Source organism: Miniopterus natalensis, chromosome 16, assembly GCF_054644295.1.
Source record: "Miniopterus natalensis isolate mMinNat1 chromosome 16, mMinNat1.hap1, whole genome shotgun sequence".
NCBI classification, from domain to species: Eukaryota; Metazoa; Chordata; class Mammalia; order Chiroptera; family Miniopteridae; genus Miniopterus; species Miniopterus natalensis.
Genome location: NC_142096.1, coordinates 23568293 through 23712471, shown reverse-complemented (window position 1 = coordinate 23712471; position 144179 = coordinate 23568293). Strand labels below are relative to the sequence as shown.

At 39.2% G+C, this 144179-nt stretch overlaps 1 protein-coding gene across 2 annotated transcripts; it reads left to right on the top strand.

Annotated features, from left to right (window-relative positions):
- Positions 1–74468: 74468 nt before the first annotated feature.
- On the top strand, positions 74469–141465 carry PDE7A (phosphodiesterase 7A). Of its 2 annotated transcripts, none has more exons than XM_016198883.2 (13): positions 74469–74622; positions 104949–105009; positions 108524–108607; positions 117738–117889; positions 119581–119644; positions 126670–126765; positions 128545–128645; positions 131170–131301; positions 131523–131614; positions 134541–134604; positions 135125–135221; positions 136116–136196; positions 139653–141465. In XM_016198883.2, exons 1-13 carry the CDS (start codon positions 74485–74487, stop codon positions 139859–139861), a joined length of 1371 nt encoding a protein of 456 aa, XP_016054369.2. In that variant the 5' UTR covers positions 74469–74484; the 3' UTR covers positions 139862–141465. The 2 variants fall into 2 exon arrangements, with proteins under 2 accessions (XP_016054369.2, XP_016054368.2); XM_016198882.2 differs by having other exon boundaries at positions 134460–134604.
- The last annotated feature ends 2714 nt before the right edge of the window (positions 141466–144179 follow it).

Below are 144179 nucleotides of genomic sequence, written 5' to 3'. Positions count from 1 at the left end.
CCGTTGTCCAGAAATGCTCCTTATAGTGAAAGGATCCAGTGCAGCATATGCTGTATGTTGTTGCCATGTCTCTTTAGTCTCCTTCAGATTGTAATAGGGTCCTTATGTTTCCTTATCTTTTATAACCTTGACACTTTTGAAGAATGTCCCTCAATTTGGGTTTACCTAATGATTCTTACAGTTGGATTCAGGTTTGGAATTTTGGTCAGGAATGTCACAGTGTGGCTATATTCTCATGGTTTCCTGCCACAGAGAAATACTACAAGTTAGTTTATTGGTTTCATTGTCAAATACACAAAGAAACAAAACTCAACAGATTACCTAAAACTGGATGGAACAACTCATAGTTCTTTACTTTGTTCTTGGATGACAGTAAATCAAACAGACCTCTGTGGTACCAGTTAGCCATTGCTGCTTAACAAACCACTTCAAAACTTACACCTTAAAACAACAACAACCATTTTTTAGTTCATGGTTCTTTGAGTTGGCAATTTAGTTGGGCCCAACTGGGTGGGTTCTTCCCTTCTGGGTTAGGCTCAGATGATCTCAGCTGGGCTTACTCATGAGTCTGTGGTCAGCTGGAGGGTCAGCCAGGGGGTCAACTGGGATGACTAATTCCTTCAGGCTTCAAAGTTTCCAAGAGAAAGAGCAGAAGCACACAGGCCTCTCGAGGTCCAGGTTCAGAACTGAGACATTATCACTTCTGTCACATCTATTGGCCAGAAATCATAAGGTCAGACAGACTCAAATTTTGTATAACTAACAATTTCCATGAATGAAAAGAGCAAGTGCTTTTAATTAAATAGTGAATTCAAAGTGAAACTTGTTCTGGTCACTTATGGCTGTGTAATAAACTACCCCAAACACAGTGGCTTAAAACAACCAATTTATTTTGCTCATGATTTTTATACATCATGAATTCTGGAAGGATTTGTTTCTGATCCATGAGGCATCGCTGTGGTGGCCAGGACTGGGTGAACTATTTCTAAGAAAACTCTTCCACTCCTATGTGGCACATCAGATCTCTTTGGCTGTCTCTCCCCACACGTGATGTCTCGTCCCCCAGGGCCTCCCCACGTGGTTGGGCTTCTCACAGCATGGTGCATCAGGATACTTCTCAAGTGTCGGCTGGCTTACAAGGAACAGGAAGTGAAAGTTGCCAACCTCCTAAAACCTAGATTCAGAAACTGCTGCGACTTTACTTTGATCATATTCAATTGGTCAAAAGTCACAGAATCTAATCAGATTGGAGCGGAGTGACACAGACTCCCCACTTATCAATGGGAAGAGTGTCAATCTTTAATCTGCCACCAGTCTGCCCTGTGGTCACAAACTGTTTATATTTTTCCGCATACAAAATGTGCTAACCCCTTTCCACAGTCCCCAAAAGTCTCACCCTATTATGTCATTAGGTGTAGGCTTAAGGTGACAGATCTCAGGGCCAGATGCAGATAAGCCTCCTTGGGTTTGGTTCTCAGGTATGTATCCTCTCAATCTGAAGTCCTCCTGTAAATAAAAAAATAAGTTACATTCACACAGACACACAGACACACACATGCACATACTAACATACAATGCTGGGGCAAGCATGTGTAGACAAGCCCTTTCAAAAAGAGGAAAGCTCCCGCTGGTGTTGCTCAGTGGTCAGAGCATTGGCCTGTGCACTGAAAGGTCTCAGGCTTGATTCCTGGTCAAAGGCATGTATCTGGGTTGCAGGTTCGATCCCTGGGCTCAGGGCATGTGCAGGAGGCAACTAATCGATGTTTCTCTTTCACATCAATGTTTCTCTCTCTCTCTCCCTCTACCCCCCCTTCCACTCTCTCTAAAATTCGTTGGAAAAAATATCCTCAGGTACAGATTAACAAAAAAAGGGGAGACGATTGGAGGCACAGAGCAGTGAATGTTCCATAATGATGTGACATCCAGCTAGGAATGCGTTGCCAGTTCCTTGCGACCTTGGTATGGTTCCGCCCTAGTCATTCTTCGTTTTCCATAAGAAATAGCCTGTGTTTTCTTCTGAGTGAGTTTCTTAGCCTGAATCATTCCTGTTAGTTTAGAAATCCAAAGCTCTCTTTTAAATTCGATATTGTCTCTGACCCTTTCAGTCCAAGGTGGTATAATTCTTTTAAAGACATCATGGGATTCCTGTGTATCAAACTCTAATCTATTCTGTTAGATAAGAGTCATACCCACAAATCTTTCTGAGCTAGCTCTTCTCTGCCTTTGGCCCTCTGCAAATCTGCTTAAGTATGGGACAATGGTTTTAAGATTATTATAATCTCTGTTGTTTGAACAAGAAGGATGGTAAGGCGCACTACTAAAATATTTTGTCTAGCAGATAGAATCCACAGAGCATCAACTTAAATGTTTCTGAGATCTTATCAAAGAGATTGATGCTTGCAGCTTTGACTTCATCTTTTTACTGCCCTGGTTTTGATCTCTACCTGGGGAATATTTCTGGCTTTAAAAATGTTTTCTTAGCTGGAAAACAGATGAGAAATTATTTTGTTTTTGAAGTTAGCAAGTCCTGGGTCCTATGTATTTCCTCTAAACTCTGCTAAAATTTTTGAATAACTTCTTTAGCCTATTTCTCCCTATTTATATTTTACCATATGCAGCTATAGGAACTTGTTGGCACTTTTGACATTCTGCCTGAAAATCTACTTACCAAGATCCACTAGTTTATTAGGTCCATTTTATATTTTTCAGAATATATCAGGTGACAGTTTTGTTAAACTTTCTGCAACTGCACTGTATAGGTTGTCCTCCTGCCAAGTCTTAGTAATAACCTTCTATCCTTCTAGCCTCCATTACACTGTCTTTGAAGCCTTTTCAATCTCTGACCACTGTCCAGTCCCAAAATCAATGCTGCATAGTTTTAGGTTTTTGTAATGGCAGCACTTATGTTTCTGCTATCTATTGCTGCATAGCAAACTACCACAAAATGAAGTATCCCAAAAAACTATTTTATTTGCTTAAAATTTGGAGGTTGGGGAATTCAGGATGACCTCAGGTGAGCAACTTGCATCTGATCCATTTGTTGTCAGCTGAGGTAACTGGGGCTGGGTATCCACTTCCAGGATGCTTCAAATGTCTAGCATCTCAGTGCTCTTTGATCTTTCGCTTGCTCCATGTAGCATCTCATCCTCCACTTCCTACTCACATGGCTTTTGCTTCCCACAACATGGTACACTCAGGATAGTTATACTTCTTTGTGGAAGCTGGCATCCAAGAGTGAGTGTTCCACATGACAGGAAGTAAAAGCTGTCAGTCTCTTAAGGCTGGTCCCTGAAGCTGGCAGAGTGTCACTTCCACCATATCCAATTCATGGAGCCCACCTAGCTTCAAGTGGAAGAAACACATTCTAACCCTGCCCTCTGGAAGGGATTCACTCATCCATTCTTCTCTGTGGTCACTGGCTCTGTCTTCTAGAAATATTTATTCAAGGCACATTTATTGAGCATCTCCCAAGCCTCAAAGAACAAGCCACACATAAATAAATTTAATGCAAAGTTTAATGATACATATGCAAAGTGTTGGGGCGAGTCAAATAAGAACGCTTAATCATCCTGGCAGTCACACAGATATCTTTGAGATGGGACTAAATTAAATCTTAAACAATTATTAAGTATTAGCTAGGTAAAAAGGAAGGAGGGGATTCCAGGAAATAAAGAGAAGCATCATGGTATGAGCAAGAAACTCAGAATACTTTGGTGTTCCTGAAGCATAAAACAGTAGGAAGTGAGTGGCAAGAAATGAAGCTTCGAAAGAAAACAAGAGTCACATCATGAAGAGCCTTGGATACAATGTTCAAGGACCTTAAATTCTACCTTAGAGGAAGTGGGGAGCCACTGAAGCGTTTCAATGGGGAGTAGCACAGTCTGACTCATATTTATGAAGATCAATCTGGTTGATGTGTGATGGACAGATATGGCAGGTCCTAATGATGACCTGCACCAGGTTTGATTTGTTTTATGTAACTCACATAGCACCATGGCCCCAGTGAGATCAGTATCTGTAAAGAGTTATGTTCTGGGAATCGGCCCAGTAGCCAATGTACCTACATATAATTCCAAACTTTAATTATTTCCAAAGAGAATCTAATTACTTACCCATTACTTCTTGTTCCCTTTATTCTCAATATCTCTACCATCCCTCAGCTGCTCCAGTCTTTTCTCTTTATACCTTATTATTATCTCTTCACTATAATTTGGGGAAGTATGGTAGACCCACAACAGTCATTTAGAATTCTGAGCTCTCACTGGGTACATGTTTTAAGGGACCCCTGCTCAGGGGCAGTTAGTGCACTGTGATTCTCTGTTCCAGTGCCCTCCTTGACCACATCTGAAGTCAACCTTAGAGAATGCGCCTTCCTTGGGGACTAGCTTCCTAAAGGATAGCGCATCAAAAAGTGGGGACCCAAGGATCTTTAGAAGCTCGAAAGTCATAGGCTTTTAAAGTTCTGGCTCATGGTTTTTTTGGTGGTAAATTTTTAAAACATAAATTATATATATTTTATACTTATTTTGCAATTAAGACTAGCCACATTTCAAGATTTCTGAGGCCTGTGTTGTCCAACATGGTAGTCACTATCCATTTCCAGCTATTGAGTCCTTGAAATGTGGGTAGTCTGAATTGCAATGTAAGTATACAAAACCAGATTTCAAAGACTTAATATGAAAAAAATCAATGTAAAATTATGTTTAATGTTTATTACCTATGGAAATAATATTTTTGATATATTAGGTTAAATGAAATATATCACTAAAATGGATTTGAACATTTTCCTTTTCCTTTTTTAATGTGAATACTAAAAACTCAAACTTACAAATACGGCTTGCATTGTATTTCTATTGGGCAGTGCTGGCCTTGGCAGAATAAAAGGAAATGTACCAAAGTGCACACTGGTTCTTAAAGTTTCCACCTAGAGGTAACACATTTAACTTCTGCTCATATTTCTTTGTCCAAAACAAGTCACATGGGTGTGTCTGACTTTGTTAGGGGAAAGGAATTGTAATTGAAACATATGCACTCAGGAGCCCTAGAATAATTTAGTCTGCAGTACTAAGGACAGACACACATCCTTTCCTTAATTTCATTAATGCTCTATATGAAACAGACCTTATATTAAATGCCATTGAAGGCTGGAACCCCATCAGTTTATCATTTCTAATGCTCACCTTACTCTTTGCACATGCAGGCTGAATACAAATTTCCCAAGAAGCTCTGAATCATGAGCTGATGTGAAACAGACATTCCTGGGACAGAAAGAAGAAACACTTTAAAATATTAAATATAGAACTGCCATTTGACCCAGTGATCCCACTTCTAGGAATATATCCTAAGAATTCTGAAACACCAACCACAAAGAATACATGCACGCCTATGTTCATAGCAGCATTATTTACAATAGCCAAGATCTGGAAACATCCCAAATGCCCATCAGTAGATGAGTGAATAAAAAAGCTGTGGGACATATATACCATGGAATACTATGCAGCTGTAAAAAAGAAAGATCTCGTACCCTTTGAGACAGCATGGAGGGACCTGGAGATTATTATGCTAAGTGAAATAAGCCAGTCAGAGAAAGACAAATATAGCATGATCTCACTTGTATGTGGAATCTAATGAACAAAATAAACTGATGAATAAAATAGAACCAGAGGCATGGAAACATGGAACAGACTGATGGATCTCAGAGGGAAGAGGGGTGGGGGGTGGGAAGAGATTAACCAAAGAATTTATATGCATTTATACATTGCCCGGGAACACAGACAATAGGGTGGTGAAGGTCTGGGGAGGGGGCAGGAATCCCGTGGAGTGGGGCAGTGGGGGAGGTGGGCATCTGTAATACTCTCAACAATAAAGATTTTTAAAAAAAAGTATCAATGACAGCCCTGCTTAGAAACAGTGATACACATCAATGTTGACCACCAGGGAAAAGCTGTAGAAGGCAGGCCCTTTTGGTGGGGAGCAGAGAGGAAGTAACTGTTAGTGAGCCCAAATGACCCAAAATGTATAAATAAGGATGCACAGCCACAGCATGCAGGTATTGAATTAAAAAGCAGTCTGCATGTGTGCATTACATGTCACCAGAGGAACTGTGGGGGCTGTGGCTTAGCATAAAGACAAGCAGAAAGCTCAGGCTGGGAGAGTGAAGAACACGTAGAACATGCAGCAGCTGTGGATCTGGGCCACACAGCAGGTCTACAACCTAATAGCCAGGGTGAGATGCACATGCAAACAAGCATCGGGGGAAAGTTGTGAATCAGACCACTAGTCTGAACAGCACAACAACGGTCAGGGAAAATAGTGGGGTAAGAACCAGCTAGGAAGGTAAGAAATAGGTGGCCTCAACGCTGCAAAGAAAGGCCAGGAACGTGTCCTGACGCTGCACCGGAAGGAAGGAGGCAGGGCAAAATGAACAAAAGCAGAGGTGCAAAACACCAAAAGGAAACCTCAGTGTTGTGGGTAATCTACAGCCACAACTAGGACACTTCCTGTTTGCTTCTTTCTGGTTTAGGAATTAGTTCCTGGCTTAGTTTGAGAGCTATTGGTGGGAGAAGGTAAGTGGGTGAATCTGCCAGGAGCAGGGAGCAGTCAGAGAGAGATGAGGGGATCCTGACCATATCACATAAAAAGAGCAATTAGTTACACAGTGGGGTCTGTGAAGCTCATGTACCATGTGGAAAGATATGTGATGTCTTTACAGGTGCGTGTGAGTTTCATGACCCATTTTCAGTGGAGCATGTGCTCATCCAGGAGTGGTCCTGGTTCGCCCATTGCCAGTCAAATTATCTTGTGTCAGCCTTCCTCGTGATCTGTGCTAAGCTACACCCTGATAAACCGACTGCCAAGGCAAAGCAGAACATTCTGGAAGCTGGGTTCACCCCAAGGCTAACAGTGGAACAGCAAATTACCCCCCAAGACTTGGTCAGCAGGATAGTCTCCTTTTAAGCGCTCATGCTGTAGTTTGTTTGTTGGTTTAGTTGCCTAGCTGGGTGGTGACGGTAGTGTTGTTAGGGGTTTCTTCCTTCCTTCCTCTCTTTTCTCTTCGCATGAAGATTGTTTGCTCACATTGGAAGTGGGGGGAGGAAACTAATCTGAAAAAATGAAAAGATAGATGCGTGGGAACAGGCTTAAAGACTGGGCTTTCTGAGAGGGTGGCCAGAGTTGGCTCACTTGTTTAGAGGCAATTAGGCTATTTAATGAGAGGAGAGAATGGCACTGTATCTTTGGCTTTTGAAGCCTAAAGAAGGAAGGACTAGGGCTGTGGAGAAAGCTTGAGGACACACTTTCTCCTGGGACCTTATCCATTCCTGTGGCTTCAAGTGCCATCTGTATGCTGACAACCCCCAAATCCCTGCCTCCAGGGCAGACCCCACTTCCAGGTTCCAGGTGCATATTCTAGCTCCCCACTGGATGTCCCTATTCTTCTGTGTCACTAACAGCTGAAACTTAATTGCAAAACTTGAACAGATTCCCACCCATTCTCATCAATATATTCTCTCCTCAGATTTCCCCATCTGAGTTAATGACACTACCATGGAAGCCTTTCTCAAGTGAGAAATCTAAGAGTCATACTTGCTTCCTCTTTTTCTCACTTCTCACATTAAATCCAGTGGGAAGTTGTGTTGATTCATCCACCAAGTGGATGAAAGCCTCCATTCCTCTCCAAGGCCGCTGCAATTGGCTGCAGCCTCCTTCCTGGTTCCCTTGCTTTCTGCCTCCTCTGCCTCCTACAACCCGTCCTCTGTGCACTTTGAAGCAAGAATGACCTTGGGATTGCAATTATTTCATTTTATTCTCCCACTTCAGGGGCTTCATTTTTCACATAGAATTACATCTGAGCTCTCTAAGGCCCTCCACCCTGCCACTGACCATGCCTCAGTTCTCATCTTGTACCATTCTCCCTGCTGGTTCACATCAGCTACCCTGACCTTCCCCCATTCTTTAACATGCCTACCTCAGGGAGTTCGCATATACTCTTCTTTCTGGCTGTAACACTCTCCCTTCCTTCAACTGCTTGCATGATCACTGCCTTTTCATTCTTTTTGTCCTATCTTTTGTCACCTCCTCAGAAAGCCCTCCCTGAATGGTCACCCTTCCCTAATATTCCAACTCTGCCTCTGGCTCATTTCATTAAAAGCACATTTCACAATTTGTAGCAATATTTTAATTCAATGTTTTGTTGCTAGAGCCACTAGCACCTAAGCTGTACCTTGCATATAGAAGATACTTGATGTCTTGCTGTTGAAGATACTCAATGTTTTATTGTTTGGTCCCTGTTTCTTACACCTGAATGCTACCATCATAGTTGCCTGAAACTCCACCAGTTGCCCAGAGTGCATCTGTCCAGTAGACTGGGGAGAGGGCTGCTGGAAGGGTCACCAAACAAATAAATGTCCAGAAGTCATGCTGACTAAAGGGCTTAATGTGTCAGAGAAAACTGCCCATCACATGAATGGGTATATTTTTCAGTGTGTGCTTCGAGAGCTCACCCATCAGCCCTTCACTCACCACCTAAGCAGGAGAAATCCACTGTGTGCTTTAGACCTTGCCCACTACACATCTGTTCGCTGTGTGAGGACACCCCAGTGAGAACACAGCAGGATATGAGTAAACTCTAGCAGTCTACTGGAATCCTGGCAAGATCAGGGAAGAGTCCCCGGTTGTCCTTTGGTGCTGGTTTGGGACACACTGGTATACCTTGAGCTTGAGTCAGAGTAAATAACTCTATTTCACAGTAATTAGACTTCACCAGTGCCCGATTCCCAAGCATCACTCTGAAACAGAAGACCTGCCTTCTTAGAGGGGCAACTTAGAGAAAGGAATAGGGTCTAAGGTGTCAAGGGAGACAGAAGAACCATTACCCAGGGTGGTGTGAGGGTGTATGCCAGGGTGTAGAAGTGAAATCCCATTAGGAGGAGAGGCGTAGTCAATCAAATGTTAGGAGAGACAGGAACATGGGTCAAGTAGAAATGATAGGAGCCAACCTTGGAAGGTACACAGTGGCCACGCTGGGAAGTCCCTCCTAGAGTTGCCCCCACATCCCAGGGCAAGACACCAGCTTTTGTCTGTGTAGGGTAGAAGGGCTCCAGAAATTCCACCTGCTCGGCTCCATTTAAAGACTGTGTGCCTGACTGGCCATAAAATTCCCCTGCAGTTTTAAGAATTTAAGACGTTGCATCAGATTGCTGGCAAGGCGCTCAGACAGAAACATAGGTCAGGAGGGAAAGGGAAGAGGCAAGATGTGACAAGACACAGTGTACTGTGGAATGGCTACTTGAGTACCAGGAGTGGAGTGTCTGCCCACGGGGCCAGTAACTCAGTCCTTGTCTCTACCTAATGACTCATTTAAGCCTGTCCCACAGCACAGTAGTGGGAAGGTATAGAGATCACAAGGTTCTCCCTAGAACCATTGCTGTTGGGTACCCCAGGTTTTTACATTAATGCCCAGGAGGCTGGGATTTATAGAGAAAGAGAACCATATTAGTTTCTCCACCTTCAGTTGCAGGGACAGAAAGGCAAAAATACAATTTATTTACTCAGAAAACTGAAAGTTTAGAGGTAGAAAACTTCAGGCATGAATGAATTCAGTAGCTCAAACCTCCCCATTAAAACCAACCTCTCTCTCTCTCCTTTGGGTCTGACTTCATTCTCAGGCTGACTCCATGTCCAGGCTTACTTCTTTTCTCTTTCTAAGAGGAGAAATAGCTTTTATTTCTCAGAAATTCCAGCCAATAGCTCAGGATTGGCTCTGTTTGGGCCACCTTAGTCACGTGCCTGTCTGCAAAGCAGTCACTGTGACTAGAAGCATGGACTACACTGGTTGGCCAAGGCCTGAACAGTGTAGGGAGGAAGTTTATCTCCACCTGAATCACATGAACTAAGAAGATGAGAAGAGTAATTTCCCAAAGAAAGAGAAAAACTTTGCTAACCATAGTAAGAAGGAATGGAGGCTAGAGCAGCAAACAGAAGATCACATTGGGACCGAGATAAACCAAGATGGATGTGAGAACATAGAACCAAAATAGAGAGGTATGATCAGGAGAGTCGTGGACCTGAACTGAGTGACATCAGAATGTGAATTAAATGAAAGGGGAAGGAAGGGGACCCATGGTATAATAAGCAGAAGAATCAGGGACTGGGAGTGTGGAGGGCATGGATCTGTGAGCAAGGCCTAGCCCAGGTTGCCTAGAAAACAGATCACTAACACTTCATTGGGCTGTGCAATCCCAGGGCAGCAAAAGTGAGGGAGGGAGGAAGTGAGACTGGAAGCAGACGGGACAATGTCACTCCATCACCCCTTCTATGAAGGGGCCTCTCCTTTATGCTCCTCTGGAACACATTTCCCCAGAACAGTCCGCTGTAGAGAGAGACAGAGAAGACATTTTTCTGCCATTGCCACTGACCAAAGTGTGCCCCAAGAGTTAACTCTCCCAAACGTCTGTGAGGTTGCCTGGCCTGCTCAGTGTGTGAGGCCAGATTTATCTAACTTGTGGCACCCTGTCTTATCCAAGTAACTGTGAAGAAGTAGTGGGAGGTGCCAATGTCTGGACATTGGCCTCAAGCAGAACAGTATAGAACTGAGTAGGACTCAGGCAGGCAGCTGATGGCTGCAGAAACAGCTGAGGGGAAGAAAACAACAGAAGGCTTAGGAGCTAGGTGAGGCCAAGGGAACCTGAGGTGGCACATATAGAGCGTATTCAATACAGGGTTCATGTTTTCTATTAGACCTTTTTTTTTTTTTAAACATATCTTTATTGATTTCAGAGAGAGGAAAGGAGGAAGAGAGAGAGAGAGATAGAAACATCAATGAGAGAGTCATTGATCGGCTGCCTAGCCCGCAAACTGGGCATGTGCCCTGACCGGGAATCGAACCCCGATCTCCTGGATCCTAGGTCGATGCTCAACAGCTGAGCCACACCTGGCCGGGCTCTATTAGGACATTTTTAAGCAACTACTATCTAGCCCAGTGCTTGGCACATTGTAGGCCCTCAATAAATGTGGATAATGAATAAGTGAATATGTGCAAGGCATTATGTCAGGTGCTTGGGATACAGTAGCAAGGAAAGCATAGATTTCTGGCAGATAAATTCACCAGGAAAGGTCAGGCATCAGTTAGTTCATTTGGGGGGAGCTCAGTTATGCTGAGGGCAGGCTGGACTTTCCAAAGATGCCATCCTGACCTGGGTTCCATGCTGTGATCACTGAAACATTTACCTATAATGAAACCCCTGAGGAACTCTGTGTGTGTGTGTGTGTGTGTGTGTGTGTGTAATTTAATTCTCACCCGAGGATATGTTTATTGATTGTTTTAGAGAGAGGAAAGGCGAGGGAGAGAAACATCTATCTGTTACCTCCCGTACACACCCTAATCGTAGATTAAATCTGAAACCTAGGTATGTGCCCTGACGGGGAATCAAACCCACAACCTTTTGGTGTACAGGATGACAATCTAAATCAACTGAGCCACCTGGACAGGACTGTATACATATTTCTTTTTTTTTTATATTATAATGTTTTGACATATTAAAAACCCTTCCTAACTGGGGAAAGACTGCTCCTCCCTGAGCTAGCCAATTCTTAGAGAGAGCAAAGGGCCCAGCCAGGAGCATGACCTTGATACGGAAATTGACCCAGCCCGAGCCAGACCTCATATCTGCCTGTGCCCCTCAGGAGGCAGTACAGTATTCACTTGCTTTACTCATCCCAGAGCCAGGTAGCAGGAAACTAGGGACCATCCCTATAGCCCAAAACCCCATAAAATTATTCAAACTAGCTCCTCCTAAACTATATATCCTGCTTTGCCTTGCCCTTCCCCAAGAAATCCCAATAGAGCTTCCAGCCTAAAACTTCCCCTGCTTCTGTTTTCTGCCTCTTGACCCCCTGGTGTTTTTCCATGTGGCCTTTCAAGGCGTGCCATGCCTCTTGCCTCTAGGACCTGTGAGTATAATAAACTTTGTTTTGTTTATTCTGAGCTTCTCCTCTTGTGGCTGCACCTGACTGACCATCTCAGGAAAGGATACAAAACAAACACCAAACTATGTGCAAGACATTATATAATAAATATATATTTGTATGTTATGTATATGTTCTATCTACATCTGTGGGAAAATCTGTATGATATATATGTTATATTTCTATCTATGTATAGATCCATACATACACTATATATTGATCTGGCATGGTATCACTCAAAATTTTTGTAGATATAATTACTAAAATATTTAACTACAACCAATCACTCCTACAATAAATAACAATCATGTAACACTTCCATGTCCCAAGCCCTGTTCTGAGTGTTTTGCCAGTGTTACCTTATTTAACTCTCACAACAATTCTATGAGATAGTCATAGCCCACCAGGAGATCTTCTTAGGCTCAACAAAATGCTCAGACTCACCAAGTGGCTCTGGGCCACCAGCCTGTTCAGGAGGATGTTGGAGAACCACAGCTCACCAGCAGGGCAGCCTCAGACATCTCTCCTCCATGGCAGCTCAGGGGCAGGAAACAAGGCCCACCAGCACAGTATCCACCTGGCTTAAAGCCCCATTCTCCACAGCCAATACTTCCTGAAGGACTTTTTTCTTTTAATTGATAAACATTATATTTTAGGACAGTTTTAGGTTTCAGAAAAATTAAGTAAGAAGTATAGAGAGTTCCCATATATCCCTTGGGCCCTGTATACAACACCAGTTTCCCTTATTATTAACATTTTGTGTTGGTGTTGTACACTGGTTACATTTGATGAGCCAATGTTGATGCATTATTAACTGATGTCCATAGTTTATATTAGGTTTCACTCTTGATGTACATTCTGTGTGTTTTTTTGACAAATGAGTAATGTCAATATCCACCATTACTGTATCATACGGAATAGTTTCGCTGACTTAAAAATCCCATGTACTCCATCTGTTTACCTTCCTTCCCTCCCCCAAGCCCCTGGCAACCACAGATCTTTTTACTGTCTCCATAGTTTTGCCTTTACGGAATGTCATATAATTGCAATAATACAGCATGCAACTTTTCAGACTGCCTTCTTTCACTTAGCAATGTGAAAAGTTGGCATAGCGGAGCTGTTTTAAAATGAAGTCAGGGCAGCAATTCTGGGTGAAATGCATTGCAAGTCTTCCTCAAACCTTTGGAATGTTTGAACTGGGAAAAATAACCTTCAGACTGGGTCAGAGCAGTACTGTCTTCTAAGCAACTGTTTGTAAAGCTAACAGGCAAGCATATCTCCTGACTATAGGACTAAAAATTAAGGACATTCTTTAGAATTAACACCACCATGTATAGCTGAAGAATCACTATGCTTATTAGAGTCAATAGAAATTACTTCTTTCTATTCATGAAATGATTGCCCTTCCCTTTCTCATAAAAACCCCTTGCCTTCACCTCATAATAGGGAACACTATTTGGGTTTCTGCCTGAATCAGTGCTTCCCAAATAGCTATTCTTTGTAATCTCAAGTAACCTTGTTGCTTCTCAATTCAGTCTTTTATTTTTAGGTTAACAGCAATATATTTGATAGCTCACTTCTTTTTATTGTTGAATAATATTCCATAGCATAATATACCACAGTTTGTTTACTCATTCACTTATTTAAGGACATCTTGGTTGCTTCCAAGTTCTGGCAATTATAAGTAAAACTGCTATAAAATTCATGTATAGTTTTTGTGAGTATGTGGACATAAGTTTTCAACTCATTTGGGTAAATACCGAGGAGCACAATTGCTGGACCATATGTTAATATCTCCTGTAGGATTTTTATAGGTGTAGCTACAGGGATCCTGAAAGGTACAAGCCTAGTTATGAGGGTCACCGTACTCAGGGAAGCCCAAAGCATAGTGTCCCCATCAGGTATATATTGTTCTTTTCTAATTCCTCTCAATCCAGATTCAGTTTACCACTCAGGATTCATTTTTACCATAAGCAACAATGTCTAGTAATATAGTTGATATTTCTACTTTTTCCAGGTTACCAGGAGAACAGAGCTGGATAGTCAACCAGTGTTTACATGTCACAGAAGAATAATAGGTTTTTTTAAACCCTTTGTTCACAAGTACTTTCATTTCCCCTCATTTTTCAAATAAAGAAACTGAGGCACAGAGGGTCAAGTAACTTACCCAAGGTCACATACCTAGTAAAAACTAGAGCTAAGAATCAAACTCAGGCACCTGGCTCCAGAGTGTTTGTAAATGCTACCTTATATGCCTCAAGCATTATTTGCTTTTCCTATAAATAGAGGTATTATTTATGTAAATAAGTCATGAGTTAATATTCCTAGAATATTGGTTATAAGCCTGTGACCACTGAGCTTGCTGTAATGCTGATTTTTTTCTAAGAGCCTCTCTATTTCTGTGCTTTGGGGAAAAATTTTTCAAAGTCTCTAATTTCCAGGGGGTGGGGAAGTCCCCAGGATTTCTGGGGCTCTCACCAACTCAAGGCCTCCAGACCTCTGACTCAGGCCCGTGTACAGAGCTTACTGTCTCTATTTTACTTCCCACAAAAACCATGATGCAGAACTTGGCCACTTGGTTGGTTTTCACAAGAAACCCAGTTACCTCAAGCTTTTTGTGATTTTGTAAAATTTCCTGAATGTGCATGAGGTCATGGCGAGGCATCACCCTGCTCATTTCACAGTATTCCACCAAGTGTGGCATTTGCTCCTGTCCTTTGTTCTCCTTTTGCTTTTTCTCCCTCCTCCTTCTGTCCCACCCCCATCACAAATAGATTTCTCTTTTTGTCTCTCTTCCGCCCTCAGAAGGCTTCAAACCATCTAACACCTATAACCCTGTACCCTGTGGGGAAGTTTTCACTCTTTACAGGCTCCTCAAGGTTTTTTCCAGAAGAAAGGTGAGTTTCCCCCAAGAGAAACTCATGTTATATAACTATTATATATTTTTCCATCTCATTATAGTGTAGTACAGTTAGCTGATGAGCAGCCCATTCTAACATGCCTTCAGTGACTAGACCATATTTGATAACAATGAATTAATTACCAAAACATTACCAAAAAGGTGTCACTAAAGATCTCTGTTTAGTGTGTTATGTTCTTGCTTTCCGCTTTTAATTTTCCTTTTAGCATGGCCAAGCAAATGGTAGAGAGAACAGTAATAATTTCTTATCTCTCATTTAGCTGGGATTGTACTTTTTGTATAAACTTCAAGTTCTACAACCCAGGAATTATTTTATCCAGTTGGTCTACTCTGTGTCATCAAGTATCCATTAGTTTTGACTTAAAGGGATCTTTATTTACAATGCCTGTCTTTGTTAATGTTCAGCCAAAGCTGTGGTTGGCATATTAACAGCAGATTGAAGCATTTCATCTCTCAGTCATCATCTCATTCTTGAACTAATATTTTCATACTTGCTATGTGATGTAATTTAGATCGGAGCTATCAATTTCCTGTGAGATCTTGTATTAACTAGTTTTTAGTTCAGTTCAACTCTACAAATATTTTGAATGCCTGTTATTTGCAAGGCACTATGCCAGATTATGGGAGAGGTACCAAGATTAGTATGGTTCTGTCGCTGACCTTGAGAAAGCCTAGAAGGACGATGAACCTAATAAGGGTAACATAAGGTAGCACATAACTGCCATGAGAAAGAAAAAGGTATAAATATTTTGCTATGGGATTTTAAGAGGAAAGATTGATCACATTCAGTTGGGAAGACCAGGAGATGGCTTTGGACTAGGTCTTTGAAGACTAAGTAGAATTTTGAGATATCAGAATGATGGGGAGAGGAGGGAGACCCACAAAGGCAATTATGTGGAAGTGAGAAAGCAAGGGGTAGCAAAGTGCTCTTGTTTGGCAGGAGCACAGGATGTTGAGAGAGGACTTTGAGCGACAAGGTTGGAAAGGCAGGGCATGTTTCAAGAAGCTGAAAACTTGCCTTAAAATAGTAAAAATAGTTGAGGCTTCCAGTCTTGAAGTTATAAGCAATTTCACCCCCTGGGGTAGAAACTGGAATTTACCTTTGGAGCCAAACTGCTAAATCAGTTTTTGTAAACATCACTTCAATAGGCCTTTTAATTGTGTGGGTATAAGGGCAAGTAAGTACTCACTGTTTTTCTTAAAGAAGGCCAAAATGTGATGAAGTATCCCAAATGCAAATGCTTTGAACAATCTATTTAGTCATGTAAATTGGGTGTATCTTAAGCTCTGTAATGCTTCTGCAGAGTTATAAATTTTTCCTCAATCTAGATTTAGTACTTCTTATGTCTGAAAATCATGGTTGTTCTTGGGAGATGTGGTGATGGGTTCTCTCCGAAGCATTTGTTTACAGGAGACCGGGAATGAGACCCCTGCTGCAGTAAGGGTGTGAAGGACCATTCTACCCCTCATTGCATGCTGAAGAAAAGGCTGTAAAGGAATTGCATTTGGCTTGTGGTAGTGCATCCAGGCTGGATCCCTGGTGGTCCACGTGTGCTATTACATAGGACTAGACAGCCTAGCGTTAGTAAATATAGTCTGGAAGGATTGGACCTGCTGAGCCAAGGGAGCCTGAGTGATACTTAAAAGTGATGGCAAGGGGATGGCTGTCTTTAGTACCATTCATCCAGGGCTGACTGATACTTAAAAATGATGGTAAGGGGATGGCTGTCCTTAGTACCACTCATCCAAGGCTTATTCATACTTAAAGGTGAACGTAAGGGGGAGATTCCAAGATGGCGGCAGATTGAGTGGAAGTTACACTGACTATCCCAGAACCAAACTGGAACTACAACTAAAATAGAGAAAAACCATCCTGAATAATCAACAGAAGACTAGATGGAGAGCACTCTTATAACCAAGGATCCAAAGTGGAGACCACATAAACACTGGTAGGAAATGTGGAGGCACAAGAGGGCTGACTGGGTTCCCACAGGCAGCAGCTAAAGGTCTGGAGGGAGATCTCAGCTGTGGAGGTTCCCACTGAGGACTCTGGGGTCTAAATCCCAGGCTGGGCTTCCCAGCCCAGAGCACCAGAACTGAGAAAGGTGCCCACATAACACCCGGCTGCAAAAAGCAGCAAGGTTTCTCTCTGCTAGGGAGAGAAAGCTGGAAAGGCAGGCACCCTCTCAAAGAGGCAACATACAAAGTTACGTGTGCAGCCACTCACCTTGGGCTCCAGCAGAAGGAGGGCAGAGTGGACTAGAATGGTGTGAGAATCTAGGGTTTCGGGCTCTAGAGATGGACCTCAGAGGGTGGCCATCTGGATTCATGTGCTGAGTCATTCCCCCATACTGCAAAGGACATCTTTCTCTGGCAGACCTTTGCCAGCCAGGCAGCTTTTGCCTGGGGGGGGGGGGGGGGGAGCAATTACCTCACCCACTGGAAAATCTCTTGCCCCACCCTGTGGAGTTTATGCCTTGCTGTGGTCTACAGCCTGAGGTTCATTAAGAGGCTAAGATCAATCAGCCTGCAGGCAGAGGCAGACTCTAGGAGCTTTGAGTCTTTGCCTGATCTGCTTCTGGACCCAGGCCTTGGAAAAGCAGACTTTGGTGTGTATCTTGGTCCTGTCCAAACACACTCAGCCCCAACAGAGGGAACAATAAACCATCCTAGCAGAGGGAACCATAAGCTGTGGGTTGTTGATAGCTCCAAACGGTACTCAAGGCCAGTCACAAACAGCATCTGACATTGACCTGCACCAGAGACCCTCCAAAAAGACTGAGAGTCCTAGCAGATCCACCTAATACATAGAAACAACCCAAATAGGCAGCCAAAATGGGGAAACAAAAAAACAAGCCCCAAATGAAGGAATAAGAGAAGTCTCCAGAAAAAGACCTAAATGAAATGGAGATAAGCAATCTATCAGATATAAAGTTTAAAATACTGATTTTAAGAATGCTCAACAGCATGAGAAAATATATAGAAACTATGAAAAATGACCAGTCAGAAATGAAGAATGGCATGGCAGAAATAAAGAATACATTAGAAGGAATAAACAGAAGATTAGAGGAAGCTGAGGATTGGATCAGCGAATTAGAAGATAGAGTAGAAAAAATCACTCAATCAGAGACCCAAAAAAAAACACAACTTAAAAACAGTTTAAGCCTGGCCGGGCGTGGCTCAGAGGTTGAGTGTCGACGTAGGATCCAGGCGATGGGGTTCGATTCCTGGTCAGGGCACATGCCCAGGTTGTGGGCTCGATCCCCAGCAGGGGGCGTGCAGGAGGCAGCCAATCAATGCCTCTCTCACCATTGATGTTTCTTTCTCTCTCTCTCTCCTTTCCTCTCTCTGAAATCAATAAAAATATATTTAAAAAAAAAACAGTTTAAGGGAGCTGTGGGACAACATGAAATGTAACAATATTCACATTATAGGAGTGCCAGAAGGGGAAGAGAATAAGCAAGGGATGGAGAATTTGTTTGACGAAATAATGGCGGAAAACTTCCCTAACATGGTCAAGGAAAAAGCTACTCAAGTTCAGGACGCACAGAGAGTCCCAAACAAGAAGAACCCAAAGAGGCCCATGCCCAGACACATCATAATTTAAAATGCCAAAAATTCAAGACTAAGAGAGAATCGTAAAGGCAGCAAGAGAAAAGCAATCTGTTACCTACAAAGGAGCTCCTGTAAGGCTGTCAGCTAGTTTCTTATCAGAAACTACAGGCCAGAAGAGAATGGCATAAAGTATTCAAAGTAATGTAAACCAAGGATCTGAAACCAAGACTAGTCTATCCAGCAAGGTTATCATTCAAAATAGATGGTGAAATAAAGAGCTTCCCAAACAAAAAAAAGCTAAAGGAGTTTATCACCACCAAACCAGCATTGCAGGAAATGTTAAAGGGACTGCTGTAATAAGAAGAAAAAATAGAAAGAGAAACATAGGCATAAAGAATTAAAATGGCAATAAATAAGGACCTATCAATAATAACCTTAAGGACTTTAATGGAGAGATCAACAGCAATACAGTCATAGTCGGGGATTTTGACACCCCACTGACTTCACTGGATAGATCTTCCAAACAAAAAGTCAACACAGAAACAGTGTCTCTAAATGGCACACTAGATCAGATGGATTTAATTGACATTTACAGAACATTTCACCCCAAAGCTGCAGAATATACATTCCTCTCAAGTGCACATGGGTCATTCTCAAAGATAGACCACATGTTAGGACACAAAATAAGTCTCTACAAGTTGAAGAAGACTGAAATCATATCAAGCATTTCAGATCACAGTGGCATGAAATTAGAAATCAACTACAGTAAAAACACTCAAAACATTCAAACACATGGAGGCTAAATAGCAAGTTATTAAACAATGAATGGGTTACCAATAAGATCAAGAAAGAAATTAAAAACTTCCTGGAAACAAATGAAAATGAACACACAACAACCCAAAATCTGTGGGACACAATGAAAGCAGTCCTGAGAGGGAAGTTTATAGCACTACAGGCCTACCTCAAAAAGCAAGAAAAAACTATAATAAACTAACCCTACAACTTAAAGAATTAGAAAGCTCCCTTGTGAAGCCATCCAGACCAGGGCTTCTGTTTGCTGGGAGTTTTTTTGATTACTGCTTCGATTCCATCAGTTGTTATTGGCCTATTCAGGTTTTCTGATTCTTCCTGATTTAGTTTTACATGATCTCACTCAAATGTAGAATCTAATAAACAAAATAGGCTGAGGAACAAAATAGATCCAGAGACATAGAAGCATGGAACAGACTGATGAATCTCAGTGGGAAGGCGGGGGTGGGGGAGTGGGTGGGGAGAGATTAATCAAAGAATTTATATGCAAATATGCATAACCCATGGACACATTCAATAGTATGGTGAAGGCCTGGGCGGCGGCCGGGGGCGGGGGGTGGATGCAGGGTGGAGGGGATCAATGGGGAAAAAAGGGAATATCTGTAATACTTTCAACAATAAACATAAATTAAAAAAAAAAAAAAAAAAGAGTAAAGGTAAGGGAATGGATGTCGGTAGTACCACTCGTCCTGGGAAGACAGTCCTAAATCAGGGAAGGAGGGCTTTGAGGACAATGTTTTTCTCTCTCCAGGCCTGGGTACCCTGCTGGGTCTGGACTCCCCAGCATGAACTTTATAGGGGAACTTGTGGTAGAGCGAGCTGACCCACATGGAGGCAGGAACCACTTATTTCAAGACTCTGAGGTCATGTTTTAACCTGTGGGCTCTAAGAATAGCAACGTTTAGTAGCGGTTTGACGTTATTCTTTGTGTTATGCTTGTGTTACCCTCAAGCATTGAATGAAGTTTTGTTAAAAAGCTACAGCCTGGCCTCTGGTGTGCTGCGAGGAATTAAGGTGCTCCCATCCAGGGTTTGGAGTGGGAGGTCACTGGTCTGATGAGCACTGTCTCTGAGTCCTGAGAGGATCTGAGGGGCAGCCATCAGCAGAGGAAGCAGCTGGGCCTTCTTTTGAAGTGCAGGAGCAGCAGCGGCAGCCACGCTGTGGGCCTTGAAGGCAGCCAGCCAGGTCGCACGTGAGGCGGTGCCCTGGGGAACTCTGAAAAATAACCTTGAGAAATAATAAGAGAAAGCCAGTTGAAAGACATTCCACAAACAACTAGCCTGTACTCAAGAATGTGACTTTCATAAAAGGCACAGAGAGGCTGAGAATTCATTCTAGAGTAAAAGGGACAAGAAGCACGGCAAGCAAAGGAGATGTGTGATCCTGGATAAACTCCTGAACCAAAGAAATAAGTGCCATAGAGGACATTTCATTACTGGGATACTTGGTGACATTTGAATATGAGATTGTGTTGGATAATAGTAATATATCACTGCTAAATTTTCCTCAATTTGATTATTGATTGTGGTTACATAAGAACATGTTCTTGTTCTTAGGAGGTAATTAGGTCTTTAGGAAATACGATCAGGTATTTAGAAATGAAAGGTCATGAAGTCTGCAACTTATTCTCAAATGGTTTAACCAAAAATTAATAGCAGCAATAAATTGTGTGTGTGTGTGTGTGTGTGTGTGTGTGTGTGTGTGTGTGTAGAAAGGGGGTAGAGGGGGGAAAAAAGTGAAGGTAAGGGGATGGATGTCCTTAGTATCACTCATCCTGGGAAGACAATCCTAAATCAAGAAATGAGGGCTTTGAGGACAATAATTTCATGAGTGAGGACTCAGTGCACAATAATTTATTATCAAAAGTGTGGGTTTACTTAGACGTATCAAATAGTACATCTTGGTAAGGCCTGGGACATACAGGTGACTTTCTTTGGTAATATTGTGGTAAGGCCTAAGGTATACATGCCGTATGTTTTTAGTACGTGGTGCTATATTCGTAAGCACTGGTAAGGGGGCATACCACGTAACAACCTACCCCTTTTCCTATGTCTTCTAATGGCGATGTGGAGATAGAGCCTTCTTTTTTTTTTCTTTTTTATCCTGACCCAACAATATCTTTACGGATTTTAGAGTGAGAGGAAGGGAGAGAAAGAAAGAGAGAGACAAACATCGATGTAAGAGAGAAGCATCCATCGATTGCCTCCCATACGTGCCCCAACCAGGGGTGGAACTCGAAACTTGTGTATGTGCCCTGACCAGGAATCGAACCCGAAACCTTTTCGGCATATGGGATGACTCGACAACCAACTGAGCCTTCTAATTGTTTCGTTTTGTGTTATGATGTAGAACAAGTGTGCTGATTGGCATGATTCGTTCACTTGCTATCCTGAAAAACTCCTGATTTAACTCATTTTTGCATCCTTAACGCCTAGTAATGTCCTAATAATAGTGGTTAATGAATGAACTAGATAAACTGGATAGCTGTATAAATACAGCTGTATAAATAGAACTTAAGGAAGCAATGAACTTCTGCCACTCAGTGAGGTAGTCAGCATGGGTAAAAAGGAGATTTAAAAATGGACAAATCTTCCTAATAAGATCAGTGGACAGACCCTGTCTAGAAACATGTCTTTCCATTTGTGTGCTGTGATATCCTCTTTAACTCAGATTCACACTTGGCTTTAATCTGGTCCTTCTGTGACTTGGATATGCTCTGGCCTTATTTATTCCTGGTTGGGGATCTCAGCAATTGTCTTTACTTCTGAGTTCAACCTTGTTTCTGGCATTTGCTAAGTCCATCTGTCTGACGCATCCAACCTTAAGTAGGTGAAGATCTTGATTTCTGCCATGCATTTCCCTCCCTGAGGACTAATAAATTAGGGACGGCATTGAAATGAATGTCAAGCCCATGCCAAATTACTGACCAAAACATAGAATTCTTGGCTGGGAAGAGATAACTACTGAACCATATTGCAAAGCGTACATTCCAGTGTTGTGTGCGAGTGTTTTTGTAGGCAGAATAGGCAAGGAGGCAAGAATTGGTACATGTTAGCCAAAGCCGGAATAGATATCTGTCCATTTAAAAATACTGTGCTAAGTCCTGAGGTTTTTGTAAAAAACAACAACAAAATAAAAACAGAAAACAAACAAACATGGTTCCTAAAGAAGGGAGGCACCTTAACACATAATAAACTTTTGGAAAGTGCAGTGCTGTTGATTTGCATAGGATATCACCAGATATTCAGGCTGTAGTTCTGAATGAGGGCTTACAATTTAGGCAGACTTAAGGTTTCTCAAGCCATGTGGGTCTGGACAAGCGATTAAATCACCTGGACCTCATTCTTCGTCTGGGGGTAAAATATACCTCATAGGCTTGTTGTAGAAATTAAATGAAATAATGTAAGTAAGGAACTTAATACGATGCCTGGAACAGAGTAGATACTCAACAAAATGGTAGTAATTGGGGCTATTATAGTATCTATAAACTATGTATTAGTATTATTAATCCTGGGTAAAATTTGAAAACTGTCAAATAATGTTTCTCCTAAAAAGGAAAGATGTCACCACTGGGTCATATCCTAAGGGGTGCACTAACAAACCAGCTACAATAAACCACATTTCTTTTTTGACATAGTTACCACCACCCCTGGTTATTGACAAGTCAGACAAAAAGAGGTAAGTAGACATAGTATTAGTGGGTTTTAGCAAGGCGGCCAGCGAAGACTTCCATACCACTCAATTAGGGATTTGGGGAAACTGGGTTAGGCCAGGTGATGGTGCAGCTCGTTGGGTTTGCATGTAGTTGATGGCTTTTACCAAAGGGTGATGTAAATGTGAAGAGAAGTGTATAGGGCAATTGTTTTGCCCTACTAATTCAAAGACTTTATAAACAAATTAGAATAGAGCTCTAAGGGTAATCTCATAAAATATGACTTTTCATTAGAAGAGATGAGTAATATATTTCATGACAGATTCAGGACCCCAAATGAGCTCTCTCCTCAGACCAGAAAAACAGGTCTAGGCTTCTTGATTTTTTTTTTTTTTTCTACATGTAATCTTCAAAATAGTTGTGATTATTGTAGACTACATGGTCTGAATTCACAAAGAAAACTAAATCTTAAGTGCTCTACTCCAGACTAAAAGCAGGGAAAACATTGAGCTATCCATTTAACAATATATTAGAGATGTATTCCTTCTATTGAAAGAGAAACATTGTGCTTTAATATACAGTATATCACTGTTATATTAAATATGCATATGATATAATAAGAATCTGACTCAGTTTCTTGATGTCCCAGTTTTATCATCTTGGTAGATAGCTGAAACTTTTGGTGACAAAATATATGCTTTTTCTCTGAATTTTCTGATAAGCTTCCAAATTATAAACAGATTTGGCCTCGAGATTAAAATAAAAGTATTTCCCCTAAAGCATTTGATTACTCAGACTTTCCCTTTAGTGTTTATAAAATTGGCATAAGTGTTTGCAAAGCATTATGACTTAAACCACAATTTATTTGGCTTCTATTTTCCTAGAGCTTTATAAATTATGTTGAGTTGAAAATATGTTGTCTCAATGGAGAATATAGCGTATACTTAAGTGGGGCAAATGCTTGTTACAATCTTTCTACTCCTTGGAACCTCAGTAACAGCCTTTCCAGATACAAAAAACCAAGTGACTGTACAATAATCTACGCATAACCAATCAACAGGCACGTACTTCTGGAATGCCTTAGTCCCTCCTTGCAGTGGGGGTTAACTTTGTAAAAGAAAGTAACTGTTGAGGTGACGACCCAGTGCCTCAGGGCTCAGCACCAGTGGTGATCAGCTTCGATGTGCTCACACGAAACTGCTACTGGGTGGACTTGTGTCCCTCCCAAAATTCATGTCTTTCCCAGAATCTCAGAATGTGACCTTATCTGGCAAAAGCATCTTTACGGATGTAATTAGTTAAGATGAGGTCATATGGGATAGGGTGGGCTCTCAATCCAACCTAACTGATGTCAGTGTAAGAAGAGAAGAGACACAGACATGCACACATGAAGACACATACACGGGGAGACACATACACAGGGGTGACAGAGGCAGGGGCTGGAGTGATGCACCTACACACCAAGGAACGCCAAGGACCGACAGCAACACCCGAAGCTGGACATGGAACAGCCTCGCCTAAAGCCCTAGAAGAGCATGGCCCTGCCACAACCTTTATCTCAGACGGGCAGCCTCCGGAACCGTGAATTTAATGCTCCTCATTCTCGGCGTGGACGTCGCTTCCTCGGAGGCCTTGCCTGCCGCTGCTTAGGGCTCCCTGTGCGCATCGCGCTCCACCGGCGTTACTTACCCCTCTGTGCTGCCCTAGCTTGTGTGCGTAGCAGGCAGAAATTTTACTCCTCACTTCTCAGGCGCAGGAAATGTCACATTCCATTATTTCTAAAAGTAAAAATCCATGTACTCATTCTCTTCCTCTTGACTCGTAAGAATTCAATCTTTGGGCTTCCTCCCTGTCCCGCATCCCGTGAGATGAGCCAAGAATTTTGAATTCATATAAATACCAGAAAACTGGTCCTCCAGCTGCATGAAGCTGCAGTGCATGCGGACCTGCTGGGAACTGGCTGTCGGGGGAACTCAGGGACAGCGCCCCACCCAGCAGCTGCAGGACACAGCGGCCTCTTAGCCCTCAAAGCCTCAGCATGGACTGGCCAGTCTAGATGGACTCCTCACGAAGGTAGACACTCACCCCACTTTATACACCCACTCCACCACATACAACAACCCCTCAGACTTAGTACTTTCATTTACGTGTAGGGAAACCTCCACTCCTCCCCCCCACCCCCCGCCCCGTGCGTACACACACACATTTTCATAGGAACATATTTACAGTAGCCAAAAAGTGGAAGCAACCCAGGTGTCCACTGATGGATGAATGAGTATATAAACAAAATGTGGTAAATACTTACAATGGAGTATTATTCAGTCTTTGAAAAGTAGAGGAAATTCTGACATATGCTACAACATGCATAAACCTTGAAGATATTATGCAAAGTGAAATAAGCTAGTCACAAAGGAAACACACTATATGATTCCACTTATGTGAGGTACTTAGTCAAATTTTTTTTTTTATTGTTTAAAATATTACAGATGTCCTCTTTTTTCCCCATTGACCCCTTCCACCCTGCACCCACTCCCTGCCCCAGGCCTTCACCACACTATTGTCTGAGTCCATGGGTTGTGCATATAAGCATATAAATTCTTTGGCTAATCTCTCCCCACCCACGCCTTCCCTCTGAGATTCGTCAGTCTGTTCCATGTTTCTATGTCACTGAATCTATTCTGTTCACCAGTTTATTATGTTCTTTAGATTGACATATAAGTGAAATCATGTGATATTTGTCTTTCTCTGCCTGGCTTAAACAACAAACAAGGTAGTTTGATTCTAAGTCAGTTTTATTATTATTTTTAAATTCTCTGCAGACAATGCACCTTCTTATTGCCTGAACTCCGGGCAGACCACACCCATACCCACCCCTTAGTGTTCTCCTGGACTTTGGGCAAATTACTTAACTACTTGGGGCCTCAGTTTCTTCATTTGCAAGGTAAAGATAATTTCTTCAAGGAGTTGTTGAAAGAATTAAATAACTGCCCTCAGCACATACACTTGCTTAGCAGTGCTGTTGTTGTATTCATATTTAAATCACATCAGGTGCCAGGACATCAATTAAACCAGGAAAGTGACAGAGATCATGTTGACAGAACTAGAAACTGGCAGCATGATAAATGGGTCCATTACCAGGAGAGACTCTGACTGTGTAAGAAAGTGCAGTATGCATTTTCACTTTGGTGAAGATGAGCTCCAGTGAGGGTCCAGGCCCATCCCACTGCCCCTACTGCCCACCAACCCCAAGCAAGCATCCTGCTCACCCTTGAAATGAGTAGGAGTCAGCCTGGCAGAGTTAAGGTGCTCCCTTCAGCTAAACAGCACCTGAAGGGTAAACTGAGGCACCAGCCTCAGCAACATTATTCTTGATCTACTTACATCTCTCTGGGCAACAGCTGAGAAATTAGAAGAGAACATGGAGTGATAGCAACGTTTAGCTATCATTAGGGCTTCCTCTCTTGTAGAGTTATAATGATAATTTTTAACACACTTTTCTTTACGGAATTTATTAATTCTGAGAGGCAGCTTCTGCTTCTGCAGCATGAAGGAAGTTGTTCTTGTTCCTGCAGAAACAGGATATCACTGACCACATCTGACATGACAACACAGGGAGGAAGCCTGTATGAGACCAGCTGCTGTTACAAGAGCTTAAAAAATAAATAGTAGGAGAGAACAGAAAAGGCAGTATAATGTACAGGGCACCTACCACACAAAACAATTACTGCAGTGTTTTCAGCTCTGTAATTAAGGACTAGAAACTTAATATACTTTTGAGTTTACTGTTTTTATTAATTACGGAAAACCAATTTTCCCCACCCCAGCTTAATAGGCAGGCTATTTCAAAAGTGTTTTGTTATAAATGACAACTCCTGAATGGGGACCCTGAGATCAATGTCATCAGAATTAAGTAGGAAAATTATTTTTTTCTAAACAGTAAATTAAAAATTTCTGAGCCCTAGTTTTTCAAAGGAAGTGAAGACTAGTGATATAAAGAAAATTATCTTCAGCCTTATTTGATGTACCATGAACAAGTGTCTACAGTGACTCTAGGCAGAGGTTTGGGGATTGAAGGACATTTTAAAAGGTTGCCATTTGAATCACAAAATGAGTTTTCAGTTCCACCACCAACCACCACCACGTCTTTTTTCCAGGATCATGGTGTAAATGCAGAAGGGGATGTTTTGAAGTGTAACTCAGGTTTGGAGAAGAAACAGAAATCATGTAACTTAAGTTAGTCACAGGATTCTTACTGACAAGCAGATGGGAGAGAGAAAGTAAATAGAAAGGAAAAAAGGGAGGGAGGGAGAAACAATGACTAAAGCTCTTTTCAGTCCTTGTTATTCAAATTGTAGTTTCAGAGCTGCAAAGTCTGCCTCACTGGGGGACCTGATGGAGATGCTGACTCTCAACTCTCCTCCTCCCCCTCAATTTATGGAATTAGAATCTGTATTTTCATAAGATCCTCCAGATGATTTGTAGTGCATTGGAGCGAGCAGCACTGTGGTCCAGAACCGTGCCAGACCAGACAGTGTCAGGGCCTCTCCTTCATATTAGGATCTGATGCCCCAGCTAGAAGCCAGATCAGGATGTAAGGTGGTTACCAGAGCTGAGAGAGGGCCAGGCTCAGGGCACAGGATACATCCACGTCTGTGGCCACATGGAAGGCATAGGCCATGGGGCTGAGGCTTGTGCCTGGGGATGTGGCTAGAAATCAGTCCCAAATCCCTGCCACTCCAAGGACTCTGTGCGGTTAGTAATCACCTCTGGAGGCCAAAGGGCTGAGGGATACATTACCTGTGTGTCTGCCTGGCTATCACGGGAGCCATTTCATTGTGAATTCTGTCCCTCTTACACAATAGGGCTTTAGAACAGAGGTTACTCTTGAAAGCATCAAGTAAAATTTTAAAAATTAAAATAAAGCCAGTTGACAAAGGAACTTTTGCCGAAGTAAGAGAGAATTTAGAGAGGAGTGCATTAGCAGACTCTTGACTACTTGGGAAGCAGATTGTCATCTAGAATTATCAAAGATGGGGACACTGCTTATCCACTCCCAGGGACACATCTACCAACAAATCTCAAATTCAGGAAAACCCATTAGCAAATGCCCTCCCCAGCAGCCCCATATAAGGGAGATGTCAATAAGAACAAACAGGTAAGCCACCCACCCACCCCCACCCCTGGACAAAACAGGAAGTCATTCTACTGAAAACACACAAAAAGGGAAATACCTTATAGAGGGCAGCGAATCTAATGATGCTTCAGCAGATAAATTCTCAATCCAGCAATTTTGACATAGCCAAAATAAAGAAACTGAAGTCCTTTTGGGCAAGGAAGTTTGTCCATAAAACAATGTTTTCTACAGAAAACAAAACCCTTCCTTCTCTGGAGGGTCTTGGAGCTTCTCACCAGGAGAACACCATGTGGTCAAGATTCTTCCAAGCTGTAACAAGTTCAGCTCCATAACCAAATCTGGTGAATGAGACATCTTTAGTTTGCCTTAATCCAAGGACAGATTTCTCTTTGCAGTTAGGAAAAATTGTTTTAAATAAGAATTTTATACAAGGAATAGAGCAGCGAGGACCTTAGAGAAAGATCCCTTCTAGTAACCAGAGTGCACCACAGGTTCTTGGAGCCTGTTCCTCCCTTCGTATTTGGTATTGACCAGTTTTTTGTCTTTGTCCAGACAAATGCTAAGGGCTGCATAAACAGCAATGTGCTACGTAAAGCCTCTGTTCACCCAGCATAAAACTGTGTCAATATGCAGACGTTTAAGGTCCAAGAAGGGCCTTAGTGCAGAGAAATTACCTTGGTTTTAAGTTAATATTTACTTATTAACATTACACAATGTAAAACCTAGTTTCCTCACACTTTAAGTGCAGTTTGCAAGTCATGTTATTCTATTTAGTACTCTAATAAAATATGAATCATTTTACTTGTTCTTTTACTAATATTTGATTAACTCAAGCTAAACAGGCTAAATTCTTCTTAATAATAATTCCCGTTTAAAAAGTTAGTTAATTTCTCAAGTTATTTAGTCACTTTCTTAAATATTTTAACTATATTTTACATATTTACTCTTCTCTCTTAAGACTTCAAGTGCTTGACAAGGTAAACTAAACAATCTTTATGAGCAAAATTCCATAAGTTAATAAATTGAATGCAAATATATAGTGAATCTCAAGTTATACCAAAAATATAAGAACTATTTCTAAAATTAACTAAATACTTTTGTGTATTAATTTAAAATTATAAGTCTGAAATCAATAATGCAGGTAAAGCTAGAGGCACATGGATAATTTGTAAGATTCTCTTAAGCATTACAGTTTAATAAATGCAACAAATTACCCCAATGATTACTTACTCGTATACTTTACATGAAAGCATTATTTGTGGGTTGGTTAATTTTATTATATCTAAATTTAATTCTAAACTCCATATGGTTGGAAGGACATTTATTTAGCTGGACAGAAGTGAAGTTGTAGCTGACTGTGCTAACCCTGAGACTGTTGCTTATCAATTAGAGATTCCAGGCAGTGACGTAGTCCTGAGGATACATGCTTGCAAAGGGAAGGGCTTGACAAGAGAGAATTCCAATACTTGTTCCCTGGGTTTGTTTTACCTTTATTTTTCTTTCTTCAGCTTTATTTTTTTCATAATTATAGCTTGATTTTGGTAGATGTAATTCTGCAAACCACCTCACCCCTCTGCTTGTTAACCCTAACTGAATTAAACTAATCCCTTTATTGCGTGATTATGTCTGCATCTTTTTGGATCTTTCTCAGACAACAGCTCTCCAGTTCCTAAATGTCATCTTGGATCATAAATTCCTCTCAATCTGCTGTCTGGCTTTGTGGCTACAAATCTAAAAATCATACTCATAGAAAAATGTTACACTAATCGTCAGTATACTCTAAATTGAATATCTGCATACCTGCAAGCAGGTTATTAGAGAGGTGAAGAGAATTTACCTACACTATTTACTAACTGTACAACTTTGGGCTGTGTCACGTAATGGATTGGCGAATATATTAACAAATGTATGTTCAAAACCCCTATACATATACATGACATACAAAATTGGAACTATGCCGAAAATATTTGAAAATTGCACTTTTATCAGCTGTTATGCCATGAATATTTTCTCATATAATTAAATATTCTTCAGAAATGTAATGACTGTTGGGAGTTCTACTTCTGAAATGGAGGAAGGATTTTCTCCGTGGACCCACTCTCCAGCAAAACAACCATATCTTGTGAACATTATAAAACAAAAAACCATTTAAAGTCTTTGGAAATTGGCCTAAGTGCATACCTACAGCAAATGAAGAAACACTCAAGAAAATCTAAATATCTATAAGAACAGCAAGTCTATGGCACTTGAGCCATGACCCATTTCCTCCCTCCCCAACCCTAGCTCAGCATGATTTCCAGTCCAGGTAGGTATGGCCAAGAAGATGAAACTGCCCCTGCCCTCAGCTCCTAGTCAAGGGGTTGTGTATCTCCCCAGGAGAGGCAGGCCCACCAGCATTTCTTGCCCTCCTAGCTTCAAGTTGCAGAGGCTAAATCCCTGCGGGAATATGGCTAAGAGGGTGAAGGCTCCCTTCCTCCATTCAGCCTCCACACACATGGTGCAAGCTCTATCCCAGGCACGGCAGGCTGAGAATACTGGAACCCTAATTGACCTCACTGGATGATAACCCCTCCCTTCCATGACTTACTCATAAATCAAGGGTGTCACTCTGATAAAAGTGGGCCCCTTTCTCTGCCCTCAGCTCTGGAGCAATGGCTCAGAGATTTTTCCCAGGAAGCAGGCAGTCTTCAAGGAAAGAGAACTCTGAAGTACTGTGGAAAGGAACCTACTTTATTTGAAACAGAGAGTGAAGAAATTCAAGCCTAAGGGTACTCTTGAAAACGACAGAGAATTTGGTAAGCAATTAACAGAAAGCTGGTAGCTCATGAAAGCAAGAAGCTAAATTTGGCCAGCTAGTTTACCACAGAAAACAAGAGCAACGAACTTCTAGGTTTCAGAAAAAAATCCTCATAGATTGATCTCAAAAATTAACCCTGCAAAGGAAAGTGAACATAACTGGGTCAGACTATGGAGCAATACACTGCCCCAATACACTGCTGAACCCAATAAGGTAGTCAGCCAGCAATTGAACTCAGGGTGACTGTGCACATGCCCAAGGATATGCCCTCCTAGGGGCAACATGCAGGCTTTACATTGTGGAGAAACAGACTTGACTAATATAGTCCAGCCAAGTTACTCAACAAATAAACAAGCAAACAACAAGACGTTAAAATCAGCAGATTTAAAGATATATCATTACAGATCACACAATTCAAAGAAAAGAAAAAAAGAAAAGAAAGCAAAACAAACAGAGCCCCAGAGAAATGTGGGATACAGTTAAGCACACCCACATCTGTGTAATGGGAGCATCGGAAGGAAAGGAGAGAAAGGAGCAGAAAAAAATACTCAAAAGAAATAATGACTGAAAACTTCCCAAAGTTGATGAAAGCATTAATCTATGCATCCAAGAAGCCCAAAGAGCTCCAAGTACAATCAACACAGAGATTCACATTTAGAAATATCATAGTAAAAATTAATTGTATACTTTAAATGAGTGAATGTTAAAGTATGTGAAATATATGTCAATAAAGCTGTTACCAAAAAAACCAAATGTAATGCTGTAATAACTTACCATGACTACAAAATAATCTTATATGGATATGATAATCTGTAATAAACTTAATCATTAGTCCCTTTTGAACAGTTATGTTGTTTTTAATTTTAAATATGTTAAATAATGTTATAATAAGTATCCTTATACACAAATTGCATCATTTCTGATATTTCCTTGGGACAAAAATCTGTAAAGGAAATATTTGACAGTATTAACAATACTTATCTCTGACTGAGGGAATTATGGTGACTTTTATTCTTCTTTTCTCCATTTTCTATACTGTATTACTTTTATAATCAGAAAAAGTTAAAATGATAGCCTTTATATTATTTACATTTACATGAAATTGGAAAGAATTAAGTAGTTGAATATAATCTATAACTAGAAATAAATGAGCCTGTCATACAAGACTTCTTGACAAACTGGCTCTCGACTTCCTCACTGGTCCTATCTCCCAGCACTCGTCAATCTCAGTAGTGACATTTCTCACCGAGGGGCAGGCTAGTGTGGTCACAAAGGGCACACTCTGTGGGGCTGCACCGGCTGGGTCTGAATCCCTGCTCTGTTACTTGCTACCGGAGGGACCTTGGGCAGGTTGCTAACCCTCTTTTAAGTCTTAGTTTCCTCATATGTGTAATGAGGAACATGATAATTACTGTATGTTCCTTACAGGGTTAACATGAGAATTCAGCGAGTTTACTAGTTAAGCACCAATAATAGTTGGCCATTATTCTTCTTCCTAGCAGTTCTTTCACATCTCCACACTTTTTAAACTTATTTGCTCTGCCTAGAATTTATTCCATCTTGCTTCCTCCCTCTGTCTCCTTCTGACAGCCAAATGCCACTCAGCCTTTAAATTTTAACCGAAGACTCACCTCTCTCAAACCTCCTTCATTCTACCAAAGTATGCAGTTATCCTCTGGACCTCCAAAGCACTTATTCATTACTTTTCCCCTCTTTGCATAAAAAAGAATAACTGTAGTGCAGATACGATGGAGGCATGAGTGTTCAGGAGAGAGAGGCTCGAATAGCTTCTGTTGGCATATTGCAAAGGAACACACACTGTATTCTTCAATTATGAACTTGAAGAAACTAAAGACGGCAGGAATAAGAGATTTCTGCAATTTGGCATAAAAGTCCTGGTTACTTCCTTCTTAAAGACATTTCCAACACCTTCTTCTCACATGGAGAACAACAAACGGAAACTTAAATTTCATCCTGAAATCTAGGAAACATCTGTAACCCCAAACCACATTATTCTAGGAGGGAAATCAGATGGAGGAGTGATAAATGAGTTAGCAGAACACAAGGAGGTCGAATCTAAGTGCATGCAGAGGTGATACTGGTCAAAGTAAACCAATTTTACTCACTAGGTCCTAGTACAGCTCAGAAAGTGTAGACACCAGTACCTTGAAAAGCAAGGATGAGTATTAATAAGATTGTTGGAACATCTGTAAAAGGAAATACCAGGTCCTCACATCTTCATTTCCACCTCTCTCAGCCTGGTGACCATCCCTCTGGAGAAATTTGAACCAGAGAGGATACTAACAAAGAGAATGGTGAGGTGAAGTGCAAGAGTGAAAACAGGATTTTAAACAAAAGTCTGCGTATTAAAGCTCAAGAGCCCTACCAGCTCCCCTCCTTTGCTCACTCTGAACATGAGCATCCAGGTTCACCCCTTTCAGTAGGGGGCTGGAAGATTCTCCCCTAGAGAAACTGACCACACACACCAGAGAAAATTCCTTTGGCTGTTGACACAAGGAGTTCACAATGAAAAAGCAGGCTGGCCATGCCCCTACACCAGGGTTTCTTAAGCACTGTTGACATTTTGGACCAGATAATTCTTTTTCGTTTGTTTTGTTTCCAGTTTTTTTTACTATTTTTATTGATTTTTAGAGAAGGGGAAGGAGAGAGAAACATCGATGAAGGAGTGGAACATCAACTGGCTGTCTCCTGCACACCCCTTAACAGGGATCAAACCCACAACCCCAGTATGTGCCCTGACTGGGAATCAGACCCACAAATTTTTTTGGTATACAGATGATGCTCCAAGCATCTAACCCACCCAGCCAAGGCCCAGATAATTCTTTGTTGACGAGGGGTGGGGGAAATCAAGGAGAGGCCCTCTTCCTGGTTTATAGATGGCGATCTTGTTGCGTCTCCCCAGGGAGGAGAGCCCAGAGGCAAGAAGCAGGCTTTCTCAAGTCTCTTCTTATAGGGGCACTAATCCCATCATGAGGGCTCCACCCACAGGACCTAATTACCTCTCAAAGATCCCATTGTCAAATACCGTTGCATTGTATGTTAGGGTTTCAACATGTGGATTTTGGAGGGATATCTTCAGTTCCAAGCACCTGACAGCTAGTTGCCTTTTAGGCATAAACAGTCTTGGTAGCAAATGTTCCACTAACAATCTAATAGATGAAGCAATCTGATACACATATATACAAAAATGAGGTTTCATTCCTACACCATACACAAATGAATTCCAGGCTAAATAAATGAACATATAACTTTATAATCCTGAGATGGGAGAGGCATTCTTGAATGAGGAAAAAAAATCCATGTTTTTTGTCATGTACCATCTAAATTTTATCCACTAGACATTATTGGCAAAATACCTACAGCTATGGCGTTTTTAAGGGCCTCTAGTATATTATAGACATGAAAAGAAATATAATACTGGCTCCAAAATTTTAAAACATTTAACTAAATGTTTACAAAATATAATATGTTAACTGGACAACTCTAACTTCTTTCAATGATGATGTAATTATATATATAAATATAATACAATTTATATCATGAGAACAGAAATAATGTTTTATACCTAATAAAATTGGGAGACTATAAAAATTACTGCAGTTTTTCAAAACTTGAAGAAAGTCTGCTTTGTGTGGAGCATGGGAGCAGTTTAATGGGTTGGTTTGGATACAGGGAAGAAAATGGGTCTTGGTTTGTCTCTGGAAGCTCTGGTTACTCCCAAATGCCCCTGCTGTGCTGCCCAGAGTCAGCTCCATTTGGCACTCATTCTGTTCTCCAAAGACGATACTTGTCAGTGGTGTAGATATCAGAACTACAAAACAAATCTTTAAAATGTGAAACTGTTTTCTGGCTTTGGGCCTAATTTCTTCTTTCCAGAGTTATGCTCTTCTTTCCCGCTCAAAGTAAACCTTCTAGAAATTGACCCATACTATGTGGCTTTATGCACAGTGCATGCTCAGTGAAAGACAGTAAAGCCCTAATAAAGTCAGCTTCATTTTCTCTATTCTGATGCTATTTCCTCCTAATAACCTCCTAGGGAAGCAGTATCTGATTTTATAACATTTCGCCTGCCAATTATCTTAATGATTCTACATACCAGCAATTTACCAGGATCTGTAACTGACAAGACCAATTATTCATAATTGTAACTTTTTATAACCACATTTACATTTATATCACCTCTCTGTTCATTTTGCAGTGAGGAAAAAAGGGGACAAATCAAAAAGAACTAGCTTCTCTTTTGACTCTCCCCTGTAAGTACAAGAACAGCAGCTAAAAGATATTTTAAAGTTCTGTAAGAATTAGTTGTATACCTTTTACACTTAGACTCACATTTAAGCAGTTATTTGAGTATTTGGGGCCTATGACATCAAAATAAAAAGCCTTCTATACATGCTTTTATAATAGCACATTCAAGTGAAATTAACTTTTTCCACAATCACCTCTCTTGAGTTTCTTACTAAGTTATTTATCTCCATATCCTTAGAAAGAGCATGTTCTTAGCTCCTATTAGATGTTTAATACATGTTTCTCAAATAACTTATTTGTATCACCCCACTAAATTGAAATAGAAATGATTAAACTATGTTACAATTTGTCTTCAAACAGTAACTGGCCTTTGCAGTGCATTTCAAGGCTACTGGAATCCATCTCCAGTACTTCTCTTCTCTGTGTACTGCATCATAATGTTTTATGTCTGTTGGATTGCCTCCATCATCATACTGACACACTCTGATTTCCTCTTATCTTAAAAAAGTTATCTTGACCCCTTTTCTCTCTCCAACTATTGCTCTAAGTCTCTGCTCCCCTTTACAGAGAATCCCTCCGAATGTTTTCTACATTGTTTCCAGCACCAACAGGGGAATGGGCTCCGGCAAGTGGCTTGGCTGGTTAATCATGTCCTGGGAGCAGCAAAAATGTAAAATCAAAGACAAGGATGTCTGGGGAAGATGCATGTGAATGGATTTCTGGGAGTGGGCACAATGAGTAGTATATCTTTGTGTTTTGCTTTAATACCGACCAGAAAATACCCACCATCGAGGAAATACTCAACAACCAGGTAGAGTGAGTAACTCTTCTTAGATGACCCAGCGCTTACACAATGTGCTCACATACAGAGCAGTCATGTTGGCGGGGGTGGAACTTAAGCATGGGCTCAACATCACAGCTTCTCTCTCACCGCCGCTGACCTCACTGCTGCTGAAACTGGCCTGGGAAGCAACAGAGACCAAAGCTGTGTTCTCAATATAGCACCCCTTGAAAAGACCAATTCAGCTTCTTGGAAAAATTGATTGTTTTGGGTCCTTTCAATCCTGGAGGGTCACCGATTAGCCTTTGACACTTACTTTGGATAAGGGTCTGTCTTCTCTGCCTGCAGAACTTTTGACAGCACCACTCCTGAAGTGCTTCTAGAATGTACTTTACCAACACAGGATCCTATGGAACACTACCACAGACCAAAGGAGCCATTTTACAGTAAAAGGGTATTGACGGTGAACATATGACCACAGGATGCACGGATCCTATTACATACCACATTCCCCAGAGGGTCAGCCTGGTAGGTCCTTGGAAAGGTTTGGTTAAGATGCCAACTTGGCAACAACATACAATGGGGTTGCCCCAGAGTCCTTCGGGATGTGATATGCATTTAACAATTGCGTGATGATGGTGCCTGTTCCTCACAAGTGCACTGCACAGATCCAGGAACCAAGGGATTGGCTCCTCTCAGCATTGCTCTCTTGGGCCCACTTGCAGAACTTAAGTTTCCCATCCCTACAACTCTGGGATCTGCTGGGTTAGAGGTTCTGGTTCCTAGGGAGGAAGGAATCCTTTCAGCAGGCACGTAATAATGTTTCACTGAAGCCAGAACTACATACAAGGAATGTCCGGTCACTTTGGACTTCTCAGGTTCGTGAGCCAACAGGCAAAGGAGTTACTCTACTGGCAGTAATAACCGACTTTGATTATAATGAAGAGATAAAGTCTCGGATATAGTACGGGCCAGGGAGGAGCCTGCAACCGGAGGACTCGGCATTCTTAGGTGCTTCCATTCCCAGTGAATAAGAATGAACAGGGAAATGCAGTAACTACGGGCTGACAGAGTAAGACAGCCAAGGCCTCAGTCCCCTGGTCATTCCACCAGGCAGGGAATCCTGAGAGGCTGAAATATTGGCCAAGGGTGAAGAAAACAAAATGGGTTGTGGAGGAGGGGGGTGAAGAATATCAGTTATGGTTCTAGGAACAGCTGTAGGAACAGGGACTATGGCTGGTTTATTTTAGAAATTATCTATAGCCCCCATCTTAAAGAGTCGGTTATCAGTAGAGCATATGTCAGTGGCATAAGGGTTAGACCACAACAGATATTTATGGTGCCTCAGTTCATCTGATATGAGTGTAGCTATAATGGGGCAGTTTTCCTTGGAACACCCCTCAAATGACCTGGGAAGCAACAGAGACCAAAGCTATGTTCTCAATATAGTACCCTTTGAAAAGACCAGCTAGCTTCTTGGAAAAGTTGCTTTGGATCCTTTTAATCCTGGAGGGGCACTAATTAATCTCTCTATGCTTTTCTACCTAATGCTATACCAATTTTATCAAAACTTTTAGTTTAGTTTTGTTTTTAAATGATTTGACTGCCAGTGAGTATGCCATGAAATGTTAATGTTCAGAATTTCAGTTAAAAGATGGTGTCACCAGCATAAGTAACAAAAGAAAAAATAGATAAACGGGACATCATCCACGTTAAAACTTTTGTGCTTCAAAAGACACCAAGAAGAAAGTGAAAAGACAACCCTCAAAATAGGAGAAAAATTTTGCAAATCATGTCTCATCAGGGACTTGTATCTGGAATATATTAAGAGCTCTTACAGTTCAATAATGTAAAGACAAGCAACTCAATGAAAAATGGGACATGATCTGAATAGACATCTTTCCAAAGAAGATATTCACATGGCCAACAAAGCACAGGAAAGATGCTCAACATCATTAACCATCAGGGAAGTGCAGATCCAAACCACAATGAGCTACCACTTCACACCCTATACTCAAAAAGTATGACTATGATAATTAAAAAGACAGATAATAATACATGTTGATAAGGATGTGGAGAAATTGGAACCATGTACATTGCTGATGGAAATGTAAAATGGTGTAGATAGTCTAATAGTTACTCAAAATAATAAACCTATCAGTCCCATTCCTAGATATATACCCACATGAAATGAAAACATATGTCCACCCTAAACTGGTACACAAATGTTTATAGTAGCATTATTCATAACAGCCCAAAGTGAAAATAACCCAAATGTCCATCAATTAATGAATGGAATTTATCCATCCAGTGACATACTATTTAGCAATAAAAAGAAATGAAATACTAATACTTGGTACAAGATGGATGAACCCAGAAAACATAATGCACAGTGAAAGAAGCCAGTCACAAAGAACCACATATTATATGATTCCAGTTATGTGAAATGTTCAGAATAAGCAAGTTCATAGAGACAGAAAGTAGATTAGTGGTTTGCCCAGGGCTGGGGACATGGTAGGGAAATTGGGAGTGTCTCCTAATAGGTACAGAGTTTGGAGGAGGAAGTAATAACAATGTCCTAAAAACTGATTGTGTTAATGGTTGCCCAGCTCTGAATATACCATAAGTAATTGAACTGTGTACTTTAAATGGATCAATGGTATCGTATATGAATTATATCTCAATAAAGCTGTTATTTAAAAATAGGATAAGCTCAGGTGTGGAGAATACGGAAATTCTCTGTACTATCTTCCCAATTTATCTATAAATCTAAAACTGTTCTAAAATAAAACGTTAACTTAAAAAATAACAATGTCACCAATCTGAATTGTTGCTTAAAATGATGAAGACCCAGTTTGGGGAGATCCACAGTAAACTGATGAAGAAACATTGATTTTGGTGTATCAGTCGAAGCTCAATCAGGGAAGCAAAACCACTAGGATGTATGTATCTACACATGAGGACTGGGTATAGCAGTTTGTCATGTAATTGTGAAGCTGCTTACTAAATCTGCCTAAGATTGTCTCTTCTTCTGATGTTGAAGCTTGAAGTCTACAGGGCAAGAAATTAGAAGGGAAGATTGACACAAATGTGGAGAGAGCAAATACAAGCTAGAGCCCACAAACATCAACTGGAGACCAGGAGAATGTACTGAAATATGTGTCCATTGTTGTTGCTCTGACCTTGATGGTGTGGGTATCTTGTAGAAGCCATTGGGAAGCTGAGCTAACACTCTCTCCCCACCATGGAGACTACAAGGGGTGCAAGTTGGTGCCCCACTCTCTTTGAGAAAGGTGTCAGTGGGACTCAATAACAAGCTGAACATGTGCATCTACCTGGCCTCGGGCTGCACCTCAAAGAGAGACGACTGCTTCAAAAGAAAATTAAATTGAATCTAGACCCTCATACTATAATATCACAAATGTTCAAGATACAGTTGAAAATTACTTATTATATAAAAAATATGAAAATCACAACTTGAATAAGAAAAAACAATAAAAAGATGCTAAAGCTGTTTATCCACTACAGTTTATTGCATTTGTCTATCTACTCCAAGAGTGCTAGAATTATCTGAGAAGGATTTTAAAGCAATTATCATAAAAATACTTCAAAATATAGTTACAAATTCTCCTAAAACAAATGAAAATACAGAAAATCTAGTAAAAAAAGTTATAAACAAACAAAAATTATAGAACTAAAAAATACAATAACAGAAATAAAAATCTTAGTAATGACAGATAGTACAATTAGATTCAGTACCTTAAGGACAAATCAATAAAATTTACTCTATCTGAAAAACAGAAAGAAAATAGTCAAAAAAAAAAAAAAAAGAGAAGAAAACAGTCTCAGCAATCTGTGGAACAATAAAAAAAGAGCTAATTTGAACCATTGAAGTCCCAGGATTACAAGAGAGAGGGTGAGACTGAAAAAGTATTTAAAAGAATAAGGACAACCTATTTTTTTTAATAAATAAATAAATAATAAATAAAAGAATGACTGAAAACTTCCCCAGAAGTCTTTAGGGAAATATAAACCTGCAGAATCATGAAGCTGAGAAAACCCCAAATAGGATAAAACCAAATAAATTCACAGCGAGCACATCATAATTAATCTTCTGAAAACTCAAGACAAAGAAATAATCTTGACAGCAGCCAGAGAGAAATGACACAACACTTGTAGGGTAACACCAGTTCGAATGACAGGAGATTTCTCATCTGAAACCATGGAGGTCAGAAGGAAGTGGCACAACGTTTTTCAAGTGCTAATCGTAAAGAACCGTCAACCACAAATTTTATATGTCAAAAATATCCTTCAGGAATTAAAGGGAATAAATACATTCTCAGACAAAAGAAAACTAAAGAATTTGTTCATCAGAAAAAACTACCCCTTGGGGAGAGATTAGTGAAAGAATTTATATGCTTTATGCATAACCTATGGACACAGACATTTGTATGGGGAAAGCCTGGACAGGGCATGGATGCCAGGTGGAGGGAATCAATGGGGGGAAAAAGGTGACATCTGTAATACTTTCAACAATAAAGATAAATTTTTAAAAAACCACCTACCCTTACAGAATAGCTAAAGGAAGTTCTCTAAATAATAAAGAAATGAAACACAGGAAGGTTTGAAATTTCAGAGAGGAATGAAAAGAGATCAGAAGGGATAAAAATAGAGGAAATTTAATAGATTATCCTCATAAGTTTCTTTTTTTAAAAATTTACGCTATTAGTGTATAATTCAGTGGTTCTTCAGTGTAGCTACAAAGTTGTGCAAACATCACCACTATCTAAATCCAGATCATTTTCATTACTCCAAAGAAACCTCATGTCCATTAGCAATCACTTTCTACACTCCCACCCCTCAGCTGCTGGCAGCCACTAATCTACTTTCTGCCTCTATGAACTTGCCTCCTCCAGACATTTTATATAAATTACATAATAGGATACATGTCCTTTTGTGAATAACTTCTTTCATAGACCATATGTTTTCAAGTTTCACCTGTGTTGTAGCATGTATCAGTACTTCATTCCTTTTTGTGGCTAAATAACATTCAATTGTATGGTGCACCACGTTTATTTATCCACTCATCCGTTGATGAATATTTGGGTTATTTCCAGTTTTCAGCTTTTATGAATAATTCTCATTTGAACATTCATGTACAAGTTTTTATGTGGGCATATGTTTTCAATTCTCCTGGGTATATACCTAGGAATGGAATTGCCGGGTTGAATAGTAACTCTATATTTAATTATTTGAGGAATAGCCCAATTTTACAAAGTGGCTGGATTATTTTACTTTTCTACCAGCAATGTACAAGGGTTCCAGTTTCTTCACATCCTTAACAACTCTTGTCATCCGGCTTCTTGATTATAGCCGTTCTAGTGGGGATCTTCTTGTAGTTTTCATTTGCATTTCCATAATGGTTAATAATGTTAAGCACCTTTTCCTACTGGAAAATGGCTTGTTGGCCATTTATGTATCTTCTTTAGAAAAATGTTAGCTTTTGTATATGGTGCAAGGTAAGGGTCCTACTTCATTCTTTTGCATGTGGATATCAAGTTGTCCCAGCAACATTTGTTGAAAATATTCTTTTTCCCCATTGAATTGTCTCGATGCCCTTGTTGAAAATCAATCAACCATAAATGTCAGCGTTTATTTCTGGATTCTCAGTGTATTCCATTGTTATCATTATGCCTCATGTCTTTCTGAAATCATTTTGATGATGGAAGCAAAATTATAACACTATCTGATATGGTGCTTAATCTCTTCTAATACTTAGAACAACTATATTTAAAAAGTAGAGGGGAGAAAGAGGCATAAATAGAAGTTCCCTGAACCTCATTCAAAGTGAGAAAACACTGATACCAGTAGATTGTGATAAATTATATGTGTATATTGTCACACCTAGAGCAAGTACTAAGAAAACTATATAAAGGGATCTAAATGTAATGGCACCAAACAACAGAGCACCAGAATATACAAAACAAAGCTGTCTCGGTTGTGCTATCCCCACCCCAGGAAAGGGGCTGGCTGATGGGCTAGAGCAACTTGTGTAGATACAATGGATTTGGGACAAATGCTTACATGCCTTAAACAGCTGCTGTACCAGGAGCCAAAAGACAGGAAAAATATCACACTCGAGAGAGCTTCAAGGACCAAAGCCAAAGGCACATGTCTAGAGTAGTGGCCATAGGAAGAAGGCCTTAGAAGAAAACACGGTCAGTGGCTCAGAGAGCTGGGACTGCAGAGCACAGAATTGTAGCTTGAAATACACAAACAGCAACAGGAATGCCAAGGCAGAGTGAGGGATTTCTTTGTACAATTGAGCAAGTGGCATGTTGTATGAAATCCAGGGACCCTTTGAAGGGGCTTACGATATTGTTAAAACTTGCAGATGAATGCACTGAGCACTTTCTATTTGTCAGGCAATAGCAACATATATGCATTATCTAATAATTTTCACAATAGCCCTATTATATTGGTTTTGTATTGCTGTTGTAGCAAGTAGGCATAATCTTGGTGGCTTACAGTACAAACTGATTCTCTTACAATTTTGTAGATCAGAAGTCTTCCATAGGTCTCACTGGAATAAATGTAAGGCGTTGCCAGATTCCTTCCTGTACACTCTGGACAGGATCTGTTTCTTTGCCTTCCCAGCTTCTAGGGGCTACCCACATTCCTCGGCTTATGGACTCCTTTATCTTTGCAGCTAGCAAAGGCAAAGCAAGTCCTTCTCACATCACATTTCTCTACCTCTTTCCTTATCCTTTCACTTTTAAGGACCCTTGTGATTACATTGGGTCCCCAGATAATCCAGAATAACCTGCCCATTTTAAGGTCAGCTAGGGGGAGGGGGGAGGGAAAGAAAAGGTCGAGGGTGTGTTCCCTGGAGGGAAAGCGCTCTGGGTCCTCCATCCTAATTGTTTTAAGGGTGGAGATTTTAGGGGAGGTTCCAGGGGAAGATCTCAATAGAATATTCAGCAGTTTTCCAGGTTTGTCCTTTCAGGGTTGTGGTCTCCACTGATTGATTGGTCTGTACCAGGGCAGGTCATTATTCAAAGCTGCTGGTCCTTAGGTCAGCTGTGGCTGGTTTTGTTACTTTTCTGGGCATGGAGCTGAAATACAATTGAGGCCTAGATGTTATCTCTAGGGAGGAAAGGTGCGGGGGTGGGGGGTGAGCAAACTGCATGGCCAGTGATATGCTCAAGGAGGAAAGGCCACCCCGGGGGGCTAGGTCTCACCCTACCCTACAGTTGTTCCTTGCTAGGTACCTGGGGCTTTCCACCCTGGTGACCTTCTGTACCTGGCCCATCGTTTTGCTCTGGTCATGTCTGTCTAACTGCTGACCACACTTGGATGATTTGGACAAAGCAGTCTTATTCAGTAGTTGAAGCCAGTGTAGTTATTTCATGGACGCTTTCATTGACAGTTCACTCAGGCCTATATCTAGTAATAAACCCAAGTGTGTGGAGGAGCATGCTCTCTCAGAGCTACAGGTAGGAAAGGAATGGGTCCTGGGAGATGAAATGTCACATCAATCTTTCGCTTCTATTTACCCAGTTCCCCGGTTTCTGTTGCTCCACCTACCAGAATGTCAGTTGCTGACAATGTTCAGAAATATGTGTTGCCTGTGAGGGTGGATGAATACCAGAGTGTCTGCATTCCAAGTCTGCACCAAGTGTAAACCTTGGAAAGTCCTACCCCAGCATATTTACATAGATGATGAACCATGTAGGAAAGCAACACATATATTTATCATCCAACATGTGAAAAAAATATTGCTTTAGCATAACACAACAAAAAGTAGATTATTCAATCACAAGAAGATTTTTCTAATGATAACACAGTTCACTGTTTTCAATAATCACATCATTAACAACCCATTGCATCTGAACATTAACATTGCCTAAACCACTACATCATTAAATAAACACTAACAATAATTATAGCAACATTATTTTCTAGGGCCACATGTTCCCTGAAGCATCAAGAATTCATTTGAACATAATTATGGCATCTCAAATGTACAAATATCAGCATGAATTTAAAAGACTTTAATTAAAGAACACCTTTAGCTTTCATTGGGTAAACAGTTACATTCTAACATCAATAACAGCAATTCACATAATTACATATTTGTGTAAAGGTTTACTTGGTCTAAATTATTGAACAGTTTGAATCAATTTTACTGCTTTTTAGAGTTTCAAGTTCAGACTATCACAGTTCTACTAAAAAAGAAAACGTCAGCTAAACGCTACATGACATGTATACAGCGTGTTCCCAAAAAATGTATACACACTTTGAATAAATATAAAGGTACTGTTTAATAAAATACATTTCATTTTCAAAATGTAATAGAATCTACAGACATTGTGTGTACATTGTTTTGGGATACCCTATATGAAGGAAGTAGTCACTGATGATTTTAGGCTCTATAAAAATCAGTCACCCTGCTGCCTCCCCTGAGTTTTACTGATTAGAAAATTAATCCATTTCCCAAGAAGCTCCAAGAAGCTAGTGGCTTTTGAAAGGTCATCTAGCTCCTGAAATCAGAACTAAGACCAAATCTCAGGTCCAATTCCAAGATCCTCGAGATGAGAGATCACACGTTCCTCATTCCTGCTCTGCCCTGAGGGCACAGAGTAAGGTATCTGCTGGCGCAAATTCTCCATCTAATATTCTGTCTACTTATCACTCTCTTACAAATGCCTTGTTTTATGTTCAAAGCTGATATTCATCTAAATTCCCAGTCTATCTGATTCCTCGCCACTCAGTCCCTGGACCGACCATAATCCAGGAGCTGAAGGGAATTTACTGGCCTCCTGAACCCTGCTGCAGGTCTATGGTCAACGTTCATTCTTATTGTAGGGTGTTCTTGCCACAGGTACTGTTAAAGGCAGTAAACATCGTCCTGATTTATATCTGACAAACTTCAGACATCTCCTTTCATCTTAAAACAAGGGCAAGAATCATAATGGTTCTATTAATAGGATTTGAGGATCATATGAAATCATTTGCATAAGGTTCTTAACACAGCGCCGTGCATACAATCAACTCTTAATGTTAGCTATTATTATTACTATTATTATTATCATGCTAGCAAAAACTATTTGTTTAAAATGAAAGAAGTCAATGCACAGCTATTTAAGATACTCTAAATGCCAGTTTCAATATATTTAAAATCTAAAATAATTTTTTATGTAATTAGAATAAGAATAATTATACTTAGGTAGAACCTTAACATGTTTATAAAGAGCTTTCTCACACATTATTGCATTTGTACCATGAACTAAAAATTAGTGGCTAGTCTTAGAGATTCTGTGGTAAAGATAGCCTCATCTTAGTCAAAAGGGGAGTTACATATGATTTTAACTTGAAGAACACTTGAAGAAATCTTAGTGCACAATAGATTTCTCCAACCAAAATGCCACAGTGTCTGAATTCCAATACTGTAGTAAAGATAATAGCTTTATTTTTGCCAGCTCTTCCTTTAAAATGTGATTACTTCTCTAACTGCTGACAGCTCAGGCTAAAGGCATGCAATATTTTTTAAAAGATATATATAATACCTACTTCCCCAGAGGATTCTGGACTTCTTAATAAAATATAAAACAGAACAACTGGGAATAAAAACAGGACAGAAACCATTCTAAAAGAACAGAGAAGTAGAGGACACTAAACTTCAAAGAGTAAACAGTGGACACTGAATTTATTTTAATATCTTGGCAACTATGACAGAAGTTGAAAGCATCTTGCATAACATGGTCTATGTTTTCTGACACACACAAAAAAAATCAAACATTGTCTGCAAATACATACTTTCTCCTGGGAACAAGTAGTACCAGAAACATTGCCAAAACTCTTCTGATTTGAGTGTGAATCTTTTAGGATTGACTCATTGTCTTACAGGCAAGAGGTCAGGTGAGGAATTTAGAGCCTTCCCTTTTAGTTAGGATTCCTGTCACGGTTGGATGAAAATCTCCCTGCCTTTGCCTCATTAACTTTTGCCCTTCCTATGCTCATCATATAAAACCATAAGGTCAGCCAAAGTTAGGCTCAGCTATTAAAATAAAAGAATATGTATTGCAATTAATTTAACATGTACAAATTCATTATTCATCATTATCATTAAACTAGAAAATAAATTTCAAGTAATCAGAGTACTAATAATGACAATAGCTATACCATATATATAAAACTTTATAGTGTACAAAAACATTTTCACAGACATTATTGAAATCGATTAATTAATTCAACAGATATTTATTGAACATTGATTATGTGCTAGGTATGTGAGCTAGAGAATAGTGTAAAATATAGTATAGTTGTCTTCTCAGACTCGCAGTGTAGTGGAGGAAGTAAAACCTTGAAGAAATAATTAACTGAATAATTAATAAATGACACTTGTGATAAGTGCCATGATGAATAAGTACAGGGGATTATGAGAGTGAAAACAGGGGAGCCTGATCTAGACCAGGAAGTTAGGGAAAGCTTCCCTGAGGAAGTGAAATGAAGGTTGAGACCTGAAGAAAAAATGAAAAAATGTTAGCCAAGAGGAGAGTGAGCATTAGAAACCAAGGAAATAGCCTGTGCAAAGGACCAGAGTTGGGAAGGGTCACAGACGCTTCCAGGAAGTGATGAGAGAACGCCAGGGTGGCTGGGCATCCAGAACCAAGAGACAAGTCACAAGATTAGAGACAGTAGGCAGGGAGACCAAGGGTCACATCATGCTGAGCCTTGAAGACTATAATCTTTTAAGGATTTAATCATAGGACCTCATAAATTAGTACGTATTGGTGGATAGTAAAGGGCAACACCAGCCATAATATATGGGTGGGTTCCACATGGTTTCATTTAGTCACATTAAAGAAAGTTGAATATCAAGCCAGCTGGCTTCAAACTACAACAACCAACAACTGTAAGAGTTACCTTGGCTCTCTAGGTATCTAAATGACTTCAAAGAATAGACTGTCAGGGTATTGGCAGTTCACAGTCAGGCTTTTTTGCCTTAATTCTAATTGTGACCCACTGCTTCATGACTGTGGGCAAATCTTTAAGCTACTCTGAGCTTCAGCTTTTTTATTTACAGAATGAAGATAATTTTTGCCTCACCTGGTTATTGTGAGGATTAAAAAAGAGAAGCACTTTGTAACGAGATCATAAATGCTCAGTGTTGATGGTTTTATGATTCTGAGTCATGCAATGTTTTCCTTAGTGAAATTCTTAAATTCTAAAAGGTTTTAGAATACCTCTTTCATATGATTAAAAGGTAGCTTGGTGAGACCCTGGCCAGGTAGCTCTCAGTTGGATGGAGTGTTGTGCTGATACGTCAAGGTTTCAGGTTCAATCCCCATCAGGGCACATACAAGAATCAACCAATGGATGCATAAATAAGTGGAACAACAAATCTATGTTTCTCTTTCTCGGTTTCTCTCTCTCCCCCTCTCTCCCTTCCTCTCTTTCTAAAATCAATCAGTAATTTTTATTTTATTTTTTAAGTAGCTTGGTGTAACAAAAAGCTTTGGAGTTGGAAACACCTGAAGTCAAATGCTAGTCCTGGTATTTCCTAGCTGGGTAACAATGAAACCATTGAGCCTCAGATTTTTGATCTGCTAATTGGGACAATAAATTATACCTCAAATGTTATTTTAAGAATTAAATGATATAACATTGGTGAGAGTCAAACTATAGTCTCTATTATATAACAGATCAGCAGTAAATGCTCCTTACTTTTTTAGCTCTTTATCCAAAGAGAAAAAAATTCTGTGTTACATTTAAGAGTAGTGTAAACTAGTAGTTCACAAATTTCGAACATGCATCGAAACATTTGGGGATTTGTTAAAATGCAGATTCTATCTCTGTAGGTCTGAAATGATACCCAAAGATTAAGCATTTCTTAAAAGCTCCCCAGTGATACTATCCCAGCTGGTCTGCAGACCACATTTTAAGTAGCAAGGGTCTAAATGATCCGGCTAGTTTACAAATACCATTAGCCTATTATCTACCCAGAATAAGAGTTAGCTCATGGATCTTAATAAGCCCCCATGCTTCCTGGAAGAAGGAAATAAAATCTAGGACTTCTTATTGCTTGATTCCAGAGATAAGGAACATATTCCCACCACAGAAAACTCCAGTAAGAGTCATTCTTAATATAGAGGTTTGATGGTTATTTGTTTTAGGCTCTCTCAGGAATGCTAAGGAAAACTAAAGATGAAGAGGAACAAAAATGTGCCTATTACAAAGAAAAACAAAATTTCTCTTGCTTTTTAACTATCATAATGATTATGGAAACCAAAAAATCACTCTAAATGTGGCAGAGAAGGCACCAAAGAACAAAATTCCTATGTTTTTAAATTGTGGTAAATATATATAACCTAATATTTACCACTTTATTCACTTATTTATTTTATTTTTTATTTTGTTATCCTCACCCTAGGATATTTTTTCCATTGCTTTTCAGAGAGGGTGGAAGGGAGGGAAAGAGACAGGAACATCGATGTGAAGGCGACCCTTCGATTGGTTGCCTCCTGCACATGTCCCGACCAGGGCCTGGGATCAAGCCTGCAACCAAGGAGGTACATGCCCTTGGCCGGAATTGAACTCAGGACCCTTTAAGTCCACAAGACACTCTTACCACTGAGCCAAACCGGCTAGAGCTAAAATTTACCATTTTTAAGTATACAATTAACTGGCATTAAGTACTTTTTCATGTTGGTGCAACCATAACCACTATTCAACTTTAGAACTTTTAATCATCCCAAACAGAAGTTCTGTGTCCATTAAGTATTAATAACTCTCTCTGTCTCCCCTCTCAGTCTCTGGTAACCACTATTCTACTTTCTGACTTCATAAATTTGACTATTCTAGGTTCCTCATACAAGTGAAATATTATACAGTGTCCCAAAAAATGTATACACACTTTAACAGCTGGTAGCTCAATTTTGAAAATGAAATGTATTTTAATAAACACTACCTTTATAATTATTCAAAGTGGATGTATACATTTTGAGGGGATGCCCCATATTTATCCTTTTGTGTCTAGTTTATTTCACCTAGCATAATGTCTTCAAGGATCATCGTGTTCTAGCATGTATCAAAATTTCATTCCTTTTCAAAACAGAACAACATTCCATTGTATGTATATATCACATTATATGTAACCCATTAATCCACTGACAGACTTTGGGGTTGTTTCCACCTTTGGGTTCTTGTGAATAATGCTGCTATGAGCACTGATGTATCAAAACCTTTTTGAGTTCCTGCGTTCAGTTCTTATGGTTATGCACCAAGAATGAAATTGCTGGGTCATATAATTCTATGTTTAATTTTTATTTTTGAGGAACCACCTTTTCACATCAGCTGCGCCATTTTACATTTCCACCAGGAATACCTGTCTCTATGAAAAGAAGAAAACTCATATTTTTCAATAAGGAACCATTTTTTAAAAGACACAATGGGATTGCAATTCCCTCCTACGGGGAACTACCTTTTGGAGCCTCTGATCATATAAGTATGTTCTGATCACATACTTCTCCCAAAACATTATTTTCTTTTTGCTGTTCCTGGTTCAATTATAGAATGGAAAGAGTTCATTCACCCGGCACTAGCAAAGTCAAAGACTGAACACAAAGAACATTGGCTATTTTATTATGAATGGCACCATCCATGGAAAGCTAATGCTCTAAAGCCCAAACTTCCCAATGACATGTAGGTTACAGATTACACAGGGCAAAAATCACAAGACACTGTGGGTTGAGGGTTCCAGGTCATTCTGGGAGCTGATTGGCCAGAGGTGAGGTAAGGGCAATAAGTCCTTTCTTCAGGTCTTGAGGACAGTTCTGGGGTCTGCTCCAATGTCCCTCTGTCTAGTCTCAAAGGAAAGTAGCCAGAGGATCATTCCACCTAAGACTCAGGAACTAGAACATAACTTATGTCAAGATGTTATCTTTAGCCTGCCAGAGGTTCAGACATTGTGACCATTAATTAGTCAGGTCTGGACTACTGTCTTCTGCTGCCTCAGGGGCTGCTGATTATACTGGAAAAGGGCTAGGCCTGTAAAGAAACTTCGTCAGACCAGGGTGATACTAGTGTGCTATAGCAGAAAGAACAACGCATTTTGGGTGGTATATCAGAAAGAACGGGGGTTTGGGGTCATAAGATCTGGGTTCTAGTCCTGAGTCCACCTCATACTAGTTATGTGACTTTGAATAAGCCACTGAGTCACTCCAAATCAGTTTCTTCAAGTGTAAACTAGGAATAATAGAAATGCCTCCCCACTGATGTGGAGCCCAAATGAGATAAGGCATATCAGTGATTTTCATAGAGGAAATTGAAACCCCAGGGCAACACCTCCCAAACACCACACACACACACAGTAACCATCAATAGAGCAACTCCACTTTTATTTGTTTTACATATTAAGTTTTCCTGTAAGATTGGTTTGAAGAAACAGCTCTATGGCCAACAGAAATTGAAAATTGTTGAAATATATGGACCTTGCTTCCTCTCTCATTTCTTTCTCTTTAAGTATTTTCAATCTTTTTTTGCTCCCTCCTGGCCATCTTCATACACGGAGATATTTTTAATGGACTAGGAAGTGGAAAAAGGCAACTCTTCTTTTAACCCCTCCTGCTCCTTCCAGGTAATTTACTATTTTTCTTTCTTTCACTGCTAAATTCCTATAAGGAGTGACCCCACCCTCTGCTTCTGTTTTCTTCCCACCGCTCTCCTCTTAGTCTCTTATTACCTGAATTCTAATTTGCCTATTCTGGACATTTTACATACATACATAGAAGCATAAAATATGTGATCTTTTGTGGCCTGATTCTTTCATTTAGCACAATGTTTTTAAGTCCCACCCATAATGTAGCATGTAGCAGTACCTCATTGTTTTTTATGGCCAAATGATACTCCACTGTGTGGCTATGCCACATCGAGTTTATGCATTCATCAGTTGATGGGTGTTTGGGTTGTTTCTACTTCTTGGCAATAATTACTAATGCTGTTAAAAACATCTGTTTTAATGTGAACATATGTATTTCATATACATATATATATATATATATATATAGTTGTACAATTGTTAGGTCATATTCTAACAATATATTAAACAATTATTACCTCTATTCTTAATATTTTTAGGAGCTGCCAAACAGTTTTCTGAAGTGGCTGTGCCATTTTACTTTCCAATTTCTCCACATCCTTGTCAACACTTGTTATTGTCTGTCTTTTTTATTTTAACCATCCTAGTGGGTATAAAGTAGTATCTCACTGTAGTTTTGACTCATTCTTATTTTTAGCAAGAGGGAACTGAAGCCTTCAGTCTTTAACTTTGTGTCCCAGATAGTCATGGGCAAAATCTGACCTACAAGCTGTGTTATCTTAAAGAAAGATATGAGAGAATACCTAACTAATTGTTACTCATGGTTACTAGAAGGCAGAGAAGCAGGAAAAGAAGCAGGGCGACACTATTAACTTGTTTCTTTATGCTCCACCTATTGCTAGAATGAGCATTGTATGTATTTGTATTGCTTTAATAATTAAAACAAAAATATCAAAAAAACAAAATAAGAAAATCCATGTCTTCTGATTTCTAGTTTTTAATCCTTCAGGGTTTTGGGCTAAAGTCTTGTTTGCATAAAGATTATATATACATATGTATATATAATATTGATATTAGATAATACATTTATAATATACACATATTAAACCTTACTTAAAATACTAGCAAAGTCAAACTTGACCAAATAGAATCTGAGTGTTCTGTGGCAAGAGTTACACAATAGCTAATGATTTGCTGGCATGTTTGAATAAAAGTGTTACACTTTCAGGTTATGGAGCATTTGGCTGGAAGAAATTTTTTCTTGTGATTAAAATGCGACAGAGATATGGTGGGTCATATTCTCCTTGCTATCCTTGAACATAGTTTAATAAATAGAAAAGGCTCATGACTTGATAAGCTCAAGTAAGCACCAGGTTGTGCCATTTGGGCAGATTTGCTGCCATGCTTCTGAGGACTGTTTTTTCTGATATGGTGTGACACTTAACCTACAGAAAATCATTCATACATTATTCCAACATAAAAGACACCATAAACCTAAGTAATTCCCAGTCCTTAATGGCAATAAAGCCATGTGAATTAAATATAGTTCAAGTGGATAAAATTTATTATTTTTTAAATGAAGCCCAGTGGATCTTCTATAGATCCTCTCAAAACTTTTCTAATATAAGATTTTTTTATATATCCATGTTGTACGCAGAAAACATGAGAGATTTAACATGTTTTCTGTAATTTTATTTTTTAAAGTACTATATTGTGCTCCTTTTCGGTTTGAGCAAAACTGTCTAGTAGTTTTTAGCAAAGCTCAAACAAGAGAGAGAGAGAAGCAGACTGAGCAGGATCTTAACAGTCTCTCAATCTAGTTATTACTATTAATCAACTATATACTACCTGTAAAATTTATGATGGAGAATGTAAGCCTGGTAATAAATACTCCAGAAAAAGGATCTAACTTAAGAATGAAAAGGTAAAAATTCGAACAGTAGTGGAAACAGAAGAGAGTTACTCTGTGGTTTTCCTGCAACATCATTACCCTTCGCTATGAGAGTCAGTCCATAGGAAACCAACAGTGCATAGCACTTTATGAGGCACTAGGTATGTGGGGTAGATAGGATCAGAAACCACCCAATTTCAAAAGGATAACAAAGAATGCAAATTCCAAGGACAAGAATCTGCCACCAACAATGTGCCTTTGCTTGCCCCAGAACTTCAGACCTTTGGAATGAAGAGTAAGAATTAACTAATCACCATAGCAAGGATTTATAGAGGCAGAACCAAGAAAACTGGTTCTAGAATGCGTGGTAATCTATTGCTTTTCATGTGCCTGACACTAGTTACAATTTCTAAGGAGCTGAGTTTGTAAATATACTTGAGATGAAAAGTAGGCTCCCCTCGTCAGAGCCCTAGAGAAGTAGGTAGGGAAGATAATTTAATTCAGTAATCCCGTGAGTATTTTACTATATGTTTTGGGTTGTGTAGTTTAGATAAAATTCTTCTAATATAAATGGAAGAATGCATTTAAAAATCTAGGTAGCAAAACAAACAAACAAACAAACAAAAAACCCAAAACTAGGCTTTAAAAAATGTTTAACACTGATATTCCTTCAGTGCTAAGCAGCTAATAAGACATTTTAGAATGGGAGAAAGGCAGTGGAGTTCAATAAATTCAGTAAAAATTTAAATATATAATCAAGTCACATACTCTCTAAGTAATATCATCTAAACATGTGCCCATTATATTCACTAACAGAAAATGTACTATTTAAACAAAACTCACCCCACTCCTTCCTACCTTATAGTCCCTTGACCCTATCTTTTCTTACTAATTTAATTTCTTACTTTATTAGCTCATTGTGTCAGATGCCAGGGCTCAGCCTGACTCAGCCCTTCTTGTCTCATTCAGAGGCAGATTGGGTTTCATACAGACAGAAGTTGACATAACTGGGACCCTGTGAAAAGAAAATAGTGCAAAATTAGGTAAAAATTAGAATACTAAAAATCACAGTAAGTTTAAACTTTTTTAAATGCTGAGAAATACCACAAATAATACAAACTCCAGGAAAATCGCATATTTTTATTAATTAACTGCCTGACATACCATTATAATACTTCCAGATTCTTTTGGTTTGATATTCTTTGGTAGCTCCTTTATGCAACAGCTATTTTTCACTATCATCTTCTATAAAGATAATGGAATGTGATTTAGGTTTTTCTCCAGTATAGTTGTTCAAAATTTGTTTTATTTATTTACTTTTTTTTTCATTCTGACCCAAGGATATGTTTTTTATTGGTTTAAGAGAGAGAGGGAGAGAGAAAAACATTGATCAGTTGCCTCCCATACACGCCTGGATCAGGGATTGAACCTGCAACCTAAGTATGTGCCCTGACTAGGACTCAAACCCAGAACCTTTTGGTGTAGGAGGCAATGATCCAATCAACTGAGCGACCTGGCCAGGACAAAATTTGTTTTAGATATTGAAATTTAGGGTGTATAAATCATCCCAACCTCATACATAGACATATTCGCTGTTTTTAGTACTGCTACAGGTTCGTGCCCTAATACCAAAAGAATTTTGATCAATTCAATGTCACACTATTCACGTCACAAAAGGAAGACATATATGGTGTCTTGGTAACTGCAGATGCTGCATCATCATATACATTCCAACTGGAAAGCTATAGTTACGCGTTGGCTTTAATTCAAGCTGAATCCTCTGCTTGCAATTTTATACATATGATGACTGGAAGAATTTTCCATAGACTAGGTTAGAATATTTAAGACATGTTTCTCTACCACTTACCTACATGGTCCTGTTCAGAGGTGCGACAGGACCCATTCGCTTGCACCTATTCGCGATGCCGGGTGGGTCAGCACAGTGAGAGGCAGAAGTATTCACGGAAGCCGTTCCCTTCCCAGGACTCGTAGCTATAGTTTAATCACAGAAATGACTGCAAACCACATACATGTATTTTATGAAACCTAAACGGTACCTAATTCATAACAGGCAGTTAAACTAAGAAAACCAGCACTTCTTTTGCAGAAGTTTTTCTAGATAAATGTATCACCAACTGAAAACTTCCCCTTACCAGAATCCTGTAATACCCACAGCCACTGCAACACATGCAACAAGGGCAAGTGCGGCCGAAAGGAAGTCAAGGGGCAAGAGGATACTGTTAACTGAGGGTGAATGTCTTTATTTTGCAAATTTTGAGAAAACATCTACTGTGTGAACACATTGCTGAGGCCTTTTCCAAAGCCTCAAAAAGACTTGTGCAAAAAAGGGGATGTGAACCTCAGCATCCCCAGCTTCAGTCTGCTCTTGATCTCATTTTGTCAGTCACTGTATGCTCATCCTGTGAGCAACACACGGTTGAAACATAGACATGGCCACACAGAAACAAATCATGTGTTGTAAAAGTAGTCTGCTTCTCCAGGAGAAAAAAAACTTTCCTATTACAGTGAGCAAACTTTACACTTGGAGCCATATTCCTCTGAGTCTTCAGGGATCTTTAACAGAATTGTCTGAGAGGAAATAGCCTCGTTGAGAAAACGAGGAACAGTAACGTGGAAATGAAACTCAGGTTCAACCCCCCAGAATGTTCCCAGTGCCAGCCCACCTTCGACCCTAGCCCAGGGCTGTTATCACAGGTGCGTGGCAGGCAAGACAGCAGGTGTGGCCTGAAAGAAAAGAGGCCCCAATAGGGGAGATGGAAAACATCAAAGATGAACTATGCTATCTGGACAGATTATGCCTGGGACTGAGTTTACCAGGGGCCTTAATGTAAATCTAGGCGTAGACTCTGAGGTCAGCCCAGCAGGTTGGATTTACACAACCAGAAGGAAAACAGGCAGTGTTAGAAAAGTGTTTTAGCTCCCTGCGTAAAATTTATCCTTCTAGATTAGATCATGATTTATTTGTATCTGAAGGCAGGAGTGATTAGAAGACCTTCTTAAACCATTCATCATCAATGTGTGATATGAAACAAGAACAAAGATTTATTCTCAGAGAAAGATGAATGACGTATATTGTAGATCTGAGGACTATTCTTTTAGTGCTTTCTGTAAATCATCTCAGCTATTTAAAGCCTTTCAGTATTTAAGATGTTATAATTTTCCTACTAGAAAAAAACAGAAAAGAAGCAGTGAGACAATTTTAAATGTGCTTTGAAAAATCATAGAAAAATCACCAAAGTATTATTTTCAAATATATTTTCTTTAGGTTCTTCTAGAATACTTTTCCCATCTCTATTTGAATAAGAATATAACAGAATTTTGCAAGTATGTTTAGTAATATATAAAATCTGAATTCATAACAGGCAGTTAAACTAAGAAAACCAGCACTTCTTTTGCAGAAGTCTTTCTAGATAAAAATTACAGCTTAGTGATCCTTAAAATACTAAATTAGAAAAGTCATGGAAATTCAACAGTACCTAATACTTTCTTTCTAGGAGACTTGACCTCCTGGCAAGTTAAAGCTTTCCTCTTCTTTTTATTTCTCCTTTGTAAAGGTGATGCTCCCGATAATTTTCTCATGTACTTTGTCCTGGTGATGTTTCATCTTTCATGGCAACACTTGGCCACTCTATTGTAAGTAAGCTAAACAAGTCTTGGTTGTTTTAAAAAATTGTTATATAGTTCCTTAAAACATCAGATACTTTATTTATTTTCCCACAAAATTGAATAAAATATTGGGGGTGGGATACTTTAAAACATGAGCATAAAATGAAATTTAGGTCAAGCTGGGAAGGTCAAATAACATGCTAGAGATTTTAGTAATCAGTGCCAAGATTATGTAATGGCAAGGCTCTCGTTTTCAGCCCTTCGCACTTGATGTTTGTGAACATAGGCTTATTAAAAGTCACCTACAGAGGTAAATGGCAACACTAGCTTTTGAAAAAGAAACTTTCAAATAATGTCATTATTTTAAGAAAAAGAATCTGAAATTGCACCTATATAAAAATATTTACCTATCAATAGGACTATAAAGTAACATGCATAAATTAAAATGAGTGCTTCAAAGGTGAGAGAGTAATTATTTTTTTCCAAAAAATTTTTAATGTTGTTGTTCTCTCAGCGTCTCAATAACAATGATTTGAAAATGGGTACACCAGCCCATAGCGCACCCACAGTAGGCACAGGCCAGGCCTCTCAGCCAGCCATGCTGGGGGCCAGTCCCATCCAACAGCATGCCTGCAACAGTCATAGTCCCACCACAACAGAAGGGTGCATGAAGCTTACACAGGGAAAAACCTGGAGTACCTGGCTCTGCTGGCCAGAGGGGATTGTGCTGCTGGGCTCCACAGGACATCTCCTACATAAGACCACTTCCTCAAGACGAGAAGATCTCCCTAATACATAGAAACAAACACAGAGAATTAGAGAAAGGAACATGTTTCAAATGAAAGAACAAAATGAAACCACAGAAAAAGAGCTAAATGGAATGGAGATACAGTATAAGCAATCTACCTGGTAAAGACTTTAAAATAATGGTCATAAAGATGCTCACTAAACTCAGGAGAAGGGTGGATGGGTACAGTGAGAACTTCAATAAAGAGATAGAAATGTGAGAAAGTACCAATCTCCTTTAGAGAATACAATAACCAAAATGAAAAAACACACTAGAAGGAATGAAAGGAGATTAGATGATACAGAAGAATGAATCCACAACCTGGAAGTTAGAGTAGTGGAAATCACCCAAGCTGAACAGCAAAAAGAAAAAAGAATTTTAAAAACAAGGCAGTTTAAGGGACCTCTAGGACAACATCAAGTGTACTAAATTCTCATTACCGCCTGGCTGGGCATGGCTCAGCTGTTGAGTGTCGACCTAGGATCTAGGCGATCGGGGTTCGATTCCCGGTCAGGGCACATGCCTGGGTTATGGGCTTGATCAATGACTCTCTCATCATTGATGTTTCTGTCTTTCTCTCCCTCTCCCTTCCTCTCTCTGAAATCAATAAAGATATATTTAAAAAATAAATAAATAAATAAATAAATAAATAAATAAATAAATAAATAAATAAATAAATAAATTCTCATTACGGGTGTTCCAGAAGGAGAGGAGAAAGACAAAAGGTCAGAAAACTTTTTTTTTCATTTTATTTTTCTTTGTTTTTGTTGTTGACACTGTTACAGATGTTACAATTTTCTCCCCCTTTGCTGGCCTCCACCCAGCTCCTCCCTTCCCTTTGGCTATCACCACACTATTGGCTGTGTCTAAGGGTTATGCTTATATGTTCTTTGACTAATCCCCTCACCTTCTCTCATCCATTCCCGCCCCCTTCCCCTCTGACAGCTGTCAGTCTGGTCCACGTATCCACGCCTCTGTTTCTACTTTGTTCTTCATTCTATTTTGCTCATTAGTTTCCACATATAAGTGAGACCATATGGTATTTGTCTTTCTCTGACTGGCTTATTTCACTTAGCATAATAATCTCCAGGTCCATCCATGCTATTGCAAAAGGTAAAATTTCCTTCTTAAAGGGCAGAAAACTTATTTGAAGAAATAATAGCTGAACACTTTGCTAACCTGGGGAAGAAAAGAGACATTCAGATCCAGGAAGCACAGAGTCCCACACAAGATGGACCCAAGAAGGTCTATACCAAGACACATTATTAAATTGTCAAAAATTAAAGAGAAAGGGAAAATCCTAAAGGTATCAAGAGGAAAGCAGCGAGTTACTTACAAAGGACCTGCCATAAGACTATAAGATGATTTTTCAGCAGAAACTTTGCAGGCCATTCCCAATGCATAATAATTTAAAGTTTCTGCCCGGCCAGGCGTGGCTCAGCGGTTGAGCATCGACCTAGGATCCAGGCGATCAGGGTTCGATTCCGGTCAGGGTACATGCTCAGGTACATGCTCATCATTGATGTTTCTATCTCTCTCTCTCCCTCTCCTTTTCTCTCTCTGAAACCAATAAGGATATATTTAAAAATTTAAAAATAAAGTTTCTGTCAAAAATATCTTAATATTTCCCAAAAATGTAGGACATGAGTCTCCTAAATTAAAAGGATCCACTGAGTACCCAGCACATGGATTAAACACAAAAGCATATCATGGTATTTCAGGATACCAGGGTTAAAGATGATCCCAAAGGTTCCAAGTAGAAAAGAATGAGACAGATGTTGGGAAATTAGAGAAAAAGAATAAGGTAAGTATACAGGAAACTAGGTTACTGATAAAATGAGACAATTAGAAGTACACCAAATACACATTTTTGGATGAGTGTAACTGTGTCACAAAAGTAAGTCTGAAATTTTATTTCTTAAATGTAATTATTTTATTACAGTTTCAGTAGTCAGATTTTAGAAGTTTGACATTAAAAATATAGTACACTTTTATAGTCCACAATTTAATTGTTCTTTCGAGCCCCATACTGCTCAGTTGGAAGGTGCTCCCCTTCAATAAGATGTGCACTGCAGAAAATCTTTTCAGAAAAAAATATTATTCATAACTTGTTTTGAAAAAGGAGCTATGTCTCATGTTTAGGCAAGTCTCAAAATTTTTTATTTACAGAAATGATGCATAATCTACGGCAGTTATTTCAACAAGATTTTCATTTAAATTTTAGCCTCTGTAGGCTCAAAAGCATAATGAATTTTCTACTTCTTTAAAATCATATTTTGAAATTTTAGAGTTTTTTATTTTCCATACTTTTTGCTATCAAGATAAAGTTATATCCAGTGACAGATCCATAATATAGTCCTACATAATGCTTTAGATTTTTTGGTGGATGAGTTATGGTGGAGGCTTTTTTATACTTCGTTTATATTACTATTACATAATCTCATAATAAATTTTGATTTAATTGAAAAACAAAAAAAATCTTAACTGGCCAAAATATAAATTAAATCAAGAAAGGAAAACTCACAAACTTTTTAAAAAGTACATTGTAAACGTAGAAAATAGGAACAATATCCTTACCCACCCAAACAAAACAAAATCCATTTTGAAAGAAACTTCATGTTTAAGGTCTCCAAAGCATGGGTTTGGAAAATCAGCGATTGGAATGAATTCCCAAAGGTAGAGAGGAGATTACTCTCAAGAATTTTGCTGTCTCATATCTAGAAGGTTCTGTTTTGAAAGACAATGTATACTGATCTTTATTGCTTTTCTGGAATTTATAGTTAAAGGCAGCCTGATAAAAACAGATGCCGTGATCTGCCATTATAATCTTAATGACTGTTATCAGCAATACTGTAACTCTTTTCTTGAAGCAAAAAGGAAGCCAGTTTGGTTTGTAATATAGGTCTTATGACTATCTTCTGGTCAGAACTAGACAGTGCAAGGTCAAAATATGGTAGCCAGACGTGTGTTTCTAAGTAGCCTAGTCTAGGTCAGTAGTGTTAGAGTCTTTATGTCTCATTTGAATAATGTTAGAGAAAATAGTTCTGTGTGGTCTTGGGCAATTTACTAAACCTGTTTGAGGCTTGTTTTCACATCTGTAAAATGGGAATAAAAATACCTACCTCATTGGGAGGTTGTGAGAAATAAATGAGATAATGTTTACAAAGCACTTAACAAAGTAACCAGCGTGTAGAAATGACTGGAATAAATGGGTAACTATATTATGCGGGTAATCAAACTCGACCTACCCTGTTTTGCAGAGGCTGCTGTCTGAGAATATTTTTTGAGCAGATGATTGCTCTAACTCAGGAAAGGAATTCAAGAGAGCAGACCCAGGATATTGCTGGGAAAGTAAAAGTGTTCTACAAGACTTTAAGTCCCATGAAGGAATATATATATATATATATATATATATATATATATATATATATATATATATATATATATATATATGATCAGATATTTACACAAAACTTTAGAAAATTTTAAGATCTGAAACTTTTAAAGTGGTATGGAGTAACTTAAAAATTTTTAAATCAAGATAGATATGATAAAGTAGTTAGAAAGGTGCTCTCTCAACCAGGAGAAATACAAGGTACTTTTCCTAGGAGCTACACAAAAATGAACCAGACATGCATTCTGCCTTCATGGGACTTACAGTCTTGTGGAAGAGTTAAGACATGGCCACTGGACATGACCACTGGACATGAGAGTAGTGGACATTTATTGCTTTATTTTGCCATTCAGTATCTGAATCCTCATAAATAGAGGGACTCTGCCATTATATGAGTATTTGGGAGAGGCAGATTCTTGTCACCTCCTATGAAAGTCAGGGAATCAGGTATCCCGTGTCCTCAAACCCTATAAGCATATAACCTAGGATTAGCCAAATGTATGTGCCCACCCTTGACTTTGTATCCTGCACAGGTGAGGAAAGATGAAGAATTGTGGGAAGAGGCTATATTGGCTTCTAGATCCAGCTGCAATGGGGCATGGGGACAATAAAGGTGGTGGTATCCATGCCACATGTTTCTGTCTACCCCCACATAATCCCCTGCCTCTTTTTCAGCTTCCTATCCATTCGGTGAGTCTTCACCACATCGGTCAATCAATTGTTCTTATTGTTCTTTTTCTTTAAAATAACCAAAGTTGGCTACTGTGTTTGTAACCAAGAATCCTGACTGATTCAGAAACCTGAAACTTGCCTTTTGGGGAAAATTTCATGACGGGTAGAGCAATTGAGTTGCATCTTGAAGAACAGTGCAAATATTGACAAGATGGTACAAGAACATTTCCAAATAATAAAATTGCACGAATGAGCAAGGGCATTATTCATTCATTCTTTCAATATGTATTTCTACATACTGTGGATACAAGGGTGGACAAGATGAGATCGTAGTTGGAGGTTGGGGGAAAGGGAAAGGGGTGAGGAAAAGGGTTGAAATGACAATAACTACATAATTACAGAAATTAAATTGGCTAGATTTATAACTGACTTGATGTGGGCAGTGACATGCACCCGAGTGAGCCAGGAAGACAGTCATTAACATAAGGAAAAGAGAGAAAGTAAGTTGGGCAGGAAAGATGATCATTTCTATTGTAGACTCAGCGAGTTTGAGGTTTAAAGGGGCAACGTGGTGCAGAAATCTAGCAGGCAGTCAGAAATGAGGGACCGAAACTTGAGAGAACCATAGGACTGAAGATTGGAATAGAGGTTCTGGAGTTCGTGTTCACAGAAGTAAGAAATTGTGAAGCAGTGGGGAGATGGTCGTGGTAGAGAGACATGTGTGTGTTCGTGTTTGTGTGGACACAGTGTAGACTGACGAGAGAAGGGGTCCAGCAAAGATCTTTGAAGAACATATGTGTTTAGGGGTCCAAAGAGATTGTATATATGAGTAAATATAAATATAGTACCCCGCAGAAAGGGGTATGTCTCAAGAGAAGTGCAGATGGTCTTAAGGACTTTATAAGAGAGATTGCTTCCAGGGGAGGAGTTCAGGGAAGGCTTCATTGAAGATGGACCTTTAAACTGGGTCATGTGATATGTGGGCTTTGGGCTTGAGGGGCCCGCAGCCTTGGTGGGAAGAAGAAGGTATTCAATTCAGAGAGAACATTAAGGGCAAAGGCACGGAGACAAAGGCAAGGTCCATGTGGGAATAGAAGTTCAATGGCTTTGTGGGTGTGAGCGGCTCTGGAGATTGTTATGCGAGCCTTGCAGGAGCCGGAGCGTTCTCTCCCCCTCACTGCCACTTCTGGTCTCTTGTTTTCCACAATGATTGGTCTGTTTTCTCATCGATAACTTTTGTTCGGGCTCGTGCAAACATTTTTGTATCTACCTCTTTGTGAACTTTCATCATTGCTGGATTTATTAGAAATCTGAACAGTGTTTGCGATTTCACTTAAACATGTTTTGTCCTCAGATTACTGGGCAGATGTACTCTCCACAGACTGGGAGAAGCATTTCTTCCAGTTATCTCTTTCATGTGACTAAACTTTGCCTAAAGTAAAACCAATTTGTTTCTTGTTTTTTTAGACATTTGGTTGGTTTTGTTTGTTTGTTTTATGGGCCTTTTTTTTTTTAAATAAAGCACTCCTTTGGTTTTAATCTTTTATTAATATTTCTGTTTGCTTTACAGCGTATCTGTTCCTTTGTCTTCCCATGTGTGTGCTACAGTTCTACCAGTAGCGCTGGCTTGTAGGCTGTATGGTTTATTGTAATTGCCAGCAGATACATTGCAATTAGAGTATTTTGCCTGCTGGGGTTGGATAGATTGCTCAAACCAAGAAAACATATGGAAGAGCTAAGCTGCCAAGGCACACTGTTGCCCACGAAGTATTTAGGTACTATTGACAACCTTCGTGTCACCTGCAATAGGCCCAATCTAAATTTAGGAATCAACATATGAAAAATATCAAGAAAAATAATAAGTGTGCAAACTTCAATTTGGTAAATGACCCCATCTATTTCTGTCAACTGTGAGAATATTTGAAATGAAAACAGAAAGCAGGTGTCATAGAATACATGAAGATTTTTCAAGGCTTTCCAGAAAAGCAGAAGAAAAAAAACACATAATGGGAACTCTAATGAGATCTTCCACAGGCTATGGTACCTGTAGTGAAGAGGGGCCTCAGTCAGGCTCTATCCAAGCATTTCTGGGAAGAGAACGAACCACTGTGAGCATCGAAGGGGGTGGGATATGCCTTCAGAGCAAGAGCGGTGACCTGCTTCCATAGGAATTGTATGCTAGAATTCAGAGTTTGGCCAAAGCAGTGGCCTCTCATAGCCCATTCCTTATCCCTTTCTATTGTGTAAAATATATCTAACATAAAATTTTTAAGTGTACAGTTCAGTGATATTAAGAACAGTCATGCCCAGCTGGCGTGGCTCAGTGGTTGAGCACTGACCTCTGATCCAGGAGATCGAGGTTCGATTCCCGGGCAGGGCACACACCCGGGTGTGGTTCGAGGGCTCGATCCCCAGTGGGGGGTGTCCAGGAGGCAGCTGATCAATGACTCTCTCGTCATTGATGTTCCTACTTTTCTCTCCCTTTCCCTCTCTGAAATCAATAAAGACATATTTAAAGAAAAAAAAAGAACAGTCACAATGCTGTGCAACCATCACTACTATCTATTTCTAGAACATCTTCATCATATCAAATAGAAAATTTATATCCATGAAATAATAACTCCCCATTCCTCCCTTCCCCTAGCCCCTGATAATCTCAATTCTACTTTCTCACTCTATGAATTTGACTATTCTAGGTACCTCAGATAAGTGGAATCATACAATGTGTCTGTCTTATTTCATTTAGCCTAATGTCATCAGGTTTATCTACACTGTAGCATGTATCAGAACTTTATTCTTTTTTGAAGCTGAATAAATTCTGTGTATGTATATGCTACATTTTGTGTATTCATTTACACATAGATGGACATTTAGGTTGTTTCCACCTTTTGGCTATTGTGTACAAGTATCTATTTGACTCCTTGCTTTCAGTTATTTTGGGAATATACCAGGGAGTGAAATTGCTGGATCATATAGCAATTCTATGTTTAATTTTTTGAGGAAACACCAAAGTGTTTTCCACATTGGCTGCATTTTACATTCCCACCCACAGTGTACAAGGATCCCAGTGTGTCCACATCCTCACCAACACTTGTTTTCCGTTTCTTTGATAACAGCCATCCTAATGGGTATGAAGTGGTCTTAATGCAGTTTAGATTTGTATCACCCTAATGACTAATGATGTTGAGCATCTCTTTGGCCACCTGTATGTCTTCTCCGAAGAATCCTTTATTCAAGTGTTTTACCCATTTTTGAACTGAGTTATTTGTCCTAGAAATTTTTGAAAAGCTGCAACCTTGGATATTTAATCATTTCTAAAGTCGGTGTGACCCCTATTACTACTTATATTCACTTATTCCCAAATGAACAAATTTCACGTGAAACTTAACTAAATTTTGAACACTGACTTCTTCCACTCTAAGAACTGTAAGCTTTTACTAATTCTTAGACAATGTTGAGGTTCCTAAATACTCTAAATACAATAATCATTTTAGTTGAATATAAAAAATTGATTTGCTACTGCTAATACATATATAACTTAGGTCGCTACACCTTTTAAAATTTTAATTATACATAAGTGGTTTACCTAAAAAAAATTAAATCTTGGATTTTTCAATAGTAATTTTCTTTTTATCCCTCAACTTTAGAGTTAAGGTTTTGAGCTGTGAATACGATGTTCAAGTGGCTATTAGCTGGTTTATTCAATAACTCCTACCAGTTTCTACTCTAAAGAAGTTCAGGGCTATGAAATAACCCCATGGCTATTGTGCATTTGAAAGGGGGATGATGTTTATAGGCTTAGATGGTTATCTGTACATTTCTTCTATGTGAATTTACATAGCGCCACCTCAAAGATGCTCAAATGCACCACTGTCTCTCTTTCAGGCTATTTGAAAGCTCTTTAATTGACTTCCTTGTTTCCACTCTTCTAGAGACCATTGTCTACAGAGCAGCTGGAGAGATCTATAAAACATGTAAATCAGATAGTATCATTTCTCTGTTAAACAAAACCAAACCAAAAACATTCCGATGGCCTCCGTCACACTTACAGTAAGATCCAAATGCTTAGCCGGGCCTCCGGGGGCCTTCACGGATCTGCTCTCGTCTCCCTTCCCTTCCCCGTCGCTGTGCTCCCTCTGCACTGGTCTCGCTCGTCACTGGGCATTTGTACCGGTTCCCTCCATCAAGAAAGTTCTCCCCACCTCTCACCCGTGCCTGCTCAAATGTCACCTTTCAGAGATGCCTTCTGTGACCTCCATACACCACTTTCTAAAACGCACCCGTGTCATTTTTCTTCACAGCACCTGACACTAGCTTATGTTATGTTGTTACCCATTTGTTTACTCCTATTGTCCTCCATTCGAGCTTTCACTTCATTAGGCAGATACCTTTCTCTGTCTTAGTTTATTTCCAGTGACAAGAGAGCTAGCTTAACATGTAGTAACAAATATTTAATGAATAAACAAATGAATGAAAAGAATGGATTTTTAAAAATTTTTAAAGGGCTGCCTCTCCTCCCTGTATTATAATTTTGATAAAAGTCAGGTGTATTTGCTTCCTAGGGCTGCTGTGTAAATTTCCACAAAGTGGGTGGCCAGTAGTAAATTTTATGTTATGCTGCGTCAACTGGGTGACTTAAAACAGGAGAACTTATTCTCTCACAGCTCTGGAGACCAGAAGTCCCAGGCCAAGGTGTCTGCAGGGCTGGTGCCTTCCACATGCTCAGAGAGATACTCTGTTCCGTGTCTGCCTTCCAGTATCTGGTGACGGCCAGCAACCCTTGCTTTTCCTTGGCTTGTAGATGCGTCGCTCCAATCTCTGCCTTCATATTCTCGTGCCATTCTCCCCGTGTCTCCGCCTTCACATGGCTGTCTTCTCATAAGGATACCAGTCATAATGGACTAGGCGCTGATCCTAATTCAGTCTGACCTCCTATTAGCTTAACTAATTATATCTGCAATGACCCTATTTTCAAATAAGGTAACGATCTGAGATCCTAGGAGTTAGGATCTCAACACAGTTTTTCTTGGGGGCTGTGGGGGAGTGGAGAGGAGCAGACACAATTTCATCCCATAATATCCTGTAACCAGTTGCTTTAAGATCTTAAATATCTCATTACTTGAACTATTTTTAAGGAGATACTGGACCCTAAGACAGGACACTGGAATCAAAAGTGTAAGAAATGTAAATAATACAGGTGTTTTCTTTAAATCTGTTATTATTTGATTTAAAAATGACAGTTAAAAGTTCAGAGATATTTGATAGTTGAGGGAAAAAATGGTTAGTAATCATCTTCAGGTCTACTGTAAAAGAATTTGCTTTTCTGAGTAATATCCATTCTGTTCATTATTTTACACTGTTATTGTGTGGGACCCTCGTTCTTTATGAGTACCTTCAGAGATAGCAAGGAAAAATGGTGTTTTTAAAAACAGAAAGTAAACCTCAGACAAGCATACACTTAAATATTTATAAATAGAGACCAAAATTTGTGTTTCATATTTGCCAGCCCTCCTACATCCCTTAATTGAACAGATGGGTTCTATACTGTGCCCTAAAAAAACAGCTAACTTGATTACTTTTTGTTGATTTCTTTAAGCTCAAGTATGGAAATGAATTTGGAAGAAGTGACCCTCTGTGAAACATGCCTGCTTCAATTAAGGTAAACGGAAATTGAGTAGCATGATTGTGTTAGTTTCTTTGGGCTGCTGTAACAAATTACCATGAACTGCGTGGCTTAAAACAACAGATACTTATTCTCACAGTTCTGAAGGCTTGAAGTCCAAAATCAAGGTGTTGGCAATGCCACACTCCCTCTGAAGTCTCTAGAAGAGAATTTGTTTCATTCCTCTCTTTTAGCTTCTAGTGGTTGCTGGCATTCCTTAATGTTCCTCAACTTGTAGACATCACTCCAATCTCAGTCTCTGTGTTCACACAGTTTTCTTCCTTGTGTGTTTGTACACCTCCAAATCTCTTTTAATAAGGACACCAGCTGTTGGGTTTAGGGCCCACTCTAATCAGGTATGACCTTATCTTAACTTAATTACATCTGCAAAAATCCTATTACCAAATAAGGTAACAAGTACCAGAGGTTAGGACTTCAACAGATCTTTTGGGGGACATAATTTAACCTACAACTATTTTAATATTTTTAACGAGATAAATCCTACATGTGCGTAGTTCTCAGAGTTCAGTAGTTCTAATATGTTATAATAAGCAGCCTCTTGTTCCATTTCAATACTCTACCAGTTCCTGTTCGGCTGAGATGAGAATGTTTAATCACTGTTTCTAGTTGTTCCTTATAATATTTAGCTGCCTACTATGAACTCACATCTAAATTTTAGATATAATTTATTAATATTTTACTGTGGAAGCCACTTTTCTGGTTTTGCTGCTTTTCTGGTCCTGGAGGTGAAATATAACTGAGACCTAGCTGTTATCTTTAGGGAGGAAACATTCAGGGGGTCTAAACCGCATGACCAGCAGATATGCTAGGGGAGCACAGATTACCCTGGGGACAAGGTTCTTGTTTTCCCACCCTGGGGACAAGGTTCTTGTTTTCCCAGTTTTTCCCTTATTAGGCACCCGGGGCTTCCTGCCCTGGTGAGTTTCTGTTCCCGAGTTTCCTAGTTTCCGCACCTGGGTTTCTGTATCTGACCCACCTAACAATAACAACGACATATAAAGCCAGATTGCAAAGCTACATGTAAAGCTAGAAAATACTAACATATCAGTTTGCAAATCCTACTCTGAGTACACTAATTCTTCCACCTGTCAAAACCAAACGTTTACCAAGCTATGGCAAATATAAAAGAGGTGGCTACTAATTCACAACAGTCTTCTGGAGCATACATTATTGATTCTTTTGTTGGAAAGTAATAGCGCTCTTAATGAACGAAGAAATTGTAGCAATAAAGAAAAAAAGTGCTGTGCCAAATAAGGAATCAAGAAGCAAAAAATATATATATATATAATACCATGAACGAAAGACTTTGAAGACACTGTATTGTCATTTTTTTGCAATAAAGCCTTTTAAATTTTGTTATTAATTTTTCATGTTTCATTATGTCCTTCTTAATGTCCCTCTTTTATTTTTCATCATTTTCTCTTTTATGGTGAAATTACCTTAAGGCCAATTAGTTATGTGGCAAAAATGCTTGAGGCAAAAGTGCTTGAGGCAAAAGTGCTTGCTGCAGAGATGTCTATGGCAAACACGCTCAGGGCAAAAATGCCAGAGATGGGTCTCCTGGCTTCTAATTTGTTGTTGAGGGGGCCTTTGCTATTCTGATCCACTATCCTTTATATGTATCCTGTTGTATTTTCACTCTGGAAAATTTTAAAGTTCTTATTTTTGTCTCCATTATACTGAAATTTCATGATATGCCTCGATTTAGGTCTTTTCTGTATACACAATTCTAGGACACAGTTGGCCGTCTCCATCTGGAAATGTGTGCCCTCCAGTTCTGCTAAATTTTCTTGAATTATTTCTTCCTTACAATTTTCTCAATTCTTTCTTTCTGAAATCATCCTTATTTGGATATTTAACTCCCTGGACTGGAACTCCAATACCTGTATCTTTAATTTTTTTCTTTTTTCTTTTGGGAAGATATCCTCAACTTTATTTTCTAACCCACTCATTACATATTTAACTTTTGCTATTATAGTTTTGCATTTTAAAGAACTATTTTATTTCTTCTTTTTATGTCATCCTGTTCTTATATAATTTCTCTCTCTAAGGACATTATTGGTTTTTTTGGAGGAGGGGGTTCTCTGTATTGTTTCTGTTTCCCCTTGTTTGTATTTTCTGTTTCTATTGTCTCTCATGCTATGGGATTTATTCAAATTTTGGCAATGCTCATTTATTCTTTCATATTTAAGAATGAGATACTGATGTGCTATTTGTGAGTGCCATATACATGGGTAGGACTTAACCTTAAAATTATGTGCAGACCCACTTTTTGGTTGAAGGAATCCAAACTGATAGCACCTATAAAACTTTTGCCTTGGGCAGGTCCACTCTGCTAAAAGAGGGATCTTCCAACCTCTTGCCTCAAGGATATAAACTTGGCTGTCAAGGGTAGTCAGATTCTCATTTATCCCACCACTTTTCATATGGTACTCTAATCCCACCCTGAGCTCTGCCTGGTGAACCCAAGGCAGAGCCCATCTGGTTCAATCCATTCAATCTTTTGCAGAGGCAAAGGAGAGTGAGTTACTGCCTGTCTGCACATGGCTGGGGAGGAAATCTGGGGCTCTAACCACTTGTTTTAGAAAACTTCAACTTCACCCTTTTTTCCTTTTAGCTCACTTGCATGCTTGCCTCCAACACAGTTGGGGCCTCTCATTCCTGAGATATTCTGGGTCTTTGAAGCAGGAACTGGCCAGAGGTAGCTGCCCCCATTTGTGATCTTAGGTTATAGCTTTCTGTTCTGCTAAGACATGGACAGCTTGGCCATTCACCTTCGGTTTCTAAAAGAACATGTCAGTTTTCATTTCCCTTCCTCTTCTCTATCTTTTGGGTTATGCCATATTTTCTTCCTTCAGTGTCATTTAGTATGGTTTGGGGAAGAAACATTGGTCAATGCATGTTATCTGCAGTATTTAGCCAGAAGTCCTCTGACTGATTATTAGTGTATCACCATGGAAGGTGCTTGTCAATTAGTGTTGAATTACTGGTCTAGAGCAACCAACCCTCTGGTGAAATTTTCCTTCAATTGCCCTTAATTTCATTAAATATTCATCAGTGCATTATAAACATTTTACTTTTACTCACAGTTTTTATATTTAAAAAATAAATTTTGTTATAAAATATGTTTAGCTTGGAAAATGTGGCAAGTAATATATGCTTATCTTAGAAAATTTGGCAAATTATTTTAAAAGAAAAACTACAATCCCACCACTTCTAACATTTTGGGGATATAATTTAGGGATTACTTTTGGGGAATATATAGAGATTACTTTATAAGCTTTATCAGTAAAGAAATGGAATTAACAATTTAAAATCTTTCACAAAGAAAAGTCCTGGTCCAGAGAGTCCCGGTCCTGGTGAATCCTATCAGACATTTATGGAAGAAATAATAGCACTTTATGCAAACTCTTTCAGAAAATAGAAGTGCAGGGATTATTTCCCAACTCATTTTATGAAACCAATATTACCTAACACCAAAGTTAAACCAAAAAAAAAAACAAAAAGGAAAACTAAGCAAGGGGGAGCAGAACAGATCTTATTTTCAACATTTTTTAAAAAAATATGTCTTTCATTAATTTCAGAGAGAGGAAGGGAAAGGGAGAGAGAGAGAGAGAAACATCAATGATGAGAGCATTGATCGGCTGCCTCCTGCATGCCCCCGGCTGGGGATCTATCCCACAACCTGAGCATGTGCCCTGACCAGGAACTGAACTGAGATCTCCTGGATCATAGGTTGATGCCCAACTGCTGAGCCATGCCAGCTGGGCCTTATTTCCAGCATTTGAACTTATCTGAGGCTGCCTGAAGGACTGGTCTCTGTTTTGTCTAATTTGGACATCTGCTGGTGCTGCTCAGGAAAATTGAAGGGAGACTGACCCACAGACACCTGGGGTAAGAGATCATGGGTAGAGGCCCCAAGGAGAGACACGTTGGGATGTTAAGACATTCCTGTACACAGGAAAATTAAAAAAACCTACACATGGGCCCAGGCAAGCTGTGTGTTCAGTCAAGATCTAAAAAGACCTTAAGATTTCTCCTTGGGCTGACCCCAAAGCTTAGAACCAAGGCTCAGCTAATTAATGAAGAACTTCCTTGGCACAGAGCCAGTCTACAAAGACTGGGAAAGGTGGCTGTTTTTTTTCAAATGCCCACTGTTTAATAACAACAACAAAAATCACAAGGCATACAAAGAAAAGAAAAGACCCATTCCGAGGACGAGAAAGTGGCAGAAACCAGCCAAAAGAAACATGGGTATCACACTTAAGAGACAAAAACTTTAAAATAACTGTCTGAAATATCTTATTATTATATTAATATAACATATTAATGCTTTAGTCACCATCATGCTTTTCCACACAGCATTATTTTTAACCAAGAAACTCATTTTATAGCAAATAAAGGCAGTAATGTGTTCATGCTCATGGGATTCACTGGTCCTACTATGTTGCCTATTACCCCGAAGTAGCTGATCTGATAGGAAGACTGAATAGCCTTTTCCTTTTTATTGTGATGAAAATGTACTATTTTAACCATTTAAAAGTGTACAATTCAGTGGCAATAAGTACATTCACAATGTTGTTTAATCATCACCACTATCTAGTTCCAGAAGTTTTCCATCATTTGAAAATGAAACCCCATACCCATTAAGCTGTATTCCCTGCTCCGCCCTCTTCCCAGCCCTTGGTAACCACTAACTGGCTGTCTCTATGGTTTGCCTATCCTGGATATTTCATATAAATGAAATCATACAAGGCAAGGAACCACTATCAGCTAAGATGCTTGCTGAAGGCAAAGGAGATATGAAACAGGTAATGGAAGCGAGAGTAGTTATAAATAGTAATTATGACCATGTTGCCAGTTGCAGATACAAGGACTGTAATAAAGAGCATTTTTCCCTCATTTTGATATGAATATATTTGTGTTTGCTGTACTAGCCAATTATTCCCCCCTTGTTCCCCAAAAATGTGTTAATAGTGGGTAGTCTTTTATCTTGGTATTTAAGTTATAGGCTATCAAAGGGATACTGTGACTCATCAAGAAGAGGAATGCATATCCCTTACTCTCATCTTTTGAGAAAGGAAGGAGGTGTTATTGGTTGTATGAGAGATAGTTGCATCATATGAACATAAGCATGATTTTGCTATGGTCTTTATTTGAACACTAAATACAATTAAAAGTGTGTATGGATGATGTGAAGTTGACAAGAGTTGAACTGGGGTGGTTTTGTACTGTCAGTTTAGCTAAACTGGAACTGTATTTCCCAGAACGCTCTTTTATGACTTTGGTTTTGGTTGGCCATAATAGACATCTGCAGAAGACTTAAGTGGAAGTCAAGCACCAGCCATTATACTTGGAAGGTCCATGTAGGGTCCCAGGGACCATTGCAATTTAGCACATGATCTGTTGACTCACCTCATTGGCAAGAGCAGCAGGGCCTGCCCTCCTCCAGCTTCTGTCCTAGATAAGATATATGTGCAGCAACTCTCTCTATAAAATAGGATAGATATATATATCCTATTGGTTCTGTTTTTCTGGAGAACACTAGTACACTTCCCTATACAGAAGGACACAGAAAACAGTTGAAGTTCTGGTCTTGAGATACTTCATGGTGTGGTGGAAAGTCATGGCTCTGAGATCACACAAAACAGAGTTTGGTGGCATAAATGATTTATGGTCTTGGAACCTGATTCCTCATCTGTGGAACTGAGATCAAACGTTTACTTATGTAGCTGTTATGCAGGGTTAAGTTAAACATTGTATTGTAGACTACCTATTATTGCCTCACAGTGGGTGGATAGCAAATGTTAGCTTCCCACTCTGCTGAGGGGAGACGTGTTGTTTAGTGTCCTGAGGCTTATTAAATGATTTAATCAAACTGAGTCTCTTAGATATTAAATGTGATGTAGTTATTTGGCATACACTGTCTGATATCACACAATACCACCTTCTGGGCCATTAGCTGCATCACAGAATTCAAACATTATTTGAGGTTAGTCCTGCCACTTATCTGTGTAAGAGGTAGGGTAAGTTATGTTTTCCTGAGCCTAGTTTCAATTTAAATACTATTATCTCAGGGTTGTTTTTCTTTTCTTCTTTGTTGATCGGAAGTAAATAGGATAAAGTGTTCAGCTTAATCTTAAGAATACAGTAGATGCTCAGTACATCCACTAGGTATCGAGAGAGTTTTAAGGTTTCAAAAATGAATTGGGTCAGTTGTTGCGCTGAAGGGGAGCTTAGCATTTGGTGAAGACAAAATCCATGAAACCACAGTGGAGGTCATATTTAACAGTAGAGAGGCAGACAAGTAGAAAAATACCAAGGGAGGAGATAGAAAGTTTTAAGTGATATAAAGAAAGAGATGCCATGGAAAGATGATAAAAACATCTTGCAGACATTTGTTGATTTGTGGGATCATGAGCATTTAGTGCCTGCTCTCTTCAGCAGGGGCTATGCAGTACTTCCCACCTTGCCGTGGACAGTCATGGCTAACAAGTGGAAGGGTGGGTGCCCTGAGAGCAGAGCCAGATTAACAATTTTGCCAGCAGGGGAGAACTTGTTCACGCTGACGTCCTAGAGGTTGGAATGCATTTGGAACAATGGGTTGCAGCTGAAAAGCTTTGGCAGTTTAAGGAGAAATGTGACAAAGGAACCTGCAACTTACATATCCAGCTTGCAAACCAGGTCAAGAAAGCAACATTCTCATGCTTTCTAAAAATCAAAGCCAACAAACGCCACTTTCGGTAAAAGGGCAAGCAGTCTCCTTTTTCCTTTGTCTTCTCAAAGTCATCCTTTCTCTCTCATTTTTTCCAGTGCACCCTTTTCCCCAGTCTCGGTGTTTTCCCTCCGCCCTTCCGCCCCCTCCTCGCTCCCGCACGACCCGCTCCCCAGTTCTCCGCGCGGTGGGGACCCGCACCTGCCAGGGACGCGCGCGAGCCCGGCCCCGCGGAGGGACCGGCGGTGACGTAGCCGGGAGCTCGGAGCCCGCGCGGCCCGCTGACGTCACTGCCACCGCGGCCCCGGGCGAAGCCCGAGGATGGGAATCCGAGGAGGGGAACACAGCGGGGACCCCGCGGCCAGGGCTGAGCGCCGCGGCTGCGCTGCGAGCTTTGCGTGTCTGGGGTCGCAGGGCCGGCATCGCGCCTCCCGCGCCGGCCGAAGCCCCGCACGCCCTCCGCGCCCTCGAACGCCGGCGCTCAGTGATGGGGGAAGGTCCCGCACGGCGGCCTCGCGCGCACGCGCCCTGCGGGGACGCCGAGAGGGGAGAGGGCTGAGGCGGCCGCGGGCTGAGGCTGGCGGCGAGGAGGGCGGCGCGCGGCCCCAGGGACGGGGACGGAGCTCGCGGCGGCGGCACGGGAGGAGGGCGGCTCGCGCTCGCGCCCGCCGCCGCCCGCCGGTCTCCCGGGGCGCTGCGGCGGCGCGGCGTCGTGACGTCACGGAGGCGGAGGCCGTGGTTGGCGCAGGGTCCGCGGCTGCAAAGTGTGAATTGCGCTGGCTCGCGCCGCGGGAGGAGTGGAGTCGGCTCCGGGGGAGGGGAGGGGCAGGACGGCGGCGGCCCGCGCGGGTGCTGCTCCCGAGCCGGCGCGCCCGGCTCTCGGCTCTGGCTCCAGCCGTCTCCTCTCGCAGCGCAGTGCTCTGCCCTCGCTCCGCTCCTCTCGGCGTTAGAGCCCGGGGGCGGCGGGGCTCCCCCTCCGACTTTGCCTGGGCTGCCCCCGCTTGCACCCCAGAGCCGGGCGCGCGCGGGTCCTGGTAACTGTCGCTGCGGCCGCCGAAGCGCCTTCCCGCCGGCGGCCCGGGCGCAGTGTTCGGGTGGCGGAGGCGTGAGCGCGGCTTCCCGGCCCGGGGTCGGCGGCCGCCCGCCCTGCCCCCGCCTCGGCCCGGCGCCCCGCAGCCGCGGCCCCTTCCCAGCGCAGGGGCCGGCGGCCGGGGCAGGGCGGGCGTATTCAATGGAAATATGTTACCAGCTGCCGGTGCTGCCCCTGGACAGGCCGGTCCCCCAGCACGTCCTCAGCCGCCGAGGAGCCATCAGCTTCAGCTCCAGCTCCGCGCTCTTCGGCTGCCCCAATCCCCGGCAGCTCTCCCAGGTAAGTCGCCGCCGCGGGGCTCACACTTGGGGGCTTCTCTCTTTGTTTCCCTCTTCCCACCCGGCTCCACCTCCGCGACACCCCGAGTCCTCGCCGTTCACCCAGACTGCCCGTTGCCCATTGTTTGGGGCTCTAGGCTGGCCCTTCGATGTGAGAGCCGCTTCTTTTATCCTCGGGACTGTCCACTCTCAGTCCTCGGCCTCCGGGCAGGGGGGCTCCGGAGGCCCTTCAGACCCTCCCCAGTCCCCGCCACCACCCCCTGCGCAGGTTTAATCCTCAGTAATGACTTTGTTTCCCTCCCTCGCTCGCTGTCTCGGTCGGGAAGTTGGGCCTGCCTGCATTAGTTGTGGCCCTGGCACACCTGTGCCCCCCACACACCTGTGCCGCGTTCGCGCCTCGCCCGCCCTGCGCCCGCGCGCCCCGTGGTGCTCGGATGAACCTGCGGTTCCCGGAACAATAGACCGCTTCCCTGCCGCTGTGCTCCGACCCCTGGGATTCTGCAGGTGGACCCTAAGTGGTACCGGGGAGACAAGTGTCCAGAGTGTTTCCCTGAAGCTTCCGTTTCCGCAGAGTTGATAGCCGGGAATCAGTTTTTATTTAATAAGGAGATGGTAGGATAGAAACTACTACTGATGAACACTCACAGAAAGACTTTGTTTGGAATGGTCCAGTACCAGTTGCTCCTGAGAATTTCGTTCTTTTCTGTGGTGATGCTTTTGGCCCACTTCTTAGTTCTTGCTGATTTTGATTGCCAGATTTAAAATAGGGAGGCAGAAAGAATTTTATTTTCTTTACATTTGAACTGATTGCCCTCCATTTCTGCTGCCAGAATGTTACATGTTCATAATCACTTTTTAATTCAAATGTATTTATTTTTCTCTTGGTTAATATCAATAGAATTTTCATATCTAAGATATTTTAGTATCTTTCTCCTAATTATATTATAAATATCCCGAGCAGGATCTGTGTTTTTTTTAATAGGTGGTGTGAAGCACCTGGTAGAGAGATTGCTTATAACAGGTGTGTCCAGTAAATATTTGTCACTTGCTTCTTTGCCTAAATTGCTTGTAGAGAGAGCAAGCACCTGTATTTGGGTTTCTCTCTGAATTGTTTTTATTTAAAATCAGACTTCTTACATAGGAGAAGGTGCTATACTAAGGTCAGAGCCAACTTGTAAAAACTACTATGATATTTAGTGACATTTTAAATAGCACTACTTTGTTATTTTGAAAGTTGGATTCAGGATCTCCCTTTATAGTACTGCTTAAAGCATTTTTAGGTTGCAAAATGAATGTTGAAGAGATATTAACACAGTGCTGAAAGGCTTTTTAATGGTAGTAATGGAAGGTTTTTAATGGTAGTAACTTTTATCACTTCTAAATATTTTACTTTCTTAAATCAGCAGGCACATGACTAATACCCATTTCCAGTTCAATCTAAATAATAAAAACAATAAGTAATCAATTATAAAATCTAAAATATGAATTGTCACTTATGCCCCCTGAGGAGAATATGAATGAGAAGGGAGATTTCACGGGAATTAAAACGAGGCTGATGCCAGGAGTTTTACCTGATGTCTTAATTAACCCATAGAGACCAATTTTAAGTTGCACTCCTTGACACATTTCCTAGCCTTATGTTTTAATGGGTAATGGAATGTAAAAACTATGATTGTGGCCGATAAAGCAAATTATGTAAAATCACACCATATTTTACCCAGTCTTAAAACTTTAAGAAAAATTTCCTTACCCCAAAGTGAAGTACATTGGAACTTGTGAAAATTTGGACAGAAATTTCCCCGAATTAATACTTTTCTAATCAGTGTTGCTCAACATTAAAATGATGGTAAACTTACTATAGTGCTGAAATGGTATGCTTATCATTACCAAGACTTGAGAGTATCATTTAATACTAAAGCATGTGTTGATAGTGATTTCTTTAGCTAGATGGGAATTTTAAATAGAAAAAAAAAAGGTAGAGAATGTTGGAATCTTACTCAGAGTTCTATAAAATAAACGTTTAGTTAAACCAAAAGCTTCCTTTACCCTTGGATCTTCAGTTTCTAAGTCTAAACAAACCTACAGATATTATAAAAAGTTTAGGGGGGGTTGTAGTTTCACTTAAAAGACTTTAAAAAAAACCCCACATTTTTGGTTTTTTAGCCACTAAGTAGAACAGTTTTTTGTATTAGTTTTTCTATCTTAAAATATGTTCAAAACTAGTCATCTTTTCAGTTCTTCACAGTAATATTGGAGCCTAGCTTGTAGTGATACTCAGATATTTGTTGCATCAGTGAATAGGTAATGAAGTTGTCTCTGAGCATCAATTTGAAATGTGAAAACAATGTAAGGACTTTCATCAAGATATAGGAGTAACTTATTTAATCCTAAACCTTGTTTGGAAGTTTTAACTATAGATTTTAGCAGATTCAGGACATAGACTCTGAACAACCAAAATAGATTTCTCGAACCTTTTAAAGCCTGTGTGTTTTAGGCAAAATTCTGACAAACTTGTTTTCCAAGTAGCAGCAAATTTGAAGGCGGCTGGGAGGCTGCTCGAGTCAGGTTCACATTAATAGTGGCAGAAGTTGACAGCTGACAAACCAAAAGCCAGGGATCAGAAGAAAAACTCTTCAAAGCTGAAACTTGTACAAAGGAACCCTGGGGACATATATTAGGGGCTTGGGTGTTGTACAACACAATAATTATTAGGATAATGTAAATATAGCCAATTTTTTAAAGTTTAAAGATAAGTGCTGTTTTTTGTTTTTGTTATTTTTTTTTAAAAAAGCTCTCCATGCTGAACAGTTTAAGTGTTGACTACTAAATGGACAAGTGTGAGTTATCTGGAAAATTCATTTATGTGGAACACCAGCTCTCCCAAGGATGCCAAGTAAATGAGGCATTAACTTTTTGTTTTAGGTTGTATACTACTTTCTGAAATGGTTAATAGTTTTTTTAAGTTATTTGGAAAATAGGGATACTAAAAGAAGCTTGGTTTTGTCATTTTGGGATATCTATTATTGATAGCTGGGTTTAAAGATTTATCTTGCTAATAAAGTTCGTTCTTGGGAAAAAATATTGCAAGAGCAAAAATTGTCTTATTCGCCATTAGCCATTGTGACCACAGTGCTTTGCATACATAGGTGCTTAGTAAAGAGTGGAAGTTGAGTTAGTGTATTCATGGCAACCAAAGCACTGCACCTGGGATTATTTAAGTCAGATTTTATTATACACTGGAAACAAGTCTTATTTGGGTTACAAATTTGAGATTTAATTTTAAAAATTTATTATAAATCTATGATATATTTTATTTTTGAACAAAATATTGGGATCTAACATGTAAACATACACTTTTAATATCATAATAAGCTAAATTTGATTTCTAATTTGGCATCTATGTCTTTTTAAAAATAGTCCAGGTTTTGTTTTGTTTTGTTTCAACGGCAGTTCAGAGTTCACAGCACAATTGAGTGGAAGGCATGAAGGTTTTCCATGTGCCCCCTGACCCTAAACATGTATAGCCTCTCCCTGTTGTCAACATCCCCCACCAGAGTGGTACATTTGTTACAATTGCTGAACCTACATTGACATCATTATCACCCAGAGTCCATAGTTTACATTAGGATTCATTCTTGGAGTCTTTTTTTTTTTTTTAAATACAGAAACTATTCCACAAATATTTACTGAAGACCTGTGAATGAGGCTAGTGTTTAGGTAATGAGAGAGGTAAAGAATTAGTAGTTTAAAAAAAAATCACTTGTGAGCCTGCCAACCTAACCCAGTTTTCTTTATACATAAACATTTTCACCTGTAGTCACAGTGTACATCTGCGTTGTTTCCAGCAATGTTCTTAGTCTGTGACAAGTTACGAAGGTGCTGTATGTATGTGCTAGAACAGTTCAAAGCTCCTAGATAAAAGTTGGTTCCTCCTTCAAGAAGCTTACAGGACTGTGATGGGGAAAATGATGATATGTGATGCAGTTTTTGTATTGGAGTTATCGAGGTGTGATGAGCCTACAGGAAGGTACACCTAAATTTCCTGGGTCAATCAGCGGCTTAGGCCAAGGCCTGAAGGTTAGGTAGGTGTTTCTAGATAAATGGGTGCATGTGGGGAGGAGGAGGTGCAGGTCAACACTTTCCCACAGAACTTTTGGGGGTGATGGAAATGTTTGCTGCAGCATCCAGCCTAATAGTCCCTAGCCATATACAGAGTGGGCAAAAGTAGGTTTACAGTTATGAGTACGCAAAAGAGTTTATCCTTGTATTATTTATTTATTGTAATATTTTCCATACGAACAACTGTAAACCTACTTTTGCCCACCCCATATAGCTAGGTGAGCAATTGAAATGTGGCTAATTTGACTGAGGAACTGAATTTTAAGTTTAATTGTATTCAAGCAGCTACACATGGATAGTGGCTATTTTATTGGCAGAGCAGATGTATAGTCTTACTTAATGATCATTAATAGCGATGTAATGTTGATCTATCAGTAACATTCTCTGAATGTTGAACTTTCAGGTTCTTGCTATTGTGCACAAAACTTCATTTAATACCTTTATGATGTTTAATAAAGTCTTTAGAATGGAATCACTAGGTTGGGCCAATACCTAATAACATTTTTTGTCTTTCTAGAATGCTCTACCAAGATAAATGATCATCTCTCTTTCATCTCCAATATGTTATTAGATTATAATACTATATAATTATTTAAAAACATTATTTTGTATTTTATAAGCATTTATATAAATGCTTTACTGCTTTAGTAGATGCACTCTGTGATGATGCACTTAGTTTTAACTTGCAATAAGCAAGCTTGTACACTTCCTGAAGTGTTTTTGTGTATTTGCATTTCCTCTTTTGTGCAATTTCATTTGCATATCCTGAGCTCATTTATAAGGGCTCTTATATATCTGATATCAGTGCACTATTCCAAATTATTGTTACCATAGTAGTTGCCTCTTCACAAATCTACATACAGAAGCTAGTATAGGGGATACTGTGAACCAGGGTGGAATACCCTCTGGGAAGTGGTGGGATACCCCCAGGGGAGTGGTTCTGTTTAGAGCCCTTTCTTCTTGTCCACTCCAAAAGCTTGTTCTTTTGGGACCTTGGTTTCATTTTTCTGTTTTCAGAAATGATTCATACTTTGACTTAAATTTAATACTATCATGTTTTGGCTTTTAATTCTGAACTAATATGTATTTATACTACAAATATATGCTCAAACAAAATATTAATGTAAATTTATAATGTATTTGGGGTGTAGTTCTGTTTGAGAAGTAGGGTATTCAGATTGTTAGTTTATAAGTTGTCATCAGCCTGTGGGACGTAATTTGCCCAGACTTCGATGCTTTGTTGCTAGCCTAGAGTTACATCAGTTATACATATTGTCTGTGCAAGAATTCTTTTGTAAACACAAGTGTCCTGCAAGAGGTAAGAAAATATTAAGCCCTTTACAGGGGTTAGAAAGATTAGGGAACTCACTGTGGGTAGGAAGAGGGAAAGGTATTATCTATTCTGTCTGAGTCAGTTTGATAAGACTTCTGTTAATGCTTCCTTTTAAATTTCATCCCTCCTTCCCTCCCTCCTTTTTCACTTTTCAAAAAGGATCAGAGGAGAACAATTTTTATTATTCTGATTTAAAAACTCAAAACTTTTTTATTCTGGCTACAAATTGCTCGTATTTTATGATTAATTTGAATTAGAGAAAATGGAGTGTTTGCCTAAAAGTAGCATAGACTGTTGATTTTTATATTGTTACCAAAAGGTTATTCACAAATAAATGATGCTTTTGCACTCAGGTGTAAGTGTTCATATGATTGGTATATGAGGAAAGGAACAAAGACTGCATTTGTAGATGAGCCTTCTGAGCTTTCAGGGCTTCATTTTGGCTGCTGGCAAGTACCCTTCCTAAGGAACCTGTCACTGATCTTGTGCTTGACATCAGAAGTGTTTCCTGCGTATAATTTTGAATAGGAATTTTGAATTTCTGCTCCATGCCGCCACCTGCTGGTAGGGATGGCTCTGTGTTTTGAAGATGATGGCTAGCGGGAGGAGAGGGCAAAGGTAGTACAGGGCGGCCTTGGGGAAATAAATTGTCATTTGGATAACTAAGTTTCAGCAAAGTCTATTCGATTCTTTGGAGTTTTGAGTAGATCACACTCTAGCTCAGGACCATATGAAGTACTTGGCAAAAGGTTCGTGGTAAAGGTGCGGTAGTCTTGGCTTCAGTAATAACTGTATTTGTTTCCATTTATTGAGTACCTCCTGCGTGCCAGATGCTGTAATTGATGTTTTTAACCTGTGGGAAAAAACCTCTAAGCGATCCTACTCCCATATTCACCAAGGAGTAAACTGAGTTTAGAGGTATTAAGTCACTTGCCTGGGGCATCACAAGACTGTCAAGAAAGGCCTCTGTGTTTCATAGCCTCCCCTGTGAAGGTGAATGGCATACAGTTAGACTTTTAGGCTTATGGATTGTAGATCTTGTTGGCTATGGATCTGGATAAAAAAATTCAAGTTTTTCTGACTTGAGGTATTTGAAGTGATATCCCCCACCCTGGTCTTCTCAAATTACATCTGAAGTATTTGTATCAGTTGCCATGTTCTAGGAAGATGAGTAGGGAAATCATAACTCTGAAGGCAGTGACTGGGGTGGTGAGGTGATTTGAAATACATTGTTGATATGTGACTGAAGAAATCGGAGACATTTATAGTCTGGAGAAAAGAAGGCTCAGGATTTGGGCCAGGAGGGCTGGGAATGGAAGTGGGGGAATGGTTGGTGAGAGATCACAGCGCTGTGTCTTCAGGATTTGAAGGACCACTGTGTGAATGAGAGGAAGAAGAGACTAGTTTAGATTTTGATTGGTTGTATGTTCTCTCTCTCTCTCTCTCTCTCTCTCTCTCTCTCTCTTTTCCCTAGAACGAGAGGAAGTTTGTTTAGCATACAAAATGAAAGCACACTCGAAGAGAAGATTGTTTTAACCTGCCCAGTTTGTATTACTTTGTTACAGCAGCCCTAGGAAACTAATACAGATGGCTTTGATTGTTTTCAGGAGACATTTAACTGAGCACTTATTATGTGCCAGCACTCTGCTAGGTATGTCAAAGATCATTCTTGGAGTTTGGTGTAGTAGGAAACAGCTATGTAAATACACAAATTACCATACACTTGACACATACTCTCATTAGGACAGTGTATGAAGTTCATTGGTGGAAAGTGGAGCCGGGAGAACCAGGGAAGGTTTTATTTACAGAGACCTTTGTGCTTGGTTTCAAAGAGCTGAAATCAAACTTGGGAATTCTGCTTGATTCTGCCACTACTAGTGCTATCATTCCTACCTAGTTCAGGGCATGTGTGGCCTGCTGCAATAGATCCAACGAAGTAATTTTTTAAATGGAGTCAGATCATGCCACTCTTCTGAAAACATCAGTGGGAGCTTATCACAGTGAAAATAAAATTCAAACTACTTTTCATGATGTTGTCCTATATAATGTGATCCCTGCTAACTTTTTAGCCTCACTCACTTTCGCAGTGGTCTTGCTGTCTGTCAACCTGCCAGGTTTGGACCCATTTTTGAGTTGGCACTTGCTCTTCCTCGAGGCTCAAGATCTTATAGCTCCTTGTCCTTCAAGTCTCAGCCCCCAGCCTTTGCAGAGGAACCTTCCTTGACCATCCTTTTTAAAATAGCACCCCTCCCCCTATCTGTGCTGTTACCTTGTTTTGTTTTGTTTTGTTTTATGGCACACACCACTAACTCGATTTATTTGTCCATCTCTGCCAGGCTTCCACCCCCTTACTCCCAGCCCTGCCACTGTAGAATGTGTGGTCAGGAAGTAGGGATCATGTTTACCCTACTCACCGCCCTGCCCCTAGCATACAGCACGTAGGAGGCCTTCCATAAGGAAGAATGAAGAAGTTACTCTTTTACTCTCATGCTTACATGTCAGATCTGTTATGAGTTCCACATTGCGTCTTACAGTTTCATTTTATAGTCCCCACCTGCTCCTCCCCTGAATTCCTCCTTAATCTTCATACTCTCCTGAGCTGCCCTCTGTGCTATTGGAGCTATCCTTAATCTAAATTTATGTAATCTTATTTTTTTAAATTCATTGTAGACAGGGAAGAAGGAGGAGAGAAAGGAAAACGGGGGAGGGGGGGAATCACACCCTCGACCTTCCGATGCACGGAGTGAAGCTCGAACCAACAGCCACGCTGACCAGGGCCATGCAGGCTTATTTAAGAATACACTGAGATTTAGAAAAGTTGCTCAAAGAAGCGCAGCTGTAAATTGTGTTTTTGAGAATTTGAACTTAGATCTCTCTCTCCCTCTGACAAGAGCTTCTGACAAGAGCTTCTCTGTGTTGTACGGGTGCACAGGGCTGATGTTTTTGGTGAGTAGGAGGTAAAAACCCAGAATTAGAATAGGATCCCTGTCCGTTTGGAATAAAAATAGCAAACACTTATTATGTGTTTCTGTGAGAAGAACTAGGTGATATTTGTTAAAAGAAATTTTGAAAAGTAACTTGAATTTCTTTTGGACTGATGTTAATATATGCTTGTTATAAAATATATGGAATATACAAAAAATATAAAGAAGGGAAAAGAAAGCGGAGAAAGTAAACACCATTGGTGTCCTAACACCCAGAGATAACCAGTTGACATTTTATAACAGTTCATCCAATATTTTTTTGTGCAGAAATAAATATTGTGAAGGCATTTTCATACATAAATCTTTCTCTAAATTTGGAAGTCTCTTTCTAATGTAATTACTGGATCAAAGCATGTTATCAAATTTCTTTCCAGAAAGATACCAAATTATATTCAATGAGCAGCATGTCAGTGCCTTGTCATACCTGGCTAATATTTTTAGTTTTCATTTCTTTGATTTTTGTTGATATTAAACTTGAAATATGTTTATTACCTACCATCTCTCTTATATGACTTGTCTATACCCATTGCCTATTTTTCTGTTGGCAACTTAGTATATTCTGAATCAATTTTTGAATTGTTTTATACTAATAATGAACATTTTGTCATATTTATGGCAAACTTTTATTTTTTTGCCATATATTTTGTTAATCCTCACTGGAGGATATTTTTTTCCATAGATTTTTTTTTTCCCCCAGAGAAAGTTAGAGGGGTTGAGAGAAGCATCACTGTGAAAGAGACACATGAATTGGTGGCCTCCCACATGCACCCTGACCAGGGCCAGGGATCAAACCTCGACCCTTTGTGCAGGCCGACTCTCCCACCACTGTGCCACGCCAGCCATTGTTTGCCTTATTTTTTATGATGTTCTAACTACACTGCTAAACCTTTATCTAGCAAGTATTAGTCTCTTTAGTGATGTAATCAATCACATGAGTAAATCTTTTATTAATAGAAAATTTTACTATTATTTCACATATAAACTTTCTATCTTCAGCATACTAATTTGATAAAGATCTCTTTCATTTTAAAAAGTTGTGTGGAATATAATTGTCAATAACAAATTATCCCTAATTATCTCTCTATATATTTAATTTAGGGTAAAAGGAAGGTGACAGGATACATACTAGTCTAGAACTGAATGTGGAATTTGGAGAAAAACATTTTTAGGCTGGGAAATTGATTAAAAGTGAATGACTTGAAAATTTCTGACTGTTACTACCAAAACAGCAAAGTGCAACTTGGGCTTATTCCACAAGAGCACCTGACCTGTACTCTTGAAAACTGTCAAGGTCATGAAAGACAAGGAAAAACTGTGAGGTTATTACAGATCAGAGGAGACCAAGGAGAAGTGATGACCAAATACAATGTGGTACCCTGATTTGGATCCTGGTACAGAGAAAGGACATTCGTGGAGAAACTGATGAAATTTGAATGAAATCAATAGTTCATAATTTTGTACCGAATGTTAATTTCTTTCTTTTGACAATTTTGTGCCAATGTTAATTTCTAACTTTTGACAAATGTACCACAGTTATCTAATGTATTAACATTAGGAGAAGCTGGGTGAAGCATATACAGCAACTATCTGTAAATCTAAATTTATTCCAAAGTAAAAGAGTTTTTTAAAAAATCAAATGGAAATTCTGGACTTGAAGAATATAATACCTGAAATGAAAAGTTCACTAGAAGGACTCAACAGCAGTTTTGAGATGCTAATAAAAAGAATCAGTAAATTTAAAGACAGAACAAGAGATGTGATTCAATTTGAAAAACATAGAAAAATGATTGAAGAAAAATAAGCAGATCTTCAGAGGTCTGTGGAAAACATCAGGAATACACATGTCTGTAAAGGGAGACCCAAAGGCTACAGAAAATAGCCAAATGAGAAAATTATCAAATTTGATGAAAAACTTAAACTACACATCCAGAAACTCAGCCTCAATAGGGTAAATACAAAGAAATCCATGCCTGGACTTGGCGTAGTCAGTCTGTTAAAAGACAAAGAGAAGATCTTGAAAGCAGCAAGAGAAAGATAACTCCTTACATACAGGGGAGCATCAGTGTGATTAAGCTGCTTTCTCATCAGAAACACTGGAGGCCAGAAGGTAGTGGGATGACGTATCCAAAGTGCTGGGGGGAAAAACAACTGTCTATGAATAATTCTGTGGTTAGCAAAACTATCATTCAAAAATGAAGGTGAAATAAATACATTCCTATGTAAAGACAGAATTTGTAGCAAGCAGACCTGCCTTACAAGAAATACCAAAAGAAATTCTTAAGGTTGTCAGAAATGACATCAGATGGTAACTCAGATTCACAGGAAGAAATGAAGACATTGGAAATGTAAATATGTAGGTTAATCTAAAAACTTCAAATACACTTTTTCTCAATTCTTTTTTAAAAAGCATGGAATTCTATCTAAAAATAAATTTAGTATCTAGCATTTCATTCCCTCCCAATCCTTACCACGTTATAGTTCATTCATCCTAGTTGGAAACAAATTGTTCCCAGCTCTTTGCCTTTTGGTCTGTAGCATCTCAAAATTTTTGGTTTTAGGACTTCCACTCTAAAAAATTATTGGAGACTCCAAATAATTTTGCTTTATATGGGTTTTATGTATTGATTTTCTTGTATTAGAAAATAAAACAAAAATTAAAATATTCATTTAAAAATAATAGTATCAAGTACATGTTAACATAAATAATGTTTTGTTTTTGTTTTATGGAAAAGTGAGTATATTTTCCAGAGCAAAAGAGTTAGCGAAGAGAGTGGCATTGGTTTACCCTTTTCAAATCTCATTAGTGTCTGGCTTAGGAGAAGACAGCTGGATTCTCATATAGGCTTCCGCATTGAACTTGTTGCCGTACGTTGTTTTGACTGAAGTATATGAAGAAAATTTGACTCCATTCAGATTTCGTTGGAAAAGGGAAATGTATTTTAGTAGCCTTTCCTTATAATTATGAATATTTTTCTTTGATGCTAAAACTCAAGGAGTGGTAATTTCATAATGGTTAGTTGCAATGTGGAATCCAAAACATATCAACGAATTTTTAAATTCATCCTTATACCATGGAATACTATGCAGCTATAAAGAAGAAGGATCTCTTACCCTTTGGGACGGTATGGATGGACCTGGAGAGTATTATGCTAAGTGGAATAAGCCAGGCAGAGAAAGACAAATATCACATGATCTCACTTAAGAATATAATCTGGTGAACAAAGTAGATTCAGTGGCATAGAAGCATAGAACAGACTGACAAATCTCAGAGGGAAGGTAGGGGTGGGTGGGAAGAGATTAACCAAATAATTTATATTTGTAAATGTATAACCCATGGACACAGACAGTAGTATGGTGGAGGCCGGGGGCGGGGAGTGGGGGCGGGGTAGAAGGGGTCAATGGGGAAAAAAGGGACATATGTAATATTTTGAACAATAAAAAAAAAGATTTATAGTTAAGCAATATACTTTCTCACATTAAAACCCATTGTTTCTGTTTATTTCAACAGGATAATGGAGAAAACAAAATTTCTGTCTGAAGTAATTACATTTAGAAAAAAACTATTAGGTAATTGAGTGTTGCATAAGACTGTCTTTTGAAATGGTTTTAGATTAGTTAGTATTTGAAATTTCTAAATTTAATGCCTTCTATAAATTAGGGCCTGGTTTAAACTCCTGGAAGCTAAAATCACAGATTATCTATCATTACTGTGTACTTAATTTAAAACTTAGTTATATCATCGTTGCAAAAGTCATACCTCCTTGTGATAAAATTAAATAATTCAGAAGAGTATAAATTAAAATTAAAGTAAATCACTCCTCACCAATTCCCCATAGATAAGCAGTGTTTATAGTGTTTTTAATGCTTTTCCTGAAAATTTGTTTACATGTAAATATCTGGATATGTATTGTATGTAAACACAAGATAACCTTTTTTAAGCAAATGGAATCATAAGTATTCTGTAAATACGTGCATTTTGAACATTTTCGTATCAGTGTAGTAGACATATCATTCTCTCTTAATTCTTTATGTTACCAGTTTATCAGAAGAAAAAATTTTTAGTAATAAAGCACAACTTTTAAGTTAGTTTCCCCTCAAATATTGCTCCTGATCCTTTGTCAACACTTTTATTGGTCAAATACAATAAAATCAATTGCAAACCAAAATTGTATATTGCAAAGTATAACAGTTTTTGTGAAGTTCATGGGTGTGATATTAGAGAACTCAAAGCTATTGACAGTTGGACTGACAGTTGAAGAAGAGAAAATTTTCATGGGCAATGACTACTAGATGCTTTCCCCCCACCTGATCTTGCATGTTTATTATTCTAGAACTTATCATTGTCAAAAACTTTCATGGCCTATAAAATATCTGACTGGTATTTTTACTGGACTTGTTTGAATTTATAGTTTGGGCAAATTAGCATTACTAGAATTAATCCAAATAAAGTGGTCAGAGCAGTGGCTGGCACAGTCAACAGTCAGAAGAGACTAGTTGGATGCTCTTTTTGCCCCGTCAAATATATTCTTCACTCTCTTTATCTTGCTCTGTGCCGCAGGAGGCTGACCTCTGTAGAATGCATCACCCGGATTCTTGCTTCTGCTTTCTTGTTGGATTTGGTCATTAGGTCTGGTAGGAGATAGAAGGGTAGGAGGAAAGAAAGGTTAGAATATATTTCCTAGCCTGTCACCCTGTAGGGCTGTTTGTCTACCTAAGGGTCTAGTAGTAACAGTGGTAATAGCTTCCTGCTGTTATTAGCCCCTGGGGGCTGCACCCTGCCCAGACCTTAGTAAATAGTTCTTCATGGATTTCTCTTCAGTTCCTCCCCTGAGTGTGCCATCTGTTTCCTGCTGGGAGCCTGGCTGATAAAGCTGCTCTCATCCTAATATTGAGTCTCGCTATTCCAGTCTTCTTTGAGATTCCTCAATAGAAATTATCTTCATAGAACCCTTTATCATTTTTGTTTAGACCATTTATTTTTATTTGGTGCAATTATGAGTGAAATCTTTTCTCTCATCTTTTCTAATTGTTCGTATGTAGGCAAACTTTTGATTTTCGCATGTTAACTTTGTAAGCAGCCGCATACTGAATATTATTATTGTTGTTTCTAATAGTTTTTCAGTACCTTGTTTATTTCATAATCACTTGCAAATGCATCACTCGCAAATAATAATTTTGCCTTTTTATCGTCACTTTATTAAGAATGGTTAGTTACTCAGATGCATTTTGGGACATCTTTGAGATGCCTAAAGTTTTTCACCTCTGACCTACTAATTTGAAAATTATCTTAGTAAATATTGTAATATTAAATTACTCTTGTGTTCTAGAATGATTCTTACCTGGTTAAGATATAGTATTTTTTTTTAATATGTCTTTATGGATTTCAGAGAGAGGAAGGGGGAGAGAGATAGAGAGAGAGAGAAACATCAATGATGAGAGAGTCATTGATCAGCTGCTTCCTGCAGCCCCCCCCCCCCCCCCCCCCCATCAAGCTCACAACCCAGGCATGTGCCCTGACTGGGAATCCAACTGCCATCTCCTGGATCCTAGGTTGATGCTCAACAGCTGAGCCACATCCGGCCAGGCAGATACAGTGTTCTTTTAATGATTCTACTCACTAGTGTTTTGTTTAGGACTTTCGCAGCAATATTCCTTCCTGAAAATGATCTATAGCTTCCTCTCCCCGTCCAGTTTCATGTTGTGGTGATAGTACTCTGTTGATATCATCCTTGTATTTTTCAAGGCAAGTTAAAAACAGTAAAGCAGCAAAGAAAAGATATATATATATATATTTTTAATTCAAAGATCTTTAAAGCAATGAGGAAGTTAATTTGTTACTAGGGAAACTGGCATCATACATTGCTGGTTATAAGACTGTTTTATATCAAAGTTTAACAAAGTACAATTGTTAAAATATTTAAGATAATATGTAATCTTAAGATGTATATATAAGATATAAAGTGGTGACATATAATATGCCATCTTTCACTTGATAGTCCTTTCATCTACTAAATAGTTAAAAGTATCTGAGAATTAAATTATCCATTTGAGCATTTGTTTTACAGCATTCACTTTTAATAACTGTAGGTATTCCATATTTCTATTTTTATAACCAACTAGTTCCTTGTAATAATTTCCTAAAGATTAATTCCTAGAAGTGGGACGGCTAGTTAAAATGTTAGGTGTGGTTTTAAGCTTTTTGTTAAACATGGCCAAATTACCTTCCAGAAAGCTTCTATCAGTTTACACTCAAACAGTAATGTAAGTGTGGACCAAAATATCTAAAACCAGGTACTAATCAAGCCAGTAGTTACAAAATAGTCATAGGGATGTAAAGTACAGCATAGGAAATATAGTCAATCATATTGTAATAGCTATGTGGTGTCAGATGGGTACTAGATTTATCCAGGTGATCACTTCATAAGATATATATATACCTGTATCTAATCACTGTGTTGTACACCTGAAACTAATACAATGTTGTGTATCAACTGTAATCGAAAAATAAAAAATTATTATTTTATTTTTTTATTATAAATAAAATTGGAGTACTACTATCAGGGGCCCTACAATGAAGTTGAAGTTGTTAGGGAAGTTGGACTTCCCAAGTCTGCACCCAGATGAGGTTTGGCCTTTTGGACTTACGTGCTTGCCCTAGAAGTACATCCTGGAACTGCGCCCCCCCCCATAACTATACCTACCTCAGAGTTTCATCACCTGGACCTGACCAATCCGTCCTAAACTAGTCATCACATCATATTAAGTAGCCAATAAGAAAAGTTTCTTTGTTCCAGTTTGTGGTTTTTGCCTTTATAAGCTCCAGCTTTCTTTGTCTTCCTGGAGCATATTTCAGGTCTTGCCCTGAATCTGTCTCTCCTGGATTTGAATCTTTTAAGACCCCAAATAAACTTTTAATAAACTTTTATAGCCTCAGATCTTTATTGACTGACGTAGACTCATGTAAGTTGTAAAGTATAATAATACAATAAAAAACTATTTTAAAAATAGAGAATGATATCTGTCTCCCAGTTACATATTTGTCTAATTTTGAATATTTTCTGTCCAACACTTTAGAAACTTTTCAGTGAACAGGAGTTAAAATTTCAAAATCAACTGTACTTGAAACATAGCCACTATGGTCGCAGTTTATATTCCAGGTTCTAAACAAGGAACTTTAAATGTATCTTCTTTATCAATTTTAAATGGCCTATACTTTACTTTTTCTAAGTGCTTCTTGTCCATAGAATGAATTAAAACTTATAGCTGCGTCAGTTCACCTATTTTAGTGTGGTTTTCTTAAGCTGCCCCAGTAAATCTTGAAATAAGCCATTCTGATGGCCAAAATGACTGAATTTTATTTTTCTCTTTATACAGCCACATGTTCATGTTGGAGGTGTTAAAACTGACGTGATTTCCCAAGTGGTAGAGAATCCATTTCAGATTGAGAGAATGAGTTGGGTAAAACTGGCAGTGATAATGTTCAGGCTGTGTTCAGGAAATTGTGATTAAATCATTTGGCTGGAATTAGGGTCCATATAGGGCATAAATGAGATAGGGTTAAATTTGTGCCACAGAAGACAAATAGTGGTTTTCTGTATTTTCTTGGTAATAAAAAATATTGTGTAGGGTAGGGAAGGATGGATGACAAGTTGCTGTGTCTACACTTTGAGAGTTAAATATTTTGTGCTCTGGTATCTCCTTTTAACCTTGGTCATATAGCTTTTTTCTTATCATATCTGTTTTTCTTATATCAGCTTCCTCCCACCCCCCAGTTTTATCAGCTTTTTGAAAGAGAAATAATAGTGTATACATCTCTACCAGAACTGTGCATGTGGCGGGGAAGCAGAAAGGGTGCGTATACACACACACCTTGCCTTCTCATCCTCTGGCCCGTGGTTCCCAATTGATAATGGCAGATCCCAGGACAATCTGGGATTTGGGCATAGAATTCATGAATCCACATGTATTTGAAATAGTAAACTTGAAAAATTAAATCTCATGCACTAGTGTTTCAAATATAAAAGTAGATACTGTTGTAATTAATGAATAAAATTCATTTAATCATAACTGCTGAACTCACAATGTTGTATTATTTTGTGTTTTCTCAACCAGTGGATATGTTTTGTATTCTTTTATGAGATGGTCAGTCAGGTGAGGCCACAGGAAAAAACAAAAATTTATTATACTCACAGGAGGCAAGGCACACCACACAGGTTGCATGGGAAAACACCAATGTGGTCAGGAGGCAGAGACAGGAGCCAAGGGAAGGCATTAGGCCAGAGCTGGTTAAAGGGTGTTAGATGATTTTTAAAGGTTTGTGAATTTTAGTTAATGACTCTTCATTTGGACTGTGTCAGAGAATTGGGTAAGGGCACCTTGGTGAAGATCCTGGTTTATCTTTATGGGAACTGTCTGTTTTGATTCTTACTACATCTTTGTGTCCACGTGGTTTCCCAGTATTGAGGTGGAGGAAACTGAGGCTTAACAGCTTCCATGGTTAAAAAGAGTAGACCTTAGAGTTTACTCCATGATCACATGACCCAAAGCTTATGCTCTCATGATCAAGTTTTAAGAGAATATTTGTTTTAGGTGAATTTCAGACTTAAGAGAATTCCAAACTTTAAGGAAAATTAGATGAAAGTATTCTTTCCTATGTATCTTTTTATTGCATTAAAATAAACCTAAAATTTACCATTTTTATTTTTATTTTCTTAACTATGTTTTTATTTATTTTTGAGAGAGGAAGGAAAAGGGGGGGAGAGAGAGAGAGAGAGAGAGAAACATTGATTGTCTGTCTCCTGCACACCCCCTACTAGGAATTGAGCCTGCAGCCCAGCATGCACCCTGACCAGGAATCAAACTGGCGACCTTTTGGTGCATGGAATGACACTCAACCAGCTGAGCCACACCAGCCAGCACTTTAACCGTTTTTAAATGGATAATTCAGTGGCATTAAGTACATTTACATTGTTGCTTGAAGAAAATTTTTTTAGAGAAAGTTTTGTTGACATAAGATGATATAAATTTTTTATATTTCTTTGTAGTGTTCATTATAAATGAATTTCTTTTGAACAAGAAGTACCATGTACTTCAATGCAAGTTAAAAGTTATTTTCGCCTTTTTAATTCTTTGTCTATTTTAAACAGAGCATTATAATTATATATACTAAGTACAGAATCCTTCATGTTCTTTTCATTTTATTAAGTATAAATAAGTGGTATTATTTAAGAGAAAATAGTTCTTTTTTTCCAAACTGTACTAAACTGCTTTTTATACATTGTTCTAGTTAGAGTTCCTTAAAGTAGCATTAGTCTTAATTGCCTTTGCAGTTAAGTTCATTAAAATGGTAGCAAATCCGAGAGATGAAAATCTTTTTGCCAGCCTGCATAAATTTGTATCATGCTCTTTTAGCTGATGGTTGTCAAATTGCACATAATATGATTCAAGCTATTTTTTTAAATGAGCCTGGAGTGTAATTATTATTGTCATCGTATTCCATTAGTCATAGTTACTGGGAGACGCTCTGCACTTGGCGAAACCCTGGGCTTTGGTCTCTTTTTGTTCCCTACAACCATGAGGTTGGAAAACCTCAAAGCGCAGATTCACCCTTTGACTCTCACCTCAGAGTAAAGCCAGCTTCAGCGCTCTGCTTACCGTTGTGCATTGCTGCCTTCACGTAGCATTTGCCTGGGTGTTCCTTGTTTTCTTACCAGCTCATGGAGTCATTTCAGTAGATATTTTCCAGCGTTTTGGTGGTTTTCTGTGGTAAGGCTAGTTCTCTATACTAGTCCACTGTTGGGAATGCAAGTGGTAATAGTAGGAATAGGAATGGGAATAGGAACACAGGTTTTGTCTTGGTGACCTAGTTTATTCTTGGCTTCTTTCAAGTACAGAACTGGGTGAAACAGTTTTTAAAAGTATCTGCTGTATCTTGCTTTCATCTTAAAGGAACTAAAGGAGCTTAGATTGGGGCGAGGGGCGGAACCAAAACTTCTGTAGCCTGGGTCTGGAAGAAACTTTAAGCCTAAAGGGAGATTCAGTTTGAGAGTTGTTCACTTGCTTTTTGTATTGTATTCAAAGCTGTGTCTTAACTAGCTTTAAGATTACTGCTGTTCTAAGAGGGAAAGGAATGTTATTTGTATATGTGTATGTGAGAGAAAAAGCAGATAGCATGGGAGGTGTGTATTTAGTTTGAATAGTTACCAACTGTGAGTTTTGGCCTTTTGCCCTCCCAGTCTTTTCCTGTTTATGAGCTAAAGATTTTAGTTTTAACAATCTTCTCTTCTCTCTTTGGGTAATCTTACCTTATAGTCTTGACTAATAGAGGATTACTCTTAAATCCCTCTCTCCAGCCCACCTATCTTTCAAGGCCTTGAGAGCACCAGCCCAGCTACTGAATAAATACTTCCACTTGGCTATCCCTGGACCATTTAACCCTTTCCTGAAACATTGAAGAGAATCATCTCTTAAATCCCATCACCTTTCTTCATTCCCGTGACCACTACCCTAATCTAGGCCAGGTCTCCTGAAGACTGAAGTCTTCCACTGTGTTTATCTATTCCACACACGGGGACCCTAAGTATTTATTCCCAAATATAATTTATGAATCACTTCCCTAAATAAAACTTTTCAGTGGTTTCCTTTTGTTCTTTGTATACAGTTCAGACTCCTTAAAACTGTTGACAAAGTCTTTATTACATCTCTAGTCTCAACCCCCTCACCACTCCCAATTTCACTTTACACTCTCACTGTATTAAAGTTCTTTGTGGGTGAAACAGGATAGATATTGGTCCTCTTTCTGAAATTCATGTTTGTGTAAATGTGTTACGTGCCGCCGAGTCAGCTCCAACTCCTGGCAGCTCTATGAATGAGTGATGTCCATCATATCCTGTCCTCAACAGCCCTGCTTAGCCCTTGTAGACGGGTGCCTATAGTTTCTTTTATGGAGTCAATCTATAATTCAGCTTTACTGAGGTATAATTTATACACAGTTTGATGAGTTTTAACAAATGTGTACACTATGTAACTAATACCCCAATCAAGATATTGTAATCTGAAGTACCCCAGAAAGTTCTCTTGGGCCCCTTTGTGGTCAGTTTACCCCAGCCACTGCCCCAGACAACCACTATTAATTAGTTTTGTCTTCTTCTAGAACTTTGTAGAAATGGAATCATACAGAAAGTATTTTTTTCCTGATTTTCTTTTTTTTTACTTAGCATGGTGTTTCTTGAGATTATCCGTGTTGTTGCATGTGTCAGTGGTTTTATTTTATTTCTGAGTAGTATTTCATTGTATGGCTATACCACATTTTATTTATTAGTTGATAGATGTTTGTATTGTTACTAGCTTTGATAATTACAGAGAAAGTTGCTATGAGCATTCATGTTCAGGTCATTTTTTGGACATGTTTCATTTGCAGAGAGTTATGATTGCTCCACATCCTTGTTAACCCTAGATGTTTTCAGTCTTTTAAATTTTAGCCATTCTTGTGGGTATTTACTGGTATCTTGCTGGTGGTTATGAACATCTTCTCATATGTATTAGTTATTTCTATATCTTCTGTTGTGACTTGTCCAACTCTTTAGCCTATATCTTAATTGAATTATTTGTCTTATTAAGTTGTACATTTTTGATATATGTATAATAGATTCTGGATACAAGTCCTTTTTCAGATTATGTATTTTAAATGTTTTCTTTGAGTCTGTAGTTTTCATTTTAACACTGTCTTTGAAAAAGCAGAAGTTTTGAATTACACTGAAGTCCAATTAACATATTTTTTCTGTTATTATTAGTGTTTTTGTATCTAGAGATATATATTCTCATGCTTTTTTCTTAGAAATTGTATTATTTTAGCCTTTATTTTTAGATATATGATCTGTGTTAATTTTTTTGTATAGGAAGAGATTGGATGTTGAGGTTTCTTTTCCCCCCATATGTTTATATAGTTTTTCCAGTGCCATTTGTTGAAAAGACTATACTTCCCCTTGAATTACTTTGATACCTTTGTCAAACATCAATTGACCATGTAAGTGTAGGTCTGTTTCTGAATTCTATTCAGTTCTGCTAATCTGTGTCTGCCTTTGTGTAAATACCACACTATCTGGATTACTGTAGCTTCAAAAAAAGCCTTGAAATCAGGTGGCATAAATCCTCCAGTCTTGTCTCCTGGCCACCCCCCCCACCCCCGAAAAAATCTTGGCTATTCTAGGTGTTTTGTGTTTCTGTGTAAATTTAGAATTAGCTTGTCAGTTTTTGCAAAACATGCTGGACTTTTAATTGGAATTAAAGATTAACTTGGAGAAAGTTGACATCTTAACAATATTGAACCTTCCAATCCATAAAAATGTGTAATAGTTTCCTAGGGCTACCAAAACAAAGTATCACAAGCTGGGTGGCTTAAAGCAAGGGATATTTATCCTCACAGTTCTAGAGGCTAGAAGTCAGAAAGTAAAGTGTCAGCAGGGTCATGCTCCCTCTGGAGGCCCTAGGGAAGGAGTCCCTCCTTGTCTCTTCTATCTCCTGATGGTTGCTGGCTGTCCTTGGCATTCCTTGACTTGTAGATGCATTATTACAGTCTCTGCCTTCACCTTCCTATGGCCTTCTCCCCTGTATAGTTGTGTGCCTGTGTCCAGATTTCCCTCTTCCTATAAGAACACCAGTTATACTGCATTAAAGCTCACTCTAACCCTGTATCCCCTTTTCCATTGTTCTACATGTATGCTATTTATTTTCTATCAAAATGCAGTCTTTATTTTTTTAAGTAATTTTGTAATTAAGCATGCTGGTCTACCCTTTGTGTTTTATGTGCAGATTTGATATGCATTTGTATGATCTGCATCCCAAGAAATAAACCATAGAACAAGACAAGGTCAAATGCAAAGTCCTGTGATTTACCTCTAGAATTCTTCCACTAGTTTGATATCAGGTACTTAGTTTCTGGGCGTGTTTGTTCAGTCAGCTAGGAGTCAGCTAGGAGTCAGCCTACCTGTGGGGGTCACATTGCTGTTTTGTTCTTAAGGATGTCACGGGAGACTGTATGCAGCCTTGCTGAAATTTAGGCGTCTTGTGTCTGCGACATTCTCCTGATCTAGTATACCAGAGGCCTTACACTTACATTACATACATTGTTTTCTAAGTCCAAACTCTACACTTGTGGAATCTATACTACTGTTTTTTTCCTTTTGAAAATTGTGACCATCTCCACTTTTCCGTAATTTAAAACATATTATGAACAATGGTTTGATAAGTCTCTAAAGTTCTTTTTACTATCACCAGGTGTAGTTTTCTGGACCAGAGACTTGAATGTTTGTAAAATGTGAATGTGTTTTTATTACTTCCTTCATCCTAGGACTAATCACATATCTGTTGCCATCAAATACTGGGATACTGTGTAACAGAAAGCTTAATTCAGGACTTTAAATCAGTATGACACAAAAGTCTTAATTAACTTGTAAAACTCCCATGTTACTTTAGTTTTAAAATAATTTTTGTTATCGAAGTTAGTTACCACAATTCTTTTGTCAGTTTTATATCTCTTGAAATTCATACCATATGAAAAATAAAAAGTCCTGATATGTGATTTTTAGTAAAAGAAATAAAAAGGCCTCCCTCATTTATTATTTGTTATTAAAAGTGGTGGAATTCAAAATGATAAAAGTACAATTGGAGGCTTTTGACTATAGTGTTCACATTTTTCTATTATAAATTTGGTTATAGTTTTCTCCAGACACTGCTTTGTGTAAAGAACTCTGGGATAGGCTATTTCCGTCAACAAGACTCCAAAATTATAGTCACTGATGTCAATGCAGATGAGTGTAGCCTAATTTGGTCAAGAGAGGGGCATGCCGAGTCTCTATATGGATAGCTAAAGGCTATTGCCAAGATTGACAGGTGTCCTGTGGGTGGCAGAAAGCCCTGGGATAAAATATGCGCTTGGATTACTTCTCTAAGACACAGTTATCAAAGTCATACCTTTTCTTTCTATTGATCACACACACACACACCCCCCTAAAATAGTGAGGTCTGCTTTTAATGCCTTAATTTTTTATGTATTAGTTTTACAAGCCCCAGAAAGGTAAAAGTTTTATACTTTCTTCTTAAGTATCAAATTCTGTTTTAGAAAGTTTAGCTGTATCCTATGCATTAATTTTTTTGGTATAGTTAAGTGCTTTTGTTTGTTTCTTTGCTACCCTGCCATATTTCACTAAGGCTTTGAGAGGTGAGAAAAGTTAATGTAAAAGAATACATTTGTTATTGGTGTAAAAGAAGTAACTTTTATGGAATAATAAATTACATGACCCAATCTGGAAAGATTAATTTTTAGGAGAATTTTTTAATATACATAATATTGTAAAGGAGTGTTCATACTAATTGAATAAACAGCTTTGGTTTTTATTTAATCTTACTGAAATTGTTTTATTATTCAGAGAAGCCCGGTAATTTACCAAGATAAATTAGTATTTCATATCTCAAAATAAGAAAAAGTTTTAAAGCAATTAGGTTCATGCCATTAAGAAAGTTAAGAGCATTGTTTTAAGAAAAAAACTATTGCCTGAGATTTTTGTAAGACTTGAGTGATGTAAATGTGCCAGTAGCAGTGAAGGATCTCTGATTTTAGGCATAAACTCAATAGCTATTTCTATTCAAATTGGAAATTTTGTGATCTGGGAGGATTGTGTTTTGATTATCTCTGTATTTCAGTGTTAGAAATGTAATAGAAATTTAAGAAGAGGATACTGAAGGAACCATTTTTAGGGAGCCAACCTGTTCACTAGTGTTAAAAATGAAAGCCAAGACCCTAGCCCTAGTAGGGCTCAGGGAAGGTTTCTCAGGACCCTGGGCAAGCGCAGAGCATATTCCCCTTGTGGAACATGGTGATTACAATGAAGCCTTGAGTTGGGGTGGAACTAGAGTGGGTTAGGCCATTATTCTTAGATCTTCAGTATTTAATTCTGATTCAATTACAATTTATTGAGAGCCTACTACAAGCTAGGTATTCTTTTTTTTTTTTTTTTAATTTAAAATATTTTTTTCAAATATAACTTCATCGATTTTAGAGAGAGGAAGGGAGAGGGAGAGAGAGTTGAAACATCAATGATTGAGAGGGTTGTCATTGATCAGCTGCCTCCTGCACGCCCCTGACTGGGGATCAAGCCCGCAACCTAGGCATGTGCCCTGACCGGGAATTGAACCATGATCTCCTGGATCCTAGGTCGATGCTCAACCACTGAGCCACACCCGGCTGGGCAAGCTAGGTATTCTTTTATAGTTATTTAACTCCTGTGAAGGGAAAGAAAATAAGGCCCAGAGAGGTGGTGACTTGCCCAGGGCCACTCTGCTTTAGGCAGTAAAGCTAGGAAATAAACCCAGGCTCTTGACTGGTGGAAATAATCTCAACAGAAATTCATTTAAAAGAGAACTTTTAGGACTGCCTTTCTTACTTCCTCCCCCCTCCATGTCTTAATTCTGATTTTTTCCGTCTGGTCTATTCAATCCTTCTCTTTTAAGCTAAAAGAAAGTACAGATTTTTGAGCTCACCATTAACCAAAAGGACACCTATAAAAATGTTTAAGTACTGTACCAAAAATAGCTACATTGTATTTGCTTCTCAGAACTTGACTTTTTAAGCAGCTGATTGAAAAGGAAATATCCCTGGACTAGGAATATTCATGGTGTAGGGGGCTAATTTGGAGTGTGCAACCCAGTTTAGAGAGGCAGATAATGAACTCGAGCCTGTTTTAGCCACTGGCCCAGGCTCCACCGCCCGTTAGAGAGGGCCACCAGCGTTTCTCCTGAGAATGGGGCTGATACACACACTGCTGCTCTGTCCTATTCCTGGGCGTCCTTTGAGTTTGATTACTGCAGCCTACTGGAGTAGAGAGAGTAGTAATCAAAGACCCTGACCGTCTCATGTCACACCTAATTTCATGACAAAATTAAAGTTATCTCGGTTTGTGCAAGGATTAAAATTTTTATGTAGACTTATTAGTTTATTTATAAGTGTATATTGATTTCAGAGAGAGGAAGGGAGAGGGAGAGGGAGATGGAAACATCAATGATGAGAGAGTCATTGATCGGCCGCCTGCTGCACACCCCCTACTGGGGATCAAGCCTGCAATCCCGGCATGTGCCCTGACTGGGAATCAAACCTTGATCTCCTGGATCCTAGGTCGATGCCCAGCCGCTGAGCCATGCCGGCTGGGCTAGACTTATTAGTTTAATTGATGCTTCATTTTGACAGATCTAGAATTAACTTTTCTTTTAAATAAATTCTTTGTACTGGGAATTGGATAGTGAAAATAGCATTATGTTTTAACTGGTTGGGTTATGTTCAAATATTTAAGAACCATCATTTATGTACCATTGATATACAGGTGACTTTGTCTTGTCATGAACTACAGTCCGTGATATGGTCCTGTCACTTCCTGAGTATTTCTAGCCCATTTCTGGTTATCCCACCACCTATTCCGGGCGATCATCGCCTCTCTCCTGGACCTCTGCGGCGGCCTCCTCACTGCCCACCCAGACACTACCCCGCCTAGCTATACTTGACCAAAACCAACTAAAATTTTTCAGCAGGTTGGAATTAGCTTTTAGGATGAAGACAAGTCACCTTCATGGGGCCTCCCCTCCGGCTTTCTACTTTCCTGCACCTCAGCCTCCCCCCACACCCCCTTGCTCTTCTTTAGTTTCTTCTACTCACTGGTTTTGTCTGCTCCCCAGCCGTCATGCCTTGTCCCTTCGTTTCAGTTCAGGGACATTTCAAAGACTCTGGGAAAGAGTCCTTCACCCCTTAATTAGGTCATGAGCAGGCTGTGCTGGCAGTGTCTCAGCTTCAGTGTACTTGGTGCCGTTGCAAAGTTTGATAACGTAGATGGACTAGACTGCAAGCTCACAAAGGCAGGAGCCGTGCCTGTTTTTACTCAGTGATGATGCCCCTGGTGCCTGCATCTGGCACAGGGGCGGATACATAGTAGTAGCTTAATAAATATTTGCTGAGTACTTGAATGAAAGTTTCATGAAAGGCTTTTTCTCAGCATCATGAGGATGGATGAATACAGCCCCACTTTGCTGTAACAGCTCATTCACAGCCTAGAGAAGGAGACAGGTACCAGAAATATTGTAATCTAAGCTAGATTGCAATTAGGGCTCGGAAATACTATGCTTTCAATTCTTGAAAATGTACCATTCAACTGACCTTTGTCAATCAATTCAAAATGAGTGAAGTATAATGTTAAATAGCACAGACAGGATTTGTGAAAGTCTAACCTTCACACAGTAATCCTAGCTCTAAAGGAAATAAAAAGCTGAACAGTCAGTATTAAAAGTTGAAAAGATAGAATAAAATGCATTAATATCTTTAAATTCCAGGACATTATGCCTGTGAAGCTGGTCTATGTGTGGGAAATGAGGAAATTTTTAGTACTGCCAAGCATTTTTTCAACTCCGTTCTACTCCGGCCCTGGGTTGTGGCATGCAGCACGCGCTGGGTAAGAAGGCTGGCTGGCAGCGCATTCTCGGAGGAGTCAGGTGATCCTTGTTTGAAGGCAGCTGCTTGAGGTTCAAGGCAGTCAGTGTCCCCTCTCTTCTGCCTCGGGACAGCTGGTCATTCTCAAACTCCTAACAAGCCTCTCTTGCTCGTTGCTTGCTGGGGAGGAGGGAGATTATGCCGCCTGTTTCTGATTGATCCAATGGGAATTACATTGATCTGGTGTCTGGCCTTGGTTCTTATCAAGTGGATCGCCTCTAAGGTAGGCCGTCTTTATTAGGATTGTAACGTTAACCATTAGTTTTTATATTTGGTAGGAATGAAATTACTAGTCAGGTTTCTTCTCCTTTTGCTTCAATTTTTATTTCTCTAATTAAAAGAGTTCTGAGGTCGGTGGAAAAGCTTAGCATTACTGTGTGAAATGTTTATTCTTCCCCCACCTTATTCCTTCCCGAGGACTTTTCATGGTGTCATTCCTTGGTATCATTCCTTAGCAGTTCAACTTTTAAGATTATAAAATTATTAAACAATTTAGACTTTTAGTGTACATATTTTAAACATTCTCTTCTGGAGGTAAAGAATTTACTAATGCTTATAAATTTAAAGTATAGTTTTTGAGGATTTCCAAATAAAATGATAGTGTATAAACTTTTTAAAAACTACCACCCTCTATTATGGTCTCAAGGTCTTGCTGCCACTAAAATGCATGCCTTACTTATAATACATTGAAAACATTTAAAATTATTATATGTCTGTTATCTTTTTATTTAAATTCTAAATATCAGGCTTGAGAAATGCTTGTTAGAACGCTGGCCATTTACCATCTGGAAGACTGAGAGTTTAAAGTAGCATATATTTAAGAGTATAGTGTTTGAAATTATTTTTCTGTACTCATATGAAAAGGATTATATTTTTTATCCACCATGCAGCTTTTATCTTCCTGTGTTAAGAAATTGAAGAGTATTAACTTAAAATTCACAAAGTGTCACTATTTGCCAAGCCACACAAAAGCTCCTTCCTATATAGTTAAATTTCTTTTTCAAGCAAGGTTTTAATTCTTGGTGTGTAATTTTTTTCACACTTAAGCATAATTCTTTTACTTGAAGCAATTCTCTTTTCTCAGTAACACGAGAAAAACTCTCTTAAATCCTTGGGTCTTGCAAGTTAAGAATTAATTTTGTTGCACTGATGGCTGTTTGCTCATTGTGTTTAAAGGATTAGCTTGCCAAGTTATTGAATGAAGGTCAAGTTAATATTAATGCATTAGTTGAATTGTGGATGTTTTCAGAGACTTTACCTTTTATAAAACCACTAAAAATTTAAGTTTTTAAGCAAAAAGAATGCTAATACTTTGTGATTTTTTAAAAGTATGTTGTTTGTATAGGGACTAAGAATGGGAAGAATACTGTTCAGTGGGTCAGTGCAGTCTTTGACAAGGCACTCGGACACGAGCATGTTTTTTTTTGTATATGTAAAATGAACTTTGGCTGGGCTTCATCTTTTGCAGTATGTTACTATTTTTCGGTAATGCTACCAAAAAACTAATTTAGTGCTACTGTGTCTAAGCCCTTTAACCATCAGTTTACTTACCAGAAAAACTAGGCCAATAAAACTAACCTCAGAGATCCTGTGTGGGTTGTGGGATTTTGTATGAGAGCACCTGGAATATTTTCTGGCACAGAGTAGCAAGGAGCTCAGCAAGTGTTAGTTAATGTATCATTACATTTTCCTTGTAAGGGAAATACACATGCTTTTTCATAATAGATCATTTTAGTGGAAAAGTTGAACAAGATAAAAACAATAGCACCTAAGATATCTTTGGTCAGTTTTAAAACATGTTTGTCTTTAAAAGTTATGTATTAACTAATCTTGGGAACAACTTTTACACCTTTTGTCGTTTATCTTGTGGAAGAATGATTCACCCCGATTCAAGGTGTAGTGAGTGTCTGCAGTGGATCCTTTGGAACCTGACAGTTTAACTTGTTTGTGCTGCAACTGTCAGTTTCTGATTACCTCAGCCTCACCCATCTTTTGACCTATACTAGTTTGCTTTACAAGTTGTTCCCAGGATGGCTAAATTAGAAAAGTCACGAGTAGGAGCTTCTCAGTTATTTCCATTCACTGGTCAGGTGAAATGGGAATGTGGATGATAGCTTAGAGTGTTTTGTGGCTGACAGTGCAACACAGGAATTTGGTTAACACAGGAATTTGGTTAAATTTGTTTTACTATTTTTATTTAAAATAGAATTTTACTAATATATAGCTTTTAAAATTGTAACATTAAAAATATATATGTTAAGTCTGGTACTGCAGTTGGTGTATAAAGCACATAGAAATGTGTTTTAAATACCATGATTCTGCCCTGGTGGGTTGGCCTGGTTGACTGTAGCAGCGTCCCACACACCAAAAGGTTGCAGGTTTGATCCCCAATCAGGACATGTATGTGAGGCAACCATTTGATGTTTCTGGCATTGATGTTTCTCTCTCTTCTTCCTTCCTCTCTCTAAAAATCAATAAACATATCCCCTGGTGAGGATTAAAATAACAACAACAACAAATAAATAAATAAATAAATAAATAAATAAATAAATAAATAAATAAATTACCATGATTCTAATATGGAAGTCAAATTTTTATTGTTATAATTTAGTGTATTTTTCCGAAATGAGTTACTTTAGATTATTCTACCTAGACTACTTAGTGAGAGAATTTAATCTTGATCCGTGAGGTGATGGATGAATGAATTGAATTATCACTTGGGATGTATTCGTTAATGTTTTCAGATACATACATTTTAAGTTCATTCTTAAAAAGATTTTTGTTTCACTTGGATTTATTTCGTAAGAGTTATGTCTTGGCTTAGTATAGCATTTAAGCTAGTGGACAAGAATTACTTGTTAGTAAAGAATAGAATAATTTGAATATTTTGCACATCCCTATTAATATATTTTTAAAATTAAATTCTACCCTTTTTGCCAGGTTTTTATTATGATTACTACAATCCCTGTCATTTTAATATCTAAATCAGTGCCTCTATAAATAAATCTAAAGTGATTATCTTAAAATAAATTTGGTATGTTAGTTATAATCTAGACAATGTTCATTACTCATTTTTTGACTTACACTGTTTTATTTAGCAGCTGATAGTAACCTTTCTCAATCTTTAATATGTGAAGTGATAAATGAGATTTTACCTTTCTAATTAGTAGCTGTTTTAGTAAGCACTCTTCCTACATTAAAAATAATAATCCAACCACTCTTTTAAGGACTGTTAGAGATAATAGGTTAAAATTCATTTTAACAAGCTATTATCCAAGTTATTGGGCACTAGCAGGTTGATATCTGTTGACCCTGACAAGGTATTACATAATAATATCTGTAGTCTCACCAGTATGATCTGATAGAAATATTTCCACATAATATGCTTTCCAGGCTACTAGGTTTTCCACTAATAAGGGAGTATTAAGGGAGGCCTGTAATACAATATGCTGAATATCTTTGGAGTGGGGATTGGAATAGCAGGTGTGAGTGGTGCCTTTCCTTACCAAGTGATTAAAGAGGCTGTTTGCTCTAGAATAGATAGTTCACCATGAAACAGTGCAGAGGCTTCCTTAGGATATTGTGTTGGGGGAAAATGCTTTAAGTATGATGCTGCCGGGATTGTGTTCTGTATGATTTGGTCCCTTGGGATTTGAGATCATGCTTTTCTGTGTAGTTTTTTAATAGTAGATTCTTTTTTTTTAATTTACATTTTTATTGATTTCCAGTTTGGGGCTAGTATGAATAATGTCTCAAGATACATTTTTATGTCTGTCTACTTTTAAACATAAAATATATTTTAAAATCTCTTTCAATGGCATCCTTTTTTTTGTTTTACAAATTCATTGTCTTCTCAAATCTCTTTGAGTACATTCCTTTTTTTTTTTAGTACACTCTTTACATGTGATTTTTTTAAATTCTCATTTCTTGCTAGGCTCTGGGCCATTTATTTTCAGCTAATGGGTTTCTTCAGATGTCTGATGGTTCTTGTCTGTCTGCTTATTTATGTTTAAAGGAAGGGAGTAGTAAAGCAGTTGAGCCATCTCTCTTTAGTTCTGCTTACCCCTGCAGAAGGTCTCCCCCAGGTGGACTTGTCTGACATATGCCAACATCGAATCTCACCTACACCTGCTCCTCACTCTGAATCCATATTTAGGGTCGTGCTTAACCATACTGGGTTATGACTGTTTGTCTTCCTTACAACTATAGATTTCAACAGCAGATGCCATATCCAACTAATTTCAATTTGTATATCTAACTTTTCTTTCGTTGTGCTTCATAAATAATAAACACATTTGTTGAATCGAATTTTATATCATATTTAATTGTCATGCATTAAAAGTGTGTGTGTATTTGTTTTTTAGAGGCGTGGAGCTATTTCCTATGACAGTTCTGATCAGACTGCATTATACATTCGTATGCTTGGTAAGCATTTTTTATTTTCTACCAATATCAGTTAACTTTATTAACATCTGCTATTATTTGAAATTGAGATTTATTTAAATAGGTAGCTTTTCATCACTGTTTGCAGCAGGGATAATCTGTTACTTTGTAACTGAATCTAGAAACCAGTATTGAGTGTGATATGAATAAAGTGGCATTGGGGTTATAGGTAATTGAGAAATTGGCTTAATAGCTGGGACTGTCACTAGTGCCCAATTTTAAATTGTGTTCTGAGTATTCTTCCTAAAGTCTTAGATTCGTAGAGTTGCTAAGCACTAAGTAGATGTCCGTGCCAGCACAGACAAAGGCGAGGCCGTGGAATACCTACCTGATCAGAGAGTCCTGCTGCTGGGTGTATTTTGTTCTCGGTTGGCTGGTGAGGAAGACCATTTGTCTTCTAATCTCAGTTTTTAAATTTTTAGTGTATTATTTAAGTCCACAAAGTAAAATGAATTTTCACGTATATGTATATAATTTCTCTCTCTCTCACATTTAGCCTTTTACCCCCTCTTTCTTGATCCCTTGTACTTTAATTCATACTGTTAAAAATGTAATGTTAGGATTCCAGTAGGCAAATTTGCCCACCTTTTCTTAGAGGCATCTTCCATGGCGACCTCCTCATGCACAGTTCTTCCCTCAATTCTATGATACTGAGATTCCTTGTCTTTCACCTACTTTTCTGTTGTTGTTTTTTGCCTTTTTCACTAATTCCTTTTCATACTCTTGAGCCTAAATGTTCTCCAGGGCCCTGTTTTTGCTCTTTCCCTTTCCCGCCCTCTTATTTACCTTGTTATCTCATCTGCCTCAGTCTCATTCCACTCTGGTACGTGTTGTCCCCTTTCCTCTTCACTGTCGCCATCTCTCTCCACATCTATTCAGGATGCTGCTCTCACTGAAACAGAGATTTAGACTTAACGGTTTTTAAAACTCTGTGGAACTTCTCCACATGGGCGTATAATGGGTACTTCACATTTAACTTGTCTATTAAACAAAAGATTTGTGTTCCCAAGGCTGTTCATTTTGCAGTCTTGCCATCCCAGAAAATGTAACTCCATTCTTCTGGAGTCATTCTTGACTTATTTCTTATGTAATCTACGTCTACTTTATCAGCAAATCTTCTTGGCTGATATCTGCAAAATATAACCAGAATTCTGCCACCCCAGTTGTGTTACCATCCTATCTAAGCCATAGTTGATTTTTAACTATAGTCACATTGTTATACATTAGAGCTCCAGAACTTACCTTGCATAACTGAAATGTTGTACCCCTTGACGAGCATCTTCCCATGTCCCCCTCCTCACAAGCCAGTTATTACACTGTTTATTGCTCTCAGTCCTTAACTGGTTTCTCTGTGTCTACCTATGTAACTCAACTCTAGTCTACCCTGCCAGAGCAAGTCTTTTCACACATAAGTTAAATCACTCTCACTCGTATGTTCAGAATTCTCTAATAGTTTTCTATCATAGAATAATAGCCAGAGCCATTGTAATGTCCCATAAAGGTCCAACATGATTTGGCCATACTACCTTTCTGACCTCACCTCCCACCAGTTCCCTTCACTGACCTCACTTCAGCCATGCTGACCTCTTTGCTTGACCTAGAACATGCCAAGCATACTCCCATTTAAGGGTATTTATTTATACTTCTCTTTCTTGCACCTGGAAACCTCTTCATCCAGATAACCATATGGCTCACAGCCTCACTTCCTTCAGGTCTCTGCTCATATGCCTCCTTTTCAGTGAGGCCTTCTCTGACCACACTAATGAATCGCTCCTCCTCACCTCCTCCCTCCTGTTCCTCTTACCTTGCTTTCGTTTTCTCCATTTTACCTATTGCCATCATCTTTAGAATGAAATTATTTTTTATTATTTGCCTCATTCCATGAAAGGATAAGCTTCATGAAGACAGAGACTTGATGTATTTTGCTTACTACTGTATATCCTGAGCCTGAAGGGTGGTTGGGTGCTCAGTAAACATTTACTGCAGAGTGAAGGAACCACCACTTGAGAAGTGATTAAACATGTTGGGATGGACTCCTGGCAAATGACAGGAGCCTTGAAAGAAATGATGGCCTTATTTAGAGAAACAAAGAGTAAGCAGGAAAGCCTTGGAGGCATGTAGAATTGCAAGAGCACAGGAATAGGGACTGAAGACAAAGGTCATGAGCCTGGAGGCTGAGGAAGTGTAGTGGAGCCTGCAGAGCGAAGTTTAAATCCTGCTCACCCTTTACCCTAGCTTCCTGGCATGGACCTGCCACTTCTCAAAATCTTAGTTTCTACATTTGTAAAATGGGATAAAGGTCCTATCTGTCAGAGTTGGTTAGAGAATTAAATAAAGTAATGTCTATAATGCCCAAAAAGGAGTGCCCAGTCCATGGTTTGCACTGGTGCTGTATAGAGAAGTACATCTGCACATCATATGGGTAAATGCAGAAATAATACTGAGCTTGTAAAGACTAAAGTGTAAGCACCGGCTGGTTTTCTCAGTGGATAGAGCATCAGCCCACAGACTGAAGGGGTCGAAGTTTCGATTCCCAATTAAGGGCAGTTGCAAGTTGATCCCCAACCCTGGTCAGGGTGCCTATAGGAGGTAACCATTCTATGTCTCTCTCACATCAGTATTTTTCTCTCTTCCCACCCCTCTCCCTCCCTCCCTTTCACTATTTAAAAAATCAATGGGAAAAATATCCTTGGGTACCCTGGGTGAGGATTACAGAAAGAATGAAGTGTAAGAGCCAGCTAAAGGCCTGGGTGTGCCCCCGCCAGTGAGAAGGTAGAAGAATGATCAGATTAAACAAGTCAGAATCTTTAACATTTTAATTTTCTGTACATTAAAAAAAATTGTAGGCTGCTTAAGAATAGGTAATGTATTTTCTATTTCTTCATATCCCCTATGCAGGGATGGGAACCTTTTTTCTGCCAGGGGCCATTTGAATATTTATAACATTATTTGCGGGCAGTACGAAATTGTCAACTTAAAAATTAGCTATGAAAAGAAGCTCCTAGATTTATTGAATTTCGAGTCCAGCCTGCAGTTGCCTTGGCAGGGCCAGACCAAATGATTTGGGGCCGGACGTTCCCCATCCCTGCCCTATAACCTGTAGTATAGTGCTAGGTACAAAATAGACGTTCATAAATATTTGCTTCTCCCTGTGGCTTTTTAACATTTTGTGCTGAAGATTTTTTTTTAACTCCATGTGAGTAATAAGATATTAGGTTGAATTATCATAACACTTAAGTCATCTTTCAGAAGGCTAACTTTAAAATATAGATTATAATAGTCATTATTGTAGGAGTAGATGTAAGCAAAATAAAAAACTCTATTTAGCCTTACAACTCAGTACTGAAAATTTATATAAATCAGCTCTTAACTACTTATTCCATATATATTACTAGTGGGCCACTGCTTATGATGTGATGCCACATAGAACTTTGTGGCATAGACCTTTCCAGATGGCAGCCTTCTAAGCCTATGTTTTATCCTTGATTCTGTCCAGGAGATGTACGCGTAAGGAGTCGAGCAGGATTTGAATCAGAAAGAAGAGGTTCTCATCCATATATCGATTTTCGTATTTTTCATGGTAAGTGTTGGCAGACACAGTATTTCTCTCAGACGTTGATAAACTTCAGATCTTTATAAAATTACATAATTTACCAAGGGGAAAAGACTATATAAGAGAAAACTCTGTTATGTTTGGTATATTTTAAAAACATTGGGTCATGATAAATGACACTTCGTTCCTAGATGATGTTTGTAAAATGTTTAGGGATAATTAGAAATATGAAAACTGATGTACCTTTTTAATTGAAATGTGAAATTACTTTGGTACATTTTATCTTTGAAAAAAATTTTTTTTCTTGAGTTTTAAATTTTATTTTTCAATTATAGTTTACATTCAGTATTATTTTGTATTAGTTTCAGGTGTACAGCATAATGGTTAGACAGTCAAATACTTTACAAAGTGATCTTCCCGATATTTCCAATATCCACCTGGCACCATACATAGTTATTACAGTATTATTGACAATATTTCCTATGCTGTACTTTACATCCCCATGACTGTTTTGTGACTTTTAATTTGTACTTTTTAATCCCTTTACCTTTTTCACCCAGCCTCCCAACTTCCTTCCCCTCTAGCAACCATCTGTTCTCTGAATCTATGAGTCTATTTCTAAAAAATATATCTTTAAAATTTTTATTTTGAATATTTTGTTTTCACTACTCCAGATATTTTTGTGCACATGACATTGTCTAAAGGTATTGCAAAATTAACAAGGTGTATCCTTTTGGTTTATTTGAAAATACACATCGCCTTTAATGATGTTGGGTAGAATGCATGTTTTGAAAACAAATATTGAGTGGGTCTGGCCCATAATGGAGAAAAGGGAAAAAACAGAACTTCTAAAACCTTTCAATATTAAACACAGTAAATCTGGTTTTGGAGAAGTTCCAGTTTTGGTAATATTGGATAAATTATTTGGATTAATACTCTAATTAAAAATATTAGAAAAATTGGCAAAACATAGAAGATGTATTTGAGTATATCAGAATGCTGTTAAGGCAGAGAGATGACCTACTTTTTCAGGCTACTTGCCCCCTCAGTAGCATCTGTTGATTCTGGGAAAGGTAGATAATAAGCTGAGCAGAGATTTTGGTGAACACTTAAGGCTAGAAAAACAAAAACAAGTCGTTATAGCTCACTGAGGTTTGGAGATTGGTCCTGTAAACTGTTGATGTTTAAGTTAGAAACCCCAAAATGCTAAACCTTAGAAACAAATCCCAGCTTTGAAACATCTTGATCAGCGATTAGATTAAGGTGATCTGTGACTTTAGTGCCTTAGTCATCTGCTAGAAGCAAACATTAATCCTCTAAGTCTCAAATCACCTCTGAATTTTTCATATGCAGTATCAAACACTGAATTAAAAATAAAAACTCATAAGGAGACAAGACAATGTGACAAAAAAATGAAGCGGAAACAACAGACAATAGAAATATCCACAGGGGATCCTAATATGGAATTATTATATGTGGGCTTTAAAATAACTAAAAGTAATTACATTGATTAAAAGAGAGAGAGAGAGAGACAGGATTGAGAACTTCCTTGGAGAATGTAAAAGAAGAACCAAATGGAAATTCTAAGACTGAAAAATGCCATGCCTTAAATATGAACTCATTGGAGATGGTTTTAACAGCATATAAGACCAAAATGAAGAGATAATTAGTGAATTGGAATATGGGTAAGAAGACAGTATTTAGAATGAAACAATGAGGCAAAAGGTAGAAAATACAGAAAAGACACATGGAGTATGTTCCATTTACATATTGCTCTGTACCGGTCAAGAATTGTGACGAATCTGGGATTTTACCTTCTTAGCTAACAAGTTTTTGCCTGTTACTGCTTCATGGGTGCTGGCAGAAGACACAGGACTCCTGGATCAGAGACAAAGGACTTCATTATTCATGACACAGCAACGTGAATATCATATTGTGTCAGTTCCTCCAGCACCCCCCTTCCCCATGTCCTACAGTGGCAACAGGGAAGGGATTATGTAGATATTTTACAAACAATGAGTTTGCATCACATTTGAGGAATAATGAGCATGGGAATTTAGCCCTTTTATACTAAGAATACTCTGTGTCCCAGAGAAAGATCTTACTTATTCCTCAGGGATACTAACTGCAAACACAGCCCTGAGAAATGGCCCAGGTAAAGATTGGTCAGGGCTTGACATTCTTGGCACATCCACCAAGAAAGTGAACTGACACTGGGGCCTTCGTGGAGGATTGCTTCTCCCACTAGTAACAGCTGACCCCAAAACTTACTGGCATAAAACAGTAACCCTTTTTTATGATCAGTAATTCAGTGTCTTTAGACTTGTCTGTGCTTCACAATGTTTTCACCTTCACCTGGGGTAGTTCAGACAGCCAGAGATGGCTGGGTTGGCTCCACTAGGTCCATATGTTGGGGCCTCGGTTCTTCTCTACATGTTATCTCCTGGGGCTAGAACACCCAGGATGGCTTCTGCACTGTCCTATCTGGCGCAGGGATGGGATGGCTGGAATTTCCGGGATTGGCCAGGAATTCTCTCTGTAAACGGTAGTCTCAGGGTAGTTAGTTTTGGCAGTTACCTTCCCCCAGAGCAAGCATCCCAAGAGAGAGGAAGTGTGGGAGTTTCTAGTCTCTGAGGGTCCGGGCCTGGACGCTGGTGCGTCATGCTTTTACATTCTGTCGATCAGCTGTCACACAGTTTGCTCACATCATGCAGAGAGGGCATGGACCCTACTTGTCGAAGGGAGTAAGGTTAAAAGAACTTTCAGTCTTCTATCTTTAATCTGACCCAAAATGTGTCGAAAGGTGATTAGGGTCCCAGGAGAGGAGAGGGAGAATGTAGCAGAAGCAGCCTTTGGAAGGGTAATGCTTGGGAAATCTCCATGGCTTGATAAAAGACATTAAGGTACAGGCTCAGGAAGCATTATGAATCTCAAGTACAGTAACATTACAAGAAAACCACACCTAGCTATAACAAAGAGTAACTTTTACAACCAGAATCAAAGAGAAAATATTTAAAAGAGAGAGAAAAAGAAAATTACCTTCAAAGGAGCAACTATGAGATTGCCAGAAACAGGTTGTTTAATTTTCAACAGAAACCAGGAAACTAGAAGATAACTTTGAAATGATGGGAAAGAAATAACTATCAAACTAAAATTTTAGCTGCAAACCTCCCTAGAGAATAAGAGAAAAAGGGACTTCACCTCTTACTAAGGCCAGCAGAATCTTGATACTAAAACCTGACAAGCCCTTATCACTCATGAGTATAGATGAAACATCCTAAATAACGTTATTAAATTAAGTCTGCAATTTATAGGAAGAATAATATATTTTGTCTCGATTTATATTTTTCCAGAAATATAAGATTGTTTTTAACATTCAAAAATCAATCATTATAATTCACCACATTAATAGAATAAAGGAGAAAAGTCATGGGTAGACCTATATATACCACAAAAGCGTTTGATAAAATTCAGCATTCATTTCTTGTCAAAATTTTGGGCAAGCTAGGAATACAGAAAAACTGATTTAATCTGAAAAAGGGTTTTTACATGAGCTATAGCCTTTCTCAAATCTCTGCTTTCACTCAACTCTCTGGAGAACAGGCGACTTCCTCCTTTCCTGTCCCTCCTCTTGAGTAAATTGGCTTACTCTAAGTGGGCTGGGCTGGAATAAGAGCTCCGGATACGCCTACACATGTTTTTCTGTGTTCACTTGGCCATATACCTGGTGTCTTAAAATATAATATTTTGAGTCTTAAATTAATTAGACTTGATGAAATGAGTTCCATATTGACTTTTTGTCAAAATTTATTGTTTGCTCTAAATTTATAGGTCCCTAAATTTATGTCATTCTTTTACATGTTATTTTGAGCTCATATAATAAGAAGTACTAATAGCTTTAAATATAAAAGACTTATTATAATTACTAGTCTACATGTACACTCAGGGAAGTACTTCCCTGGTGTGTTCTGCAAGATTCTGGCATGATTTTTAAATTGTAATGGAAACTGCCAGCTTGGCAGTTGCTTCTTTTCATGTAATTCACCAACGCTTATTGACGTTATACAGACTGGAAGGCATGGTCTCTCTGCCATCGTCGAACAATATAAGGAATATATTTCTTCACAGGTTTTTTCCTCCCCCATTCCACACAGGTGCATTTTTTCCATTTTCTGTTTCTCCTGGCACGTGGTAATGTTCCATTCCATGTAAATACATTTTGTCCATTATCTTGAGCTCTTTATTCATTTTAGCACTTATTTCCACCCCATACTAGGGCAGCAAGAGAATCTTTCAGGATATTTACATTGTAGCCTAAAAGCTCTTAACTTTACGCTTTTGTCTTATCTTTTTGTTCCTGTTCTCTGGCAGCCTCTGGCTCATAGTAGAAATTTAATATTCTTGATGCATCAAATTGACTAAAACTGTTTATCTTCTCTAGATTTTATCTGTTAGATTTTATAGGGTCCCATTTGTATTTCTATAAGTATAATCTGTATTAACTGTTAACCAAATTGAGTTTGGTTACTGCCTTTCTGTTGAATCGAATGTCTCTTATTGTTTTATTATAAAGTCCCACTATGAAAACATATAGAACTCTCCCTGAATTTTCCTTTGATCTTCATGTGTGTTTGATTTGGGGTTGTCTCCTGTCTTCCTAACAGGGCTGTTAGACTTGGATGCTTGTTCCATGTTTAGTTATATGATCAGAAAGAACATCTGTCTCTGTGTATTTTGGGCTTAAAAGCTTATGTTATACTGATTTTATTGTCTTAGATTATCTCAGTCTTTAATATATAGTGACTCTCACACAAGGGTAGATCCTATTATACTCGGAAGCTTTTACTGCTTCTCACTTTAAGGATAAAAGTTGTTGCTTGGCATTTCCCTTTGCCCTGACTTTCTTTGTTACAGTGTTTTCTTTATTTCCTACCATGCTGCCTGGTCATTACTTCCCTGTTTACAAACATATTCAGTGGTTTATCCATATTTGTAATTTAGTCTCTCCTTCAAATTGTGAGCACACCAGCCTCTGCTTATTGCTGTGGTATTGTAGACTAAGGTCATATTTTTAAATTTTAGTTTGTTCCCAGTTGTCTTGAAATCATATCTGGTTGTTTCAAAAACAACATTTCTGTAATAGTTCGTGGAGATACAACAGGAAACAATAATCTCATGTCTTTCTCTCTGCCTTTTTCATCATGAATGTTCCTACCTCCTTCCTATAACACTTTCCTTATCAAGCAGTGCTTGAAGAGATGAGCACTGCTGTATTGACTTGAATTAGGAAACAGCATTCTGCCCCATGTGTGTGTTTTTAAAAACTTATCTTTCCAGGTGATCAAGAGGTGCCTGCTTGGAAAACCCTTGATTTCTTATCTCCTGGATATCTTCTGTAACTTCATAGCATAAATTAGGCAACGGATATGGATTAGACCTTAATCGTAATACAGCTGAATGGCAGTTTAATCCTACTTTGGAGAATTGGGGAAATTGGAGATTTAACTTCAGGCTTAATTTTGTATGTTGCCCATTAAGGCCTTGTGTACTTTCTTTTCTTCTTTCTCAGCTCACTAATAAGGGAATTAAGAATGTAATAAATAAGGACCTATGTTCAAGTTCTGAGTTTGAGCATAAGAGGGACCCAACATAACACATAACCCATAACGGAAGAGTGGAAATGCCCAATCCATAACATAATAAGACTAATCTTTTAAAAGGGTTTTATATCAAGTATTTTATCAAATCCTGTCAAAATGAACAATGAATTCTGCAAACTAAGGTTATTAGGGGAAAGAATATTGGTTATACAGTTTATTCTCATGTTAACATTGATCTAACTTTATAAATAACTCACTTTTTTGATTTGTAATAAAGCTTGGATTGTCTATATATTCATTTTAAAGTAATGAGTTGGCCTATTTTGAAATCTTTTAAATGTGTGCATTTATTTCTGTCGTACATAAAAGTTTACAGTGGTCTTTGGGTTGAAGTTCTGCTATAAAGAAGAATAAATCTGGTATTGTTAAATACTGTTGAAATTATATGTTTAAAAACATTTGAACCTGAAATTAATATATCAATTATACCTTAAATAACTTTCCCAGTGTCACAGGTAAAAATGGCAGAGCTGGGATTCAAACTCAGGTGTATGACCCCAAAGCCCCTGTCTGCATACACTGTGCTGTAGCCTGTCTGTATCAGTGTGTGCTCCTCTACTAAAAACTATTGCTCTAAGCACCTAGCTGCCCCTCCACCCTGCATTTATCCATATGTGCTAAATGTAAAAACTCTTCCAAGAAAATGTGTCTCATAGATAGAGATGAGTGTACTCATTCTGTATTAACAGTAGGCTTTCAGATATAGCTCCTGTTCTTTTTGAGGAAAATTAAAGAAAGGGGAGGTTAGAATATAGGTCTTCAGATTTTTTTTATTCAATTATTATTCACCATGACCTTGCCCTAGAGTTAAAACCTTACAGCACTGAATTTAAAAAAAAAAATTTTTAAACAGTCTCCAAGGGTAATTCATAATTATATGCATCTAAATGATTTTTATGGTTTTACGGTGGCAGATTCAGTGACTGGAGGGCTCCCTCTTGTGGACCATTAAAGCAAGTCTCAAGATCCAAAGGCTTTTTTTGTTAATACCTTCTTCTGTCTCATAACTAAGTATCAGTGAAGTTTTCTGCTGTGCCATTGAGATGACAGAGAAGAGGGTCTGTGGAGAGCTGGGAGGAATACTGCCAGAGATGTGTTGATTCTCCATCCCTTTTGTTTCTTTAACCGATTGCCTGTATTGCCTATCTACTTTCTAATGTGAGGGAAAAGCAAGAGAAAAGTATTGCTTCTGAATTTGCCTGCTATCCCACATTTCATTTTTTTGGCTCAGAGAAGCTAAGACTGAGTGACTGGAAGTAATTCCTGTGATCATTAAGTAACATCGCTCATTTAGTTTTGGTGGAGGCTGATTAGTTTGTTCACAGTCACATAGCGAGGTAATGTGATATTTTAAGAGAGAACCAGCAAAGCCAGCAGCTCTTTAATAGTAACTTGATTAATTCATGGAACCTGTTGGCTTTCTAAGCTGGATTGGAATGTAGGTAACCATGTAAACTAGAACAAGCCTGGGACTTAAATAGTCCTAGCCTGGCAAAGGCTGGGCCTTAATAAAGACAACTTTTATCTGTTGTGTATTATGCTATGAAATAAATAATGGAGTATCTCATATTATAGAATGAGCTCATGAGAATACTGGTAATAGGGTCAGACTTTATGTATTATGGTCAGAGAGTGAAGTTTAGTAATTATCTAAATTAAAGTGCTCATTAAGTTCTTAGAGTCACTGTTTTCTGTTCCCAGTGCCCTCTTTTATATATTCCTAATTACTTATACAACTTGATGCTCTTCTCTGAGTAGCCTCTACTTGCTTGTTTCAATATAAGAATTTTAGTCCTAATTATCATAGGGAGCGTGTGCGTACACATGCGTGCGTGTTGTGTGTAGAGGGAAAGAATCGGGGGGGGGGGCGAGGAACAAACCTGAAGAAACTAAAAATGCCTGTCTTCAGTGAGTTCATCATGCTTCATCCTTGATTTATAGTTATTGATTCCTTTCCTTAGGTCATATTTTGGAAGCTCTTCTGGAACAGTTATCTAATTTTCTTTTAGAAAACTTAGTCTCCAGTTTGGCATTGTGTTTTCAAAGTCATTGATGTGTGTGCTCCTATGTGCTGATTCTACTTCTGAGGGTTTATTTTAAGGGAAACAGTCAGGATGTGCTCACAGATTGAGCTATAAGAATGTCTATTTCAGAATTGTTTGTAAGAAGAACGAAGGTTAGAAACAGCCTAACAGCAAGAATTATGTAAAGGGGACTCACCCTGGAGTACAAAGTTAAATATTTTACGTGCCACACTTGGCCTGTGATCTGGGCTGAGGAGAGAGGTAGGTGCAGTTCCCCAGCGCCCAATTTAGAGAAATAGCAGAGGCATGTTTGTAAGAAGCAGGCTTTCTCTGGCAGAGAAGAAGAGAGCAGTTTGGGTAGTAAAGCTTGGAGGGCTTCTCTGCTCTCTCCTAAAACTTCACTTTGCTCTCTCCTAAGACTTCACTTGCATTTGTGTTAAGAACTTGGTGTAAAGGATTAGTCCAGAAAAATTCAGCCCATTCAGTAATGACTCTTTAAAACAAAGAAACAGGCACATCAGGTAATTAAGCAAAACAGTGTAAGAGAGCAGCAGACCGAAACAGTGATTGATAAGCACTTTATGAAGAAGGTTGCCATCAAACTGATGAAAATTGTGACCAAATTTTCTACCGTCCACTTTAAAAACTACATGAAGCAATAACTTCATTGTAAAGAACAACTCCAAGAAATCAGGGGAAAAGATAAGACAACAAAAGTAACTGAAACATGTACATTCAGAATCAGGAAATAGAAGGAGCAAATGTTTCAACATATCTCAGAAATGAGGACATTTGGTAGGAATACAAGGTAATGAACATAGCAGATAGAAATGGGAAAACAGAAAGAAACAAGTAGTTTAAAAGATTTGGGGAGAACATACTTGAGATGTAGCAGATGGGCAAAGGTGTTTCAAGATAATAGTCTCTGAATAATAAAACTAAAATAGTGGAACAGAATTAATATTTAGAGACATAATTCAAGAAAACTTTTCAGCAATAACAGAATAAAATTACCTTAAGGAAATACAGTATTTGAAATGATACCTCATTAGGATTTGAGATGTTTTAGTGGTGTAATTGTTCAAGTCTCAAATGTAACTTGGGACCTGGTTTCTCAAGATGAAGCGTAATTTCAAGCTAGATTTTGTCTTTCTGTTCCATAATGTGTGTGTAGTGTACTGCAGCAGTAGGGTGAGAAATGATACCTAGAAGTTAAAAAAAAAAAAAAAGCCGATTATTAATTCGGCCTCACTCCTCATTAGCTTCCTAATTGCTGTCCAAATTGGCCACTTACCCCTTCATTTTTAGTTCTTTCATAGGAATGCAAATAAAGTACCCCTTCTCTCCTAGAAATGTGGTATAATGATTGATTGATTTAACAATTATTTGTGTGTAACTAGAAAAGGGGTGTTACAAGGTAGTAGACGGACAGTGTTGACTTGCTGTACTCACCACCTACTACTTCTCTTTCAGCTCAATCTGAAATTGAAGTTTCTGTGTCTGCAAGGAACATCAGAAGGTTACTGAGTTTCCAACGGTATCTTAGATCGTCACGCTTTTTTCGTGGTACTACCGTTTCAAATTCTCTAAACATTTTAGATGATGATTATAATGGACAAGCCAAGGTGTGTATAGCTTTTTCAAGAAATGCTAACTTTTTGATAAGTTTAATGAAGCTGCTTCCCATCTGATACTTATTTATAGAGCCTTTTTTTAATATGTGAAAATCAGTTGAGCCCATTTTCCAGGTTTTTTGTTAAGAGCAAGGGAAATTTCTGAAGTAACTGAATAAATAAAAATGTTTTTATTTATTATAACATTAAGTAACAAGTAGAGCAACCGAACATTGAACTGTAAGATTGCAAGGCTCTTAATGCTGGGAAGAATATTATGCACAATCTGGTTTAATTTCTGTATTCAAAAGATAAGGAAACTGTGGCCTAAGGAGCAAATGGGACTTATAGCTTTGATTATAGGTAAACCAGCACAGAAAGTTAGGGCTCTTGACTTCCAAATGATTTCCAGTCTCTTACATCAATGAAATATTTTGAGGATTTAGGTGTTTCTTAATTAAACCCAGTGATTGTGAGCATTATTTTCTTTGCCTAGTTTAAAAGAAATGTCTTAATGAAGGTGGAAGGTTACATGAGCTTGTTTTTGATCAAATGAGAATTTTTAATCTTACGTCTCTATATTTTTAGAATTATCTTGGTCTTAATATTTTAGGCCAGATTTTATAAGTTTGTGTAGATAGGGCTGGAGTACCTTTATGATGACATTAAAGTAGAAAAACTTGCTTCAGTGGAAAGTGTTTGTGCTTTCTTTAAACTTTAAAAAGTTCACAAGGTCTTCTGTTTAGAATGAGAATATCGATCTGTGTATGATTGGTTCTGGATACTAGCACAATTAATCTCTACTAGTAGTCTTAGTATTGCTTATGTTGATCTATTTATAAACGTATACAACAATGAAATGTTGGAAACAAAATTCATTTTTTTCTTAAAGTCCACAAAATTTTCAAGTTATAAGTATATAGTGTAAAAATATAATCTATTTGGTTTTTAAGGTCACTGTGGAATTTATTTGTTTGGCTGAAATACACATCAATCTAAAAATTAATGTAGTAAATGCTACTGTTTTATAAGGATATTTAAAGAATATGAATAAATACCCATAAGTTGGGAGTGTTTTCCAAAAAATAGGAATAACATAATTTAAGCATAGCAGAGTACAGTTGTCAGATGCCTAGGCTCCAGAATCAGACCTCCTGATTTAAGACCCCAGCTCTATTGCTTTCTAGCTGGGCAAGTTAGTTCCTTTTTGCTTGTTTCCCCATCTATAAATGAGACTTGAAAACAGTGCCTACTTGGTAGGGTTGGTGTGAAGAGTAAGAGGAATAAAGCACTTTTAACAGTACCTGGAATATAGTAAGTACTCAGTTGTTATAACTTATTTTTACTAGATTTTAAAAATCTAGTTTCTAGACCATGCAACATATGAACCACACTTCTGTGATGTTAAATTATGTTAGAATTCTTGAAAGTTTGTGGGAGTATAGGAACAAGTTATAAAAAGCACTAACCTTACTTATACATTTATTCATTGCAAAACAAAATGATATTTGGTTTTTCAAATTGAGCCTTTAGACATTTTTTGGAGCCTGCTGGAAAGGCAATGATTAAAAGGACAATGATGTATAGCATTTCTTACAGTAAATCAATCACTTTCCATTTTCATTAACTTCTCTATGAACCATCTACAAAAGATAGTGTTATTGAAATTAAATTACAGTAGGAATGTTTGGTTTTCATTTCAGTGTATGCTGGGAAAAGTTGGAAATTGGAATTTTGATATCTTTCTATTTGATAGACTAACAAATGGTAAGTGAAGACTTTGACTTACTCAAATTAATGTGTTCTCTAGCTACTGCACTGCCGCACGGCCCCTGGCGGGTTGCTGCTCCCGGCTACTTAGGTCAGGAGCCCTCTGCTGGGGGGGAGCATCATTTTGTGTCCTTATGACTGACCTATAAGCCTGGAGTCAGTCTCATAAACGTAGTTTTTGATTATTACTCTTAGCGGTAATCAAAAAACCAGTGGCCATCACTTGGCCACTCCTTAAGGCTGCTATCGTTAATAACCCCAGTGCACGTTATTATCTCGTGTACCGGATTTTCCTTTTTTGTTTCTTTTGGATTGTGGCCATTTACAGTGACATCTTGTGATACTGTATCCCAGCTTCGATAGGTGCGGAGACGGGGTAGATCCCGACCTCCCGGGAGGCGCCCCTTCCTCCGCGCCGCCTCCCAGGCTTTTCTTCCTCCGCGCGCCCGGGCGGGCGTGGTGCCTCCCTCCGGCTGCGCCCCCTGGCGGCGGGGGGGGGGGGGCAGGTCTCCAGGGGGCGGGTCAGCCTGCGGGCGGTGAGTGGTTTGGAAAAACGGGCGATTCTGCTCTGTTCACCCCCTCCCCGATTTTTTTGTTTTGGGGGAGGGTTCGTGTCTCCTCATTCTCTTTGGGGATCAGTTTTATTTAGGGTAAATTTTTTGGCATAAACAACTACGTGTAGTTCAAGTGGACTTGAGCCTTGTGTCTCAGTGTCGTCTTAGTAAATGAAGCGGAGTGGAGAGCACACGGGGAGCCAGCCCGGCCCTTCAGAGAGAGCCCGAGGCTCCTGCTGGGCTCGGGAATCGCTGTTTCTTACTTTCCTTTGGAATGCAGCTCCTTCCGTGAGGAAGCCACGTGCGGGGAAAGGGGGTCAGGGGGGGCGTGGCTTCCCGGCGCCGCGCGTGTCCCGCGGAGCCGCGAGGCGCGCGGAGTGGAAGCACCTGTGAGCGCCTGTCTGTCCGGTGACTGCCGACAGAAATGGGCAGAACTGTGAGGACGGCGCGGGCGCCGGGTCAGCGGAGCCTCGGCCGCTCCCCCGCCCTTTTGCGGCCCCTCCCCCGCTCCCCGTGCGGGCTCCTCCCCGCGGCCGCTCGCTGCTCCCGCCGCTGGAGTGTCGCTTATCTCAAGATAACAGGAAAAAACAGGTGATTCTGCTCTGTCGCCCCCCCCCCCCGCGCCCGATTTTTTTTTTTGGGGGGGGGGGAGAGTGTTCATGTCTCCTTATTCTCTTTGGGGATCAGTTTTATTTAGGGTGAGTTTTTTAGAAAACCTCCAAGGCTTAGCTTATAAAACTGCATGCTCTACAGTTATTACTCGTATGTGGGACATTTGTCACACCTTGGAACGCCGACCTTTCTGGATTCTGCGTGTGGGCCGTGCCGGTCGGGTGGTGCGGGGCGCGCAGGGCGGGGCGGAGGGGAGGCCCGGGCCCCCGTAGCTCATCAGCTCCTTTTGGAGCAGGCGCTCGGTTGGGGGAGCCGCCCCCCTGATTCGACAGCCGGTGGCACAGGGGTTCCGCCAACTGCAGCCGCCGGCTCTCGGGGCTTCTGCACGCGGAGAGTCCCGGGGGCAGCCCGGGCAGCTCCTTGGGCGCGCTGCTCGGTCAGCACTGCCTCCCTTCCCAAACCGCTCAGCCTGACCGAGCTCTGGATGACACCAGGACACGAGGACACGGCATCCAAGTGTATTGTTGTCCCCTCTTGCTTTTGATCCCGTGCTCTCTGTATTTCTTGCCCTGGTATTTTTCCAAATGATACTGTGACGGCCGTCAAGACACATGGCCCCTGGCTGGTCCGCTGCAAGGAGGAAAGCAGGATACATCTGATGTTCCTTCCACAGGAATGAGAGTGAGGTTACATGAGATGGCAAGATGCGCTTGTCACCCCTGAAAGTACCTGGCGCCTGAGGTCCTTGTCCCCGGGCCTGTGTCCTGGAGGTAGCCTAGCCCTGTAGTCTCCGTCTGAATCACCTTCTGGAAACCACCAGGGGCCATTGTACCTTTGGCAGTTCTGTCCTCTGATATGTCTTTATGAAGGTAGCTTTTTCATAAGTACAGTTTTTCCCCCAAGAAAGTGCCTGTTTCCACTTTCATATAAAATAAGTTCCCCTGTGCCCGTGTCCTGTTTAACACGTCATCTGAGCATCACTTGTTCTGAAACGTTTCCTTGATTTGTGTCTTTGTTCACTGGTGTCGACATAGTTGGCATCTTATAAACAAAGTGAGAAAAAAACTTTACGTTAGCTTTTCGATTCCACGTGGGTGGTACGCTTTAATGGGCTGGTTCTTGTCACACTCCTGTGATGTTGTTGGTGGAGCCCGTTATGGAAGAGCTTACACGTGTTTCTCACTGCAGCGTGCCCAATTCCAGAAAGGGCATTTTACTATTAGATTGCAGCCTTCCCGAAGCTTATTCTACGCCCTAGACATTGGTCGTTTGTTTCATTAGGTGAGGGAAAGGATTTTTGGGAGAACACTATCAAAACCAAAATATACAGAATGAATATACATTTTTAAAAATTGAGGTATAATTGACATAACATTATATTAGCTTCAGGTGTATAATGTAATGATAAGATACGAGATATAGATATAAATGTAGATATAGATATAGATATATGGGGCAAAATAATCACCACAAAATGTCTAGTTAACATCTATCACAATACATTATTGCAAATTTCTTGTGACAAGAATTTTTAAGATCTATTCTCTTAGCAACTTTCAAATGTGCAGCACAGTATCCTTAGCTGTAGTCACCATGCTGTACATTACAACTCAGGACTTATTTATATACTTATTTTATAACTGGAAATTTGTATCTTTTGGCCCCCTTTGCCCATTTTTCCACCCCCAGCCCTGCCTCTGACAAGCACAATTTGTTTTTTCTATGTGCTCAGCTTTTGTGTTTGTTTTTTTAGATTCTACATATACCTGAGATTATACGGCATTTGTCTTTCTCGGACTTATTTCACTTAGCATGCTCTCAAAGTCCATGTTGTTGCAGATGGCAAGCTTTTATTTATTTATATATATTTGTTTGTTGAATTTATTGGGGTGCCATTGGTTAATATTATATAGGTGTAAGTGTGCAGTTTTATAACATCATCTGTACGCTGTACTGTGTGTTCACCACCCCAAGTCAAGTCTCCTTCCTTCACCGTATGTCCGCCTTTACCCACTTCTACCTCCCTCCACCCCCTTTTCTCTCTGGTGACCACCATACTGTTGTCTGGGTCTATGAGGTTGTTTTTTGATGTGGGGTTTGTTCTTTTCTTTTTTTTTCTTAATCCCTTCACCTTTTTCATCCAACCCTCATCCCTCTGACAGCTGTGATCTCTGTATCTATGAGTCTGTTTCTATTTTGTTTGTTAGTTTATTTTATTCATTAGATTCCACATGTGAGTGAATCATGTGGTGTTTGTCTTTCTCTGACTGGCTTATTTCACTTAGCGTAATATTCTCCAGGTCCATCCATCTTGTCGTAAAAGGTAAGATTTCCTTCTTTTTAACAACCAAGTAGTATTTCATTGTGTAAATGTACCACAGCTCTTTTATCCATTCATCTACTGATGGGCACTTGGGCTGCTTCTAAATCTTGGTTATTGTAAATAACACCACAATGAATGTAAGGGTACATATATTCTTTCTAATCAGTAGTGTTTTGGGTTTTTTCAGATATATTACCAGAAAGTGGAATACCTGGGTCATAAGGCATTTCCATTTTTATTTTTTTTATTTTGGGGGTAACTCCATACTGCTTTCCACAGTGGCTGCAGCAGTCTGCATTCCCACCAAAAGTGCATGAGGGTTCCGTTTTCTCCACACCCTCACCAACACTTGTTGTTTGTTGACATATAGATCCATGCAAAAGAACAGAGAGCCCAGAAATAAACCCAGGCCTTTATGGTCAAATTAGTATTTGACAAAGGAGGCAAGAACACACAATGGGATAAAGATTGTCTATTCAGTAAATGGTGTTGGGAAAATTGGATGGATACGTGCAAAAAAAGAAAGAAAGAAACCTAGACCATCTTCTTACCCCATACACAAGAATAAAATCAAAATGGATTGAAGACTTAAATGTTAGACTCTAAACCATAAAAATCCTAGAAGAAAACATAGGCAGTTAAATCTCAAACATTTCTCTTAGCAATATTTTTTCTATCTCAGGCAAGAGAAACAAAACAAAAAATAAAGAGATGGGACTACATTAAATTAAAAAGTTTTTGCACAGAAAAGGAAACCATAAGCAAAATAAAAAGACAGTCTACTGAATGGGAGAACATATTCACCAGTGATATATCTGATAAGGGGTTAATATCCAAAATTTATTAAGAACTTATAAAACTCAACACCAAAAAAAAAAAATCCAATTTTAAAAAATGGGCAAAGGACCTGAATAGACACTTCTCCAAAGTGTACATACAAATGCCAATAGACACATGAAAAGATGCTCAGCATCACTAATTGTCAGAGAGATGCACATTGCAGCCACAATGAGATACCACCTCACACCTGTCACAGTGGCTATCAACATTAAGTCAAGCTTTCCTTCTTTTTTATGTCTAACATTCCACTTTTCATATTATTTCAATAACATTCCGTATTCACGTATATCAGTTTCATTCCTCTAGCCATAGACACTTAGGTTGCTTCCGTGCCTTGGCTATTGTAAATAATGCCACAGTGAATGTTGAGATGCCTCAATCCTGTGAGTTTAGTGTTTCAGATGTCTTCAGATAAATAACAGAAGTGAGATTGCCAAATCATATGATAGTTCTATTTTTAATTTTTTGAGATGCCGTTATACTGTTTTTCGTAGTGCTTGCACCAATTTACATTCCCTCGAACAGTGCCCAAGGGTCACTTTTCTCTACATTCTCATCAACACTTCTTGCCTTTTTGATAATCACCATTCTTACTGGTGTGAGGTGACATCTCATTGTGGTTTTGATATGTGATATTGAGCATCTTTTCATATGTCTGTTGACCATCTGTATGTCAGATGGAAAAATGTCTTTTCAGATCCTCTGCCCATTTTTTAATTGGATAGTTTGTTTGAATATACATTCTGAACTATCTATGAATATACCCAAAGAAAATTTGTTTGTTACAACAGTAGTAGCAGAAATATAGTTCACTTTCCCACAAATACTTCCAAACCGCACGGGCTCATGTTTGTACCAGTAGAGTGTTATCAGGATTTGAATGCATTTTAACATTTAATTTCATAAAAATAAAATATTTGAAATGTAGGTTTCCCCCCCCCTTTTGAAGGCGATATGCCAGGTAGTTTTGAAAAAGAATCTCTTTTGGGCTGCCACATTCTTTATAGTGTTGCCCATGCAAATATTCTTCCAGTTAATTTACTTTTTTCCTCAGCCATGGGCTTCTGTTGACAATTGTTTAGGCAGTTTTAGATAATGAGTTTAGTCCAATAGTTCTTTATAATTCTTCATAAATACTATTACTAAAAATTTTCAGTATGGGACTAGTTACGTCTTTCATTCATTTTTGTAAGAATCAGATTTTTTTTAGAGAATACTAGAATTGTGTTTATGTTGTTATTGTCCGAACTTTGGTGGTAATTATGAGCTTAAACCCCTTTAAAACACATAGTCTATTTAATCATTAATATAGCATATAGGTGCTATAGAGAAAATCTTCAAAATGTTGAGAAATATAATGGAAGGTATAAAAAATGGAGAGTTGTATCTTGGGAGGAGAAACTAAACATTATAAAAATGGTAGTTTTTCCAAATTTCTACACTTGGTGTGACTCCAGTGTCAGTGACAAAGGAGTAGAAGTTGAGGATGAAGATAAACCCCAGTGCATGTAGCAACACTTCCAAAAAACTTTGCCCTGTAAGGGCAAAGAGGGTGACAACTGGAGGGGCCAAGAGAGTTGGATATTCTTTGTTGTTTCAAAGATAAGAGAATCTAGAGCACGTCTGAGTGCTGATCTTACTGGGACAGTATATGGAGGGGAAGGAGGAGGGGGCGATGTTTTGAATCAGTGGAATTGGGGACTTGGGGTGGTGGTGGGACATTAGTAGATGTATGTGATGGACCAAGGAAGGATCCTGAGAAGCTGTGGGGAGAGAGAGGGATTGGCTCTTGAAAGAAAGGGGGAATTTGAGAGCTTGTATTTTTTTCTGTGAAGTATGAGGCTATTGAGGATGGGGGGGTGAACAGAATGTGGGTATGTCGAAAGTTTGAGAAGAGTAGAGAAAGCCTGAAGATAGGCATTTTGATAAGTGAAATAATCATTTCACTAGAAAAACGTAATAAGATTGCTAGATAGTATTGTCTATAAATTTATAGTGATAGAATTCTGCCTAGTTTTGTGATACCCCCCTTTTTCAGCAACTCTCAGGTTTTCTGCTATAAGTATGGGAGAGGCAAGGATTGAGTTCAGTTTTGATCTTGAAAGAGGAGCTCACTGATCCCTCCTTATAGCCCTATGTGTTTAGAATAAACACAGCCTCCACCTAAGAAGGCTGCAGCCAAGGCACTTGCTCTGGGACATCCCCGTTCAGCTAAAGCCGGTGGTCAAGGGGACGGTTAGGAACTGGTTAAGTGCAGCCATATTTTAAGTGCTTTGGGAAGTTGACTTAAACGTAGTGGGGGGGGGGGGGGAGTGGGGCACCTGTAGTACTTTCAACAATAAAGATTAAAAAAAAAAAAAAAAAGTGAGACAAATTTCAAAGTTTCTATTGATTCTAATTATTTTGGTGTCTTAAAAAAAAAAATCAGTCTATTAAAAAATGTTTATCTTCCAGTTATTTGGTTCTGCAAAAATGAAATGACAAAATAGTTTTTTCTTAGAATGGAGAAAAGATGTGTTATTTGAAGTTCATAACTAGTCTAATAAGATGATGTAAATTTTAGACAAAAAGTAGGAATTAGTACTGTCCATGTTGTATATTCAAAACCTATATTTGGAAAAGCAGTGCAATTATGTTAGCTACTAATATTTCTCTCTCTCTCTCTCTCTCTCCTTTTTTTTTTTTTTTTTTAGGAAATAGTCTAGTAAGTTTAACCTGCCATTTATTTAGTCTTCATGGACTAATTGAGTACTTCCATTTAGATATGGTGAAACTCCGTAGATTTTTAGGTAAGTGATTCTAACTCATTTAGCAGTAGTAAGATTTATACAAGAACTTTTCAAAATTTGGTATCAGCTAGCTATTGCTCTAAAACAAACCACTCCAAATTTAGTGGCTTAAAACAACATGCATTTATTGAGCTCCTGAGTCTTGGGGCTGCCGCATGCTGCTTCTGGTCTGGCTGCCTCTCTTCTGCGTGCCTGCTGTTGACAACCCGCGAGTTGCACGGTGGCTTTGCAGGCCTTGCTGGGGCCTCAGCTGGAACACGGGGCCTGGCTTGGCGCAATTCCATATGGTTTCCTATTAAATTAAAAGAAGGCGGAGGAGTTTGGCACCATAGTAGATTCACATTGAAAACAAAAAAGAAAGAAACCTTTATTTATTTTAAAATAAACTGAGTTTGTTCAGAGTGGTGGCCAGTTTCCAAGAGAGAGCTGGTGAACCGAGACCCCGGGAGCCCTGGGCTCGGCACTGGCCTCCTTGACCTCCCACCTGTGCTGGCTGTTGGAGCAGATCAGGTGGAAATGTACCTGGAGGTGGGAGCTGTGGAGGCTCAGAGCCCTGGATCAGGGCATGGCGAAGAATTGGGACAACTTTGCAGTCAGGTTCTTATGTCAGCCGCAGCTTCCTGACTAACATGACACAATCTCTGTCCCTTTCTAGATGTTTGAAGGCTAAAACTTTAAAAGATCAGTACATTGCACTTAGGCCTCCTGTTTTGACAATAAACTTTAAAGATTATTTGGAATATGTTTCATGTGCAGGGCGATACTTAAGATGCTCCACTAGGAGAAAAGTTAAAGCTTTTCACTGAATAAAATATGTTAGGAAAAAATTGGTAGCATGAGAATTCTTTCTTCTTTAAGTAAGAAGACAGTGTTTTCTTCCCTCTTAAGTACCAAACTAAGATAAATTTATTATGTAGCATTTTTGAGAAGCTTTTAATGCGCATTTTTGAGAAGTTTTTAATGCACATTTATTTATAAATTGCTTATAAAACACATACAAAAATAGGTATTACAGAAGTATTTAAAAAGCGATTTTTAATGATGGGATCAAAGTAAATATAGAATTCCAAGTCTCTTTCCTGCTCACGGATGGTCTATAGTTGCCACCTTGGGGCTGCCGCACGTTACTTGGAGACCACTAGGTTTTAGAATGTCCTGCTGTTGGGCCACAGTGCAGATTTTCTGGTGCTGTGGACAGCTCTCCCTCTAATCCTGGTCCACCTTTTCATGATAGCATAACAGACACAGAGCAAAAAGAAAGGATTAACAGCAAGTCCATCCCTACAAACTGAAATGAATTCCAGATCTAAAATCCCCCTCACTGATGATGTGCTCACTGGTTCATTTTCATATGCCCCAGTATTTACACTGTTTTAGTGTTATGAAGATTTTTGTTCACTGATGAATTTCTAGTACCACCTAGAATAGTGCCTGGCACAATAAATATTTGTTGAATGAATTGTACTGTTTTTACTAAACTGAGAGATTCTTGGTTTCTCAGTTTGATTCACATTTTAAAAGAGAAAAAGTATTTTATAATTTTGACATGAATATGAATACCTTCTCATTTAAAAGTTTCAAACAAGTTATGAGTCAAAATGGTATTGATTTTTTAGGTACACATATGAGTTATGGGTGATTATCATCTCTCTGAATCTGAACAGTTAGCTGATAGACACATGGAAAGTGTCAGTAGAGAACTTGTGATTATCCCAGTTTTTTACTTGTCCATGCATCCCATTTACAGTTAAATTGGGGGATCTTTTTCCTTTGTTGCAGTTATGATTCAAGAAGATTACCACAGTCAGAACCCTTACCACAATGCAGTCCACGCTGCAGACGTCACTCAGGCCATGCACTGTTACTTACGAGAACCTAAGGTAAGATGCAGGTGAAAATCCTAAGAAAGTTTCTTTGCTTTACTTTCAAATACTTTTCGCTAAGTTAGTGATCTGACTCAAAATCAGAAGTTTCCTTCACAAGAATGAGATCTAATGGGATCAAGTTTCCAAAAACAGCTATATTTGTAAGCATAGCAACTGGAGAATTGGGAGATTGCTGGAGGAGCAGCCGGAGGAGGAGTCCAAGTGAGGGCCAGATTGCCGCAGCCTCAGGCACAGTCAGGATGTGGCATTTACACTGTGCTCCCTGAGGGCAGGGACAGCCAATGTGGCTCAGTGGGTGATTAGGGAGCCAGGGAAGAGAAAATTGTGCTGGCCGTTGTGTGAAAATAAACCAGACAAGAGCAGAAATGCAACACAGCTCAAGAGCTGCTTCAGTGCTCCTCGAAAGAGCTCAGCCTGAGCAAGGCAAACAGTTCTAGGGCAGGAGAGGGGTGGACATTGACAAGATCTCTTGGGAATTAGAATGACTTAGATCCGGTGGCCCAGTGCATTTGGGGAAGTGAAGCAGAGGAGGAGTTGGTGACGACTGCCTGGGCAGTTGAATAGAAACTGGAAGTCCTGTGAGAGAGAGAGAGAGAATGCAGTGGAAAAGGAGCCCGTTTTGGGGACAGGGCTGGTAGAGGTGGTGACTTCCATTTTGAATATGTGGAGATAAATGTATTTGTTCAATATCCAAGTGGATGTCTATCTAATAGAGAGTTGGGTAGAAGAGTCCGAAGTATAGGAGAGAAATCAAACTTACTTTCCCTTCACAGAACTTTTAAAAATTCAGTTTTTTCTTTTCATGTTTCTGTTGTTAATGATTCACTCTTTAATCTACCTGAGATTGTTTGATGTCACGTGCAATCATACATTAAATTTTTTTTAGTCTAATTTTGGATTGTTGGATTCTCCCAGGATGGTACATGTCTATTATTCTGCCACTTCCCCTCTGTTTTAGTTATAAGAATATAACACTTGCATATTGCTTAATAAATTGCTTATTCATAAGATATCCACACATGCCCACATGTTTCTGCGTTGTCGGGAGGTTGTTCTTTGTGCAGCGTGCTCCTAGAGTGTGCCTCCGTTCCCCTTGATTAGTAAGCAGTGCTTTAAAAATCTGTATTTTTTAAATGCTTTCACAAATCCTGAAGAGGATATTTTCTTCACCAAATTCTCCCCATTCATTGAACTTCTCTACATACCACTTAGAAGCAATACAAAAATAAATAGCAAATATTATCTTCCTTCAAACAGCTTACAGTTTTTCAGGGTATTCAGGTCCTTAGATGGTGATTTTTTTTTTCAGACTGAGATGAACTTGACACAAGGGATGGAAGAAGATTCATTCCGGCATAGAAAGAAAATATTAAAATTTGAATCAAAATTTACTTTAAAATTTTTCAGTTTTCACCTTTGTTTTATCATGTTCAATATATGTTAGTTTAGTATCATAGTCTATAAGTAAGTGTACTGATATTGGTGGTATATGCTCAAGTTTTTTTACTGCTAGGGCACAAGATCATACAAGTTTAGAGAGCATTAACCTAATGTTACCTAAACAAAAGTACATTTTGCTGCATATTATTATGGCTGACATGTGAGGTGCTGTAGGAACACACATCAGCCATTGCTGGGGAAGGGGCTGCAGGCAGATAACAAGGACTGCTGGGGGTGGTCAGTGGAGCTGGGCCTTAGAAGGTGAGAAGCAGCTGCCAGGAATGAGAAGTGATACATGAAAAGCAGGTGAAACATGTAGCAAGATGATCACTTTTTATCACTGAAATTTTCAGTCAGGTTATAGACTTTTTTTACTGTGATTATTTTGTTGTATCGAGTAAGATTATTAATGATTATTGGCAGTAAAAGGATAATGGTTGGTTTACAAGATTTCCTTTTCTGGTGTGTACATTGTGTACGCTGTTCTGAATGGACCATCCATTGGGAGAGGGTTTTAGTACAGGCTTGACATAGACTCCTGCTCTCTGATTACCCTGCAGCCTTGTTAAACATTAGGACCTCAGAAATAACCTCACTTTTTAGATTCTCAATTGAAATCTAATAAACAATTTGTTGATAAAAACCTGTTAAGAGGGTAAATCTCATGTTAAGTGTTCTTATAGTAAGAATTTTAAACCTCATGAGTCTTCTCTGTTTGGTAGTGGCTGTGGTAATTAATAAAAATACACAAACCTGTGTTTATTGCTTCAAAAGCATTCTTTTTCAAAAAGATGGTTTATACTTTGCCATTTTGATTAAGCTTGTTTAAAATAAAGCCATATAAGGATGAGCTTGGTAAACTCCATGTGGTCAGGGACACTGTCCGATCATGCCTCCCCGCAGTGTCGGGATGAGGCCAGCACTGGCAGGTGCCCAGTGGCCTTAGTGAACAGTCTGAAAAACATGAAAAGGGAGGACACTGTCAACACTGCCATTTGGGGCTAATTCAAAACTATTGTGATGGTACAGAGTTGATTTCACATATGTCTGTAATTAATTATTCTTTTGTCAACTCTAGCTTGCCAACTCTGTAACTCCTTGGGATGTCTTGCTGAGCTTAATTGCAGCTGCCACTCATGATCTGGATCATCCAGGTGTTAATCAACCTTTCCTTATTAAAACTAACCATTACTTGGCAACTTTATACAAGGTTAGTGCAGTTTTATCATCAACATTTAATATTCTTGCATTCCTGAAAATGTTTCATGTTTTCAAGAAGTGAAAGTGGTTCACAAATTCTCACTGAATGTTAGAATTTTAACCCGATTAATATTAAAATTTATTTTAATAATAAATAAAACTAATTATTTTATGTTCAGAAAAAGATTTATTCCCATTAAATTACTAACTCAGCTATGCGTTTTTTTGTAGAATACCTCAGTACTGGAAAATCACCACTGGAGATCTGCAGTGGGGTTATTGAGAGAATCTGGTTTATTCTCACATATGCCATTAGAGAGCAGGTAGGTTGGATTCAGACAAATTTAATTTGCTGTGAACTATGAAAATTAAGTTGGCAAAACAGTTTTATAAAGTTTTAAAAGTTGCATTATTATGTTCAGGTGTTCCACAATTTTCAGTTTTTGTTAAATTTAATGGGTAAATTATTTTACAAATTTGTATCAAAATTTTAGTAATTTAAACCTATTCATTACAGTACAGTTAGTAGTATATTTTTAGTGAATTTTATGAAAGATCATCCCGTAGGTTTGAGTACTATAAAATTCACTCTAAATACACAATGGCTCAATCACAGTTTACTGCTTATTTTTATAGTATTGCATATTTCCATCTTGTGTTAATTTAAATAAAACATTAATTTCTAGGTATAAATCGAATAGAAAGTAAACACTCTGTAAAACAAATAGATTTATTAAATCTATTTTAGGAAGTTTCAAAACTGATAAGTAAAAATCCTGGAGTCACTTCTGGAGCTATAGGATAAAATAATGAATGGAAAGAACAGAAAATACTAATTTTTTAGACTAGATCAGTTAATGTTAAGCAGGCCATTTGAAAGCCTAATAAAAGGCATTAATGTGAATGAGCCCAATATGGTGGGGGTTGTTGACAAAATCTCATATCATTGTCCATAAACAAAAGCTTTTAGTAATGAATGCCTCACAGAGAGAAGATGCACTTAAGAAAGCCATGTAAATGGTTATAGAAACCAAGTAATTCTAGAAAAAGTGAGGCATAAAGTATGTTTGGGTATTAAAATTTAAGTTACTGTCATGGTTCTTTCCTTTTTCCCTTTCATGATTTAAAAACTTGCGTGTTTTGTGTAATGACCATAAGAAAAAAGCTGGACTTTATTTTTTATTTTTTTAAAATCTTTATTCATGGAGACCATTTGGAGTTATGACAGTACCTCTGGTAAGTGAAATTATTTCTTGCTGAGTACAAAAATTGCTTAAACCATACAGTGTTTGTATATAGAAATTATCTTTTCCTTGATTAAGGTAGATTAAAATGTTTGCTTTATTTCTCTTTTTATCATGTTTTGCATTTGATGATTAACCTGTTGAATTCTCAGATTTATTAATACAAGTAAAAACTGAAAATAAGGAACACTACACAATAGCATTCTTTTGTTTTCTTTGTTTTTGTGTGTAATAGTCAATATTGCAAGCCTTTTAATCTGTTGACAGCTCTGATCATTATACAAAGATAATGTTTGCTATGGCCCATTGAAACAAAAGGCAGGAGTTTTTGTTTTGTTTTTAATCCTCACCCAAGGATATGTTTGCTTATTTTAGAGAGAGAGAGGGAGGAAAGGAAGGAGGGAGGGAGGGAGAGAGAAACATCTACGTGAGAGAGAAACATCAATCGGTTGCCTCCACACGTGCCCAGACTGCGGATCGAACCAACAGCCTTTTTGGTGTATGGATGACTCTCCAAACCAACTGAGCCACCTGGCCAGGCAAAAGGAAGGAATTTTTTTTTAAGATTTATTTCTCTTGTTATTTGACTTGAGACAGTATTTTAAAATACCATGTTGGGTTGTTTGTTTGTTTATCTTCACCTGAGGATATTTTTTCCACTGATTTTTAGGGAGAGTGGAAGGAGGGAAGAGAGAGAGACAGAGAAACAGCAATGTGAGAGAGACACATGGGTTGGTTTCCTCCTGCATGTGCCCTGACCAGGGCCTGGGATGAACCTGCAACCCTTTGGTGTGTGGACTGACTCTCTAACCACTGAGCAACATCAGCCAGAGCTAAAATATGTATATTTTTTATTTATATTAACATGTTACCTTTTACCTTCCAGAAAATTTGGGTAGTCATTTAGATAATTGATTGATCCTTGAATATACATATACAGCCATATACAACTGTTGAACTATCCAGGGTTGGGGAACAGCCCACGAAATCATTTGGTCCTACCCTACCAAAGCAACTGCAGGCAGGACTCGAAATGCAGTAAATCTAGGAGATATTTTCATAGCTAATTCTTAAGTTGATAATTTTGTATGGCCCTTTAATGGTGTTATAAATATCCAAATGGCCCTTGGCAAAAAGAAAAAAATTGTTTCCCCACCCTGAACTATACATATACAGTAGTACCTCGGTTTTCGAATGTCTCCGTTGAGGAACATTTCTGTTTACAAATGCCGTAAACCCAGAAGGAAATGCTTCGGTTTTTAAACACGCCTCGGAAGTCGAATATGCCACACACTTCCACTGAGGGCAACAGCTGTCGGCTGTGGATCCCTCAGTTTTCAAACGTTTCAGAACTCGGATGGTCTTCCGGAATGGATTGCATTAAAAAACCGAGGGACCACTGTAGTTGAACCTAACTTTCTCAAACCGTTTGGTGGAATTTCATCAGGACCTATCAGGCATCTTAGTGAGGATGTCTGCAGGAGTCAGTTGAATGGGCTCTTCGTCTTCCTTTTGACACTTCCTTCTCTGCCTTCCAGATCTCAGGTACCAGAAAAGAAACCAAAGTTGTTTACCCTCAGCACATCCCAGTGAAGAACATTCTCAAAACATGTACCAATCTTACCTGTTTTTTTAGGCAAATAATTCCACCTTGGCTGGAAAAATATAGGCACTCTTTTTGGGATATTTGCATATTGGTATTTTCTACAAACTCTCTTGGTTTTAGTTTTGATTATTTTAGTAGGGTTTTTTGTGGGTGCATTCTTTAAAATTCATTTTTTTTGGTGATAGGTTAAAAGTTGAGTTGCAGTTAGAATATCTTAGGGCTCTGTAAAGCTTTCTGAATATTAAGTTTAAGAAAAATCAAGAACTAACTGTTTAAGTGAAAGTCTTGTATTTTTTCTTTATATTTTTCTAATTCCAGGAAACAAATGGAGACTCAGATCGGTGCTTTGATACTAGCCACAGACATCAGTCGCCAAAACGAGTATCTGTCGTTGTTTAGGTCCCATTTGGATAGAGGTGACTTATGCCTGGAAGATGCCAGACATAGGCATTTGGTTTTACAGGTAAAGTGGGGCTTGGAAAGGTTCTACTTCTGGGGTAAATCATGTGATTATTAGAATAAAAGTAAAATATTCTAGTGTAGTGTTCAGAGTGGTTAAATCTTGAGAGAAAGCTGTGGGCTCCCTTCCCTGAAGGAGAGCCCACTCCCGAGAAGGACACCGTCGCTTCTGCATTGTTCGCATTCGGGATTTCTACTGAAAACAATGTTTGCAAAATTAGGGTACCATTAACTAAAAGCATTTTATTTTAATAAGTTCTCATATCTAAAAAATGACAGGGAATTGGATGATTTATTTGTAGCTTTATGGGTAATCCAGGTCTTGTGCTCGGCTATACCATTAGGTTCAGTCTTGCAGCATTTCTGGAGAAGTGATTGGTAGGCTAATAGAATCATAAAGTTAATATAAAAAATGGATTTTCTGTTGCAGTTTTTTTTTTACCCCTATTTAGAGTAGATTTAAACTTAGTACAATTGAAATTTTACTTTTTTTCTTAAAACAATGTTAATACTTTTCTTGCTAGATGGCTTTGAAATGTGCTGATATTTGTAACCCATGTCGGACCTGGGAATTAAGCAAGCAGTGGGGTGAAAAAGTAACAGAGGAATTCTTCCATCAAGGCAAGTTACAGTATTGGTGCTGATTAATCTGTTCAGTTCATTTTCTTAGGATCATATGGATAAAATAAGACATTTATAGGAGTCTGGTGGTAGATACTTGATATTTTTAGTGACAGTTTATAGTAGATGCACATACAACCAATGTACAAATTGAGCATGCTTTTATTTTAATTTTATTTTTTTAAATTAAGTTTCTTTTTTTAAATATCTTTATTGATTTCAGAGAGTGGAAGGTAGAGGGAGAGAGAGAGAGAGAAGCATCAATGATGAGAGAGTTATCATTGATCGGCTGCCTCCTGCACGCCCCCTACTGGGGATCAAGCCCGCAACCCGGGCATGTGCTCTGACCAGGAATCGAACTGCCATCTCCCGGATCCTACCTAGGTTGACGCTCAACCGCTGGGCCACACCTGGCTGGGTGAACATGTTTTCTCTTCTAGTCATCGGCTGTGTATGCATGCATTTATGAATTGACATAGATCAGGTTGGAAATTTTACTGAATGGAAAAATTTCCCTGACCTTCCCCCTCCTGTGTGGCGGGCATGGCCATATGAACGCATAAGACATTTTTGTAATTGAAAGCCAGGAGCCACGGATCTTCATTTTATGCACCTTCCTTTTAGAAATCTAAGATTTAAATTAAAATGCTGACAGAATTCCAGTCTTGTGGTAAAACACCTGGTAAGAGCTTTCCACCACCTCCATTTAATATAGGCTATCAGCTTGGCAACTTTCCCATGTGTGAGTAACTAATGTAGAAGCTGTCCTCTCCAGAGGATTAACTGTGTTACCTTTTTCCTAAGGATTTTACAGGTAAGACGGAGACATTAAGTATACACGTACTTGGGAGGTGTGCTCCACATAATAGTTCTGTCTCCTTTTGTAATTTCTAGGAGACATAGAGAAGAAGCATCAGCTGGTTGTGAGTCCGCTTTGTGACCGTCAGACGGAGTCGATTGCCAACATCCAGATTGGTAACTATGCAGAGATGCAGGCTGGCTAGAAAAATGCCACTGACTTTTAACTTTGTCGAGAGAAAGATACATTTGAAATATAAAATACTACAATTATGCTCATTTCTATTTTTTTAAATAATTTTACATTTTTATCCTTGTTTTTCCTTTTTTAGCACTTACAGTTTACTCTCATTTGACCTTAGGTTGTAAAAAGCATAATTTTTGCAGCGCACGTAACAGTAACTTTGTTTTTGTTCTAAAACGGGAAGAAATGCATAATTTGTTCTTGTGGAAGCTTTTTTGCCTAATTCTGGGGCTGCCCTTCTCTCATGAGAAGGTGGCTGCTGAGCTGTGATGTGAGACCAGTGTGCACTGCTGCTCAGTACACTTCCTTTGTGTCGCTGCCTCTTGGTTAAAGCAGTTCCTCCACCTCTCGCGCTGGCTCTTGAAATCTAGCCTTTAAGTGTCCCTTCAGTCTTCGCCCCAGCGACTTCCCCTTGTTTCCCTAGAGCAGCCTGGGGCCGCTCAGTGTTCCCCAAGCCCACGCTGCTCCTCCTGCCTAATGGACTCCACTTCCCTGTCACGTCCTCCAGCAGCCGCCTCCTCTCTCCAGGTAGCCTGTCCTCTCCCGGCTGACGTGTCTTTCTCAGCTCTCAGGTCCCTCCTGGCCTTAGTAATGTACCCTGAGGCCAGCACAGCGCCTGGAGCAGCAGGCACGGGACCGCGGGGAGGGAACCGTAGCTGGAAAAGGTGTGACGAAGCGGCCGTGTGGACGCTGCAGCTTGTTGCGGGGGGAGCCAGGATTGGCTGACGGGTCGGGCGTATGGGGTAACTCAGCAGCGGGGTTTCGAGGAATGGCTGTAACTTTGGTAGCTGGTGTTGAGTAGGGCCTTTGAGAATTAGGTTGAATGTAGTGAAAATGTGTACACAAACTTCAGAAAGATAAAGTTTCTAGAAATTCAGAAGGTAGCGTGATACTGTGGCATAATACTCTGAAAGGAGGGCTGTGCTGTAGCTCGGAAATTCAGAAATATAATTCCCATTGTAATCGCAAAGGGTCCTTGTGTGGAAGACTTGGGCAGTAACTGACTTGACTGTGGAGGAGAGTCCGCGGGACGCCGTTCTCCTCGGAGCCCAGGTTGGCCAGGAAAGCTGAGGAGGTTCGCAAGAGGATAAGACAGGACGTAGATCTGCTCTGCCTTCTCAAGTAGACTTATCTTCAAACGTAAAAGAATGGATTAAATACAGGAAAGAGGGACTTGAGGCTGGGTGAATGGGTAGTAAATTCACTATAGCTACTTTAAATGTCTTTGCCTGAGCACATTACTCCCTAGATTAATGGGAGAACTTGCAAATGAGATTTCTTAAAATTGCAGTATTTTAAAGGAAAAAGAAGCTAGATGCCTTAAATTGTTCATCTCGGTCTGTAGGTTGTCAGTGTTGGAAAGCTCTAGAATGGATTATCAGAAGAACAGGGAAAGGTAAATGATGATAATAGTTCACATCTACTGACTCCTCACCGCCACCCTAGGAGACAAGTCATGCTGGTATTCTCTTGTTCAGATAGTTTCCCCAGTTTATACTGTTAACAGGCATTAGTCTTTCTCATGTCAAATTCCAGGTAAAATGGGGGTTGAAAAGATTCTGATTCTAGAGTAGATCATGTGACTGTCAGAATAAATTCTGTGCTAAGCAGTGATTACCTGGAGCTAGCATAGTTAGTCAGTAGAGGTCACGTTTAATTAATACAGTTTCCTTCTTTGATAGGAATACTAGTTTCATTGGACGAGCACATGGCATACTGGTTAGAGCAGGGCCCCTGACCGGGCATCCGGTGGGTCCAGAGACGAGCTCAAGCGCGTGGGCTGGTGCAGTTAAGTGGATTCACGAGGGCTGAGCAGCTGGCGGGTCCTGCCCTCCGGGTGGGTGCTGCGTGGCTGTGTCCATGACTCGGCCCATTCATTTTCATCAGATATTAAGACCTAACAGAAAGTTTAGGTTAACATAGAACCAGAAGCGATAATTTGTTAGATATTAGAGGCAGAATCTCAAAGCTTGAAACCATTTGGAACAGTGGGGAGAGTCAAGTAAGATGAGTCACGTAAAACCCGTGACAGTGAGGTTCTGCATTTGGGCACAAAACCCCAGCTGCTCGTGCCTTAGCCGTGGCGCCTGGAAAGGACCGGGCTCTGGGGCTGGTCCAACCTGACACTGCTGGTGTAAGGATGGCTGCCCAAAGCTGCGGTGTCTGGCTCCGTAGTGACATCTTTCTGCGTTTGCCTCTTCCTCCTCACCAGAGCCTGGCTCCTTGAGGGCCGGTCCTGTCAGCTTCATTCCTGGCCCTGCCCGGCTACCCTAGAACAGTCTGGCACATAGGTGCTCAGCGAATGGGTGTGGAGGGAGCAGAAGAAATGAAAGGAAGCCTCGTTCTTGTACTTCAGATTCTGTAATTTGTACACTTAAAAAAATTCAACCATCAGACCAGAGACTGGTTTTCTAATTAAAAATAGTGGGTGCTGACTACTTTAATTTCAGTGAGATTTCTTGGCTGAATGGAACCTGTGTTGTCTGTGGTCAGCATGGTCTTTTGCTGCAAACAGAAGTTTCTGGAGATAAAGAAAATTTAAAAACTGGTTTACACAAGCAGTGATAGAATTTGAATGTACACTTTTCCTGTCCTTAACAGATCAAAAGTTAGGAAGATAGTGTTATTTGTTTCTCCTAATATGTATGATTTCATTGATAGGTATTTTCTGGGAGGCCTCATTTCACCATGTGTGAGACACTCGGTAGTATTAAATCAGATATAATGTACACTTGAGTGCTATTTAAAGATGCAAACAGTCCTGAAATCACTCCTTTTCCTTTGCTGACTGTGAATTAAGGAGATCAGTATATGGGTTGCTTATAAAGTAGGACCCTAATCTCCTCTGTTCTTTCTTTCATTTCTTCCGTTTCCCCCCACACACATAATTTTTGTCAGGAGTTTTGGCTTATGAATTCTGAAATAAAATGGCTTATTTTAGTCATGACCAGGTGTGAAGATTACCATCCCTGAGGGTAGAAAGAGGGAAATCGCCTCGCCCCCTGCTCCCCTTCATTCAAGCCTGAGCCCCACAGTCCTGGAGTAGACACCCCTTAGCCTTGGCTGTCTCACTGGAACTGTCCCACACATTGTGTTCCACCCGCTGTCCTCAGAGTCAGTAAGGCCACTGCGTGTTTGCTTCAGTAGAAGGGCGTGGTCGTGCAGCTGAGAGGAGTCATCAGAAAAGATTTGATGTTTGTCAGTTCACCTTTAAATTACTTAAGAAACACATTCTTCAGAGAAGATTTGTAAATTTACATACACATTAAACTTTTTGAAAAATAAGATGTAGGTAATATTGGAATAGGACTTAAGAGAGTAAACAAAGTAGAGATGGTTTAAAGATAGTTTCAGAACATATGTTGATACCTTTTCTCTTTTTTCTTAAGGTTTTATGACTTACCTAGTGGAGCCTTTATTCACAGAATGGGCCAGGTTTTCCAATACCAGGCTGTCCCAGACGATGCTCGGGCACGTGGGGCTGAATAAAGCCAGTTGGAAGGGACTGCAGAGGGAGCAGTCCAGCAGCGAGGACACCGAAGCTGCCCTTGAGGAGTTGAACTCACAGTTATTACCTCAGGAAAACCGGTTGTCATAGCCCAGAGTCAGTGCATCAGGCTGCCCCCTGGAAATTGTTAGAAATGTGAAGTGGGGGCTGGAGGTGAGGGAACCAACTCGGCCGCCCAGGTTTCCAGTTCCAGCTGACTGGGTGCTGTGAGCATTTTTCATGTCCAGGATGCCCTCTTTTGGATCATTTGAACCCACTTTTTAATGATGAGACCTGAACATACAGCAATATGGAGTTGGCTCTCACGTGAAACCTTGAATCCGCAAAGCCCAGCAGGAGTGAATCCGGAAGGAGAAACAAAGGAGGTTTTGTGGAGTGACTCGTGTTTCTCACAGCGTTTATTCTCTGAACCATGAAACTTGAACTGAATCTTTCAGCAGAAATCTCTTGGAATTTAACCAGTCTGATGCAACATTGTGTATCTGTCCCTTCCACCGAGTTCTCTCTGAAAAATGGAAATGTGAAGTGCCCAGCCCCTGCTGCCTCTGGCGAGACTCGATGTTTACAAATCCACTCTGAAATACTGGTTCTAAACTGCCTTGGAGCATAATTGCGAAGGAACCACTAAGAATTTTAAAGATCAAACTTTAAACTGCAGCTCCTTCCCCCTGGTTTGCCTTTTTTCTTCTTTGGATGCCACCAAAGCCTCCCATTTGCTCTAGTTTTACTTGTGCACTGGAAACTGTGCATTAGCATAGAGTACGCCAAGCTTTCCCTCCAGTGCTGTTTGGCAGAGCCCTTTTTTAAACTATTAGTTTTGATTTGGGGCGGGAGGGGAAGAACACCAGTGTCCTAGCTGTATTATGATTCTGCAGTGGAGACATTGCATGTTGTTTTCACTACTGTACACTTGACCTGCACATGCAAGAAAAGGTGGAATGTGTAAAACACCATAATCAGCTCAGGGTATTTGCCAATCTGAAATAAAGTGGGATGGGGAAGTGTGTCCTTCAGAGCAAGGGTACTAAAGTCCCTTTCGCTGCAGTGAGAGGTATGTTGTGTGTGAATGGGCGGATGTGTGTCTGTGTGCATGTTGTGCATGTGTGACTGTGCATGTGTTCTATTTATCCATGTGGGAAAGGTTGGACATGTATGCTTTTATTTATTTTAGAATGTGATATAATGAGCAGCCACACCTGGGGGGAGGGCGGGGAGGGAAGCTGAACAGATTGCTCCAGTTGCCTTAAACTATGCACAAAGCTAAGTGACCAAACTTCTTGTTTTGATTTGAAACAAGTGCATTGTTTTCTTGTCTCCCCCTTCCCCCCTTTTTGATGAAACATTACCCTTTGATGGGCCTTTTGATGTGAACAGATGTTTTCTAGGACAAAAATCTAAGGACTAATTTTAAACTTAAAACATTCCACTTTTGTAATTTGTTTTAAATTGTTTCATGTATAGTAAGCACAACTGTAATCTAGTTTTAAGAGAAACCAGTGCTTTCTTTTAGTTTAATTGTATTTCCCTTGTTACTGTAAAAGACTGTTTATTAATTATGTTTACAGTTTGTTGCAACAGCCATTTCTTGGGAGAAAGCTTGAGTGTAAAGCCATTTGTAAAAGGCTTTGCCATACTCATTTTAATATGTGCCTGTTGCTGTTAAATTTTGATAAATAAAAACCTATCTTTTCACATTTTATCTTTGATATTTACCTTATAATTAACCCTTTGGAAATCATAACCCTAAATTACCAGGAGGTCAAAGATGTAGCTTCTTGGCTGTGGCATTCACTCATCACGTGTTTGTTCAGGCAGAGCTGGGCGCAGACACAATCCTGTGGGGTGATCTGCACTCACCACTGAGCAGACCGAGGCCCTGGTGACGAAGTCTGCTCAGAGGTCAGCTTTGAACCCAGACCTCTTGACCCCACAGCCTTTTGTTCCCACAGCTGGAAATTGCGTAAGATTTAGCACCTCTTGCAAGTACTACAGTACTAGTTGTATTGGCCTTTTTAAAGTAATAAGAAATGGCCACTTAATTCTACTTGATTGATATCAATGTAAGAAAGGTATCCCTGGGCCTCTTCTGTATCTTCCCAAGTTCAGTTCATTGGAAGGGCTGCAGGACAGGCTTTGAAATCAAACACATTGTCATTATTGGCATAGAAGAGTGACACCCCATAGAACTATAATGTGAGCCACAGAAGTGATTTTCAGTTTACTAGTAGCCACATTTAAAAAAGAGAAACTATAATTTATTTCAATATAGTATATATACTTTATTATTTCATTACGTAGTCATTATAAAAAGCCATTGAGATGTTTAAATTCTTTTTTTGGCACAGTCTTTGAAATGTGGTATGTATTTTACACTTATGGTGCATCTCAATTCATACTAGCCACATTTCAAGTGCCCGGTATCCACATGGGGTAGAAGTGGCTACCATTTTGGACAGTGTGGGTACAGAAATCTGACAGTAGCAAAGCTGAGTGTTCCTGGGGAAAGTCAACTGGCCACTCATGAGGTGGCAGCACCTTGGCAAATTGGATGCATCCGAAGTCTGATAAAGTTCTTTACAAGCTTCATAGACCTGGTGTGTCAGCACATGGAGAGTGGAACTATCAGAGCAAACTCACATTAACGGAGCTCACAATAACTGATGTTTTTAAAAAGTGTTCGTATTTAAATTTACAATGGGAAATATAACTATCAATCATTCTCTCCCTTTAGGCAGATCTTGGGAAGCCAGATCGTGATGAGCCGGTTACTTGGTGAGCATGGATTCTGAGCAAGGGAAGCAAGTTGCCTCATGCATCCATCTCCCTATGGGGCCTTCCTGCTGATATTCACGTTTGTGGAGCAGGGTTCCCTCTTCCCGTGGACGATGCTAGAGGTTCTCTGCCAGTCACTGCTTCTCCACATCAGCTTCTGATTGGCACTTCCAGTAGATATGTCAGTACCTTCAGCCTTGTCTCTTTTGAACTGGCCTGGGCTCCATCTGCCTGTGTCTGACCGATTGCTTTTGCTTTGATCCACTGTTTCTTAATGATATTCAAAGGATTGTCTTACGTCCATTCTCAGGGGGAGACTCCTCAGTGTTGCTCTCATTTCTTGCCTAATACATATGATAAACCCATTGAACTGGTTTTTTTTGTTACATGTATGTGGGAATCACTGTCTATACTGCTTTTTAAATATGACCTATATTCCTTGAACATTAATTTTCTAGAAAAATTTGAGAACAGTTCAATAATTTAGAATAATTAGATAAAATAATTTATCTAAAATAAATTTAAAATAATTAGATAAATTATGGAATGGATTGCAAAATTTTAAAGATAAAACAGGAGACTTCAAAGAATTGAGCATGTAGCAGCCCATTGGGGCTCTAGGCCCAACTCTTCACTTGTGGGGGCATCTCCTCTGCTTAGGGGTAAAGGTCCTTGGAGAGAAAATTTTTGCAAGCCTTAGGTTAATGAAAAAAGATCTGGGTCCCGGTATTTGTATTCTGTAAATGTGATGGTTTGTAGTGATTCTCTGTATAAAATAACTAAATATTTTATGTCCTTTGCAAACCTGGGAAATATATTTGTACCTGACATACAGGTTTAGAGGTGCTAGTAATTCTTTGAAGATTCCTGTAACAGTCTCTTTTTCCAAAATGCTTTCTTGCCTCTTAAAGCTTTCAACTTTCTTAAAACTTTGAAACTTTCACATCAGAGGTTTACAGTGTTTTTCATGTGTCCTTTTTAAAATGTATAAATATTTTGTTTAAATCCCCACCCAGTCAGTATCTTCTTGCTTGGGAAAATATATGATGACTGATAGCTATGATGCATTCAGTAATGTTTTTTAAATAAATGTGCATATTAAACACCATAGTATCAGCATACATTTGAAGCATAAGGTTGTACAGATACATGCAAGACTTAGTCTGAGCCATTCCTTGCTTGCTATGGATCTGCAGACAACTTGTGTCTTTTGGAGGGCCCCAAAGGTCCACGGCAGAATGACCGTACTTGTGGGTGAGCTGACTGGTGGTGTATGGGGAGGGGTCGGGGACACCACGGGCCTCATCTGGTCTCTCGTGCTCAGCACAGGGCTAGCGTAAATTGGGCCATCAGGAAGCGGTTGTTGAACAAGTAACTTGGTGGTTTAATCATGTGTTTCCTTTTTAGCTGTCATTAACAGAAATTATACTGAAACTAACTAGTCTGTTTATGCTGAAGTTATGTGGTAAGCAATATCCAAGTTCCTGTGTGTGCAGAGCACTGCGCTGGATATAATAAAGGTATTAAAAATTCCAGAACATGGTCTCTGTTCTCAAAGTGTTTGGGTGACAAAATGATGTGTGGAGTGTTTGCTACGCATGGCGGGTTTCCATGTTGTACAGAATGAATGCCAGGG

Excerpts from the sequence above, each read along its gene's own strand:
- PDE7A (XM_016198882.2), top strand. The coding sequence starts at position 74,485 with ATGGAAATATGTTACCAGCTGCCGGTGCTGCCCCTGGACAGGCCGGTC. Across the intron at positions 105,010-108,523 it reads ATTATACATTCGTATGCTTG|GAGATGTACGCGTAAGGAGT; the intron begins GTAAGCATTTTT and ends GATTCTGTCCAG. Across the intron at positions 131,615-134,459 it reads CATATGCCATTAGAGAGCAG|GAAACAAATGGAGACTCAGA; the intron begins GTAGGTTGGATT and ends TTCTAATTCCAG.